Raw genomic sequence first — 144,179 nt, 5'->3', positions numbered from 1 at the left:
ATGTGTTTATATTAGAATGTGCTTATGATTACATAACTTGCAACACAGCACAAAGCATAGACGATTCACTGAAAATAGGAGACAGGACTGGGCAGACTGAATTTGGGCCTCATGGCAGAAAATAAAATGAACAAATATGAGGGGGTTTCACATATTTTCTGGAACATGAAATTGAAATATGTTCATTTGGGTTGAAATATATTTAAACCCATAAATGCAAAGGCCTTACAATTCATGGACATTGTTTAGTATGAAATAACCATGCATGTTTTTCAATAAAATTTTACACCAAAATTAACCTGCAATTTAATTCCATACTTCTCGTGATATTGTCCTAATTAAAATTAATTCCATATACTCTTTTTTAAAAACTTTTATTTAATGAATATAAATTTCCAAAGTACAGCTTATGGATTACATTGGCTCCCCCTCCATGACTTCCCTCCCATCTGAAACCCTCCCCATTCCCGCTCTCTGTCCCCTTCTATTCATAACAAGATTCATTTTCAATTTTCTTTATATACAGAAGATCAGCTTAGTATACATTAAGTAAAGATTTCAACAGTTTCCACCCACATAGAAACACAAAATGAAAAATACTGTTTGAGCACTCTGGCCTCAGAATCAGCCCTAAAGGCATTCGATCTGGCTGAAAAGCCCATGAGAGTATTTCAAGCATGGAAAGCCAAGACACTCTGGCAAAAATAAATAAATAAATAAATAAATAAAAATAAATAAATAAATAAATAAATAAATGAAAGATCTCTGTGAGTGAGATCCCAGTGGAAAGAACAGGTCTTCAAAGAAGGAGGTACCTTTCTCTGAAGGGAGGAGAGAACCTCCACTTTGACTATGACCTTGTCTAAATATGATAAGAGTTGGAGAACTCAAAAGGCTTCCATAGCCTTGGCAACTCATGACTGGAGCCAAGGGAGATTACTGATGTCATAAACAGGAGTGTCAATTTGCAAAGTCAACAACAGGAGTCACTGTGCACTTACTCCTCATGTAGGATCTCTGTCCTTAATGTGCTGTACATTGAGATTTAATGCTATAACGAGTATTCAACCAGTATATTTAACTTCGTGTTTCTATGGGGGTGCAAACTGTTGAAATCTTTACTTAATGTATACTAAACTGATCTTCTGTAAAAAAAAAAAAAATTAACAATTCCCAACTTGACTCTCACTGGGATTAAACATGACAATAGGTCTGATCTGAATTCATCATCATTTAAATATCATCTATTATTTTTCACTTTATGTTTCTGTGTGGGAGCAAACTGTTGAAATCTTTACTTAATGTATGCTAAACTGATCTTCTGTATATGAAGAGAATCGAAAATGAATCTTGATGTGAATGGAAGGGGAGAGGGAGTGGGAAAGGGAAGGGTTGTGGGTGGGAGGGACGTTATGGGGAGAAGCCATTGTAATCCATAAGACGTATTTTGGAAATTTATATTCATTAAATAAAAGTTAAAAAAAGAAAAATACTGTTTGAGTACTCATTATAGCATTACATAACAACATACAGCACATTAAGGACAGAGATCCTATATGAGGAGTAAGTGCACAGTGACTCCTGTTGTTGACTTTACAAATTGACACTCCTGTTTATGGCATCAGTAATCTCCCTTGGCTCCAGTCATGAGTTGCCAAGGCTATGGAAGCCTTTTGAGTTCACCGACTCTTATTTAGACAAGGTCATAGTCAAAGTGGAGGTTCTCTCCTCCCTTCAGAGAAAGGTACCTCCTTCTTTGAAGACCTGTTCTTTCCACTGGGATCTCACTCACAGAGATCTTTCATTTGGGTCATTTTTTTGCCAGAGTGTCTTGAATTTCCATGCTTGAAATACTCTCATGGGCTTTTCAGCTGGATCCAAATGCCTTTAGGGCTGATTCTGAGGCCAGAGTGCTGTTTAGAACATCCGCCATTCTATGAGTCTGCTGTGTATCTTGCTTCCCATGTTGGATCATTCTCCCCTTTTTTATTCTGTCAGTAGTATTAGCAAACACTAGACTTGTTTATGTGCTCACTTTGACTCTCAGTCCTTTCATTATGATCAATTGTGAACAGAAATTGATCACTTGGACTAGTGAGATGGCACTGGTACATGCCACCTTGATGGAATTGAATTGGAATCCCCTAGTGTCTTTCTAACTTTACTGTTTGGGGCAAGTCAGCTTGAGCATGTCCCAAATTGTACATCTCTTCCCTCTCTTATTCCCACTCTTATGTTTAACAGGGATCACATTTCAGTTAATTTTTAACACTTAAGAATAACTGTGTATTAATTACAGAATTAAACCAATAGTATTAAGTACAACAGACAAAAACAAATACTAAGAGGGATAACATATTAAGTTGTTCATTAACAGTCAGGGCTATGGCTGATCAAGTCCCCGTTTCTCATAGTGTCCATTTCACTTCAACAGGTTTCCTTTTTGGTGTTCAGTCAGTTGTCACCAATCAGGGAGAACATATGGTATTTGTCCCTTTGGGACTGGCTTATTTCACTCAGCATGATGTGTTCCAGATTCCTCCATTTTGTTGCAAATGACTGGATTTCATTGTTTCTTACTGCGGTATAGTATTCTAAGGAGTACATATCCCATAATTTCTTTATCCAGTCTACCGTTGATGGGCATTTAGGTTGGTTCCAGGTCTTAGCTATTGTGAATTGAGCTGCAATAAACATTATGGTGTAGACATCTTTATTATTTGCCAATTTAAATTCCTTTGGGTAAATCCCAAGGAGTGGGATGGTTGGGTCGAACGGTAGGGTTATCTTCAGGTTTCTGAGGAATCTCCAGACTGACTTCCATAGTGGCTTGACCAGTTTGCATTCCCACCAACAGTGGGTTAGTGTCCCTTTTTCCCCACATCCTCGCCAGCATCTGTTGTTGGTAGATTTCTGTATGTGAGTCATTCTAACCGGGGTGAGGTGAAACCTCACTGTGGTCTTGATTTGCATTTCCCTGATTGCCAGTGACCTTGAACATTTTTTCATGTGCCTGTTGGCCATTTGGATTTCCTCTTTTGAAAAATGTCTATTGAGGTCCTTGGCCCATCTCTTAAGTGGGTTGTTGGTTTTGTTTTTGTGGAGTTTCTTGATCTCTTTGTAGATTCTGGTTATTAACCCTTTATCTTTGCATAGTTTGCAAATATTTTTTCCCATTCTGTCGGTTGTCTCTTCACTCTCCTGACTGTTTCTTTTGTAGTACAGAAACTTCTCAATTTGATGCAATCCCAATAGTTGATTTTGGCTTTGACTACCTGTGCCTCCCAGGTCTTTTCCAGAAACTCTTTGCCTGTGCCAATATCTTGCAGGGTTTCTCCAATGTTCTCTAATAACTTGATGGTATCTGGTCATAGATTTAGTTCTTTAATGCACGTTGAGTGGATTTTTGTGTAAGGTGTAAGGTAGGGGTCTTGCTTCATGCTTCTGCACGTGGAAATCCAGTTTTCCCAGCACCATTTATTGAATAGACTGTCCTTGCTCCAGGAATTGGTCTTAGATCCTTGACCAAATGTAAGTTGGCTGTAGAAGTTCGGGTTGGTTTCTGGTGTTTCAATTCTGTTCCATTGGTCTATCCATCTGTTTCTGTACCAGTACCATGCTGTTTTGATTACAACTGCCCTGTAGTATGTCCTGAAATCTGGTATTGTAATGCCTCTAACTTCGTTTTTGTTGTACAAGATTGCTTTAGCTATTCGAGGTCTCTTGTGCCTCCATATGAATTTCAGCACCATTTTTTCTAGATCTGAGAAGAATGTCTTTGGTATCTTGATTGGCATTGCATTGAATCTATAAATTGCTTTTGGGAGAATGACATTTTGATGATGTTGATTCTTCCAATCCATGAGCATGGAAGATTTTTTCATTAGTTGGTATCCTCTTCTATTTCTTTCTTTAAGATTTTGTAATTCTCATCGTACAGATCTTGAACTCCTTGGTTAAGTTTATTCCAAGGTATTTGATTGTTTTTGTAGCTATTGTGAATGGGATTTATCTTAGAAGTTCTTTCTCAGCTGTGGCATTGCTTGTGTATACAAAGGCTGTTGATTTTTGTGCATTGATTTTATATCCTGCCACTTTGCCAAACTCCTCTATGAGTTCCCATAGTCTCTTAGTAGAGTTCTTGGGCTCCCCTAAGTAAAGAATCATATCGTCTGCAAAGAGGGATAGTTTGAGTTCTTCCTTCCCAATGTGTATCCCTTTAATTTCTTTTTCTTGCCTAATAGCTCTGGCTAGAACCTCCAGAACTATATTGAATAGCAGTGGTGAGAGTGGGCATCCCTGTCTGGTACCAGATCTCAGTGGAAATGCTTCCAACTTTTCCCCATTCAATAGGATGCTGGCCATGGGTTTTTCATAAATTGCTTTGATTATATTGAGGAATGTTCCTTCTATACCCAATTTGCTTAGAGTTTTCATCATGAAAGGGTGTTGAATTTTATCAAATGCTTTCTCTGCATCTATTGAGATAATCATATGATTTTTCTTCTGCAGTCTGGTAATGTGGTGTATCACATTGATTCATTTGCACATACTGAACCATCCCTGCATAACAGGGATAAATCCCACTTGGTCTGGGTGGATGATTTTCCTGATGTGTTGTTGTATTCTATTGGCGAGAATTTTATTGAGGATTTTTGCGTCTATGTTCATCAGGGATATTGGTCTGTAATTTTCTTTCAGTGCTGCATCTTCCTCTGGCTTAGGGATTAAGGTGATGCTGGCTTCATAGAATGAATTTGGAAGGATTCCCTCTTTTTCAATTGTTCTGAATAGTTTGAGAAGAAATGGATTTAGTTCTTCTTTAAATGTCTGGTAGAATTCAGCAGTGAATCCATCTGGTCCTGGGCTTTTCTTTGTTGGGAGGGCCTTTATTACTGTTTCAATTTCTGTCTCAGTTATGGGTCTATTTGGGTTTTCCTTGTCTTCATGGTTCAATTTAGGTAGATTGCATGTGTCCAGGAATCTATCCATTTCTGATAGATTTTCCTGGTTGCTGGCATACAACTCTTTGTAGTAGTTTCTGATGATTCTTTTTATTTCTGTGGTGTCTGTTGTTACGTTTCCTGTTTCATCTCTGATTTTATTGATTTGGGTCTTTTCTCTTCTTTTTTTAGTTAGTTGGGCCAATGAGATGTCAATTTTTTTTTTTATTTTTTCAAAAAAACCAGCTCTTCGCTTGGCTGATTTTTTGTAATTTTTTTATTCAATCCTGTTGATTTCTTCTCTGATTTTAATTATTTCTCTTCTCCTACTACATTTGGGTCTGGTTTGCTGCAGTTTTTCTAGGTCCTAGAGATGCACTGAAAGCTGATTTATTTGGTACCTTTCCAATTTCTTGATATAGGCACCTATTGCTATAAACTTGCCTCTCAATACTGCTTTTGCCGTATCCCATAAGTTTTGATATGTTGTGTTGTTATCCTCATTTACTTCCAGAAGGTTTTTGATTTCTCTTTTGATTTCTTGAATGACCCAGTGTTCATTCAGGAGCCTGTTGTTCAGTCTCCATGTGTTTGCATACTTTCTAGGGGTTCCTGAGTTGCTAATTTCCAACTTCATTCTGCTGTGGTCTGAGAAGCTGCATGGTATGATTCTAATTCTTTTGGATTTGCTGAGACTTGCTTTATGGCCTCATATGTGATCAATCCTCGAAAAGGTTCCATGCACTGCTGAGAAGAATGTAAAGTCTTTAGATGTAGGATTGAAAGTTCTGTAGATATCTGTTAGATCCATTTGGGCAATAGTGTCAATTAAATCTGCTGTTTCCTTCATCTTCTGTCCTGATGATCTGTCTATTTCTGAGAGTGGAGTATTGAAGTCCCCCAGTACAATTGTATTGGAATCTAAGTCTCCCTTTAAGTCCCTTAACATATCTTTTAAATAGACTGGTGCCCTGTAATTAGGTGCATATACATTTATAATAGTTACATACTCCTGTTGAATTGAACCCTTAATCATTATATAGTGCCCCTCTTTGTCTTCTCCTAACAGTTTTTCTATTAAAGTTTATTTTGTCTGATATTAATATGGCTACACCTGCTAATTTTTTTTGGTTTCTGTTGGCATGGAATATCTTCTTCCAACCTTTTACTTTCAGTCTTCATGTATCTTTGTCAGAAAGATGTGTTTCTTGTAGGCAGCAAATAGTTGGTTTTTGTTCCTTAATCCATTCAGCCAGTCTGTACCTTTTGACTGGCGAGTTAAGTCCATTAACATTTAATTTGACTATTGATACATAGTGACTTTGCCCTGCCATTTTCCCAAAGATATTTTCTAGTATATGCTTTGAGCTTCCTATGCTCTTTTACTGGTAGGTGTTCTTCCTTTACCTTCTTTCATATTGATGGCCATGTTTCTGTGTTTCTGAGTGTTGCACATCTTTAAGCATCTTTTGCAGGGCTGGATGAGTGGCGACAAACTCTTTCAATTTCTGTTTGCTATGAAAGGTCTTTATTTCACCTTCATTCACACATGAAAGCTTAGCAGGATATAAATTCTGGACTGGCAATTTTTCTCTCTTAGCCCCTGGGCTATGTCTTGCCATTCCCACCTAGCCTGTAGTGTTTCTGATGAGAAGTCAGCTGTGAGTCTGATTGGAGATCCTCTGAGAGTAATTTGACGTTTCTCTGTTGCACATTTTAGGATCTTTATGCTTCACTGTGGTGAGTTTAATTACAACATGTCGTGGTCATGTTTACTAGGGGTTACTAGGGGTTCTATGAGCTTCCTGTACTAGAATGTCTCTGTCCTTCTCCAAACCTGGAAATTTTCTGCTAATATCTCACTAAAAAGGCCTTCTAATCCTTTCTCTCCATGCCTTCAGGAACTCCTAGAACTTGAATTTTTTGAATTTTTTGAATGTTTTTTAATAGTATCCTGAAGATTCCTGACAATATTTTTTAGATTTCTAATTTCCTCTTCTTTTCTTTGGTTTGACTGTATGTTTTCCTGTTCTCTGTCTTCTAAGTCCGATAATCTCTCTTCTGTTTCACTAACTCTGTTTTTTAGACTCTCTAATGTGTTTGTTATTTAATCTATTGAGTTCTTCATTTCATTTTGATTTCTCTTCACTAGCACACTTTTCTGTTCTACTAGTTTCTGCATTTCATTTTGATTCTTCCTTAAAATTCATTTTCACGAGAGAGATTTTCTATCCTGTCCAATAATGATTTCTGTAGTTCAAGGATTTGCTTTTGAAAACTTCTAAATGTTCTTATCATAAATTTTTTGAAATCTGTATCTTGCATTTCTTCTATCTCATCATCTTCATAATCTTGGCTTGGGGTGTTTTGTTTATTTGTAGGCATCATAGTGTCTTTGTTGATCTTGTTCCCTTGATTTTTGTGTTTGTTGCTTGGCATTGTTAGTTCTTCTTCCCTCACTGTGAGTTTTTTTTTTAATACTATGTCTGTGTTAAGTGGACTGCCTGCTGTTGGAGGAGCCTTGGAGGCTTGAGATGGGTGTGGCCAGAAAGCTCTGCTTGGTTCTTCCGGGTTAAGGGTGTGCAAAGGTGACACCTTCAGGTTATGCATGGTAAATCTCTCTCTTTTTATTTATTTATTTATTTATTTAATTTTTTAAACGTTTATTTAATGAATATAAATTTCCAAAATACGGCTCATGGATTACAATGGCTTCCCCCCCATAACGTCCCTCCCACCCACAACCCTCCCCTTATCCACTCCCTCTCCCCTTCCATTCACGTCAAGATTCATTTTCGATTCTCTTCATACGCAGATCAGTTTAGCATACATTAAGTAAAGATTTCAACAGTTTGCTCCCACACAGAAACATAAAGTGAAAAATACTGTTTGAGTACTAGTTATAGCATTAAATCTCAATGTACAGCACACTAGGACAAAGATCCTACATGAGGAGTAAGTGCACAGTGACTCCTGTTGTTGACTTAACAAATTGACACTCTTGTTTATGGCATTGGTAATCACCCTAGGCTCTTGTCATGAGCTGCCAAGGCTATGGAAGTCCCCTGAGTTCACTGACTCTGATAATTTTTAGATAAGGCCATGGTCAAAGTGGAAGTTCTCTCCTCCCTTCAGAGAAAGGTACCTCCTTCTTTGATGACCCGTTCTTTCCACTGGGATTTCACTCGTGGAGATCTTTCATTTAGGTTTTTTTTTTTTTTTTTCCCTAGAGTGTCTTGGCTTTCCATGCCTGAAATACTCTCATGGGCTTTTCTGCTGGATCCAAATGCCTTAAGGGCTGATTCTGAGGCCAGAGTGCTGTTAGGACATTTGCCATTCTATGGGTCTGCTGTGTATCTCACTTCCCATGTTGGATCATTCTCTCCCTTTTTTATTCTATCAGCTAGTATTTGCAGACACTATTCTTGTTTATGTGATCCCTTTGGTTCTTAGTCCTATCATTATGATCAATTGTGAACAGAAATTGATCACTGGGACTAGTGAGATGGCATTGATACATGCCACCTTGATGGGATTGAATTGGAATCCCCTCTTATGTTTATAACTCTACCATTTGAGGTAAGTCAGGTTGAGCATGTCCCGAATTGCACATCTCTTCCCTCTCTTATTCCCACTTTTATATTTAACAGTGATCATTTTTCAGTTAAGTTTCAGCACTTAAGAATAATTGTGTATTGATTATAGTATTCAACCAAAAGCATTAAGGAGAACAAACAAACAAAATACTAAGAGGGATAACATATCAAGTTGCTCATCAGCAGTCAGAGTGAGGGCTGATCAAGTCACCATAATTTTTTTTTATCAGGAGGTAAGTAATACCACACAGCTGAGCAGAATTGATGGTATTTAGCTTCCAATCTCTGGCTTCTGCCCAAAGAATCTGTGTGGGCTCAGTTTCTCCTGGAGACTCCCACTGGGTTGCCTAGGCCACTGAATTGTAGCACCTCAGTTCATTAGCTCTACCCTTTTGTTATGTATATCCAGAATGGCACCTGCTCTTTGTCTCTTGCTCACCTTTGCAAGGTCAGTGGAGAGAGAAACTTGCCCATACCAGTACCTCCCGACTTTTTTTTCTTCCTTCTCTCCTGTAGTCAGTCTGATGAACTTTCCCTCCTCAAGCCTGCTTCCCTCTAGACTCTGTCCACCGTTTCCCCACCAATGTCTCAGGTTACTGAGTTCACCTCCCATTCCAGCGCTGATGTGTGGACTCAGAGCTGTGGGCGTCCCTGCTCTCCCCGCTGGTCGTCTGTGTCACATCCACTAGATCCAGAAGTGTTTCCTCTGCATTTTTCCCCCAAGCCTTTCCCTGTGATTACTGTAATTCCTCTTTTGTCAACCTATCTTTTCCCAGATTATCAGTGCGCATCCTCACTATTCTGCCATCTTGGCTCCACCCCTAATTCCATATACTCTTAAAGAAATACTTCATTTTCCTTATATGAAACAATTAAAAAGTTGTACTAATTACCATTGTAAGGTAAAATACTGCCTCCTAATCACTCCACTTAGAATGACAATATGCCAATTCATGGGGCTGGTGCTGTGGCACAGTGGGTCAAAGCCCTGGCCTGAATGCCGGCATCCCATATGGGCACCAGTTCTAGTCCTGCTGCTCCTCTCCTGATCCGGCTCTCTGCTATGGCCTGGGAAAGCAGTAGAAGATGGTCCAAGTCCTTGGGCCCCTGCACTCATGTGGAAGACCCAGAAGAAGATCCTGGCTTTGGATAGGCTCAGCTCAGTCCATTGTGAACATTTGAGGAGTGAACCAGCAGATGGAAGACCTCTCTCTCTCTGTCTCTACCTCTCTCTGTAACTCTATCAAATAAATAAAATCAATCTTTAAAAAATGCCAATTCACATATTTCTAGATTATGTTTGTATGAATAAACTGCTTCCAAAGATCAGAATTTTAGTTGTGATACTAATTTAAGTATTTTAACACCCCTTAATGTTACACACCAAGAACGATGTTTTGAGTTTCTTTTGTTGACAATAATTATGCATACCTATGGACTGCAGTGAGAGATTTTAATTCATGCATACAATGTGTACTGAATAGATTGGAGTAAACAACATTTTCCCTTCTCTGCCATTATACTTCAGGGCCTTGGAGCACCTTTCCTCTATTTGTTCCTAAAATATGGGATAGCTTACAGTGGACTATAGTCACCCACAATGCTATGTAACACAAGGAACTCACTATCATCTAGCTCTGATTTGGTACCAATTACTCCATGAAGTTTTTAAAGAATTTCTCAATTAATTAGTTTCAAAGAAAAAGAGACACACAGAGAAACAGAGAGAGAGAGGGGGAGAGGGAGAAGGAGAGAGAAAGAGAGGACATTCTCATCCACTGATTCAAATCACCAACATCTAAAACTGTGGCTTTGCCAGACTTTTATAATGATTTAGGTATGACTCCAAATGTACAGGTGACAAAAGCAAAAATAAGGAAGTAGGACTGCAAAAAAATCAAGTTCTACATACTAAAGGAAAAGCTGAAAAGTGAAAGCAAGGAATGAGAGAAAATACTGGCAAATCATAGCTGATTAAAGGATTAATATAAAGAATAGACACAATTCAAAAGGAAATATTGTAATAAAAAATGGACAAAGGATCGGATCAGTTTTTCCATAAGCAGCCAACAGGCATTTAAAAGGGTCTCAGCACTGCGCTCAAGACCACAATGGTTATGATCACACGTATGTAAAAATAGCTATTATAAAAAAGTAAAAAAACATAAATATTGAACCAGCATTGGAGAAAGGGGAACATATAAATTGTTTATAGAAATGTAAATTAGTACATCCACTATGGAGAACACTATGGAGGTGTCTCAAATAAAATTAAAAATGGAGCTAACAAATGATAAAGCATTCCCACTATTGGATGTGCATCTAAAGAAATAAAATTACTATCTCAAAGATACAACTGCACAACCATGTTCATGTGAGCATTATTCACACGAATAAGATATATAAATAAACATTGTCTATCAACAGATGAGTAGAGAAAATGCCAGACACACACAATGGAGTCACATTCAACCTTAACAAGGAAATTCTGACATTTTGTCACAATCTGGATTGAAAAGTTTGAATATACCATTGGGCTGATTGAAATGTCACAGAAAGATAAATACCACACAATCTCCCTTATTTATGGAATCTCAGAAAGTCAGACTTAAGCACAGAAGAGAATAGTGCTTACTACGTGCTGAGAGTGAAGGAAATGGAAGATGTTAGTTGAATGACACACATTTACAGTTAGGAGAAAATGTACAGCTCAGAAATGTTATGAATATATGATTAGATATTCACAACTTGTTAAGGCACTAGGTTTTCTTTTAAAAACTATGTAAGGTGATGGATATATTAGTTTGATTTTCCTAATCATTTCAGAATGTATATGTACAAGGGAACTCCAAAAGGTTTGGAAAAACAGGATTAAACAGTGAAATTTCCATAAATTTTTAAAAAGTCTCTTCACATATCAAAACTTCAAGGTGCAGGCCTTGAATATCTACAAATTTTGTTTGTCAATTATACTCCAATAACTTTGAAAACAATCACCCTACATCAAAATTAAAACTCAAAAAAAAAAGGTTTATATCTTTGGGGTTGGGAAGGTTTTCATGGAACAGAAACAGTTTTAAAAACATTGATAAATGTGACTAGCTAAAATTTCTTATTTGAAAGTTCAGGGAATATGTAAAGGCTCAGATGACATCCAAGACCAAAATACAGTGTCGTCTTGTCCCCCCTAAAACCTCTACCAAAGCCCTGATCAAAATAAAACTGTTTCATTAACTTACCTGGTCTGTGACGCTGTTGTTACCAACAGAAAACGTGGTCAGACTCCCAGAAAGAGCTACGCTAAGAAGTCAAGGGCCATGAGCTGAGACTCAGCTTCTGAACTATTCAGAAAACTTGGGGAATGCTGTCACCCCGGGGAGAAGAGGAACTGAGGATCCAATAAGTGACAGCTCTTCGCTGCAGGAACCCAGCACACAACCCATATGCTCCATAATGACCATCCTGTCCCCACTGCACAATCGGGGAAGACAAGGGGATGCCACCAACAGCTGCCCAGGGATGGCCCCTGGACTGTGAGCAGGAAAGGAACAGGACGCCGGGGTCCCGGGTGCCAGTCCAGCCCCCGTACTGCAGACCAGAAGGGGCTGAGTGGAGGGTCGTATCAGCAATGAGAGGGGGCCTACAGGCTCCAGCGACAACTTCTGGGAAGCCCACATCCTGCCAGCCTTTTCTGACAACTTCCCCACCCTGCCTTCCCCTCTCCTCAAGCTCAGCCCCACGCACCATGTCCCGAGGTCCTAGGTGAGCAGCTTCCTGCGATGGAAGAAGGTACGAGAACAATGGACGTGGGCTACATTCAGAGTTCTGAGTGTTGGAGCCCCCTCCTTGGGCCTCTCCACCACGGAACTGGTTGACTACTATGATGTCAAGATTCCGTGGGATTACGTAGCACTTATGCTACCACACCTGATTGGACAGCTTGCCTAGCTGTGAGGATGCACACGTCATAAAAGATGCAGCCAATCAGTGTGCTGCATAACTCCAGGTCTTGCTGGAGGCAGAAGCAAGAAGGAGTCTTGGGTTCATTTCTGAAACTTCGTCCTCTTGCGCACCACCCTCCCTGCAGCGAGAGGTGGGATCTCCTCTCTGGTCCTGCTCACTGCTGGGCTCCCACCTGCATCTTCCTGAGAGGCTCCTACTTGGAGCTTGCAGTAAACTAACTCAGGTCGGTTACCATTTAATGGCTGTTTATTGGCTTCAGAGTCTTTCTTTTTCATCATCTATGTGATACTTTTTCTGTTGAATCATCTGTGGTTTTTTAAGTATTGATTTAAAGAATATTTAAGGATATCACAAAATTGAATCCTCCAATTTCACTTGTTTTTTTTTTTAGTCTGCCTGTCCTTTATTGTTTTCTGTTTCCTGCTAGTACTTAGTAATTAGAACACACACACACACATACGTATGTATAATTCTTCCAGTAATCTCATTTATCAGTTTTTAGATTTTTATGGATTATCTCCGTATATAAGCATCACCCAGTATATTCACATTTTATGACTTAGAAATTGATCTTTATACCATGTAATTACTTTTTGCTGTTTTATTTCCTTTATTACACCTGTAGTAGAAAGTCTGAGAGAGAGTGCAGGAATCATGGCCTAGGTTTACTGTAAGGAAAAAAGCTTTCAATGAGCCCTTATTATTTGCGTCATTTGCTGTAGGTTCATTTCACTCTCAGGCACAGTAAAGAAGTCGCTGGCTTTTTTGTTGTTGCTCTGCTAGCAGTTTTCTCTTTCCTAGCTGCTGAACTTCACTAAATGCTTTCCAACACGAAATCTAAATGACCATGGGATTTTCTTCTTGCGATTTGTACCTGCCTGGAAGGCCTGTCTGGGAATGTTAACCACCCTTGCATTTTTTATTATGTCCCTGCTTCCTATTGATATATTTTCTTAGATGATTTCATTTATTACATTAATACTTTTCTGAGGATATTTGTAGCTCTGTTTATGAAAGAGATGCTTTTTTTTTTTTTTTTTTGGCAGGCAGAGTGGACAGTGAGAGAGAGAGAGAGAGAGAGAAAGGTCTTCCTTTGCCGTTGGTTCACCCTCCAATGGCCGCGGCGGCTGGTGCGCTGCGGCCGGCGCACCGCGCTGATCCGATGGCAGGAGCCAGGTGCTTCTCCTGGTCTCCCATGCAGGTGCAGGGCCCAAGCACTTGGGCCATCCTCCACTGCACTCCCTGGCCACAGCAGAGAGCTGGCCTGGAAGAGGGGCAACCGGGACAGAATCCGGCGCCCCAACCGGGACTAGAACCCGGTGTGCTGGTGCCGCAAGGCGGAGGATTAGCTTAGTGAGCTGCAGCGCCGGCCGAAAAGAGATGCTTTTAAAAACTTAATTTTTATTTCAAGTCTTGATCCAAAAATTTATTTTTTTAATTTCTTTTTTTTAAGATTTATTTTATGTATTTGAAAGACAGAGTTACCGAGAGAGGTAGAGACAGAGAGAGAGAGGTCTTCCACCCACTGGTTCACTCCCCAGATGGCTGCAACAGCCAGAGCTGCACTGATCCAAAGCCAGGAGCCAGGATCTTCTTCTGGGTCTCCCACATGGGCGCAAAGGCCCAAGGACTTGGGCCATCTTCTACTGCTTTTCCCAGGCCATAGCAGAGAGCAAGATTGGAAGAGGAGCAGCCAAGACTAGAACCGGCATCCATATGGGACGCTGGCACTTCAGGCCAGGGTTTTAACCTGCTGTGCCACAGCGCCAGCCCCCTTTTTTAATTTCAAGTCTTGGCCTGCTTGCACCATCCTCACTGTAATGGTGGTTTTCCAAAAGAAACTAAAAAATAGGCTTTGCTTATTTTCACTTTGGGTAGGTCTTTGAAATGTAAATTTGTTTTTTCTTCGGTAAAATTTTGAAGTATTCTCTAATTCTGGACCTGAAATTGTCATTGTGTGACTTTCTGGGTTGACCGTTTGGAGTTTTCAAAATGTGATTCAACTTACTTGCGTTATATAGGAGTTTTTCTATTTTATGTTATATTTGTGTTTTGGAAACCTGATTTTCAAAATAGGGTGGATATTGATCTCTGTAGTCAAATTTTACTCCTAGGAATTTCATATCTTTCTCTAGTATCTTGGTCAAAACTATAATCTCTACAAAAGAATGATACTGTTTTAATTCCTAAACTGGTTATTTGTGTTACCTTCCCCATTTGTTCCTTAATTGTTTTTTCCTAATGGTTAACTTTGTTAACATTTTTCTTAAAAAAAAGTCATTGTGTCCTTGTTTATTTGTGGTACATTGTATAGCATTTCATACATGTCTGCTGTTCCCTTTTTTCTTCTTTTTCTTCAATACTCTGATATTTTTTGTTTATAATTAACAAGGGAGCTGTAATGATTGATTTTCAGTTTTATTCTAACATAAGCATTTAAGGTTATAAACAATCTCTAAGCACTGGTTTACTGCATCCTCTTTATTCCTTCATGTGTTCCCAACCTGTTTCCATCACAGGCTCCAGTTCTGAAACCCACATGTACTGACTGGTAAATTAGTGCTTCAGCCATTAGAGACCCACTTTTTACACTTGTGTGCCCAGGTAATCACAGCCCATCAGCTACCCTTTCCATGTCTGCAAAAGGGCTATGGTCCCTTAAAATATATCACATCTTGATTTCTTTTAGAGAAGCAGATGAAATTTCCCAAACAGCCCATGTTAGACATTTCTATATATACTACTGGCTACATCTGAGTTGTTGTTTCTAAATCAATCTTTCATAGCAACCAGAACTGCTCTGATTGTCAGTTTTTTTTCTTTATGGTGTTACTGGCTAATTACCAACTTGTGTTGATGCTAGTGAGATTCACATACCTGATTTTTCTATTAATTAATTTGACATTCTGGAGTGGCCTGAATGTCAAAATTCTGCCCTCATAGAGCATATTTGAAGAAAGTGGTATAAATTATAGCTTTGTGTAAAATAGTTTAAATATTTGAAGTGCTCTGGATAAAAAATAAAATAATGTGATAGGTCCCAGAGGAGAGGACAAGGGTTGCTTTAGCCAGAAGAGTTTGAAAGTCCTCACTAATGGATAATACGTGATCTTAAAACATAACAATGGGGAGTAACTTTCAGTGCAGAAGCTAGGAAAAGAGCATCTAAGCTGCAGAAGTGAAAAGCAAATTTAAAGATTTTAATGAGGGGGGAAATATAGATGTATAATTAATGGATAAAAGAGGAAAGATTTGGAAGATGAAGAAAAAAGTGAAACATGGTGACTACACTTCAAAATGTTTTCTCCAAAATTTTTGAGAAAAATTTAAAGAATTTTAACTTTTAAAAATATGCATTATGATGTATATGGTAATTCACTTTATTAAACCATTTTACAATGTGTATAAATTCCAAAACAATATGTACAATGGCCATTCAAGGAATTCATGTAAAATGCATTGAGAGATTATTTTGATTCAAAAACTCTTATATCATATAGATTTTTATAATGGACATTTTCAATAAGTTTTTAAAAATCACCCAGATTCATGAATTTCAAATTTTAATGCACCAAAATAAACTTACCTTTGAATCCCATTCCCATCTTATTTTTTAAAATACACATTGTTGGGGCCAGCGCTGTGGCTCACTTGGCTAATCCTCTGCCTGCAGTGCCGGCATCCCGTATGGACACCGGGTTCTAGTCTTGGTTGCTCCTCTTCCAGTCCAGCTCTCTGCTGTGGCCTGGGAGGGCAGTGGAGGATGGCCCAAGTGCTTGGGCTCCTGCACCTTCATGGAAGACTGGGAAGAGCACCTGGCTCCTGGCTTTGGGCTGATGCAGCACCGGCCGTAGTGGCCATTTGGGGAGTGAACCAACAGAAGGAAGACCTTTCTCTCTGTCTCTCTCTCTCTCACTGTCTATAACTCTACCTGTCAAATAAAAAAAAAAAAAAAACACACACGCATTGTTCATAGTAAATGAATGTATGTTGTATATATTTTATTTTTAATTGAAATCTATTTTTTCCAATAAATAAATAAGAAACATAAATGAGACTCTATTAGTGGATTTTAAGGATGGAGATCTTTCTTTGTCTCGGGTGACTTTAAGAGATCACTTCTCTTGTTGACAATGTGTAGACTAATCCTGTTGGGTGCTCCAACAATGACTTATATATTCTTTTCTGATAGATATTTGAATTTTCCCCCTATTGTTTTCCTGCTTATTTGTTGATGGGTTACTATTTTAAGAAACACTGAGAGGAACATTATGTGCCCATTATGTCTTTGTGGTCTATTCCTTTTATTTCCTTAGAATAAATTCCTAAAAATGAAATTATTAGGTAAAAGAATGTAATCATTCTATTCTTTCATCAGAAAAGATACTCTATTCTTGGGAGTCATGGTTCTTGGGCTGTGACCATTTGAGAAAAGTGAAATAGAAGTTCTTGTTATGGAAGTATTGCTCCTGCCTTCTTGTTTTTTGATTAGGAACCATAGTTTGGGAATTATTAATACATCCAGCTGATGAGGAAAACTTTTCCCTTCAGTAGAATGTTACTACAACAATGTAAAAGTCAAGGTAGGATTATAAAAGAAGGAAAATTAAATGAAATATTAACAAAGATAAAGAAGACATTTTACAAAGGTACAACAACTATGGACTAAAAGAGTGTCCTAAAACACCTTCATGCAGTTCAGCAACTAAATCATTTCTGGAATGAACAATGTGGATAACTAGGTTAGGATAGTGCTTCTGTTAGGACTCAAGTCAAAGTCACAAGGTATGTAGTAACAATTTACACATTTTATGAGGAAAGATCGACTCTGAAACAGGGACTGTTTAAAAATCACATACTGAGATATAGCCAACATATTCAGATGGGCAGATTTGGATGAAATGAAAACTTCAGTGGAAACAAAACTGAAAGTCATAATCCTGGGGATGCCACTTAGTTTTACCAATGTAAAGAGAAGAATTATTATTTCAAGGTACAACACACATTGATAGGCTAAAATGAGAAACTATAAGCAATTCAAATACCAAAATGTTCCATACTGAATCACAAAAATGGGATTTTCAGATTAATCCAACTTGTATTGTCTCATAGAATTTAAGAAGTTGTTCTGGTTCTGTGGATCTTCAATTGCTCTTCACACAGAATATTTTCTTCTTCTTAGAAACAATGTCTCCTGAATGGCTCTGTAATCAGCATGAAAGTGTAGGAAATGGCTTTTCAGAGTGGCTGGGCAAACATGCTTCCGAAGTGATTCATTGTATCATTTTATAATATCTGCAGATTTACACATGGAACTTCAGGATTTCTTTTTTTTTTTTTGTTCACTCTCAAGTCTATGGACTTCAGTTCCTAAGGCATCAATGATATTTTTTCTAAGTTTAAGTGCATAGGTCTCTAGTTCTAGTGTTTCATATCTTCAATTTCATATATCACTTAGTCAAAAATCTTGTCCTTCCAAATAAAGTCTTGTAACAACTCAGCCATCAAAATGTACCTCTGCATTAAATCTTATTTATCTAACCTGACATCTGTGGCTTTGATGTCATGAACTGCCCTTACAGATCGATCTTTCTCCAGGAGTTCAGTACGCCGTTGTACTTGCTCTGGCTGTCAGGATTGCTATACAGGCCTTCTGTGTTAGTGTGGATAAGGATTGGTGAGACCACAGCCAATAAGGTGCACCCACCCAAAGAACATAGGCTGACAGTGAATTGCCTGCATATTCATCAAATAAAGATCACTTTAGGGATGCAGTGGGACTGAAGAAAATGAGAAAGTCAAGCAGAAAGACTACTACAAATAACTGATAAAAGTGCCAGGGAATCTTGCTAATGAATGTGACAGTGCCCTGAAGCAAAGAAAGTATCCACATCTACTAATTTGATGTTCTCACACTAACTGGTCAATGTTCTTCATCAAAGTGCTTCTGGGAAAATTAAGAGGCAGGTAAAGGGATTTCCTTGATGACCTTGATTTTCTCCCAGAATGCCTACATATGTTGCAGAAACATCATGGGTTCTGCCAAGTCTTTGAAAGCCTCAGCCATGTTAAAGGCCAATCATTGTTCCTGTAAGGTGGTGTTGAGTTGGTTAACCGCTGGGTCATAAGCTTGCAGAACTGCAAATTTCATGATCTCAAAGTCAGATAGGATTTCATTATCCTTCATTATTCTTTTGATCCAATGTTTGTTTCAACTTCTCAAAAAATTTCTTAATTTTATCTTTTTTTTCTTAATTTCATCTTAATCTTTAGTCAGTAACTGTTGAGTATTTTCTCTTGCTAGTTTCCAGGTATCCAAGTGAGAAAGAGCATCTCCCCTACACGTTGTCTCAAAGCTCTGGAAGAGGAAATCAAAGGCATTCCTTTCCTGAGCATAGGCATCTTCAATAGATCAGAAGACATACTTGGTGTGGTCAGCAGGAATAGCACAGATCCCACAAATCAGCTGCATATCAGTCAGGCAGAAAACAATGAGGGACTGCCCCAAGAGTCCTTTGTACACGGGCATCTTGGGAGAAATCTTGATCTTGTTCTACTTTTCCACAATACCCATCAGGGAATAATTAACCTGCAACCTGCTAACTCCAGTAGCTGACATTTTCTTATGGCAGGAGGGACACTTGAATGATGATAGTCTCCACAATAAATTCTGCACAGTTCCCTCTATGAGACCTTTCAGGCGCTTTTGGCAGAAGTTATGTGAGCAAGGCAAAACTTGAGGATCATCAAACAGATTGCAACAAATTGGGCACATGAGATCTTCAAGCACTACATCACATTCAGGGAGTCTTCTGTAAGTCAGAGGGCACCAAAGACAATGGTGTTTCTAGGGAAGAAATGCTATCTTCTGGTTGAGTAAGAAGTATGAGCAGTTAGTCAGCAGCTCCATCCAGCTCTACCAGAAGGAGTGCCTCTGGCATCATGAGGGATATGCCACACCCCCTCCAGCCATGGGGGCCACGTGATATGTGCCAGGAATGGCTGCAAGATGGATTCATGGCCCCACATTACTTCTTTATCATTTTTCAAAAGGGAACATTCCTCAGTCATTAGATGAGTCAGTGCTGTAAGAAAAGAACATGTTTTAAATTGGTTGGCTAAATGAAGATGTTTTCCCTGTTTCTTCCAGTATGACATATCCTACAGATACTAAACTCTAGACTCTTTTAGACAAAACAAAATGTAATTAAAATGTCAGTAGTTATAAGATCTATTTTTTGATTTACATCCTTATTTCACTGTTTGTCAAACATTTTTCTTCAAGCTCATTTTCTCCAAACGCTTGTATAAAATAAAACCCAATGTCCAGTTCTCATTGATCGTGCAGATAATATCAACTGATTCAAACAAAGAGAGCTCTCAGAACCGTAATAGCTTAACCTCACCACACCTGCACTGCATGCAGTTCCTGAGGAACTATCAAAGTCTTCAAACATCATTGCTTGGAAACTAGTGGTTTAGATGAAATGTTTTAATCTATGTTTACTTTGCATAGTGTGATTGGTCTCCCGTTACTGATATGCCCATGTAGGAGCCATGAAGTTCAAGTTCTTGAATGATTTTCTTTGATAAAGAACATTAGAAAGTAGAAAATGTTAATGAAAATTTTTTTTTCTAATTGGATCGGTGGCTCTAGCAGCACAAATATTTTCAGCAGAGGGACAGTATTTTAAAATAAACAGCTTAATGGAAAATCTAACATGTAAAACATATTAAGCCATTTTACATGTAAAATCATGATTTAAAATGTTAATATTCATGAGTGACCCAACCACTAATTAAGTGCAATGTAAGACATTTGCAGGTTTAAAATTACCAAACATTATATTTGCATCAGATGTTATGGTAAGTACTAAAGTTACATACTGGTGAACAAAATTAACATAACCCCACCCATATCAATCTGACAGTCCAAAAGAGAAAAACTTAAATAACCAAAGAAAAACCTATAAATCTTATGAAAAGTCAATATGTTAGACTCAACATTAAATTTATTTCTACATTTTAATGATCTAACATTAAAAATCCAAGTATAAATAAATAAGTAAAAATTATTTCTTAAAAAGTCAGCCCCTGGTATTCTCTAAGACCATTTTTCATTTAAACAAAGATGACAAAAGAAGTGTTATTCTTGAATTTATAGTAAATTCATTTACCTTAACAACAGACATTAATATGATAGTCAATGTGTTAAAAGCATTTCAATGGATACTTTCATTAGTTTCAAAAATAATTTCATAGAAAATGAATGTCAGCAAATATTTTGAACATTTTTGATAAAATGAAAATAAATGCCCCTAAACAATTTTTTTAAAGATTATTTATTTATTTATTTATTTGACAGGTAGAGTTACAGACAGGGAGAGAGAGAAAGCTTTTCCTTCCAATGGTTCACTCACCAAATGGCCTCCATGGCCAGAGCTATGCCAATCCAAAGCCAGGAGCTAGGTCCTTCTTCCTGATTTCATGTGGGTGCAGGGGCCCAAGCACTTGGGCCATCCTCCACTGCCTTCCTGGGCCACAGCAGAGAGCTGGACTGGAAGAGGAGCAACCAGGACTAGAACTTGGTGCCCATATGGGGTGCTGGTGCTGTAGGCAGAGGATTAACGTAGTGCACCACCATGCCACCCCACCCCTAAACAATTTAAAATATTGTCAATATAGTGTAAGTTTTTCTCTTAAAGAGGTACAGGGAAGACATTTTATTTCATCCTGAAGTGACAGGTAATCTCTTAGTGTTAAACTCTTACAGTAAAAATGATGCTTGTGTTCACATACATGCACTCTTGTACATATAAATGTCATGCATTTCTTCCAAAACTATGCATAGTATACATAAGTACATAAAAATAATAAATGTTATAAATATTCATTACTTATACATCCATTTTTTTAAAGTTTTTGTTTAATTGGTGACTCTCAATTTTCTTTTATTTTAAAGATTTATTTCTTTATTTGAAAGAGTTACTCAGAGAGAGATGGAGAGGCAGAGAGAGAGAGAGGTCTTCCATCCACTGGTTCACTCCCAATTGGCCACAATGGCCGGAACTGTGCTTATCTGAAACCAGGAGCCAGAAGCTTCTTTCAGGTCTCCCACATGGGCACAGGGGCCCAAAGACTTGGACCATCTTCTACTGCTTTCCCAGGCCATAGCAGAGAGCTGGATTGGAAATGGAGCAGCCAGGACTCAAACCAGTGCCCAAATGGGATGCCAGCACTGCAGACAGCAGCTTTACCCACTACATCACAGCACTGGCCCCACATATACATCATTTCTATAAAGCATTTTTTTTTCCCAGAAAACAACTATTTCATCTTTTGTATCAACATGTGGTACTTGTAAAACTTAGGGAGTATAATCCAATATTTCAAAACATGTATAAGTAGATCAATCAAGTAATTAGTGTTTCCATTTCCTTATAGTTTTTTTCTAAGCTCATCAGCTCCTCCCCTCTAATTGTTCATATAGTATATAATGCAATATTGTGATCTATAGTTTCTTTGCTGTACTGGGAAAGCTAAGAACTGATTATTCCTATATAACTAGATTTTCATAACTATTACCTGATGTCATCTGCCCCTCTTCCCTCATCTTTATTTTAATTAAAATTATTTTAGAATTAAAATATTTTAATTTTAAAATTGGTTATCTTCTATAATGACTCCAATTCTAACTTTCTCACAAGCATACTAGTATTTTAAAGCTGAATATCATATGATTATTTTGTATATGAAAAATATAAAAACACCATTGCCTCCGCCTTGCAGTGCTGGTACACTGGGTTCTAGTCTCAGTTGGGGCACTGGATTCTGTCCCAGTTGCCCCTCTTCCAGGCCAGCTCTCTGCTGTGGCCAGGGAGTGCAGTGAGGGATGGCCCAAGTCCTTGGGCCCTGCACCCCATGGGAGACCAGGATAAGTACCTGGCTCCTGCCATTGGATGAGCACGGTGCGCCGGCTGCAGCGTGCCAGCTTCGGCCGACATTGGAGGGTGAACCAATGGCAAAGGAAGACCTTTCTCTCTGTCTCTCTCTCTCTTTCACTGTCCACTCTGCCTGTCAAAATAGATAAATAAATAAATAAATAAATAAATAAATACCATTGGTACTCCAAGATGTGCAATAAGTATTGTCATTCTGACTGCATTTTTAAATATAAAGACATGTAAACATGTAATTTCTTTATTTTCTACTGTGAGGCACACAAGTATGCCTCTATTTTTACTCATCTTATCCTAGAAGAAATAGATAAATTCTTGGACACTTACAACATACTTAAATTGAGCCATGAAGATGTAGAAAACCTAAACAGACACATAACAAAGACAGAAATTGAATTAGTAATGAAGACCCTCACAACAAAGAAAAGCCCTGGACTGGATAGATTCACTGCTGAATTCTACCAAATACTTAAAGAACTAACCAATTCTTCTGAAATTTTTTAATAAATTGAAAGGGAAAGAATCCTCCCAAATTCTTTCTATGAAACCAGCATCACCTTAATTGTTAAAGCTGAAAAAGATGTAACAGAAAAAGAGAATTACAGACCAATTTCCCTGATGAACATAGACACAAAAATTTTCAACAAAATTCTGGCCAATTGAATCCAACAACACAACAAAAAGATCATTCACCTGAACCAAATGTGATTCATTCCTGGTATGCAGGGATGGTTCAACATTTGCAAATCAATGTGATACATCACATCAACAAATTGAAGAGCAAAAACCATATGCTTATTTCATTAGATGCAGAGAAAGCATTTGACAAAATACAACACCCTTTCATGATGAAAAATCTAAGCGAATTGGGTTTAGAGGAACATTCTTCAACACAATCAAGGCAATTCATAACAAACCCACGGCCAACTCATACTGAATGGGGGAAAGTTGGAAGCACTCCCATTAAGATCCGGTACCAGTCAGGGATGCCCACTCTCACCATTGCTATTCAATATAGTACTGGAAGTTTTAGCCAGAGTCATAAGGCAAGAAAAGAAATCAAACAATTCAGGAAAGAGGATGTCAAACTATCCCTATTTGCAGATGACATGATTCTATATATAGAGGACCCAACAGAATCCACTAAGAGGTTACTGGAACTCATAGAAGAGTTTGATAAAGTAGCAAGATATAAAATCAATACACAAAAACCAACAGCCTGTGTATACACAGACAATGCCATGGCTGAGAAAGAACTTCTAAGATCAATCCCATTCACAATAGCTACAAAAAAGTCAAATACCTTGGAATAAACTTAACAAAGGATGTCAAAGATCTCTACAATGAAAATTACAAAACATTAAATAAAGAAATAAAAGAAGACACAAAAAATGGACAAATTTTCCATGTTCATGGATTGGAAGAATCAATACATCAAAATGTCCATTCTTCAGAGAGTAATTTACAAAGTCAATGTGATACCAATCAAAATACCAATGTCACTCTTCTCAGATCTAGAAAAAATGATGCTTAAATTCATATGGATCCACAGGAGACTTTGAATAGCTAAAACAATCTTATACAACAAAAACAAAGTTGGAGACATCACAATACCATACTTTAAGACATCATACAAGACAATTATAATCTAAACAGCCTGGTACTGGTACAAAAACAGATGGACAGATCAGTGTAACAGACTAGAAACACCAGAAATCAATCCAAACATTATAGCAAACTTATATTTGACCAAGGAGCTAACCAATCCCTGGAGGAAGGGCAGCCTCTTCAACAAATGCTGCTGGGAAAACTGGATTTCCACATGCAGAAGTATGAGACAAGACCCCTACCCTACACCTTACACAAAAATCCACTCAACATGGATTAAAGATATAAATCTATGATCTGATTTCATCAAATTATTAGAGAACATTGGGGAAACCCTGCAAGACATTGGCCAGGCAGAGTTCTTGGAAAAGACCCTGGAGGCACAGGCAGTCAAAACCAAAATTAGCAAACAGGATTACTTCAAATTGACAAGTTTCTGTATGGCAAAAAGAAACAGTCAAGAAAAAGAAGAGGCAACCAACAGAATGGGAGAAATTATTCACAAATTATTCAACTGATAAAGGATTAATAACAAGAATCTAAGAGATCAAGAAACTCCACAACAACAAAACAATCAACCCAGTTAAGAGATGGGCCAAGGACTTAAACAGACATTTTTCAAAAGAGGAAATCCAAATGACCAACAGACACATGAAAAAAGGTTCAGGATCATTAGCTATCATGGAAGTGCAAATCAAAACCACAATGAGGCTTCACCTCACTCTGTTTAGAATGGCTTTCATACAGAAATAAACAAACAATAAATGATGGTGAGGATTTGGGGGAAAAGGTACACTAATCCACTGTTGGTGGGAATGCAAACTGGTAAAATCACTATAGAAGACAGTTTGAAGATAGTTCAGAAACCTGAATATATGACCCAGCCATCCCATTCCTTAGCATTTACCCAAGGGAAATGAAATCAGCCATCAAAAGAGTTATCTGCACTCTCATGTTTATTGCACCTCAATTCACAATAGCTAATATATGGAATTAACAACCTAGTCATCCATCAATGGAAGATGGGTCATTTGCAACAAAATGGATGAATCTGGAAAAATCATACTTAGTGAAATAAGGCAGTCCCAAAGGGACAAATACCATATGTTCTCCCTATTCTGTGACAACTAACAGAGCACCTAAAAGGAAACCTGTAGAAGTAAAATTGATACGATGAGAAGCAAAGACTTGAACAGCCCTTGTCTTGAATGTCAAGGAACAGCTTATTATCTCATTTTTTTTCTACATAATACCATTGGTTGTACTCTTTACTTAAAATAGAATTAATCATAGGTGTATTAATTCAATGGAAAATATATCCCAGTAAAAAATAAGGGTGGAAATAAGAGAGATACAAGCTGTACAGTTTGGAGCACATTCCCACAGACTTACCTAAGGGTAAGCCTAAAAACGTGCCATGAGACTCTCAATCTCATTAAGCTGGATGGCTTCAATGCCACCTTATGTATTACAGTGATTATATTAAGTGCATAATTGATCATATAGATAGGGTTAAGTGTCAAAGGGATCAAATAAATAAGACCAAGTGTCTGGTAATAACAATAGATAGAATTAAAAAGCAGAGATGTTCCAACATGGGAAGCAGACTGCACAGTGGACTCATGGTATGAGAAATGCCCTAAACAGCACTCTGACCTCAGAATCAGCCCTTAAGGCATTCAGATCTTCCTAAAAAGCCCATGAGAGCATTTCAGGTATGGAGAGCCAAGACATTGTGGCAAAAAATGTTCTACATGAAGGATCTGTGTGAGTGAGATCCCATTAGAAAGAAGGGGCCATCAAAGAAGGATGTACTTTTCTCTGAAGAGAGGAGAGAACTTCCACTTTGCTTATGGCCCTGTCTAAATATTGCTGGAGTTTGTGGACTCAAAAGACTTCCATAGACTTTGCAGCTCATGTCAAGAGACTCAGGTGATCATTGACACCATAAATAAGAGTTAATTGTTCAATCAACAACTGGAGTCCTGTGCACTTACTCCCCATGTAGGACCTCTGTCTTGAATGAGTTGTACTATGATAATTAATTGCAAAACTTGTTTTCAAACAGTACTGTATACTGTGTGCATGTGTGTACAAATTGTTTAAATCTGTACTTAGTACAGAGTTGGTCTTTTATATATAAAGTTAATTAATAATGAATCTTAATGAAGAATGGGATGGGAGAGGGAGTAGCCAGTGGGCTTGGAGGGCAGAAATGGGGAGGAAGAACCACTATATTCTTAAAGCTGTACTATGAAATTTGTATTCATTAAATAAAAGCTTTCTTTTAAAAAAGAGACTATTGGAACTCCCAGATGTGCTTGATAAAGTAGCAGGATATAAAATCAACACACAAAAATTATCTTCCTTTGCAAATGCAGACAATACCACAGCTGAGAAAGAACTTGTAAGATCAATCCCAATAGCTGCAAAGACAGGCAAAGACAGGTGGCAACATATCAAAAGTCACTGCACAGGTGGCTGAGATGACAACTCCACCACCACAAACACAAAACCCACCACCTAAACCCATTGGCACTTGGGGACCAACCTGATCAGAGCAACTCAGGAATGCCTGGTTTACAGGTGGCTCAGCCTTGGTAGACCCTGGAAAGGTGCAGCCTGTAGACCCTCAGATAGAATGATCCTGACAAAAGAGGGAATAGACAATTCAGCACAACATGCAGAAACGCTTGCAATTTGGTTAGCAGTAGAAAAAACAATCCAAGAAGGACACAAACACATTTACATTTGCAATAATTCACAGTGCTCATACAATGCAGTCACAATTTCGCCTAGTAAATGGAAGAAAAATAATTGGCAAATCTGTGGTAAAGATATATGGTCCAATGAGACATGTGCTAAGATATCTGAGTCCAAATAAACTTAAAATAATGATTTAACAAACTTAAAATAATGATTACTCATGTAGATGCCAGTAGTAATAAACCCAATCATGAAGCACAATACAATGAGGTGGTAGACAGATTTAGATCAAATAGCAACTATTAAGCTAAAAAAAAACCCCTAATAATTGGTAGATTAACATACCTAAATTGAAAATCACTAAACAAAATTGAGAATATAAAGTAAAAATACACTAAAATTAAAGAAAAATCCAAATGGAAAATAGTTAATACTGATCCATTAGAGATAACAAAAGAAACTCTTCAATTACATCAATGGCTAGGACATATAGGAACACATGCAATGTACAAATGGGTTCCTGATTGAAACCTACCCATTACGTGGCAACAGTGTAAGAATGCTATCAAAATGTGTACAGATTGTCCAAATATATCACCAAGATTTATACACAGAGACCCACCATTAAATTATAAAATTAGAACATTTAGCTGTTTACTACAAATAGACTTTATAGATCCATTACTCAAGCTCCAAAAGAAATATGCATGTACAATAGTAGACACTGAAACAGGACTGGAAATTGCTAGAGAATGCAAACACCCAAACCAGGACAACACTATTAGTATTTACGGACATGGATTTCACTCTTGGGAGTCCCAATAGTGATTGAAAGTGATCAAGGATCCCACTTTATGGGATATAAAAGATGGGCAGAAAATTTTGACATCATATGGAACTGGGGCTGGTGCTGTGCCGCCATGGGTTAACATCTTGGCCTGAAGCACTGGCATCCCATATGAGTGCCGGTTTCTAGTCCTGACTGCTCAACTTCCTATCCAGCTCTCTGCTATGGCCTGGACGAACAGTACAAGATGGCCCAAGTCCTTGGGCCTCCGCACCTGCATGGGAGACCTGGAGGAAGCTCCTGGCTCCTGGCTTCAGATTGGTGCAGCTCCGGTCATTGAGGCCAATTGAGGAGTGAACCATCGAGTGCAAGACCTCTCTCTCTCTCTCTCTCTCTTTCTCTCTCTGCCTCTCCTTTCTCTGTGTAACTCTGACTTTCAAATAAATCAATCAATAAAAAATAATATGGAACTACCATATGGCATATAATCCACATGCTAGTGGTAACATAGAAAGGTTTAACAGATGAATTAAACCTGAAATACTTCAAGACAATAATAATAAAAAAATTGCAAAATGCCCTAGACATTGCAGTTTTTGAATTAAACTCCAGAACAAGAATAAACACAGAACACCCACATAAAGCATAACACAAAATGCCAATGATTTATTAGAAGTAACACCACAACAAAATTCAAAACACAAAGTCAAACCTTATAAGTTAATTTAAAAAAACATTTAAGGATCAAATGTTACCCTCACAAGAAATTATAGCTAACAGACCAGGAAACACATACTGGACTACAAGCAATAAAGAACAATTAAAACTCCCAAGGAGAGATGAGTTAATATTTTTTGTAAACTCAGGTCAATACTCTTATACTGGGGCTAGCACTATGGTGCAGCAAGTTAATGCCCTGGCCTGAGGTGCCAGCAAGCCATATGGGCACCATTTGAGACCCAGCTGCTCCACTTCTGATCCAAGTCTCTGCTGTGGCCTGGGAAGGCAGTGGAAGATGGCTCAAGTCCTTGGGCCCCTGCACCCATGTGGGAGACCCAGAGGAAGCTCCTGGCTCTTGGCTTCAGATCGGCACAGCTCCAGCCATTTAGGCCAACCAACGGATGGAAGACCTCTCTCTCTCTGCCTCTCCTCTCTCTGTGTAACTCTGACTTTCAAATAAATGAATAAATCTTTAAAAAAAAAAAAAACTTGTGCTTATCTGAAGTAGGATCATGCCAGCAAATAGCCAACCCAATCTGGATCCATCAACAATACAGGCCATCACTACCTTCATAAAACCATTGCTGCCCTTGGATGGATTTATGACAACCAACTACTAGACATCCTGGTGAGTATCCTGCACAAGAGTCCAACCTCAGAGTTTGAGCCCAACATCTTCAACATTTACACTGACACAGACATTAAATTTAACACTCAATAACACTGATCTACCCTGATGATGGGATGCCAATCTGCCTGTGCAACCCCATGAAATCAACTTCAAGGTTCTTCCAAACATGCTTCCTACAATATATACAACCTGTTTAACCTTTACTGTGGTTGTCCTGTCTTGACATTAACATTTTATGAACAGTCAGTGAACAGCAGTGACTGGTAGAGAAAGCTCATCTCCAACTACACCTTCTGTTTGATCAAAACCTTAAAAGAATAAAATTCAATGGATATTAATAATTGGACTATAATCAGTACAAACCCATATACATATATGGTAGAACTGCAGAGCCCAGATGGAATTATACAAAGATTCCATTCATCACCTTTTACACTGGATCAATTCCCAATTGGATACACAACCCAGGAATGTGAATAAAGAGCCCAGGAGTGTATGGAAACAGATGAAAATTATGAAGATTTCATCTTGATTGATGATGAGACAGATGGCATTGGTATAAATCAAGAATAGTTCATCAAAAATATAATAACCTATATCGATGACTTACTTCCACAATTAAATATTCATCATCTCACCATTGTATACCAATCATTGGGATGACCAATTAGAAGACATCTTGACAAACTTTACTACTGCTCCTGAGACAGAAACAGAATAGTATGAGATGCCTCATCATTTCCTATATTATCCTTCAATTTCTTCAAATTTCAATCTCAAGCCCCCCCCCCCCATATTTCACCACCAACCCTGCTACTCCAATCTACAATCATACTGAAAATCTGGAAACATCTTGATGAAAATATTACCAAAGTGGCCGGGCACTTTGATCATAAATAGCTTACCAAAAACATCTCTTATAACATTAATAACTTTTATGCCAAATATGCCTTCTGCTTTTATGTAAGTCAGTATGTTTATACAGAACAATGCAAAGAATACTGCAAAGCAAATAGAAGATATAGTGTCTGGCAAGCAGAGTTTTGGCCAGTGAACAATTTGGCAGAGCTTTGACAAGATGCAGCAGATCCACTCAGCCATCACTTGGAATAAGCCATTGTTGCCCAAGAGGATGGAAAGCAGTTGTGAGGCTTGATTTTTATCCCCTCTCTGGGGTAGGTGGGCAGTGATTGTGATCTAGGGCATCCTCAATCACAGGCCCATCCTTTTTGGGTGTCACCAACCAGAAGTTGGTTTTGGGTGTGGCCAATGGTGTGATAGAAGCCTTCTAAGTGAGACCAATTGTGATACGGTAAAGTGGGTGAAGTAAAGTAGTGGCCAGCTGGTTGGCTGCTTCTTTATGATGTAATGTTCTTCTGTTCTTATCGTGCTGACAAGCTGTGTCTGTTTCTGGCAGAAGATCTGGGCAGTTCCTCGTGCTTAGTAGCATTAGCTAAAGTAACTCGATCTTGGTTTGATTTTTCTCTTTCTTTTTGGGCTAGTGGTGCTCTGTAACTCTTTTGGGACTCCTGCAGGATTCCCTACAATGTGCCAGCAGGAGTTGTTTATTTTGAAATTGGAGATATAGATTCAATGGGGATCTTTGAGAAGAGAAAGTGGGAAAGCCACACTCAATTGTTGCTGACTTCCCTTTGTCAACTCAATTCCTCTGTCTGAATTAATGTTATACCTCCCACATAGTGATTAGCACTTGTAATTTCAAGCCGCTTATCAATGACCTGAGTACTAATATATATTTTGTGTTTAATCTACAAAAATGTATATAATGTAGCTGCTGTGGTAAACATAAAGAGAGTGATAATCAAAGAGGAATTGACTGAAGATCTTACAAGAATTAAGATCCAAGTCAATCTTGTAATAATCATTAATGAAAATATATACATTCATGCATCTTGAGTCTGATTATGTTTAGTTCTATATTAATTCATTTAATATTCTTTAGAAACAGACATAGATAAGATAAATACCACTTTCCTCTTCACCATCCACAGAAAACCTGCTCCCTGAGTTAATCATTCTATTAAGTTTAATTTTCTCAAGCATTTTTAGCCATGTCTACATATAGAATGCATAACAAAGATGAGAATTCTCATTTTATGCATACTTGATTTTGGAATATTAGTGTATAAAGTGTTACATGAATTCAAATAATTAAATGTACATGTTTTAAAATGATCTGAAATACAAATTTTTAATTACTTATGGAGATATTATGTTCACTTAATTATCATGTAACTTTTCCATTCAGAGTGTACAATTGAGTGGTTTTAACAGATATATGGACTCATGATGGCTGTCAATTAAGAACACATTTACCACTTCAGCTACAAACTCAGTACCCTATAACTGTTCCTTAATGATGGCTTCATCCCTCCAACCTGAACTAAACACAAATCTAGTTAGTTTTTTTCATAGAATTTTGTACTGTGAACATCTCATTTGATGGATGCAGGTTTCCAAGAGTTCTCATGCCCAGTGTGGAGCCCATCCACAAGTTGGGCCTGGGGCCCACCTCACAATTGCACTCACAGTGCACAGGAACAGCAACAGGCCCATGGAAAGGAGGAGAAGTAGAGATGATTTCTCACATCCAAGGTATCCAGTCAACTGGCAGAAAGGAAAACTTCCCATTCTTGGCTTCACACAATTGGACTGCAGTTTACTGACAATGATTCAGGAGAGGAGAGGGAAAGAGAAAATCTAAATTCAAATATCACTGAATTTCCATGCTGTTACTTAATCTCAGCAGATTTTAAAAAAAAGATTCATTTATTTTGAAAGGTAAAGTTACAGAGAGTCAGAGGCAGAGAGAGAGAGAGAGAGAGAAAGTCTTCCATCCACTCATTCACTCTCCAGATGGCTGCAACTACCAGACATGCACTGATCCAAAGCCAGAAGGCAGGAGCTTCTTTCAAGTCTCCCAAGAGGGTTCAGGGGCCCAAAGGCTTGGGCCATCCTCTACTGCTCCCCCAGACCATAGCAGAGAGCTGGATCAGAAGTGGAGCTTTACCCACTATGCCACAGCACCAGCCTCAATCTTAGTAGATTTTAGCAGTTATGTTTTCATTCACGGCTGTTTTTGAGACCATTTAAAGAGCATTTAGAGGGTTGGATTTCTTTTTATATTCAAGGAATTTTCACCAATTTAAGAATAATGTAGGTCTATATAACTACTTGCTGTCCTATAAGAAATCTTTATAAAGATCTTTCAATTGTAATGAATTGTAATGAACAAGTAATTCATGAATTACTTGTAATTGTCATACAGTAATGACACATTAACTCTGACAATTAACATCATCAATCAATTGTCAATATCCTGAGAGTCACATTGTTATTGACATCCTTTGGAGGCTTTGAGGAAGCCAAAGTGTCATATGTGTTGTTATACTTTAGCAATTAAAAAATTCTAGAGGCCAGAGTTCTGGTGTAGCAGGTAAAGCTGCCGCCTGTGGTGCTGGCAACCCATGTGGGTGCCAGTTCAAGTCCTGGCTGCTCCACTTCCAATCCAACTCTCTGCTATGGCCTGGGAAAGCAGTGGAAGGTGGCCCAGGTCCTTGGACCCCTGCACCCATGTGGGAGACCTGGAGGAAGCTCCTGGCTCCTGGCTTTGGATCGGCACAACTCCGGCCATTGCAGACAGTTGTGGAGTGAACCAGCAGATGGAAGATCTCTCTATCTCTCTGCCTCCCCTTCTCTCTCTGTGTAGCTCTGACTTTCAAATAAATAAATACATCTTTAGAAAAAAATTCTGTACTAGTCACCCCAAGTTCATTGAATTAGTAAAATTCATTCACATATTTAAAACACCTTTGACAATAATTTTGAAAACCTTAGATGATACATGAAATTTCAAGGAATTGAAAATTCATTGATAATGAAGTATGAACTTAATTTAATAGGTAATGAAAAGATAAACGAGAGAATATGCCAAAATTTTAGTTGCATCAATAGATTATGCCTTTTTGGATTGTTTCTTTCCTATGTGTTCTATAATCCTAATGGCTAATTTAGAGCAACAAGTTAAAATTTGCAAGGTCTTTAAGAAAACATCTCTCATGTAGACTAGTCTATATTGATGTAAGGCATGATTTCTAGAAATCATGTATTAGGAATCATGTATTCTAATGTTTAATTTTTAGGAACAATGAATGGTGGATGCCATATATATGTGTAACTGCAGATTTTATTACCATTTTTCTACTTCTCATCACAGTTAATTGTTCCCTAATTTCATCATATCAGATATTATATTGATTTTACCTATACAAAACACTTAGACATCCCATACTGGTTTGTGTATGTGTATACAAGTGTAAGTGTCTGTGTGTGTATGTGTGTTCATGCAGGTGCCATATAAGACAGCGATTGCATTGAAAATGCTGTGAGGAGCCCTACTCCTAACTTCAAATATTCAGTCCTCCTTAGAACTGCCCACCTCTGAGGCAGAGCAGTGGGTCCCTTTTCATTGTTCTGGGCTGAACTGTTTGTCCTCAAAATTCATATCTTGAAACACTAATCCCAGGGGCCAGCATCATGGCACAGGTTAATCCTCTGCCTGTGGCACCGGCATCCCATATGGGCACCAGTTCTAGTCCCACCTGCTCCTCTTCTGATCCCGCTCTCAGCTATGGCCTGAGATAGCAGTGGAGGATGGTCAAGTCCTTGGGTCCCTGCACCCGCATGGAAGACCAGGAAGAAGTACCTGGCTCTTGGCTTCAGATCGGCGCATCTCTGGTTATTAAAAAAAGAAAAGAAACACTAATCGCAAATTAAACTATTTACCAATAAAACAATTAAATAGGTAGTTGAGTTTTTTTTCCCCCCTCTCATTCTGGTGTGTTGAACTGATTTTGTCTCTTTGCTGCAAAAGGGAAATGGAAAGTTTTATTAAAAGCTGTGAGATGTTTTTATACTCTCTTTCAAAATATGGAAATGCATATTAGTCATATTTAATGTGAAAGAGTTCTGAAGTACAATGTAGTAAGCAGAAACTGGTAGGATCTTTAAGTCAAAATGGAAAATGATCTACTAATTCGAATCATATATTACTAAGTGTGATTTACCCTACCAGAGGAAACCTCCATGGTGTCTCTCACTGTTTCCTTCAGAGAAGTAGTCATTATTCAAAGATGTAGAAATACATATATTGCTAATAAGTTTCAAATGCCTGATTAAGGAATGGGAGAATTAATTTCTTGGTAGCTGTCAAATCACTGGACCGAAAACTCAGAAATAATTGACCTCTTCAAACCAAACCAAGAGATGCTGTAAACACTCAAAGGGCAAGCTCTGAGACCTGGGGCCCTTTGTGTCACTTCTTAGGAGCAGGTGCCAGGGTGTGCTCAGCCATCCCCGTCCCCACACACCAGTGGGTCTGTAACAGTAAGTCCTTTCTCAAACGTGTGATATTTGCAGCATGATTTGTGTGTGTGATTAGAGCCAACTGCGGTTGATTGGTTGCAAACTAAAAGGCTAGAGCTCTAGAGCAGCATGCAGGAGAGCAGTGGGCATGTGGAGTGGTGTCATCACAGAGAAGGGGCTGTGCTGGTGGGTTCTGCTGCCATCTGGAAGAAGTCAGTACACTGTAATTACCGCTTAGCCAGTGACAGCTGTTGCATCCAGAGCCGAAAACTTGCCCAGATGTGATTTTTATAATAAAGGTGATATGCCAAATAACTTTTTTTAAAAAGTTTTATTTATTCAAAAGTCAGAGTAACACAGAGGAGAGGCAGAGAGAGAGGTCCTCCATCTGATGGTTCACTTCCCAATTGGCCGTAATGGCCGGAGCTGTGCCAATCAGAAGCCAAGAGCCAGGAGCTTCTTCTGTGTCTCACTTGTGGGTGCAAGGGCCCAAGAACTTGAGCCATCTTCTACTGCTTTCCCAGGCCATAGCAGAGAGCTGAATCAAAAGTGGAGCAACTGGGTCTTAAAGTGGCTCACATAAATGATGCTGGCACTTCAGGCCTGGGCGTTAACCCACTGCCTGATATTAAAATAGTGCACTCAGAGAATTTCATCATGACAGCCTCCATTTTGGACTACCCCTTCAGCACTGTAAGTTTCTACAGCACCAACAGCAGTGTGGGCCATGAAGGATTCTTGCTGGGAGAGATAAGAGGGAACTTTCAGCATCAGTGAGTCATGCATTAGAAAGAATTTCTGCAAATAATTTAAATCCATAACCATCAGCTTTGTTCAAAACTTCATTTTCTGTAACTGTGAAAATGAAATTAAGGGAGAGATTTGAGACAGAATTCTTAAAGATATGTGAAAGAAGGTTACTGAGTGGTACATAACTTGGCAAACTTGCAGGTTTTATATAAGGAAGAGATCACCCATAAACAGCTCACTCACACCACCAGAGTGCCCAATCTTGGCTTCCTTCTCTTCAGCTTCACCTCCACTATCAGCAATTTTATTCCTGTTTTAGAATTTAGGCTCTCTTTAGTTCAATTTGAAGGTATAATCAGAGGATATCACTACTCCCAATCTAGGTAATACTAGCAAGCAAAAACACAGTGTCTTCAGTGTCAAACACTGTTCAGTATTATGCCAAACTTATTAAAGAACATGATACAGGAATTTTTACAATGATGGAATAATAAAAATCATTAGAGCAATTTATCAGGTTTATAGTGCACACAAAAAGAAAGTGCTGTCAGTGTGTCAAATGTAGAGCACAGTGTGCAAATTGTTGAGTATTATCAGGGAGAAGTGAAAAAATTAAGACAAATCATGCTGGGTAAAAGTATATGGGAACAAGATTTCAGCAGGCAATGTTAAGCAGGGAATCACCACATAGAAGTATGCAATCATTGTTTATTCAATGGATGCCCTAGTCTGGGTTCACAGCTGGGAGGTAGAAATACACTTGGAGATGCAGAGGTCCCTTATCCTCTTCATGATGACTTTTACCCAACCAAGACAGTATTCTCAGTCATTCTCACATGGAAGCAAGTGTCTTTTTGCCTTTATCTCAGCTGTGGGCTCTTTCAATTATGCTTCCTCCACTGCTGGACTTAAGTATCCTGCAAGTGGAGCAGATTTTCTTCGCCAGAAGAGCAGCTAGGGACAACAGTGGGGAATCAGGTGTCAATGATTGTAAAAATTTAATCGCCCCTACAGAGCCCTCTAGTGGTGAATAGTCACATTCAACTGATTCATGACCCATTATTATATCCCAATGAGGACCCCAGCAACACTCAGACCTCCCAGAGTTAATTCAACCAAAGAGGCTCTCCAGTTAGCACACCTTCTCTTGCTTGTTATTGAGAGAGGCACTTGAGGACTTAATCTAGGAGAGCTTCCTTGTCAGGTGCTTTGACCCTCAAGAGGAGAGTTCTTGCACACAGTAATCATAAGCCTCTCTCCCTGGTCCATGTCCTTGGATGCAATGTGCAAGCTTCATGACACAGAAAAATTAACAAAAAGAAAGAAAGAAAAAAAAGAAAAAGAACAAAGAAAAGAAAAAGAAATAAAGAGAAAGAAGAAAGAAGAAAGAAGAAAAGAAAAAGAAATAAAGAGAGAGAAGAAAGAAAAAAAAGAGAAAAAGAGAAAGAAAGGAAGAAAGAATGAAAGAAAGAAGAAAGAAAAAGAGAGAAAAAGACAGAGGAAGGAAGAAAGGAAGGAAGGAAGGAAGGGAGAGAGGGAGGGAGGAAGGAAGGAAGGAAGGAAGGAAGGAAGGAAGGAAGGAAGGAAGGAAGGAAAAAATTGTGTTGTGATACAACTCATGGGTTTACCATAAATTTAGATAAAGTGGGGGCCGGTGCTGTGCCACAGTCATTAAGCCTCTGCCTGTGGCACTGGTATCCCATACAGGTACCAGTTCATGTCTCGGCTGCTCCATTTCCAATCCAGCTCTGTGCTAATGACCTGGGAAAGCAGTGGATGGTGGCCCAAGTGCTTGGACCCCTGCACCCATGTGAGAGACCCAGAAAAATCTCCTGGCTCCTGGCTTTGGATTGGCTCAGCTCTGGCCATTGTGGCCATTGGGGAGTGAACCAGCAAAGGGAAGACCTCTCTGTCTCTCTCCTGTCTGTCAAATAAGTAAGTAAATATTTAAAAAAAATAGATAAAGTGAAATTTTTCTGTGTAATTTCTGTTCTATAAAGTAAATCAGAAATTAGAGACTAAGCATAATTGGTTTTCCAATGTTTTGTAAATCAAAAATTTACCTCTTGTAGATTCATGCAGTAAAATTTACTTTTTCAAAGAGGGACAATTTTAACAAGAGCCTTCAAAGTATTTTCTATGATGAGCCAAATTCACTGTTGTCAGAAAAAAAATTTTAAATTTTAGGAAGGCCTAATAGAATGAATCAGATGTGCCTTCTATTCACATGACTTTGTAAGATTAAGAGAGAGTGCTTTGTTTCAACCTTTTTTTTTTTTTTTTTTTGACAGGCAGAGTTAGACAGAGAGAGAGAGATGGAGAGAAAGGTCTTCCTTCCATTGGTTCACCCCCCCAAATGGCTGCTACGGCTGGCATTGCACCAATCCAAAGCAAGGAGTCAGTTGCTTCATCCTTGTTTCCCATGTGGGTGTAGGGCCCAAGCACTTGGGCCATCCTCCACTGCCTTCCTGGGCCACAGCAGAGAGCTGGACTGAAAGAGAAGCAACCAGGACAGAACCAGCGCCCCAACCAGGACTAGAACCCAGAGTGCCAGCGCCACAGGTGGAGGATTAGCCTAGTGAGCCATGGCGCCAGCCTGTTTCAACCTTTTTCTACTAGGCTGATGAGTATTGTCACTTGAAATGTTTTCATTTAAAACTGAATTCTAATTACCAATAATCAATCATTCAAATTAGTACATGATAATAGACATTAATTACTTTTCTTTTAGTATATCATAGTGACAAAACTGCAGTAGTAGCACATTTATAGTTTGTTCTGGAGTCCTTATTAAAATATTTTTTTTCTTGAAACTGTTCTGCTTTCCTAGTTTCTTTTTTAAAAAATTATTGATTTACTTACCTGAAAGTCAGACTTTTCAGAAGAGAGAGAGGGAGAAGGAGAGAGAGGAAGACAGGGAAAGTACAAAGTACTGTTTGAAGATTACTTTTACAGTTAATTCTCATAGTACAACACATTAAGGACAGAGGTCCTACATGGGAAGCAAGTGCACAGTGACTCCTGTTGTTGATTTAACAATTGACACTCTTATTTATGGTGTCAGTAATCACCCGAGGCTCTTGTCATGAGCTGCCAAGGCTATGGAAGTCTCTTGAGTTCACAAACTCTGACCTTATTTAGACAAGGCCATAATCAAAGTGGAAGTTCTCTCTTCCCTTCAGAGAAAGGTACCTACTTCTTTGATGGCCCGTTCTTTCCACCAGGATCTCACTCACAGAGATCTTTCATTTAGGTCATTTTTTGCCACAGTCTCTTGGTTTTCCATGCCTGAGAAACTCTCATGGGCTTTTTAGCCAGATCTGAATGCCTTAAGGGCTGATTCTGAGGCCAGAGTGCTGTTTAGGGCATTTGTCATTCTATGAGTCTGCTGTGTATCCTATTTTCCATGTTGGATCATTCTCTGCTTTTTAATTCTATCAATTATTATTAGCAGGCACTGATCTTTTTTATGTAATCCCTTTGACATTTAATGCTATATTTATGATCGATTATGAACTTAAACTGATCACTTTAACTAGTAAGATGGCATTGGTAAATGTCAACTTAATGGGATTTGGAGTCCCATGACCTATGGCAAGAGAACAAATTTTTCAGATGCTGTTTAATTAAAAGCATATCCATGGGGTCTTGTATATTTTTTCTTATTTAATCTTTGAAGTACACCTCTACTTATGGATTGAATTCTTAATTCTGTGTGAGGAGAAATGTAGGTCAAAGTTTTCGTAATATAACAAAATTGCCTTGCAAAATATAACATGGCAAGAATTTGCATTCATGTGTACTTATTTTCAAAGCTCAGAATCCTAAACATGTACATCTTTAGGGGTGCATATCAGATGCAAATTTTATCTGGAATATTACCTTCTAGCTTGTTCACACTATTGTTCTATATGACTCATTTGTAGTACTGCAAGAGGATTCCCCCTCTATTGGACCCATTTGCAATAACACCAACCTCTTATTCATATTTTCCAGTTCACTGTAGTTATTCATTTAATCATACATTAAAAAAGACTCTAAAATCTCATTCACCATGTCTTCTGGTTAAGGATGTAAACTTGGTAACTCCAAACATTTGCAGATCCTGTGACTGCATCCTTAAGGATGTCCCTTCCCTAATAAACCTTGTTATTTTACCTCCCACTACTCTCTGTCTCACGCCTGAATTCTTTCTTGCGCAAAGACAAGAACCCTGCAATTTCTCCAGTAACAGTTCCTCAGCAATATTGGCTAAGGCAGCAGCAGTGGTGTTCACAGTTTTCGTAACAATACATGCTAGTTCTCTTAATCCGTGTTTGCATAAGCAAGCCCAGCAGCTCCTGCCATGGAGGCAGCAAGAAAAAAAGCTTCCCAATCCCCGGGAACATGGAAATTATCAGTACATCCTTCATAAATCATACACGTATATCTTCTTTTGTACAGATTCTTATCAGCAGGTTTGAGGATGGGTGCAACCCATCCAAGGGAGCATTTACCCCTATCATGAGGAGCTAGAGAGCTATATGCATAATAATCACCCAGAAAAACCCATCCTTTAGGAGCTTCGCTCCCATTGAATCGAGAAAGCTGAGTTTTGTTTAATTGCCAAGGCACATAGTATAACCTTTTGGTCGAATTGCTAATTTTTAGAGAAGTAGGGTTTATGCCGGTAATTTTTGTAAACTCCTTTTTAGTAGAAGGATCTCCCAGGATATTGTTAGTTAACAGGTCTGTAGGAGAATCGGCTATATTTACACAAAAGGATGACGTATTAGCTGAGGCAGCTAAATGTAGCCAGAAATTGCTACTTTCGACAGAGAAGGAGGAATTGACCATAGAGTTACTTTAACAGTTTTAACCAATACATCAACGAGGCCTTTTTTCCAGAGTTGACAAAGGTATACCCCGGAGTCTGACAATGTGACCAGTTTTAATATGCTAAAATCAGTATTCTCCCCCACATTTTATTTATTTATTTATTTATTTTTTTGACAGGCAGAGTGGACAGAGAGAGAGACAGAGAGAAAGGTCTTCCTTTGCCGTTGGTTCACCCTCCAATGGCCGCCGCGGCTGGTGCGCGCTGATCCGATGGCAGGAGCCAGGAGCCAGGTGCTTTTCCTGGTCTCCCATGGGGTGCAGGGCCCAAGCACCTGGGCCATCCTCCACTGCACTCCCTGGCCACAGCAGAGGGCTGGCCTGGAAGAGGGGCAACCGGGACAGAATCCGGCGCCCCGACCGGGACTAGAACCCGGTGTGCCGGCGCCGCTAGGCGGAGGATTAGCCTAGTGAGCCGCGGCACCGGCCCTATTCTCCCTTTTTGATTGATCAGTCACATTAAGCCATTGATTTTCAAGTATATCCCTCCCAATACGGAACAAGGTTTGATTGTTCCTTACCCATTGTACAAACCCTGCTGTTTTAATTCCATTATCATAAGTACATGAACAATTTAGAACTACCGGCAAACCAACAGAGGTGGTAACGTAAGTTTGGCTTGATGTGAGCCGGCGAGCCAGGATCCCGATCACTAATGTTATCATGATGATCAAGGGGCTGCTTCGTGACATTGTTTGCTGCACCAGTCGCTCAGGTAACCACCGCACTTCATTGTCTTTCTTTGAGAATATAGAAACATGTCCATGTCCCCATATTAAAACAGGGTCAGGTCCATACCACTGAGCAGTTAGAGGGTCTTTCCATTTCACATAGACTTGTTGTCTTTCGGTTTCAGGATGCCAGTGACGATCAGCTGCAAATTCCCCTTGATTATCCAGTATTAAAAAATTTAAGATGAAGAGAGCATGTGATAGCCATTTTTGCGGGGAATGTGCTATGGCCCCATATTCCCCCTTTTTTATTTTTTGTAAATGATTTTTTTTTTTAATGTGGCATGTGCATGTTCCACAATACCTTGTCCCTGGGGATTATAAGGAAGCCTGGTGATATGAGAGATGTGGAAGTTAGTACAGAAGTGCTTAAAAGAGTTGGAAGTATACGCTGGGCCATTATCAGTCTTTATTTGTATAGGGATTCCTAAAACAGCAAAGGCCTGAAGCCAATGAGAGATGACATGTTTGGCAGCCTCACCCGATTGCGGGGTGGCAAAAACAAAACCTGAACATGTTATCTAAAGAGACATATATGTATTTTAGCTTACCAAATTTAGGGAAATGGGTAACATCCATCTGCCAAAGCTATACACCATAGTGAGGGACCCAGAGAAATATAACACAGGAAGAGCAGGATTTTACAATTTGCCTTGCCTGTTTCCGGGTGATTCCATATCTTAGTCCTAAGGTCTGGGCATTAAGGTGATGTAAATCAGGACCACGGGATGCTTTTTAGATTTTGTCAGTCTTTCTTTAAAGGATCTGGCTTCTGAGCCAGAGACTGGAGCAGCTAGAAAGAAACTGAAGTTTAGCATCATTTTACATCTTGGCACCACTTTTAATCTAAACAGCCCAATTGGTTATTATCTCTGTGAGATGAGGGATATATCTTTTGACATCTCCAGGGGCCCCTGTGGAGGTATCAAAAGTCCAGAGAATTTAAAACTTTTATTTTCAGAAAGTCTGTTGAAGGTGCCTAGAGAACTTAGAGTATCTGGTCAAAATAGAATTCCTTAACATTTAGGGCAATTTTAACACTTTTAGACCAGATCTGATCATAACAACATTTAACATAACTTTTTAAGACTTAATGCTTTTTATCAATCATAACTTAACAGACAGTAGAGTACACAGATTACTTTGGCAGAATATGGATTCTATATTTCTTGTTGTTGAATAGACCAGAAATAATAAAAAAAAAAACTTGAACATAAGAGTTAGTACACAAAATCATCACATAACTCAGAACTATTTAACAGAGTTAAAAAGAGCTTACAGGACCTAACTTTAGAAATGGCAGAGTAACTGATTAAGCAGACACTGTTAAACAGAGACGTTATAGTTTTTGCAAAAACAGATTAAGATTTATGATTCAGACCATTTTCAGATATTTACTAACATTAGTACACTTTTTTTAAAAAAAAATAACCCTATTGTTGTAAATTTAGGTCAGTGTAATTTTGGCATTAACACTCAACTTATAGAAAACCCTGTAAACAATATTTTAAAATCATAAACTTTTTACAACTTTTTATGACTTGCTCACACCTTCTGAAACTTTACACCCGTAGTTACTTTTCCATAGTTTTGAATTGTCATGAATGGACAACCTCTGAGAATACATGCTGACAAACTTAGTCTCTTATCAAAGACGTGAAAAGTACACATAATACGTTTTTCATGTTTTACTTAGCACCGATGCCTAGATGACTTAAGACACTGAGTTATTAATGAATACCACACCATTATCTGAATTAAAAGTCAAAATTACATTTCCATGCTTTTAAGAAACATAAGGACAACACCTCCTGAGCAGCAAACACAGTCACTAGTGCATGGTTACAGCTTTGAAAAGATCTTTATCCTTAAGAGAAACAAGTTTAAAGCATATCAAAGAAATGTAAAACTGAGCAAGTGAACCAAAGGGCAGGGCGTTTGCATTAACCCAATTTTCTGAACCAATCTGTATTGTCTTACTTTAGTTAACAACATAAAGGCTTGTATACACAGAATTTACTCTCATTTTTATAAGACTACTCTAGCTGAAAATCAAAAACATGAATACAACATAGATCTGACATCATTTACTACATTTTAATACACTTTGTTGAAGGGTTAAAAAGTTAAAAGCCGCTCCCCCCCCACCTCCTCTGGTGAACTTTCCTGACCTCGTTAGACTTGCTCTACATAGCCATTCTCTATAAAGTTAATTAGTCAGTAAATTACCCCAATGTGAGCGTAACCTTAGTTTCACCTAAGTAAGATAGAAGAAGTCACCGTATATCTCCTTGCCTCCTGGAACCCTGACCCCACCATGTGTCCCTTATCGCCACTCGGCTGCATTCCTAGGTATCATCAAGGCAGTTCCTGCAACCTTGTTGTGTTTGTTGTGTGGCCCTCCCTTTTGGCAATAGGAGGCTTTTTGATACTCCCTGTATAGGCCATATGGTTCTCTGAGGTCTAATCAGGCCCTTACTCGATATCCTGTACTCCCTGTATTCATAAATCAACTGGTTGTAAAATCACTTAACTTGTATCAATTGTTTACTCTATACCTCTGTCTGATCCATGCAATGATTGATTTTCTTTGTTTAAACATGCATAAAAACCCCAACCCAAGACTATTTGGGGCCACTCGCCTGTACTGGGATGAGGGCCCCGACATGTCGGATCATCAATAAACCTTACCCTTTGTTAATTGCATGAGAGAAAGTCTCTTGGAGCGTTTTTGGGGTGGCAAGAGCAATCCAACTCTAACATTGTATAATTTGAATTGACTCAAACAGTTGTACTTTAACAAATTTTTGAGTCTCATCCTTTGAGAGTTCCAGGGATCCAACTGGAAGCCCCAAAGTTGAAAGACTCGGTTTAGAATTTAAAATGTCAGAGAGTCAAACTTCTTTAGTTAAAAATTAGTATGTTTAACCAAGACTGTGGGCTAGATCTGATCAGTTAGGTAATCACTCAAACATTAAAACAGGAAAATAACCTAAACAGCTTCTCATTGCAGTTTTTCCAATCAATACTCATACTGGCAATAGAAAAACATGAAACCTTCAAGACACATGAAAACTCTCATTAGATAAGTTAGTACAGTAGCACAGAAAAGAGTTGATCGTCAGCATATGAGCCCATTGTTTAAGTTTCCATTAACTGTAAAGAGAAAAACCCATCAGGTTTGAAAGGGTTAATGAATTAAGGTTCTTGTTCCCTTAGGTAAGGCCAGCACTAGCCAAAGGCACTTCCTCTGCCCCCCTCCTAGTGAGGAAATGGGGAGAAAAAAAGCAGCCCTGGGCAGCACTCTCCCAGGAAATATCTGGCTAGGCCTGCATGGGTGCGGCAGGCCACATTGGCTGGAATGGAGCGCAGAGAAAGGCTATGGTTCCTCTTTTACAGGGAAGACTGCACACGCCAGGGCCTAGCAGGACTGGCCGTGGGGTTGGGTAGGTGCGCCGTTTCACCAAGAGTGCTGGGAACCTCCTATAGCGCCTAGTCTAATTAAAACAGCCACCAAGTTGAGATCTTCAACCAGAGCCAGATCCAATCAGAGCTACTGCAACCACTCAATTAAAACAGATAGTTAATAGTGTACAAAAGCATACCACAACTCTCTCCATTCATCTTCTCTTCCAGTTATGATCATAAGGACATCTATATATTTCCAAGATCCAATAAAATTAATTTTTCTCCAGTAAAGTGATTACTTAATTATTCTTCAGCTTATTTTCAGTCTTCTCTTATTTTTAATTCAACTTTCTGCCAACTTTTTGAAGTATGCTTCTTATGTTGGTTGCTAAATAATCTCATGGGCCTGGCACTGTGGCATAGTGGGTAAAGCCACTGCCTGCAGTGCTGGGATCCCCTATATATGCTGGTTCAAGTCCTGCCTGTTTCACTTCCCACTCAGCTTTCTGCTATGGCCTGGGAAGGCAGTGGAAGATGGCCCTAGTCCTTGAGACCCTGCAATCACATGGGAGGCCCAGGAGAAGCTCTGGATCCTGGCTTCAGATTGTCTCAGCTCTGGCTGTTTGTAGCCATTTGGGCAGTGAACAAGTGGATAGATGATCTCTCTCTCTCTCTCTCTCTCTCTCTCTCTCCCTCCCTCTCCCTCTCCCTCTCCCTCTCTTTCTGCCTCTCTGTAAATCTGCCTTTCAAATAAAAAAAAATTTTAAATCCTTCCCTATTCTCATTAGAGAACAGACATGAACTAAATTAAAAAAAAATGGGGCTGGTACTGTGGCACAACTGGTAAGACTATTGCTGGCAGAGCTGGCATCCATATGGGCACCGGTTCAAGTCCCAGCTGCTCCACTTCCAATTCAGCTCTCTCTATGGCCTAGGAAAGCAGTAGAAGATGGCCCAAGTCCTTGAGCTCCTGCACCTGCTTGGGAAACCTGGAAGAAGCTCCTGGCTCCTGGCTTCAAATCAGTGCAGCTCCAGCTGTTGCAGCCAAATGGGGAGTGAACCAGCAGGTAGAAGATCCCTCTCTCTCTGCTGCTGCTCCTTCTTTCTCTCTGTAACTCTGACTTTCAAATAAATAAATCTTTAAAAATTTTTTAAAATAAAAACTTAATAGTCTCATGCCTTTCTAACGTTCTGTGCATTTTCCTTCTCTTTTTTTTAAATTAACATGATATCCTCCAGAAGCTAGTGTTCTGTTTTGCTTTAAAGATTTATTTATTTAATAGGCAGTATTACAGAGAGAGGGAAAAAGACAAGGAGAGAGAGAGAGAGGGAAAAATAGAGAGAGACAGAGGGAGAGAGAGAGAGAGAGAGAATATTCCATCCATTGTTTCACTCACCATTGGCTGCTATGTCCAGGGCTGGGTCAAGCTGAAGCCAGAAGTCAGGATCTTCATCCAATTCTCCGCATGAGTACACACTCTCAAGTACTTAGGGCATCTTTTGTTGCTTTTCCAGGCATATTAATAAGGAGTTATCGGAAGTAAAGCAAGCCAGGACTAGAATCAGTGCCCAAATAGGATGCCAGCACTCCAGGCAGCAGTTTAACCTGCTAAGCCACACGCTGGCTCTCCATTTTCCTTCTCTCTTTCCTACAGATGAGAAAATATGTATTGATCTATTTTTAGTCTTAGTCTATTTTGTGTTGTTACAAAACCAGTGTACAATGTGTATTTATAAAGAAAAAGTGTATCTTACAGTCCATATGAGAAGTCCATGATCAAGAGGCCCCATCAGGAGAGGGCCATATTCCTGTAACTTAACATGGCAGAAGTCATTACATGGTGAGAGAGAGTGTAAGAGATAAAACTTATCACCTCAAGGTCCTTTCAAAATTGCTGTCAATCTATTCCTGAGGGTTGAAACTATTGTCTTGGGGACTTTTTTTTTTTTTTAAGATTTTGTTTATTTGAGAGGTAGAGCTACAGACAGAGGGAGAGACAGAGAGAAGGGTCTTCCATTTGATGGTTCACTCCTCAAATGGTGACAATGGCTGGAGCTTGCCCAATCTGAACCTAGGAGCTAGGAGTTTCCTCCAGGTCTCTCACATTAATGTAGGGGTCAAAGCACTTGGGTCATTCTCCACTGCTTTCACAAGTGGCAGAGAGCTGGATTGGAAGAGGATCAGCCAGGACGTGAACTGGTAACCATATGGGATGCTGGCACCACAGGCAGAGGCTCAGCCCACAGTGCCACGGCACCAGTCCCAGATATTAGGTTTTCAATGCATCATCTGGGATGATACATGTTAAAGTCAGACCTTTTTTAAAATTATATTACATTTTTATTACTATTCCAATTTATTTGGCCTACAAGTAGAACTTTTTATTGTAGTTATTCTATTTTACAGCTATTGAAATTAAATGTCAGTTTTTATTTTTTTAATTTAAGGTAAACAGATTTTATGTATTTCATATATACAGATTTAGGAACATAGTGATACTTCCCACCCTATCCTCTCTCCCACCCACACATCCCCTCTCATCTTTTCTCTCTAATTCCCTGTCTTATTTTTTCCTTAAAGATCCATTCATTTTTTTTTTGAAAGGCAAAGTTACAAAGACAAAGGAAGGAAGAGACAGAGAGAGATCTTTCATCCACTGGTTTACTCCCCACATGGCTGCGATGGATGGAGATGGGCTGGTCCAAAGCCAGGAGCCAGGAGCTTCTTCCAAGTTTCCCATGTGGTTGCAGGGGCCCAAGCCCCTGAGTGATCTGATATTTTCCAGACACATTAGCAGGGAGCTGGATTGGAAGTGGAGCCTCTGGGACTGAAATTGGGCACAGTTCTCCATACTACACCACAGTGCCAGTCCTACTTCTCTTACTTTCTACACTGATCTACTTTCAGTGGACTCCAGCCCTACTTCTCTTACTTTCTACACTGATCTACTTTCAGTGGACTTTTTACTCTTAAGATTCACCCTATACTAAGTAAAGAGTACAGCACTGTTGTTCAGCAGTAGAGACAAGGGCTGTAAACAATCATAAACTCTCAAAATGTCAATTTCACTCCTATACATTCCATTTTTTGCTGCTCTATTAGTTACCACAGATCAAGGAGAACATAAGGTGTTTGTCTTTTTGGGATTGGCTTATTTCACTAAATTTAATGGTTTTCAATTGGATTCATTTTGTTGCAAAACAAAGGATTTTGTTATATTTTATAGCTGAGTAGTTATTTATTTTATATATATATATATATATATATATATATATATACAATGTTTTTATCCAGTCATCAGTTGATAAAAGTCTAGGTGGAATCCATATCTTAGCTATTGTTAACTGAGCTACAATGAACATGAGGATACAGATAGCTCTTTCATACGCCTATTTCTTTTTTATTAATATTTAATTAATTTATTTGAAATACAGAGTTACAGAGAGAGGTAGAGATAGAGAGAGAGGTCTTCCATCTGCTGGTTCACTCCCCAGATGACCGCAATGGCCAGAGCTGCACTGATCTGAAGCCAGGAGCCAGGTGCTTCTGCCACATCTCCCATGTGGTGCAGGGGCCCAAGGACTTGGGCCATCTTCCACTGCTATCCCAGGCCATAGCAGAGAGCTGGATTGGAAGAGGAGCAGGCAAGACTAGAACTGGTGCTCATATGGGATGCCGGCACTTCAGGCCAGGGCATTAACCTACTGCACCACAGTGCTGGCCCCTCATGTGCCTATTTCATTTCACTTAGATTAATTCCCAGGATTGAGATTGCTGAGTCATATACTATATCTACTTTCAAGTTTCTGAGGTGTCTCCATACGTCTTCCACAACAGCTGTGCTAGTTTATTTTCCCACCAATAGTGGATTAAGATGCCTTTTCCCCACATCCTGGCCAGCATGTGTTGATCGTTGATTTCTGTTTGAGAGCCACTCTGACAGGGGTGAGGTCAAACCTCATTGTGATTGTGATTTGTACTTCCCTGGTGACTAGTGATATTGAGCATTTTTCACTTGCCTGTGGTTTTTAAAATTTTCTCTTTTGATAAGAGCCTGTAGAGCAGCTCACATTGGTTGCCCAGAGAACCAGCTATATCCTGTGCCTTCTTATGCAGTCACAGGGTTTCCACAGTCTCAGCACACAGGGCTCCCATTGTCAATGGGTGCAGAGGATTTGATCCACCTTGCTAGACTGTCTCATTCACAGAGAGGCAGAGACATTCCAAGAGCCTTGACAGTTTGAGCATTGGAGCCTGTGACATGTTGAGAGATTGGGGGGACCTCAGTAATATGTGAGTGCACAGACTCTAGTCAATTTGCCAGCCAGACTCAAAGTCAGTGGGAAACATGGAGTTTTCCTTCTGTTAGAATCTAGATCACACACATGCACAATAGCCACCAACCAAATGCTTCCTTCTCCCCATCAGTTGCAAGTTGCATGCATTCAAGCTGCTGCCACTGGTACTGGTAGTAGATGGCATCTTGTCTCAGCCAGGTGCTGGGCACGTGCACAAGAGCTTCTGCATCTTCTGTTTCTGTCCAAAATGGTGCCCACCTTCTCTCAACTGGTTATTGGGCATCATTGCTTAGTGAATGTAGTGAGAGAAACATGCCCCCCTAGTTTTTTACTGGGTCAGTGGGTACACTTTCCCCTCAGAGCTCCAGGCCAGACTCATGTCAACATCTCCCTCTGTCTACATCACCAGTGGCATGGGTTGCTGCAGTCTGATCTCACCTCACTCTCCAAAGCTGGTGCTTTCTCCTCCTCTTGGCTGCTGGCATCATGTTGTGTCTGTGTTCATGTTGCATGTCTGCATCATCCACACTGATCCATGGCATTTCTCTCCTGTAGAATTTCCACCGCAGTTTTCTCTAACTCTTCCCCAATAATGTACTTCCAACATTTTTTGAAACTAGTTACCACTAGTGTATGCCCTTCCCTATTCCACCTTCTTTGAATCCTCCAACATGCATGCTTTTTATGAAATTTTAGCTATATAAAATCTGGAGATACTCTATTGAAAAATGCTAACATGGCATCCCCAGGGTATCCCTGTATTAAGAGGAACATAGTTAATATCATTGAATTATTTTCCATTGTTTAGTTGTTAGTGACACATGATCTTTCTTTGCAATTCTGTAATTAATTTGGGTAATAATTCTTAAAATTATATTATCTTTACTTGTTGCTGTTGATTTCTCAACAATGTTGCAGTGGATTCATTTCTGAGAGGAGCAGCATGGTGGGGGCAAGAGGTGCGGAGTCACCACATAGACCCCAGGAGTCAGGTGAAAGCAGGCTTGAGGCGAGCAGCCCACAAACTCGTTTATTACAGTTGGAATAACATCTTATATAGCCAAGACCAGCCAATCTGGTCAAGGGGTAACCTATGCCCCAACCAATCAGCCTGTGGCCAGGCAGGCTCCATTGCCAAGTGGGTTTCAAAGCCATTCCTGAGTAACTGACACTCGCTTGCCAGTGGCCACCTTGGCATGGCCTTCTCATTCCACCACATTTACTAACTTACATTTTTTACAAAATCAGTAGCAAATGAATGTCTTCATGAAACTAAGTTGTGTTTAATCTTTGCTAATTAATAAATTGTGTATGCCCTTTCAAGAATTCTTTCCAGCCTGTAATCATGGGTAAAACACTATTCTTGCATAGGGAGGTTTATTTTGTTCTTCCAGCTTATATATCTGTTATTCTGTATACATTTCTATCATAATCTTGTTTTGCACAGTGAAATGTAGGTACAATCCTGACCAGTTCTCTCACTACTGTCGCTTCCCCTCTTCGCGGAAGAACGACACTAGACCCTGCGCTGTTCTTTTGTCTGCTCAGCCCTTCCCAGGTTTGCTGCTTGTTCTTCCCGGGTGGGCTGCCATCCTTCCACCTCCGTGGAAGGGCGGCTCCCCCTGCCACTTTCCCCACTTCCGCGGGGGAGCGGCACACCACCGGCCGGCTCTCTCGGGGGCTGCTCAGATGTTTCTCAGGTGTTCCTGGTGCATGTTGTCTCTCTCCTCCTTTATAGACCTCTTCCACAAATCCCAACTCTGCTACCCACATGCAGAGCACACTTCTCTCCTCCAATCAGGAGCAGCTCCTGCAGCTTGTCAAATTGGTGAGAGGCAGCTGTGTAGAAGCTGTTTACTCCTCTCCCAGCGCCATATTGTGGGAGAGCAGATGCATAGAATAAGTCTTAATTCCAGTAACTTAGTCTAGTCTGAGTTGCTCCCCACAACTACCACCTTCTTTCACTTTCTCTTCCAGATATAGTTCTATTGACTTCTACATGTCTACATGTTTCTAAGACCAGAGAAATTAATATATCTCAGTAACTTGCTACTTCATCATTTCTCAGCTCATTTTACATTGTGTTTTAGGACCTTTATGAAAATTTGTTACTTAAAATGGAACGGCAAACACAACATTCATCATTAGAGAATGCACATGAACAAGATAAAGTTGGCACAGTTATAAGAAAATAGAGCCATGTAAGCTGAGAGCAAATTAATATCTTGTCTTTCTCCCACCCATGTACTAACCAGGCCTGACCCAACTTAGTTTCCAAGATCAGATGAGATGGGGGGTGGGAGGTTCAGGGTTGTATGGCTTTAGATAGTCTCTTGTCTTTCTTATGCTATAGCAAAAAGATATATTTGTTACATTTCCATTTAAAAATTAATTTAAAAATTAAGAGGAAATTTGCTAAATACCTATGAGATGTATTCTGAAACAGAACCTTTATGAGTCATAAAGATGATGTTGTGCATAGTGTTTTAGTTCAAGGCTGGAAATAAACACTCAATATGCTGCAGAGCCAAGAATTACCTAGTGTTAAAATATAAACAGGGGCCAGCACCATGTCTTAGTTGGTTAATCCTCCACCTGCGGTGCCAGTATCCCATATGGGCACTGGAACCCATATGGGTTCTAGTCCTGGTTTCTCTTCTTCCAGTCCGGCTTTCTGCTGTGGCCCAGGAAGGCAGTGGAGGATGGCCCAAGTGCTTGGGCCCCTGCACCTGCATGGGAGACCAGGAGGAAGCACGTGGCTCCTGGCTTCAGATCAGCACAGTGCCATCTGTAGCTGCCATTTGGGGGCTGAAACAACAGAAGGAAGACCTCTCTCTCTTTCTCTCACTGTCTAACTCTACCTGTCAAATTTAAAAAAAAGCATAAACAGGTTATTTAGCTTATTTTGGAATTGCTAAAACAGTATGATCTTTGATAGCCTTTTGGAGCCTGTACTTATATATAGATAAGACCAGGAGTATGTGGAGGACAAAATCTATTGTGTGGCCTTAAATAATTGTCCATGCATTTTTCTCAGTCTATTAATGTAGGTTGCACAGACACTTTTTAATGTTATATTTTCAGGCAAATCATTCTACTATACATTTGAATTTTAACCTACTCAAATTAGTCTTAATTGAAACCCTGAAACACTTACCAGTAACATAAATTATAGTCAGAGCCAAAGGCTATTCTCTACTCATTGCATTAATTGAATCTTTTGTCATGTCTAAAAAGTATTTATCTTCAAGAGAAAGGGAGCTAGGAAGAATGAGACATATAGGTAGAGAGAACACTTTTTTGCATTAATTCATTCCTCAACACCCACAGCAGCCAGACCTGGGCCAAGACTGAATACAAGAGCCAGAAATGTAGTCCCAGTCTCTCAAAGGTAATGATAGAAGCCTAATTAATTGATTCTGGAAGTCACATCCAGGCACTCTAAAGTAGAACTAGGGTATCTTAATAGGCATCATAGGCCGGTGCTGTGGCTCACTAGGCTAATCCTCAGCCTGCGGTACCAGTACTGTGGGTTCTAGTCCTGGTTGGTGTGCTGGTTCTGTCCCGGTTGCTCTTCTTCCAGTCCAGCTCTCTGCTGTGGCCCAGTAAGGCAGTGGAGGATGCCCAAGTGCTTGGGCCCCTGCACCTGCATGGGAGACCAGGAGGAAGCACCTGGCTCCTGGCTTCAGATTGGTGCAGCACAATGGCAGTAGTGGCCATTTGGGGGTGAACCAATGGGAGGAAGACCTTTCTCTCTGTCTCTCTCACACTAACTGTCTGTCAAAAAAAAAATAGGCATCATAACCACTACACTAAATGCATAACGCCCATTTAAATGTTTTTCTTTGGCATATTTGAAAGTACTATATATGATTTTCCCCTGGTAATTCCTCTCTGTTTCTATCAGAACTCCACTGATGGTTTCTTGTATTTTCCTCCTGAAACCATCTGCATTCTCCTTAACATTACCCATCTAGGTATTCCCCCATTGATCCCAATCTCTGATTCTGCTTGACTGATTTTGCCATCTGTAATCAGACATTCTCTTTCCAGTCTGAACGTCTTCCATGACCTTTAGACTATAGTTCCTTCTCCATCTTGAATGCTTCTTTGTAGCTGTTCAAATAATACCTCACACTTGATGAATCTCAAATGAAACCTGCAGCTTTCATTCTTTTTTATTTGTATATGGTATTAGTACAAGCCAGCCATGACTTAAATCAACATAATGGGATTTTTGTTGGGCTCCTCATTTTCTATCAGGTCTAATTTCAGATCTTTCTTTGTCTTTAAATTTGTAATCTCATTTTTTCATTACTTGATTTTATTTTTACACTAGGTGGACAGAAAGCAATCCTCCTTAATAAAGTTGACAATTAGCTTCACTCAGAACATTTTAGCAATGCATGTTAAAAAATTCATCTTACAAATTGTTCTGCAATCCAAATATACAACAACTTGAAAAGCGATGTTTAGAAAACAAAATCCAATGTAAAAAGACAGATTAAAGGCTATGGAGATGTACCTGGACTCAAATTGAGTTTTGCCCAAAAATTGCTGTATGTTGTCTTCTTGCTTACGCCTGGTCCCCATGACAGTCTGGTTTGTCCATTCTCTGAACTTCAATTCTTCCCGTTCCTTCATGGATCTGAAGACTCTCGTTTCCTCCTTGAAGGACTTTGCATCACTGTCTTCTGCTGAGAGTTGGGACAATGTTGGATTGCTGGTGGAACAAGCCCACCACAAACTATAAATACACTCTTCCTGACCAATGACTTGACTGAGCAGGTGATGGGGGAGGCTCTGCATAAGAAGGCAGATCTCATCTTTTCCTACCTTCCACCTATTTTCCTACACATAAAGTGTATTACCTGGACATCCTGAAAGGGGCGCCTGGTGTTCCGGGCTTTGGAGAACAGAGTTGGCATCTACTCTCTTCACACAGCCTATGATGCTGCACCCCAGGGATTGAAAAAGTGGTTTTCCAAAGGGCTTGGAGCCTGCACATCTAGGCATATATATCCTTCCTGTCGCTCCCCCTCTTCATGGAGGAACGACACTAAACCCTGCCTAGGCTTCATATCCGAGTCACGGCACCATTATGTCGCTCCCCCTCTTCGTGGAGGAACGACACAGGACCCTGCGCTGTTCTTTCGTCTGCTCGGCCCTCCCCGGGTTTGCTGCTGGTTCTTCCCAGGTTGGCTACTATCCCTTCCACCTCCGTGGAAGGGCAGTTCCCCCTGGCCACATTCCCCACTTCCGCAGGGGAGCGGCACACCGCCGGCCAGCTCTCTCGGGGGCTGCACAAGCGTTCCTTCAGATGTTCCCCTTAGATGTTCCTGGTGCATGCCGTCTCTCTCCTCCTTTATAGTCCTCCTCCGCCAATCCTAACTCGGCTGCCCACACACCGAGTACGCTGCTCTCCAATCAGGAACAAGTCCTACAGTTTATTGGTTGAACTGGAGGCAGCTGTGCGGAAGCTGTTTACTTCTCTCCCAGCGCCATATTGTGGGAGAGCAGATGCATAGAATAAGTCTTAATTCCAGTAACTCAGTCCAGTCCGGGCTGCTCCCCACACTTCCAAAGCTCATGGCTTTCCTATAGAGGGAACCACTGAGTACAATTCAACATTAACCATACCCAAGATATGGACAAAGTTGTGTCTGCAGTGAGAGAAGTTGAAGGTGTTCCTGTCACTTCTTTTTCTGCTAGGATTGGTGAGGAGAAAAATAAGGATCCACCTGAATTGTACTGAGAAGCCTTTGATGCAGGTGGTGGCTCAGCTCTCTCAAAACAGATAACTTTACCAGAGATCTGAAATTCTGTCACTGCAGAGAAGCCTTTGCTCTACATACTGGAATGGGTCGATCATGCACCCTGGATGAATCTGTTGGCTTGGCAACCATGATTGAGCGAATCAAAAGACACCTCAAACTAACTCATATTCAATTAGCTCTTGGGGTAGGAGGGACCTTAGCATCATGAGTCAAAGCTGTGGCCCTGTGTGCTGGTTCTGGGAGCAGTGTCCTGCAGGGTGTGGAAGCAGACCTGTACCTCAGGGGTGGGATGTCCCATCATGATGGTCTGGATGCTACTTCCCAAGGAATAAATGCCATCCTCTGTGAACACAGTAACACTGAATGAGGCTTTCTTTCTGACCTTTGTGATATTCTGGGTACCCGCTTGGAGAATTAGATTAATGTTATCTTGTCAGAGACAGACAGGGATCTTCTTTGTGTGGTATAAGGCATATAGAAACATCAAGATGATACAACCTACAGATTGCATCTCCACTCATGTGGATATGCAACATGAGTCAGTGGAGTTTATATATCTTTCTGGAAGAGTATCTTAAGATGGATGAGGATGCTTCAAAAAGTTCATGGAAATGTTTATTTTGAGAAAACTACATAGATTAAAAAAATTTCACAAAATACACAACTTTTAGCTCCATTTTCTGCAAACCTTTCTTAACTGCCCTTATATTATCTTTTCTAGTTTATCTGGTTCAACAAATGTTATAGTTCATAAGGAAATAACTGAACTACCATAATGAAGAGCAAATACTAAGAAAGATCAACTAAAGATTCTTGGGAAGTAACCAAGTAATTCTCTCCTTAGTTTAGTTATAGTTGGGATATGTTAACCTAGATATCTCTGCCATTGGTTAGTTTTAAAATGTCCTTTAAAAACTTGGAATTGAACACCTATTTTGGGGCAGTAGCCAGTTTGGGATGATATGGTCTGTCCCTGTGTCCATGTTCTGTAGGTCCACCTAAATTCCAGTGTTTCACCTCAGTTTCAGAATCAGCATGAGATGTATTAGGAGGAAGTTGTTTTTAATATGATTGCTATTCAGATTACTATGTCTTTATTGCTTTTTATTTTATAAAAATAAACCAAATTATAACATTAGTCCAAGCCCTAATCCTTACCCTGGCCCTAGCCCTAGCCTTAGTCCTTGCCCTAACCCTAAACCTAATCCTACATCTAAACCCATTCTGAAGCCTAATACTAGGTCTATCGCTAGACAAAGCATTAACCCTAAATTTGGCCCTCATCTTAACCATAACCTTACCTTAACTCTATACTTAGCCAAAATCCTAATTGTATCCCAACATGGTGCTTTACCCCAATCTAAACTCTAACACTAGCACTAATCCTTTCCCTAACTTTAGCCTTAATAACACAAGCATTAGCCTTAATCCTAATCTGAGCCCCAACTCTAACCCTAACAGTAATACCAAAATTTAAACCTAACTCTGCCTTAACCCTAACACTAACCCTGGCCTAAAACCTATCCATAGTCCTAACTTTAACTATCACACTAGCTCTAACCATAGTCCTAACTCTGGCTCTAACTCTAAAATTTACCATAGAACTAAATCTAACCTTAATCTTAAACTAATTTTAAATCTCACCCCAACACTAATCCTATCTTTCTGCTTAGGCCTAACCCTAAAACAAACTAGCATTCAGTGTGAACTTGACCATAGACCTGATGCTAACTTCAATGCTATATCTAACACCAGCCTTAAACTAACCATCATGCTAACACAAAGACTAAGCCTCATCCTAGTGATGATGACCCTAACTTCAACTATAACTGTATATTATATATAACCACAGCTCTCTCTATATATTATAGATATATAACCATATTTATAACAATAAATATTTATAACCATATATAAAAATATATATTATATTATATATATAAAATGTATATAAAACCACAGCTCTAACTTTATCCCTAGCCCTACTCCTAAATTTATCCCTAATCCTAGCTCTATCTCTAGGCCTAACAATAGCCTTAACCCTATCTATAACTCTAATCACAAATCGAATCCTAAATATAACCCTAGTCCTGGACCTAATCCTTATTCTCACCCAAAAGCTAAACATAACTCTTTGTGTAGCCCTAACCCTAAGCCTAGCCCTAACCATAACCCTAACCATGGCTTTTAATCTAACCCTAGACCTAAGCCTAAACTTAACAGAACCCTAATCCTACAACTAGCCCCAACTCTTGCCATAAGCCTAATACTAACACCACCAACACTAAACATAAACCTAGCTCTAAATCTTACCCTAACCCCAACCCTAACAATAGCCTTAATAATAGCACTCAATCTAAACCTTAACACCAATCCTAGCTCTCATCCTAGTCCTAATACTAACCCTAACCCTAACACTCACTCATCCTATACCTAGCCCTACACTTAACTTCTAACCCTAAATGGCAGAATTTGCATTCACATGAGCTGTCAGGGTTTATATACACTTGAGTAACTGAAATGGTCAGAGAAACAGAAAGTGAGCCCAAGCCCATTTGTGTTTGAATGGTGCCATCATTAGTCACCAATTCTGAAAACACCACATTTTCAAGCAAATTGTTGTTAAACTTCTAGGTGTCACTGTGGTGATACATATGGGAAGGCTTGTGGCTTAGGATGAGAAAAAACTGCAACTTGGCAAAAAAATTTCAGAAAGCCTCAGTCAGTTATTGAAGTCTAATAGAGGCTTTATGAGTAACTGCCACGGATTGGTCCTCCAGTCCTAGTGTAAACTTTGTAACAGGAGGAAAGCAGACAAAATGCTGAAAATGTATCATTTGAAACATATTAAGTGGAAAAATCCAATATAGAAGGCAGATCAAATGAATTTTATTGTCTACAAATAAAAAAATGAGCTGAATGCCAACAGTGGCTGTGCTCTATGATGAAAGATAATATCTGAGTAGTACTTGTGAAAATAAACTGCACCCTCTCAGGGAGGCCTGGAAAAGTGATGCTCACAGTCAAGCATGTAGATGTAATGGCTACAACACTCCACAGAAAAAGAAAACCTTGGATTTGATCCCAAGTCCAGCTCTAGACAACTCTTCAAACCACAAAAGAGAAAACGCATTTTGCATTTTTCCCCATCAGAGTAGCAGCAAAATATGCAGTCATGGGAGCAGGGAGGAAGGGGAGGACTGAGAAACAGTGTGCAAACCTAAATCGGTTTGTGATTTAATGGTGCTGTGACTTTGCACGTGTTCTCAAAACTGCCCATTTTAAAACAACTTTATCTTTGTATCTTCTTGTGGTGCATTGGCTTTGGGAAGTGGGTTGGCATGGGGACACAGGAAGTCACCTGGACCATTGGTCACCTTGTGGGCTGCCTTAGATGCTGGAACTGAAGGCACCAAGATCAGCAATGGGGTCCAGCTCTGAGATTAGACCCGAGGACTCTGGGGCTGGCCAAGGTATCTCAGCTTCCCAGCAGGTCCTGGAGGCTGGGGGTGCCTCATCTTGCCAGGCTCTGCCAGATTTCCCCAGGTGCCAAAGTCTATGCTGCAGGACAGGGTGCTGATGCCTCCCTGCCCCCACTCCTGGCCTGCTCCCACCACTTGCCTCATAGCAAGCAGTGCTGGTTCCTTGAATGGATTCGCTATTGTGTACATGGCAGCTTAATTTTCTGACTTTGTGTTGACTCTGAAACCAGATGCTATGGAATTATAGAGATTTACTGTATTTACCCAGAGTAACTGAAATGCTGTTTGTAAAAATTCACCTGAGTATTTATTTTAAATACATAATTCAAGGTTTAGATGGTTTCATTTTTAGATGCTTAATTTTGGTAGCAAGCACAATATTTTGACAAAAATATTTGTAGGAATTTCTTTCCACCATAAATTCATATAATATAAAATGTGTGTTGTGACTGATGTTATCATTTGTTTGCTGCTGATACTGTAAGTTCATGGAAACTGAGGAACTCAGTAGCAAAACCTGCCCAATTCAGTAAGAGGTGGAGCTCACTTGTGCTTTTCATTCCTTTTCAACAGATGTCTCCCAGATTAGTTTCCATTACAGGAAAGATTCCTTTTTTGCAACATTTTATGTTTTCAGGTAGGAATTGGGAATGCTGCTTTCATTTTATAACCACAATGCTCTTCACAAGTGCCAGTAATGGGAGGAATGAATAATAGCTGAGATCCCTTGCCATGCCAGCTCAGCAAAGTAGAATAAACAGGAAATCAGATGTCATTAAGGAATTTTTTTCCCAAATGTACAAGGTTATATATATATATATATGTAATATATTTTATCATATTTATACGATTTTATGTTATTAAATATTCATTATATTAATATGTAATATTTATTTTATTATATACATATATAATAAAAGAACAAGCACTTGCTAAAAACAAATACAGTGCCAATCTTAAATGATTTGGAGTGCTAGTTTGTTGTGTTTTGTATCTCAGCATATTGATTATATTCTTTTGTATGCATCAAATATTACATAAGAATGTAAAATGGTCTTTATAAAAGAAGTAAATATAAGAAAAGTAAATATTACTAATATGCAGCAGTACATATTTATTATTTGCAAATGGTTCAAAGCTTACAAGGCCCATTATTAATAGGATAACAACACATGTGAACTATGAGTTAGCAACATAGAGTGTAAAGGAAGTTACATATTTATATTAAAATACACAAGCAAATGCATACCAGTCTCTCTCAAGTGCTCAGCATACACTGCTTCAGAAGCAGGAGGCATGAAGCTGTAGCAGTTTGAATATACACAACATACTGAAATCTCTCAAGCATAAAAACTGTGCCTAATTTGCCATAATAGTTTCTTTCTTCAAGTTTTGGATCTGAACTCAAGCAAAGAAAATAATGAACACCAATGATTTTCATATTATGAAAATTTAACAGCCAGGGCCGTGGCTCACTAGGCTAATCCCTTACAATTGTTTTGAATAATTTAAGAATGGGGATCAGTTCTTCCTTCAAAGTTTGGTAAAATTCAGTTGCTTCTGGGCTGGCTCTGGGGCATAGAATGTCAAGCTTCCACCTGTAGTTTCTGCATCCCATATGGGTGCTGGTTCAAGCCTCAGCTGCTCCATTTCCAATCCACCTTTGTCCTAATGCACCTTGGGTCCCTGCACCCATGTGAGAGACCCAGAAGGAGTTCTGTGCTCTTGAATTTGACCTGGCCCAGCCCTGATCATTGCAGCAATTTGGGGAGAGAACCAGCAGACTGTAAAACTCTTTCTCTGTCTCTCTTCCTCTCCCCCCCTACCAGTATCTCTGTCTTGTAAATCAATCAATAAATAAATATTTTAGAAATGAATTCTGTCTCTTCTATAAATGATGTTTGGAAAGTTGGATTTCCACTGCTGTAGTTCAAAATCAAGCCTATATCTTACTCCCTATACAAGAATCAACTCACAATGGATCAAGGATCTAAACCTAATACCTGAAACCATCACATTACTGATGAACAACATAGGGGAAAGGCTATTGGCCTAAGGAATGAATTTTTGAATAAGATAGCAGAAGCAAGAGTAATAAAACAAATACCAATAGACTAATGTGGTTACATCAATCTAAGAAATTGTTTCACAAAAAAAGAAAATAATTAACAAAGTGAAGAGGTAATGAAAACAATGAGAGAAAATATTTGAAAACTATGCATCCAATAAAGGATTAATATCAAGAATATATAAGGAGTTCCAGAAACTCAATAACAACAAAATAATCCAGTTAAAAATGTGCAAGGGCAGGAACAAGCATTTTTCAAAGGATGAAATAAAAAGGGCCAACATGGGGCCAGCACTGTGGCATAGCAGGTAAAGCCACCGCCTGCAATTCCAGTATTCCATATGGGTGCTGGTTCAAGTCCCAGCTGCTCCACTTCTGATCTGGCTCTCTGCTATGGCCCAGGAAAGCAGTAGAAGATGGCCCAAGTCCTTGGGCCCCTGCACCCACGTGGGAGACCCAGAAGCTCCTGGCTCCTGGCTCCGGACTGGCTCAGCTCTGGCCATTGCAGCCATTTGGGGAGTGAACCATTGGGTAGAAGCCCCCCCCCCTCTGTGTGTAACTCTGACTTTGAAATAAATAAATAAATCTTAAAAAAAAAAGGCCAACAGACAGATGAAAAAACTCCAGGATGACTGCCATCAGGGAAATGCAAATACAAATTACAGTGTGGTGTCACCTTACCCCAGCTAGAATGCTATCATTCAAAAATCAAAAATGGAAAATGCTGGTCATATCACTCATAAATATTCTGAAATAAGCATTAAAACTATCACTCACCTAGTTTTCCTATTGCTTTTCTAGTGTATCCATAATAGCCTGTTTCTTTTGATTTTTTCTCATCTCCTTTAAAACAGAAGTGCTGTAGAGCTCAATCTTTGATATTCTTTCTAATGACTTTTACATCCTTGTTTGCACTAATGGTTTCCAAATTTGTATTTCCAGCCCAGGAACCCCTCCTTAATTTCAGATTGGTATATCACACTGCCTACTTGAGATTTCTCTTTGATTATCCATTGTGTATTTAAATCCCAAAAGGTCCAAAATATTACTAATGTTATTCTTTCTCATACCTGTCCTTTAGGTAGCCTTCCCTACTTGAGTTAATGGCAGCTTCTGCAGTTGCTGTGCTGAGATCCACAGTGCAATTATTTACTTATTTATTTTTTTGCCAGGCAGAGTAGACAGTGAGAGAGACAGTTATTGACAGTGAGAGAGAGAGAGACAAAGATAAAGGTCTTCCTTCCATTAGTTCACCCCCCCAAATGGCCTATGGCTGGTGCGCTGCACTGATCTGAAGCCAGGAGCCAGGTGCTTCCTCCTGGTCTCCCATGCAGATGCAGGGCCCAAGCACTTGGGCCATCCTCCACTGCACTCCCTGGCCATAGCAGAGAGCTGGACTGGAAGAGGAGCAACCAGGACAGAATCCAGTACCCCAACTGGGACTAGAATCTGGGGTGCCAGTGCTGCAGGTGGAGGATTAGCCTAGTGAGCCACAGCACTGGCCCACAGTGCAATTCTTGATTAATCTCTTTCACAACTCCTCTCTTGTCTGTAAACAAATCCTATCAAGCGTACCTCAAAAATGTGTCCAGAGGCGCAAAATATCTACCTTTAGTTCACCAACAGATGCAGTCTATATTAGTAGGCTAATTGCTTTTCTCCATTGTTTTTAAATGAAATACTCAGTTAATTGATTTTAATGCAGGGGTCTGCTACAAATGAATGATGAAAATTGTTTATGTGATCAGGATAAAAAAAAGTAAACTAAATCCTTCATTTTCTTTTGCAAAAATGTTAGCAGTGATAACTTTTTCTGGAAATAAAAACAGGATTGTATCTTCCCTGGGTCATAGCAAGAAAATATTTCACTATATCAATGACCTTGAATGATTTACAGGTGGCTGATAATTGAATTTGTTAAGGAACCATTTCAATAGATGGTTGCTATAGAATTTTGAGTGATATGGATAAGTTCAGAGAACTTAAAACATTTTTACTAAGAAAAGCAATAGAAAAGTTGGTGATAATTGAGGAATGTGGAATTCTAAGAAGTTTTCTTTTAAAAATTAATCAATTACAATATGTTTTTACAGTGCTTTAAGTGATCTGGTAGAGAAGGCTGTGTTTATTCTATATACCTTTGTTTGCATGTGGAGGCAGTATAAATCTTGAAACATATTTTATAAATTTACTGTGACAAAATATACGTATGTTAGCAAAATTGATACTTTAAAATGTGAATATGGTGGGAGGTGGCAAGATGGCGGAATAGGAAGGGAGCACACTGATAGTCTGGGGAGAGACAGTTTAATAAAAGTGGAGATACTGCAGGTTCAAGGAAGAGTAGGGGAAGAAACAGCAGAAGAAACTTTTCCGGAATGCATGATTCACAGTGGACCTGTGTGGAGAGCATGGGAGCCCACAGTTCGGGACACCAGCAGCAGACTCAACACACCAGTGCTGAAACGTGAGGTGAGCCGAACCTCAATAGCCTGAGACACCGGCAGGCAAGCGGAAAAAGGAGACTAGAGGGAATGACCCCCCAGGGGGAAAAGTTCACCAGGCTAACTAGAAGAGAGAGAGAGAGAAAAGAAGTGACTGGTACGGACACGGGTTTCTCTCTCTCCGCTCACCTCTCAAAGGTGAGCAAGACAAAGAGCAGGCGCCATCTTGGACATACGTCATAAGCAGAGTGACCTCAGATCTGCACCGGCCCTGAGCCTAGCAGAAAAACCTGACTCTGGGCGGGGGGAATTAACAGGAGATTAGGACCTAGTAAATTTGTGGTACTACTGAACTGAGACTGTGAAAAAAGAGATGGTGGGGGAGAGAACTCAAAGAATTCATGTGAGTACTCTCCAGAGACGCTACAGTTCCGTAACTTTGGCAACCCAATGGGAGACTGAAGGAGACTTTGAGCCCACTCTGAGGGCAGAACAGATTCCCTGTGTGGTCCTTGGGAAAGAGCTTCCAATCTCTGGCTCCTGTGGGTATATCATTTGCCTGCTAACTACCTCTGTAATTAATACACAGTATTAAGTGTTGAAATTTAACTGAAATGTGATCACTGTTAAATATAAGAGTGGGAATAAGAGAGGGAAGAGATGTATAATTTGGGACAGGCTCAAGCTGACTTGCCCCAAATGGTAGAGTTAAAAACATACCAGGGGATTCCAATTCAATCCCATCAAGGTGGCATGTACCAATGCCATCTCACTAGTCCAAGTGATCAATTTCAGTTCACAATTGATCATAATGAAAGGACAAAGAGTCAAAGGGAGCACATAAATAAGTCTAGTACCTGCTAACACTAACCGATGGAATAAATAAAGGAGAGAGTGATCCAACATGGGAAGTGAGATACTCAGCAGACTCATAGAATGGCAGATGTCCTAAATAGCACTCTGGCCTCAGAATCAGCCCTAAAGGCATTCCGATCTGGCTGAAAAGCCCATGAGAGTATTTCAGGCATGGAAAGCCAAGACACTCTGGCAAAAGATCTCTGCGAGTGAGATCCCAGTGGAAAGAACAGGTCTTCAAAGAAGGAGGTACCTTTCTCTGAAGGGAGGAGAGAACCTCCACTTTGACTATGACCTTGTCTAAACAAGATAAGAATCAGAGAACTCAGAGGGCTTCCATAGCCTTGGAAACTCATGGCCGGAGCATAGGGAGACTACTGATGCCATAGACAGGAGTGTCAATTGGTAAAGTCAACAACAGGAGTCACTGTGCACTTACTCCTCATGTAGGATCTCTGTCCTTGATGTGCTGTGTATTGAGATTTAATGCTATAACGAGTACTCAAACAATATATTTCACTTTGTGTTTCTATGGGGGTGCAAACTGTTGAAATCTTTACTTAATGCATACTAAACTGATCCTCTGGGAAAAAAAAAAAAGAAAGAAAGAAATTATCAACTCCCAATTTGACTCTCACTGGGATTAAACATGACAATAGGTCTGATCTGATTTCATCATCATTTAAAAAAAATCATCTATTATTTCTCACTTTATGTTTCTGTGTGAGATCAAACTGTTGAAATCCTTACTTAATGTATACTAAGCTGATCTTCTGTATATTAAGATAATCGAAAATGAATCTTGATGTGAATGGAAGGGGAGAGGGAGTGGGAAAGGGGAGGGTAGTGGGTGGGAGGGACGGTATGTGGGGGAAGCCACTGTAATCCATAAATCGTACTTTGGAAATTTATATTCATCAAATAAAAGTAAAAAAAAATAAAAAAATAAAAAAAAGAATTCACACTTTTTTGTGTGCTGTCAGTGATCACCCAAGGCTCTTGACATGAGCTGTCTAGGCTATGGAAGCCTTCTGAATCCACAAGCTCCATCAATATTTAGAGAAGGCTGTAAGCAAAGTGAAAGTTCTCCCTTTGAAGAGAGTACATCCTTCTTTGATGACCACTTCTTTCCACAGGACTCTCACCCAGGGACACTCTCCATGTAGGCACACCTTTTTGCATAAGTGTCCTAACTTTCCATGCCTGAAATGCTCTTGTGGGCTTTTTAGCCAGACCAGAATGCCTTTAGGGAGGACTCTGAGGTCATTGAGTGTTACTTAGAGCAATTGCCATTCTATGAGTCTGCTGTATGGACTGCTTCCCATGTTGAAGCATTTACTTCTCTTTAATTCTGTTAATTCTATCGATATGATCACTTTAACAATTGGTGCCTTCTATATGACCAACTTAAAACTTAATGCAATCAAATACAGTCACTTTTAACCTTAATCATATATATATATATATATATATATATATATATATATATATATATGTTAAAACTTAAGATGTCACTTTCACCATCTAGCCCAAGGGGATGAGAGACATTTCTGGAGAATCTGAACTTATACTGAGGACTACACAGATCCTTTGTGTGGTTCTTTGGACAGAGCAGACAAATATTATACCCACTGGGGCTAGTACTCAGGCACTGGTCTCCATTGAGGAGAAGAGCCCAACTGAGCAGAAGATGCTTCCCTTCTGATCAAAAAAAAAGAGAAATAAGACATGCCAAAATTGGGTGTGTCACCTGAGGCACACCCTTAACCCTGGAGACTGAACAGAGCTCTCTGGCCACATCCACTACTAGCCTCCAGAGATTCAGAGAAAGCAGAAAGTCCACTTATCTACAGTCATAGTACAAAGATAAAATCTGCCACAGTGGAAAAAAAATAAAAAAGAAGAAATCTTGCTGGTCTGGACAAGTGGTGGCAAATTCTTTCAATTTCTGTTTGTTATGAAAGGTCTTTATTTCACCTTCATTCACAAATGAGAGCTTTGCAGCGTATAATAATCTGGGATGACAGCTTTATTCTCTTCAGACTTGGACTAGATTTTGCCATTTTCTCTTAGTCTGCAGGGTTTCTGATGAGAAGTCTGCTGTGAGTCTAATTGGAGATCCTCTGAGAGTAATCTGATGTTTCTCTCTTAAGCGTTTTAGAATCTTGTCTTTTTGTTTCACTGTGGCAGTTTGATTACAATGTGTCATGGCAAGGATGTTTTCTGACCATGTCTATTCAAAGTTCTGTGTGCTTCCTGTACTTGGATGTCTCTTTCTTTTTCCAAACCCAGGAAGTTTTCTGCTAGTATTTCACTAAAAATGCCTTCTAATCCTTTCTCTCTCACCATGCCTGCAGGAACTCCTAGAACCAGAATGTTGGTCTTATTTTTTTTTTTATAGTATCCTGTAGATTCCCAACAGTCTTTTTTAGATTTCTAATCTCCTGGTCTTGTGTTTGGTTTGACTGTATACTTTCCTGTATAACATATGATTCCCATATAACATATGATTTATAAAGGCTTTTCCACACTCATTAGATTCATAAGGTTTCTGCCCTGTGTGAATTGTTTTGATATGAGGTATAACTTATAGAAAAAGGCTTTTCCACAGTCATTACATTTATAAGGTTATTTCCCTGTGTGAATCCTCTGATGCATTTGGAGTTGGAACTTAAAATCAAGTTTTTCCGCAGTCATTACACTCATGAAGTTTCAACACTGTGTGTATCCTCTGGTGCATTATGAGGTTTGACTTTTGTCCAAAGGCTTTTCCAGTCATTACATTCATAAGGTTTCTGCCCTGTGTGAATTCTCTGATGCATGATGAAGGTTGACTTATGGCTAAATGCTTTTCACAGTTATTACGATCATGAGTTTTCTACCCTGTGTGAATTCTCTGCTGTGATATGAGGTTTGTCTTTTGTCCAAAGGCTTTTCCAAAATCATTGCATTCATGAGGCTTCTTCCCTGTGGGAATTCTCTGATGTTTCCAAAGGATTGACTTTTATCCAGAGGCTTTCCCTTGGTCATTACATTCATGGGGTTTCTCCCCTGTGTGAATTCTCCAGTGTGATATGAGGTGTGATTTCCATACAAAGGCTTTTCCGCAGTCATTACATTCATGAGGCTTCTGCCCTATGTGATTTCGCTGATGTATCATGAGGCCTACCTTATGGCCAAAGGCTTTTCCACAATCATTACATTTATGAGGTTTCTCCCCTGTGTGAATTCTCTGGTGTACGATGAGCTGTGACTTTCGTCCAAAGGCTTTTCCAGTTATTACATTCATGAGGTTTCTCCCCTGTGTGAATTCGCTGGTGTACGATGAGGTTTGACTTTCGTCCAAAGGCTTTTCCACAGTCATTACATTTATGAGGTTTCTGCCCTGTGTGAATTTGCTGATGTTTCCTGAGGTCTGACTTTCGTCCAAAGGCTTTTCCACAGTCATTACATTTATGAGGTTTCTGCCCTGTGTGAATTTGCTGATGTTTCCTGAGGTCTGACTTTCGTCCAAAGGCTTTTCCACAGTCATTACATTTATGAGGTTTCTCCCCTGTGTGAATTCTCTGGTGCACTATGAGGCTTGACTTTTGTCCAAAGGCTTTTCCACAGTCATTACATTCATGAGGTTTCTCCCCTGTGTGAATTCGCTGGTGTATTTTGAGCTCTGACTTTTGTCCAAAGGCTTTTCCACAGTCATTACATTTATGAGGTTTCTCCCCTGTGTGAATCCGTTGGTGCACAATGAGGTGTGACTTTTGTCCAAAGGCTTTTCCACAGTCATTACATTCATGAGGTTTCTGCCCTGTGTGAATTCGCTGGTGTATTTTGAGGCATAACTTTCGTCCAAAGGCTTTTCCACAGTCATTACATTTATGAGGTTTCTCCCCTGTGTGATTTTGCTGGTGCACGATGAGGTCTGACTTTTGTCCAAAGGCTTTTCCACAGTCATTACATTTATAAGGTTTCTCCCCTGTGTGAATTCGCTGGTGTAGGATGAGGACTGACTTTTGTCCAAAGGCTTTTCCACAGTCATTACATTTATAAGGTTTCTCCCCTGTGTGAATTCGCTGGTGTATGATGAGGTCTGCCTTTCGTCCAAAGGCTTTTCCACAGTCATTACATTCATGAGGTTTCTCCCCTGTGTGAATTCGCTGGTGTATTTTGAGGCATGACTTTCGTCCAAAGGCTTTTCCACAGTCATTACATTTATGAGGTTTCTCCCCTGTGTGAATCTGTTGGTGCACAATGAGGTGTGACTTTCGTCCAAAGGCTTTTCCACAGTCATTACATTCATGAGGTTTCTCCCCTGTGTGCATTCTCTGGTGTTTGATGAGGTCTGACTTCCATAGAAAGCCTTTTCCACAATGAAGGCATTTATAAAGTTTCTCTCCTGTGTGAATTCGCTGATGGTTTATGAGGCTTGACTTTCGTCCAAAGGCTTTTCCACAATCACTACATTCATGAGGTTTCTCCCCTGTGTGAATTTGTTGGCGTTTCCTGAGGACTGACTTTTGTCCAAAGGCTTTTTCACAGTCATTACATTCAGAAGGTGAATTAAAACTGAGTGATTTTCCACAAGGTTTACATGTGTAAAGTTTTTCCCTTGTATTTAGTCTCTGGTTTATTGTAAGATGTGACTGGTGAATGACAGGTTCAACATACATGATGTACTTATAAAATTTCTTTCTTGTGTGAGTTTGTTGATGCATATTGAGGCTAGAATTTCCATAGATAGCCTTTTCTATTTGAGTTGCTTTTCCAAAAGTGACAGTTGATTTATTACAGTTTTCTGCCATATGAACCCTCTCAGATTTACAGAACATCTTTCTTGTGAAGACTTTTGCTTGTCCAGTGGGTCCAAATGGCTGCTTCATGATGTGAATCTTGTCATGCTGACCAAGAGGCTCACAGAACTGGAGAGGTTTTCCAGGTATCTTAGTGTTATCAAATTTCTCTCCAGCCTGTGGTTGATCAGGCCCACTGGGGGGATACACAGTGTGACATTTATTGCATTCCTCAGGCTTCAATCCTGAATAGCTTCCCTTTTGAATAATCAGTGTTGGAATATGGCTTGAATTTAAACTAAGTGTTTTTCTTAATTCAACTCTCTTGAGAGCTGATGTCTTCTTATTTTTCATAAAATCCTGATTCAGATTGTTGTCCTGACTTTCCTGGTTGATCCTAATCAGGTCATCCCTTTTCATGCCCACTGAAATGAGAAAAAAGCAATCATGTCACTGAATCACATGTAACTGTTTCTCCTGGCATACTCATGTAAAGGCAATGAAGTTACTTGTTATCCAAGTGGCATAAGATGTTCACAAAATCAGTATGAGGTACTTATCTGTGACCATTATATGGTGTTTCTCCTTAATACATTAATATACCATGAGGTTTCCCAATGTTCAAACATGATCCTTTTTACTATGGGAATTTGTCAAGGATGGTAGAATGACATTTGTGCTATGATGTGTGGGATGCCTGCATCTCAAAACAGTGTCAGTTTGAGCCCTGGCTACTCTGCTTTCAGTACAGCTCTCTGCCTATGTAAACTGGAAGGAAGCAGATAATGGTTCATGTGCCTGGGAACCTGTGAGAAACCAGGGAAGACTAGAGGGATTCTAGAGTTTTGGCTTCAGACTTGTTAGACCTAAGTGTTGCAGGCATCTGGGAAGTGAGCTAATAGAGGACCTCTTTCTCTCTCTTCTCTCACTATCACTCTGCCTTTCACAAAGATGAAATATCTATAAAATATTTTAAAGAATGGAAAAGTATTTAATAAAAATATTCACCCACTACCTAGCAACCATTTTTTTCCCTGTCCTTTTTCTCCAGTTTATTTTTATAAAAATTGTGTGCTTTTTGCTTCTCTGATATCTCCACCATAAACATGAAAAAGTTTTACTGATCATTTACTTGCAGGTGGAGAAGAGTGAAATGTGCCTGTACTTTAAGCAGGACAACATTTAAGGAGTAGGATTTGAATCTATGAGTGTCTCATGCTCAGTCTTCCTAGGTAAACATCATTTGTGGGATTTTTCAAATGAAAAACTACTTTGTCTCTACTCTATGACAGCTTCCCTAAATTCCTAAGGACACCCAACACCTTCAGCTTCTCAGAAGTACAACAGGTACAGAAAATTCCCAATATACCACTTTAGCTAAACACTCCCAATCAGTTTGAAGAATTTGTTTCTGCAAACTGGGATGTGCTCATCTTCTTTGAAAAGTGTTTTCTAGCTCATTCTGAAATCATCAGTGCTGGTTACCTCCTCTCAATTCTTTCTAGAAGCATTCCTGTGTGATAATTTGAATTTCTGGAGGCTTTTGATCAGTTGCCTCCTATTTTCACTGAAAGCTCCATTTCCTATGCTTTTCTTATCTTTTTATTTGCTTATTTTTCAATGATACTGAAAAATAAGAGAGAAATCATACTTCAAACTCCACCCTTAAAGAAATCTGAGCCACCCAACATAAACCCACAAGGCTACTTGACCTTGGGTCTCAAAATCTCATTACTTTCTTGGTGAGTCTAGGATCACTTCTTTTCATGTTTTTTATAAGTTCATGCTTAGTTTAGGATTTCTTTTTTTCAAAGAATTATTTTATTTATTTGAAAGCTAAAATTATATAGAGAGATAGAAACAGAGAGAAGTCTTCCATCTGCTGGTTCACTCCCCATATGGGCACAACCAGTGCTGGGCCAAGATGAAGTTAGGAGCCAGGAGTGTCTTTCTTGTCTCCCACATGGGTACAGGGGGCCAAAGACTTGGGCCAACCTCTGCTCTTTTCTCAGGTGCATTAGCAGAGAGCTGGATTAGAAGAGGACTAGCTGGGACTTGAACTGGCACCCATATGCAATGCTAGTGTTGCAGGCTGGAGCTTTAACACACTGCATCATAGTATCATTCCTAGCTTCATAATTTCTGATGTCACAGCACAGAGGCTTACTCATGACCATCTTTTATTTTTAAAGATTTATTTGAAATTCAGAGTTACACAGAGAGGAGAGGCAAAGAGAGAGTAAGGTCTTGATCCAATGGTTCACTCCCCAATTGGCCACAACGGCCAGAACTGTGCTGATCTGAAGCCAGGAGCCAAGAACTTCTTCTGGGTCTCCCTCGGGTGCAGGGGTCCAAGGACTTGGAACATCTTCTACTGCTTTCCCAGGCCATAGCTGAGAGCTGGATCAGAAGTGGAACAACTGGTGCCCATATGGGATGCTGGTGCTTCAGGCTAGGGTGTTAATTCACTATGCCACAGCACCAGAAACATGATCATCTTTTAGCATTTACTTATTTACTTACTTGAGAGTCAGAGAGACAGAATGAGAGATAAAGACAGACTGAAACAGAGGTTTGCCAACTGTAGGCTCACTTCTCAAATGTTTCCAACAGACTATAATTTTCTTATTAATTTGAGAGGCACAGAGGAAAAAAAAGAAAAAGACTAAGAGAGAGCTCACATTTATTGATGCAGTCCTGAGCAAGTTCTATGCCTGGGCAAAATCATGAGTGGGAACTCAATCTGAGCAATGAATTAGAAATAAGTTTCCAGGGGCTGGCATTGTGGTATAGCAGGTAAAGCCACCACCTGCAGTGCCAACACCACTTATGGGCACCAGTTTAAGTCCTAGCTGCTCCACTTCTGATCCAGCACTCTGCTATGGCCTGAGAAAGCAGTAGAAGATGGCCCAAGTCCTTGGACCCCTGTATCCATGTGGGAGACCTGGAAGAAGCTCCTGGCTCCTAGCTTCAGATCAGTACAGCTCCAGCCATGGCAGCCAATTGGGAAGTGAACCAGTGGATGGAAGATGGGAAGACCTCTCTCTCTTTCTCTCTCTGCCTCTCCTCCTTCTCGTGCTCTGACTTTCAAATAAATAAATCTTAAAAAAAAAACAAAAAAAAAAACAGAAACAGGCCAGCGTGGCAGCTCAATAGGCTAATCCTCTGTCTGTGGCACCAGCACACCAGGTTCTAGTCCTGGTCGTGGTGCCGGATTTTGTCCAGGTTGCCCCTCTTCCAGGCCAGCTCTCTGCTGTGGCCAGGGAGTGCAGTGGAGGATGGCCCAGGTCCTTGGGCCCTGCACCTGCATGGCAGACCAGGAGAAGCACCTGGCTCCTGGCTTTGGATCAGCGCAGTGTGCCAGCCACAGCACACTGGCCATGGTGGCCATTGGAGGGTGAACCAATGGCAAAAGGAAGACGTTTCTCTCTGTCTCTCTCTCTCACTGTCCACTCTGCCTGTCAAAAAAAAAAAAAAAACCAGAAAAATTAATCTTAAAAAAATAAGTTTCTTTATGTTGCCTAATTAACAAGCATAGAAGGAACTAATAAGTGCATGAAGGAAAAGGTATGAAAGTATAGAGAAGGACAAGTTAGAATTTGGGGAATGTATCAAACCTAAATAAAAGCCTTAGTAACATCAGAAAATGACTGGATTTTTTTTTTAATCAAAGAACATCTTCACTAAGAACAAAAGTTAGAAAGATATTGGTATCTCTAAATGCCTGTGTCTGATGCACAAAACCAGCTGTCATCAGGAGTAAGGCTTGAGAAAAATTCATGGAAAGAACACCAGTCAACACCTGCACACTTTCTGCCTTGGCCTCCCTGTATCTTATGTGCAGACTGACCTGGAAGGCTCTCATTCAAGCATTCGTCCACCATCCATGGCTCTGCTCCTTGCTCCAACTTGAAGATTAAGTCAGGTTTGGTAATGCAGTGCCCTATTAATGGAAACAAAGTAAGACTTTGTGAAATCACTATCTTGGGTTATTTAAAGGACTACAGTTTGGTTCAGGAGCTATGCAACAAATGTTCCAATTTGAATCTTTTGTTAGATGGTAGATGTTCAGATTATTCATGGACTCAAATTCTAATCCTGCCCAATATTAAACATTATAAACTGTTCCCTTATTTATCAAATAGCAAGAAAATGTTATCACTGGGCATGTGAAGGGTGTCACTCACCCAAGGAGAACAGGCTGCTGTAGGTCTCCAGCATCACATCTCTGTACAGAATTTTCTGAGCATTGTTCATTTTCTGCCATTCCTCCCACGTAAAGTACACAGCCACATCTTCAAATGCTGTCATCACCTATAATATTACACTTCCAGTCAACATATTAACTCTGTCACAAAATAAACACTGACAGTTGTGTATGGTTATGAAGGAAAAAAGGAAGGATATGGTGTCACATTAGACTTATTGAGTGTTTAGAAAGCCACACAGAGCATTCAACAGAGTCAAACCCATTATCTACTGGCTGTGAGAAATGCCCAAGCTAGAGGGAAACAGGAGGTTCAAATCACAAAGGCCACATCTGTCAAGGGGAATTGCACAGCAGGCTAGAAGAGGGGCAATACTGACTCTTGAATGGGCAATGTTAAGGAGAAGTATGTAGAAGCATCGAGAAAAAAAGGCAAGAAACCATCAGTGAAATTACGATGGGAATGAACAGAAAACAATTTCCAGGAAAACACCATGCATATCATTTCCAATATGTCAGAGAAAAAATATATTAAAAGACAGGGCAGACATTTAGCTTAGTGTTGTTTATGATGCCACCTCAGAGTGTCTATGATTTCCAATGCCAGCTCTAGTTTCTAGCTCCCAGATAATGCAAACCTGGGGAAGCAATGGTGATGCCACCAATGAAGGAGGCCTAGATTCCATTCCTCAATCCTGGCTTCAGTCCTACCCCACCTATTTGGTATGGTTATCTAGGAAGTGAATTAATGTGTCAAAGCTCTCTCTCAGTCCATCAACTTTTTTCTCTATCAAGCTAATAAATAATTTTAAGAAAATACAGGTAAGACAAAGAATACAAATTAGCTTTTGCCCTTGTCTATGATTATTCTACTGATAAACAATTGAAATAACATTATACCGGCCGGCGCCACAGCTCAATAGGCTAATCCTCCACCTAGTGGTGCGGCACACCGGGTTCTAGTCCCGGTTGGAGCACCAGATTCTGTCCTGGTTGCCCCTCTTCCAGTCCAGCTCTCTGCTATGGCCCGGGAGTGCAGTGGAGGATGGCCCAAGTGCTTGGGCCCTGCACCCCCTGGGAGACCAAGAGAAGCACCTGGCTCCTGGCTTCAGATCAGCACGGTGCACCAGTTGCAGCGCGCCAGCCATGGCGGCCATTGGAGGGTGAACCAATGGCAAAAAAAAAAAAAAAAAAAAAAAAAGGAAAACCTTTCTCTCTGTCTCTCTCACTGTCCACTCTGCCTGTAAAAAAAAAAAAGAAAGAAATAAAGAAATAACATTATATCTAATTAAAGTGAAAGCAATGGAAATACTTGTCCAAAATATTCAAATGATAAACATTTGAAATAACATTATACATAATTAAAGTGAAAGCAATAGAATTATTTGCCCAAAAAGAGAACCTGGGAATGTCTGCAGTACAATCTGCATTTGTGACTCACTGAGAAAAATGCTTAGAGATTTATTTCAGAACCTGCAATAGTCACCAGAATGGTGATCCAGCAGGCTAAGCCTCCACCATCAATGCTGGCATCCCATGTAAACAGAGGACTTGAGTCCTTGCTGCTCCACTTCCAATCTAGTTCCCTGCTAATCTGATTGAAAGAGCAGTGAAAATGGCTTGAGTATTTGGATCCTTCCACCAGTGTGGGAGACCCATGGAGTCCCAGGCTCCTGGCTTTGGCCTGGCCCAGACCCAGCCATTGTGGGCATTTGGGGAATGAAACAGTAGATAGAAGATATCTCCTTTTGTCTCCCTGTCTCTCCCAATCTCTGCAAGTCCACCTTTCAAATAAATAAATAAAGATTTATTTATTTATTTGAAAGTCAGAGTTACACAGAGAGAGGAGAGGCAGAGAGAGAGAGGTCTTCCATCTGCTGGTTCAGTCCCCAATTGGCTGCAATGGCTGGAACTGCACCAATCTGAAGCCAGGAACCAGGAGCTTCTTCTGGGTCTCCCACATGGGTTCAGGGGCCCAAGGACCTGGGCCATCTTCCACTGCTTTCCCAGGCCATAGTAGAGAGCTGGAGCAGAAGTGGAGCAGCTGGGCCTCAAACTGGTGCCCATATGGAATGTCAATGCTTTAGACCACGGCATTAACCCACTGAGCCACAGAGCTGACCCCATATTTTCCATTTTAATTAACTAGTATACTGGGACTGGCACTGTGGCATAGCAGGTAAAGCCACTGCCTTCAGTGCTGGCATGCCATATTGGTGCCAGTTCAAGTCCCAGTGGCTTCACTTCCAATCCAGCTCTCTGCTATGGCCTGGGAATTCAGTAGAAGATGGCCTAAGTCCTTGGGCCCCTGAACCCATGTGGGAGACCCAGAAGAAGCTCTTCACTTCTAGCTTTGGATTAGTGTAACTCCGGCCATTGTGGCCAACTGGGGAGTGAACCAGCAGATGGAAGACTCTCTCTCTCCCTCTGCCTCTCTGAAACTCTTTCAAATAAATAAAAAAAATCTAAAAAAATAAATAAATAAACTAGCATTAAACACCTAAAATGAGTACTGACAAGCTGGGGAATAATTAAAAAAAAAAAAAACACTTACAGATGATATATTAATTTTCTTTCCTCTTAGAAACATGTGGAGGACCCAGAATCATACCTGGGAGAGAAGGTGAATGGCAGGAGTTCAAAGAAAACTCTGGAGGCCAACGCTGTGGCATAATGGGTAAAGCTGCTGCCTGCAGTGCCAACATTCCATATGGGTTCTGGTTCGAGTCCTGCCTGCTCAACTTACAATCTAGCTTTCTGCTATGTCCTGAGAAAGCAGTGAAACATGGTCCAAGTCCTTGGGCCACTGCACCTGCATGGGAGACCCAGAAGCTCTTGGGTCTTGGCTTTGGATCGGCTGAGCTCCAGCCTTTGCAATAATTTGGAGGGTGAGCCAGCAGATAGAAGACTTTCTCTCTCTGCAACTCTTTCAATAAATAAATGAAATCTTAAAAAAAAAAAAAAAACACCCTCTGGTTTCCTTCTGCACTGAACAGTGCGAAAAAAAGGATACAATAGAATGAATAAAGAATAATAAATACATTAACCAAGAAAACATCAGCTTCACTGTGGAGGAATAAACCTGTAAAAATAGAAATACATAGGAAAATGCACCCACCTATATTAAGTGGCAGAGATTAAACAGAAGTTATCATTGGTTTAACGAAAGCATTATCTACAAATTTTGTAAAATAATAATGTAAAAGTAAAAAGAAATGTTGAGTGTTCAAATGAATGATGCTATCAGAGGTAAACATTATGTTGTTATTAAAGTTCATACTAAAGAAAGTTAACAAATGCACATAATGTATATTTAATGCAGTGCACTTTACCAGTAATGATTCCAAGTAGCACCTTTCCCTGTATTCATCCCTTCACAAAACCCTGGATTGGGGCTGGCACTGTGGCCTAGCGGGTAAAACTGCCACCTGCAGACTGGCATCCCATATAGGCACTGGTTTGATTCCCAGCTGCTCCACTCTGATCCAACTGTCTGCTATGGCCTGGGAAAGCAGTAGAAGATGGCCTAAGTCCTCGGGCCCCTGTACCCATGTGGGAAACCCAGAAGAAGCTCCTGGATCCTGGCTTTGGATTGGCACAGCTCTGGCCATTGCAGCCAACTGGGGAGTGAACCAGCAGATGGAAGAGCTCTCTCTCTCTCTCTGCCTCTCCCTCTCTCTGTGTGTGTAACTCTTTCAAATAAATAAATAAATCTTTTAAAAAAAAAGACCCTGAATTTCACCATTTCACTTGATTTACCCAATGAGATACCAGTAAATGTGATAGAAAGAGACAATTTGTTAAAATATTTATTTGTATGAAAGAGTTACATAGAGAAGGAGAGGCAGAGAAGAGAGAGAGGGGGATGGAGAGAGGGAGGGAGGGAGGGAGGGAGGGAGGGAGGAAGGGAGAGAAGGAGGAGAAAGAGAGGTCTTTGAACTGCAGGTTCACTCTCCAGATGGCTGCAATGGCTGGAGCTGTGTAGATCCAAAGATATGAACCAGGAGCTTCTTTCAGGTCTCCCACAAGGGAGCAGGGGCCAAAGGACTTGGGCCATCTTCTACTGTTTTCCCAGGCTGTAGCAAAGAGCTGGATCAGAAGTGGAGCAGCCGAGTCACAAACTGACACCCATATGGGATGCTGGCACAACAGGTGGTGTCACAGAACCAGCCCCAGAAATAGACAATTTGTAAAGTATTTGCCTTCTCAGATTTCTTTTTCTGACAGTTATCTTCTGAAAAACCCTGGGGCCTGCCTGTTGAAGAGATAGTATGTAGGCTGGCGCTGTGGCTCACTAGGCTAATCCTCTGCCCACGGCACTGGTACTCCAGGTGCTAGTCCCAGTTTGGGTGCCGGTTCTGACCCAGTTGCTCCTATTCCAGTCTATCTCTCGGCTGTGGCCTGGGAAGGCAGTGGAGGATTGCCCAAGTTCTGGGGCCCTGCACCCACATGGGAGATCAGGAGGAAGTGCCTGTCTCCTAGCTTTGGATCAGCACAACATGCTGGCCATAGTGGCCATTTGGGGGGTGAACCAATGGAAGGAAAACATTTGTCTCTGTCTCTCTCTCTCACTAACTCTGCCTGTCAAAAAAAGAAAAAAAGAGATAATATGTAGCCAAGATTCACCACAAACCCCAGACACTTAAGTGAAGCCTCAATCAGTTCCCCAAATGCCTAAACTCTCATTTCTGCTCCTGGACTGATCATAGGAACTGCCCAGCTGACTACAGCCCATAACACAGAGTCAGAACTGCAAATCAAATGGCTATTTGTTAAGCCATTGTGTTTTCTGATTTGTCCTACATCAAATGCTGATATATATCAGTAAGTATGGAAGAAAGTTGAATTACATGCAAACTACAATGCATACAACTTCAAAATTTCATTTAGCAGTTCCTATAAAGCAGGGCCAGCATTGTAAACAAGTAAACCTGCCGTCTGCAATACAAGCATCCCATATGAGCACTGGTTCATGTTCTGGCTGTTCTGCTTTTGACCCAGCTTCCTGCTGATGGCCTGAGAAAAGCAATGGAAGATGATCCAAATACTTGGGCAAATGCTACCAATGTGGGAGACCCAGATGAAGATCTTGGTTCCTGGCCTCATTCTTTCCTGGCCCTGCTCAAGGCAGCCATCTGTGATGTGAACAAGCAGAAGGAAGATCTCTCTGGGTCTCTCCTCTATATACAATATTTTCAAATAATTTTTTTAAAAAACTTAGAAAAAAGCTCCTATAAACAAAGTCTTTGCCTATCAATTAGACCTTAGAAAAGCTGCTGATACTAAAAAAAAAAAAAAAAAAAAAAAAAAAGAGTCCCGGGATTCATAAAAATAAATTATCTGGAGACCATAAGGTTGTTCTTCACATTTCGGCTTATATATACTCATTGTGTTCTTTTGGTTTATATTTTAAGAAGCTTATTATCATATGAAATCTAATTTAATATAATTTTACTATCTCAGAAGGCAGGATAAAGGTTCACAGTAATTTTCTGTAGCTGCATGTATATTGCATATTGTTCAAGAAGAAATTACTGAAATGGGAAAATTTTTATGATATGCTTTTTGTTTTTTTTTAAAGATGTATTTATTTATGTGAAAGTGAAATTTATGCAGAGAGAGAGAGAGAGAGAGAGAGAGATCGATCTTCCATCTGATGGCTCACTCTGCAAATGGCTGCAATGGCCGGAGCAGCACCAACCAAAGCCAGGACCCAGGAGCTTCTTCCTGATCTCCCACAGGGGTGCAGGGACCCAAGGACTTGAGCCATCTTCTACTGCTTTCCCAGGCCATAGCAGAGAGCTGGATCAGAAGTGGAGCAGCTGAGTCTTGAACCCATGCCAATATCAAATGTGGGCACTTCAGGCCAGGGCATTAACCCACTGTGCCACAGCACCAGCCTCATGATATGTTTTTTGAAGTCATACACTCAAAACATAGCATTAGTAGCAAAAGGGAAGACATGCTCATGAAAGTTTTCTAAAGCAGTACTATTTGAACTGGTGACAATTTCTGAAATGGATCTGAAAAATAAATGTTTTTTAATTAAGTGTGGCAAGATAGAGAACATTAGACAGAAGTTAAGGTGCTGGGTATTTACAAATCATGTGAAACTACACAAAGCACTTTTCTCCTGAAATACAATTTGTTTCATCTTTTTTACAGAGATCCTGGCAAAACTTCCTTGAGCTACCAGGAAGGACTATTAGAATACAGGGGGCAGGAGTCCTCCAAGATGGTGGAATAGGGACACTGATAGTCCAGGAAAAAATAGTTTAATAAAAGTGGAGATACTATAGTTTCAGGGAAGTTAGGGGAAAAAACTGCAGAAGAAACTCTTCCAGAACTAGTGGGACATGGTGGACCTACGTGGAGGGCATGGGTGCCCATGGCTCGGGACCCCAGCTGCCTAGTCTACACACCAGCACTGGAAAGGGAGGTGAGGCAAAACCTCAGTAGCCCAAGACATTTGCAGGGAAGTCACAGGAAGAGCCTAGAGGGAATGAGGCTTGAAACCCTGTGGGGGAAAGTCTACCAGGCTAACTAAAAGAGAGAAATAAAATAAATAAAATAAAATAGAATAAAATAAAAGGGACCAGTATGGACATGATTCTCTGTCTCCACTCACCTTACAAAGGTGAGCAAGACAAAGAGCAGGCACCATTTTGGACATACGTAAAAGCTGTGCTGACTCTGGTGGGGAGAAATAAAAGGAGGTTAGGACCTAGTGAATGTGTGGGAGCTTATGAACTGTGACTGTGAAAAAAAAAAAACTGAGGGTGTGTGAGAGAACTCATGGAGTTTCTGAGATGTGAGTACTCTTGGGAGACGCCGAAAACTTGGTAACCTTGGCAACCCGGGGGAAGACTGCAGGGGAATCTGAGCTTACACTGAGGACTGAACAGATCCTTTGTGTGGTCCTTGGGACAGAGCACATGAATATTATACCCACAGGGGCCAGAGCTCAGACATTGACTGCCTTCAATTCCACTCAGCCGTGTGGAATTACTTCCCTTCTTAATAAAAAAAAAAAAGAGAGAGAGAGAGAGAATGAGAGAGAAAGAGAAAAAATTTAATATGCCTCACCTGGGTATGTCACCCTTAACCCTGAAGAATCAGAGCTCTCTGGCCACACCCATCACAAGCCTCTAAGGATCCATCAAAAGCACACAGTCCACTTAATCAAGTCATAGTATAACAAGAAAAACCACAACAGCAAAAAAAAAAAAAAAAAAAAAGAAGCAACCAAAGAATATCTCCATAATGCCAAGCAACAAATGCAGAAACTGAGGAAACCAGAACAAGGAAGACATTATGATGCCCCAAAATGAACAAGACACCCCAAGTCAAGATTGTAAAGGTGATGAGATAGAAGAAATGCAATAGACGGATTTCCAAAAATATATGATAAGAACACTTAGAAGTTCTCAAAAACAAATTCTTGAACTACAGAAATCCTTACTGGACAGGGTAGAAAATCTCTCTCATGAAAATGAAATCTTAAGGAAAAATCAAAATGAAATGAAGCAATTAGTAGAACATGAAATTGAGATAGTGAAGAGAAATCAAACTGAAATGAAGAATTCAATAGATCAAATGAAAAATGCATTAGAGAGCCTTAAAAACAGAATCTGTGAAGCAGAAGAGAGAATATCGGACTTAGAATACAGAGAACAGGAAAGCATACAGTGAAACCAAAGAAAAGAAGAGGAAATTAGAAATCTAAAAAATATTGTGGGGAATCCTCAGAATACTATTAAAAAACACATCATTCAGGTTCTAGGAGTTCCTGAAGGCATGGAGATAGAGAAAGGCCTTTTTAGTGAGATACTAGCAGAAAACTTCCTGGGTTTGGAGAAGGACAGAAACATCCTAGTACAGGAAGCTCATAGAACCCCTAATAAACATGACCAAAAGAGATTCTCGACTTGACACGTTGTAATCAAACTCACTACAGTGAAACATAAACAAAAGATTCTAAAGTGTGCAAGAGAGAAATGTCAGATTACTCTCAGAGGATCTCCAATTAGACTCACAGCAGCCTTCTCATCAGAAACCCTACAGGATAGGAGGGAATGGCGAGATATAGCCCAGGTACTAAGAAAAAATGCCAGCCCAGAATATTATCTCCTGCAAAGCTCTCATTTGTGAATGAAGGTGAAATAAAGACCTTTCATAGCAAACAGACATTGGAAGAATTTGTCACCACTCACCCAGCCCTGCAAAAGATGCTTCAAGATGTGTTACACACAGAAACACAGCCATAAATATGAAAAAAGGTAAAGGAAGAAAATCTCCCAGTAAAAGATCACAGGAAGTTCAAAGCATATATTAGAAATATCTTTGGGAAAATGGCAGGGCAAAGTTACTACTTATCAATAGTCACATTGAATGTTAATGGACTCAACTGTCCAGTTAAAAGACACAGACTGGCCGAATGGATTAAGGAAAAAGACCCATCTATTTGCTGCCTACAAGAAACACATCTTTCCAACAAAGATGCATGCTGACTGAAAGTGAAAGGTTGGAAGAAGATATTCCATGCCAACAGAAACCAAAAAAATAGCAGGTGTAGCCATGTTAATATCAGACAAAATAAACTTTAACACAAAAACTATTAAGAGAGACAAAGAGGGGCACTATATAATGATTAAGGGAACAATTCAACAGGAAGACATAACAATTATAAATCTATATGCACATAATTACAGGACACTAGTTTATTTAGAAGATATGTTAAGGGACTTAAAAGGGAGACATAGACTCCAATACATTAGTACTTGGGGACTTCAATATTCCACTCTCAGAAATAGACCAACCCAACAGAAGATCAACAAGGAAACAGCAGATTCAATTGACACTATAGCCCAAATGGATCTAACAGATATATACAGAACTTTCAATCCTACAGCTAAAGATTTTACATTCTTCTCAGCAGTGCATGGAACCTACTCTAGGACTGACCACATACTAGGCCATAAAGCAAGTCTCTGCAAATTTAAAAGAATTAGAATCATACGCTGCAGCTTCTCAGACTATAGAGGAATGCAGTTGGAAATTAGCAACTCAGGAATCCCTAGAGAGTATGCAAAAACATGGAGACTGAACAACATGCTCCTGAATGAACACTGGGTCATTCAAGAAATCAAAAGAGAAATCAAAAACTTTCTGGAAGTAAATGAGGATAACAACACAACATATCAAAATTTATGGGATACAGCAAAAGCAGTGTTATGAGGAAAGGTTATAGCAATAGGTGCCTACACCAAAAAATTGGAAAAACACCAAATAAATGAGCTTTCAATTCATCTCAAGGAATAGAAAAACTACAGCAAATAAGACCCAAATCTAGTAGGAGAAGAAAAATATTTAAAATCAGAGAAGAAATCAACAGGATTGAATAAAAAAAAATTACAAAAGATCAGCTAACCAGCTGTTTTTTTAAAAAAAAATAAACAAAATTGACACCCCATTGGCCCAACTAACTAAAAAAAGAAAAGACCCAAATCAATAAAATCAGAGATGAAAAAGGAAACATAACAACAGACACCAAAGAAATAAAAAGAGTCATCAGAAATTACTACAAGGACTTGTATGCCAGCAAACAGGGAAAACTGTCAGAAATGGATAGATTCCTGGACACATGCAATCTACCTAAATTGAACCATGAAGACATAGAAAACCTACACAGACCCATAACTGAGATAGAAATAAAGGCCCTCCCAAGAAAGAAAAGACCAGGACCAAATGGATTCACTGCTGAATTCTACCAGACATTTAAAGAACTAACTATAATTCTTCTCAGACTATTCAGAACAATTGAAAAAGATGGAATCCTCCCAAATTCTTTCTATGAAGCCAGCATCAACTTAATTCCTAAGCCGGAAAAAGATGCAGCACTGAAAGAAAATTACAGACCAATATCCCTGATGAACATAGATACAAAAAACCTCAACAAAATTCTGGCTAATAGAATACAACAACACATCAGAAAGAACATCCACCCAGACCAAGTGGGATTTATCCCTGGTATGCAGGGACGGTTCAAAGTTCGCAAATCAATCAATGTGATACACCACATTAACAAACTGCAGAAGAAAAACCATATGATTATCTCAATAGATGCAGAGAAAGTATTTGATAAAATACAACACCCTTTCATGATGAAAACTCTAAGCAAATTGGGTATAGAAGGAACATTCCTCAATACAATCAAAGCAATTTATGAAAAACCCAGGGGCAGCATCCTATTGAATGGGGAAAAGTTGGAATCATTTCCACTGAGATCTGGTACCAGACAGGGATGCTCACTTTCACCACTGCTAGTCAACATAGTTCTGGAAGTTTAGCCAGAGCCATCAGGCAAGAAAAAAAATTAAAGGGATACAAATTGGGAAGGAAGAACTCAAACTATCCCTCTTTGCAGATGATACAATTCTTTATCTACGGGATCCAAAGAACTCCACTAACAGACTATTGGAACTCATAGAAGAGTTTGGCAAAGTGGCAGGATCTAAAATCAATGCACAAAAATCAACAGCCTTTGTATACACAGACAATGCCATGGCTGAGAAAGAACTGCTAAGATCAATCCCATTCACAACAGCTACAAAAACAATCAAATACCTTGGGATAAACTTAACCAAGGACGTTAAAGATCTCTACAATGAGATTTACAAAATCTTAAAGAAATAGAAGAGGATACCAAAAAATGGAAAAATCTTCCGGGCTCATGGATTGGAAGAATCAACATCATCAAAATGTCCATTCTCCCAAAAGCAATTTATAGATTCAATGTAATACTAATCAAAATACCAAAGACATTCTTCTCAGATCTAGAAAAAAATGATGCTGAAATTCATATGGAGACACAGGAGACCTTGAATAGCTAAAGCAATTTTGTGCAACAAAAACAGAGCTGGAGGCATCACAATACCAGATTTCAGGACATACTACAGGGCAGTTGTAATCAAAACAGCATGGTACTGGTACAGAAACAGATGGATAGACCAATGGAACAGAATTGAAACACCAGAAATCAACCCAAACATCTACAGCCAACTTATATTTGATCAAGGATCCAAAACCAATTCCTGGAGCAAGGACAGTCTATTCAATAAATGGTGCTGGGAAAATTGGATTTCCAAATGCAAAAGCATGCAGGAAGGCCCCTACTTTACACCTTACACAAAAATCCACTCAACATGGATTAAAGACTTAAATCTACGACCTGACACCATCAAATTATTAGAGAACATTGGAAAAACCCTGCAAGATATAAGCACAGGCAAGGACTTCTTGGAACATACCCCGGAGGCACAGACAGTCAAAGCCAAAATTAACAATTGGGATTGCATCAAATTGAGAAGTTTCTGTACTGCAAAAGAAACAGTCAGGAAAGTGAAGAGGCAACCGACAGAATGGGAAAAAATATTTGCAAACTATGCAACAGATAAAGGGTTAATAACCAGAATCTACAAAGAAATCAAGAAACTCCACAACATCAAAACAAATATCCCACTTAAGAGATGGGCCAAGGACCTCAATAGACATTTTTCCAAAGAGGAAATCCAAATGGCCAACAGGCACATGAAAAAATGTTCAAGATCACTAGCAATCAGGGAAATGCAAATCAAAACCACAATGAGGTTTCACCTCACCTTGGTTAGAATGGCTCACATTCAGAAATCTACCAACAACAGATGCTGGCCAGGATGTGGGGAAAAAGTGACACTAACCCACTGTTGGTGGGAATGCAAATGGGTAAAGCCACTATGGAAGTCAGTCTGGAGATTCCTCAGAAACCTGAATATAACCCTACCATTCAACCCAGCCATCCCACTCCTTGGAATTTACCCAAAGGAAAGTAAATTGGCAAATAATAAAGATGTCCACACCATAATGTTTATTGCAGCTCAATTCACAATAGCTAAGACCTGGAACCAACACAAATGCCCATCAACAGTAGACTGGATAAAGAAATTATGGGACATGTACTCTATAGAATACTATACAACAGTTAATACCAATGAAATCTGGTCATTTGCAACAAAATGGAGGAATCTGGAACACATCATGCTGAGTGAAATAAGCCAGTCCCAAAGGGACAAATACCATAGGTTCTCCCTGATCGGTGACAACTAACCAAGCACCTAAAAGGAAGTCTGTTGAAGTGAAATGGACACTTTGAGAAACAGTGACTTGATCACCCGTTTTCCTGACTATTGATGTACAACTTAGTACTTTATCCCTTTTAGTTTTTTTTTTTTTTTTGGTTGTTCTACTTAATACTTTGGTTGAATTCTGTAATTAACACACAGTTATTCTTAAGTGTTGAACTTTAACTGAAAAGTGGTCCTTGTTAAATATGAGTGGGAATAAGAGAGGGAGGAAATGTACAATTTGGAACATGCTCAATTGGACTTGCCCCAAATGGTAGAGTTAGAAATGTGCCAGGGGATTCCAATTCAATCCCATCAAGGTGGCATGTACCAATGCCATCTCACTAGTCAAACTAATCAGCTTCAGTTCAGAATTGATCATAGTGATAGGATTAAGAGTCAAAGGGATCACATAAGCAAGACTAGTATCTGCTAACATTAACTGATAGAATTAAAAAGGAGAGAATGATCCAACATGGGAAGCTGGATACACAGCAGACTCACAGAATGGCAGATGCCCTAAACAGCACTCTGGCCTCATAATCAGCCCTTAAGGCATTTGGATCTGGCTGAAGAATCCATGAGAGTATTTTAGGCATGGAAAGCTAAGACACACTGGATAAAAAAATAAAAAAATTAAAAAAATAAAAACCTAAATGAAAGGTCCCTGCGAGTGATATCTCAATGGATAGAACAGGCCTTCAAAGAAGGAGCTACCTTTCTCTGAAGGCAGGAGAGAACTTCTACTTTGACTATGACCTTGTCTAAATAAGATCAGAGTCAGTGAACTCAAAAGGCTTCCACAGCCTTGGCAACACATGACAAGAGCCTAGGGTGATTACTGACACCATAAACAAGACTGTCAATAGTTAAATCAACAACAGGAGTCACTGTGCACTTACTCCCCATGTAGGATTTCTGTACTTAATATGTTGTTCAATGTGAATTAATGCTATAACTAGTACTCAAACAGTACTTTACACTTTGTGTTTCTGTGTGGGTGCAAACTGTTTAAATCTTTACTTAATATATGCTAAACTGATCTTCTGTATATAAAGAGAATTGAAAATGAATCTTGATGTGAATGGAATGGGAGAGGGAGCCGGAGGTGGGAGGGTTGCAGGTGGGAGGGAAAAAGCCATTGTAATCCAGAAGCTGTACTTTGGAAATTTATATTTATTAAATAAAAGTTAAAGAGAAAAAGAATACAGGGGGCAGAAGCATAGCCCAGGTACCAAGTATATAACAGACTAGATTTTACAGACCTCCATTTCTAGAGATGCTGATAGTGGAATGATGTAATGGGCATGTGGTAGGAAGCAATGCAAATAGTGACTCTCAGATTGGAGAGGTCATCCCTCCACCCCAGGCTGCACCCTTAAGACCACTGTCTTTCTAATCCACTCACAACTCTCTTTTGAATGCTGGTCTAGAACTTCTGTTACCACCAAGTTTTGAAAACTAATGGATGAGGTAAGGTAATATCAAGTATATCTTGTTCACTCTGGTCAGTATGATCCATAACTGCTTGGACCATGCAACTAGGTTCTTTACTTTTTAATGACTCTTGTCTCTGCTCTGAGCCTGAAGGTGTTATCTCAGAGAGCATTAAGTTGTATTCTGTTAGAAAAGATTCCTATTTATTGAGCTCCCTTCTTCAAATGCCATAAAAACTTCTCACTTCCAAAGGATATGGGACTGTCCCCCAGTACCCAAACTTCCATGTTCCCAGAAACTATGTATTCTATAAGTTCTGTAACCTTGAATGAGTAGCACTGGGCAGGCTATACAGTGCAGGAATTGAGAAACTTCATTTAAAGAAGATACACCAGAAATCCCATAAATGCAATTGCAATACAGTGTAAGTCAGCATGCACACATCTCACAGTAAAGACATTTCACTAGTATTGTTGCTATACTCATCTTAAAGATGAGTAAACAGTGACAGAGGTGCAACCTACATTCAGCTCATATACAATTCGGCTCCAGTGGTCTGAATACCCATCTCCATCCCATGGCCATCTTGTATGAGACTAGTTGTCTACAGAAATTTTAGAACCCCTTTCTGTATTGCTGGAGACCCACTGGTCTTCTGTCAGACACATCATCTTCTTTTAAAAAAAAAAAAAGATTTATTTTTATTTATTTGACAGGCAGAGTTACAGAAAGGGGTAGAGACAGAGAGAGAGGTCTTCCATTTGCTGGTTCACTCCCCAGATGGCCACAACTGAGCTGTGCCAATCCGAAGCCAGGAGCCAGGAGCCAGGAGCTTTTTCTGGGTCTCCCACATGGGTGCAGGGGTCCAAGGACTTGGGCTATCTTCTACTGCTTTCCCAGGCCACAACAGAGAGCTGGATCAGAAGAGGAGCAGCCAGGATTAGAACCAGCACCCATATGGGATGCTGGCACTTCAGCCCAGGGCGCTAACCCACTGAGCCACAGCGCTAGCCCCTCATCTTCTGACCAAAAAAAAAAAAAAAATCCTTGAAAATCCAACATTATTTATTCCTTCCATGGCTTTGGAACTAAGGATCTACCACTGGTATCCCTTCCTGAACCAGCCAAGGTCTATAGGGTGTACCTAAAAGAGATTATAATGCCTCCAATCTACAACTGCACCTATGCCATCAAGAGACAGGAACCTGCCCTGCTCTCCAAAGTTCCTTTTACCCCCACACTAACATTCACAGACATAGAAACCAATCACACAGTCCTTGAGCAATATGAGGACAGCTTCAGGACCAGAAATTCTCTAAAGATGGTGGGAGTGGTCGCAATGGCATATGCTGAGAAGGAAAACAAAGGAGACTTTCCATGATCTTTCCCTGTTGACATCACGGGCTGATGAAGCTACTTTCCCTGTAAAACAGTGCACACCTCCGTTAGGAAGAAATTTGCTGGAAAATCAACCTCTTAGGATACAGCGAGGATACATAAAACTTGTCTAACCACATGAAGTGCTCACATAATATTCCAATTCCTCATTAATTCCTGGCTTGGCAAATACATTTGAAAGAAAAATACTATAAGTTGGCTGGCACCACGGCTCACACAGCTAATCCCCCACCTGCGGCACCAGCACCCTGGGTTCTAGTCCCAGTCGGGGTGCAGGTGTCCCAGTTGCTCCTTTTCCAGGCCAGCTCCCTGCTGTGGCCCAGGAGTGCAGTGGAGGATGGCCCAGGTCCTTGGGCCCTGCACCCGCATGGGAAACCAGGAGAAGCACCTGGCTCCTGGCTTCAGATCAGTGCGATGCACTGCCCGCAGTGGCCATTGGGGGGTGAACCAACAGCAAAAGAAAGACCTTTCTCTCTGTCTCTCTCACTCTCCACTCTGCCTGTCCAAAAAAAAAAAAAAAAGTGGCAAATGTGTTTTTGCTGAAAGCTTTTCCAACAGCTCCTCAGTCTAGTTTGCCTTCACTTTGAAAAGACTCTTTTTCTAGGATATACATGAGCATTCATTGACTTGGCCATCAAACATAATTTTTGCAAAGAATTTAACTGTACCCAGCTTTTATCAGGAGCACAAGAATATATCACATTGATGACTTCTTCCCTTTATGAGACTATTTGACACACTTGTGAAGAACATACAATGCTAATACCTTTTAGTCCTTCCTGGGTTTTGGTGCAATGCATGCCTCATTTAAAAAATTAATTGTCATGGATGCTACAAATCAGCCCAGCTTATATGGCCCCCCCTTCCAATGAAAAGTCAAATTGAATTCTGTAGGCACTATCCTTAGTGCTCTCAGTGACTTCTTCACTTGTGGAGCTCATATGCCTTCTAAATTCTCTGGATCATTTGTGATATCCATTACTTCTCAAGGGCTGTGATGCAAGGAATAACCTCTCTTGGAACCTTGCTATGTGCCAGTAAAATTAAATTAGATTTCTATTAATTGTGCTATATTGGAAAAATAGTCACCTACATACCTTGAGCCTGTGATTCTCCAAACCTTGTTATCTAGTAGGACTTTGGCCATGGATATAGAACAGTAAAACATGAGAATGGCTACTAAGACCTCCTTAATAGATGATGGACCCAAACTTGGCATACTCCATTTGGCAAAGGGGATGGCTTCCAATGTCTGCTGTCTATGTCCAGATGCCAGGGTACAGCAGGAGGTCACTATTCTAATGATAAAAAAGAAAAACCATTTAAGTTCAGCTGGACACCATTTTGCTGACTGTTGATCTCATTACTGTTAATCCGGATGCCTTCACTGATGACAATCCAGAGACCCAAAGTAGTCACAGCCATTATCTGCTAACAAAAGCTTAAACCAAGAGTGAAGAATTAGTATCCATTATATCACAATTCCTCAGAACCCATCTAGTCCAAACCTTGAGAGTTGGAAGCTGTTATACTTGGCCCACCCATAAATAGGACGTTAATTGTCCCAGATTGTGGGGAGCAACCCGGACTGGACTGAGTTACTGGAATTAAGACTTATTCTATGCATCTGCTCTCCCACAATATGATGCTGAGAAGGGAGAAGCAGCTTCTACACAGCTGCCTCCAGTTCAACCAATAAGCAGCAGGACCTGCTCCTGATTGGAGGAGAGCAGCGTACTCGGCGTGTGGGTAGCAGAGTTGGGATTGGCGGAAGAGGACTATAAAGGAGGAGAGAGACGGCATGCACCAGGAACATCTAAGAGGAACATCTATCTGAAGGAACACCTGTGCAGCCCCCGAGAGAGCCGACCGGCGGTGTGCCGCTCCCCCGCGGAAGTGGGGAATGTGGCAGGGGGAGCCGCCCTTCCACGGAGGTGGAAGGGACGGTAGCCAACCCGGGAAGAACCAGCAGCAAACCCAGGGAGGGCCGAGCAGACAAAAGAACAGCGCAGGGTCCTGTGTCAGTCCTCCACGAAGAGGGGGAGCGACATAATGGTGCCGTGACTCGGATATGAAGCCTAGGCAGGGTTTAGTGTCGTTCCTCCACGAAGAGGGGGAGCGACATAATGGTGCCGTGACTCGGATATGAAGCCTAGGCAGGGTTTAGTGTCGTTCCTCCACGAAGAGGGGGAGCGACATAATGGTGCCGTGACTCGGATAGGAAACTTAGGAGGGAAGAAACGGGAAGAAGTGGAAATTACCGGAGAGAGAGACTAGCAAAGAGCCTAGGGAAAAGCCGGACAGAAAAGGTGCCGGAAGAAGCTATCGAAAGCCTAGGCATAGACTCGGATATGGACTGTGGGAAAGAAGTTAGGATTTAAAGTGAAAGCAAGAAGAAACTTAGACTCAGATACGGACTGCAGGTTGAAAGTAAAAGTGAAACCTAGAAGGAACACCACGGACTGTGGGGAGAGGCCAGGAGAAATGAGGGAGGAATATTGTTGGAAGAAAACTTAGGGAAACATACTGGGTAGAGAAAAATGTTAGGGAGGATGAAGCCGCGAGTGCAGGCCGAGACGGAGACGTAAGCCAGCTTGGAATTCAAGTCAGCCCGGGGAGCAAGAGGCGAAGATCTGGAACCAGAGGCAGAGACGTGGGCCTCCAGGTTGGAATTCGCCAGGTTAGTCCAGGGAACTTGGACTGAATGCCGGGGGTGGCAGAAACGTGAGCTGGGGCTGTGTGACTCGCGGAAGCCTCCGCGTGCAGAGAGAGCACGGGGTGTGAATGGATAGGGAACGCGGGGCTGGCGCGAGGCCGTGGTGCGGACGCGAAGGGCGTGGAGACCGCGGAGCACGCGAAGCCAAGCCGCGCAAAGCTGGGAAGCCGCGCAGATGGGAGAAGCGCGGGCTGAAGTGGCTCAGAGCCGGGAAGCCGCCGAGAAGCCGCCGAGAAGCAGCCTCGGGGCAGGCGCCGGGAAGCTGCAGGGATAAGAGAAACAGAAGTTTTAGAAGTAAAATGAGAGAAATAGGAATGCTGGTAGATAGAAGTAAAATAGGAGAAATAGGAATGCCCGGAGATAGAGAAATAGAGAAAAATAAGGCCTCCCCACAACACGGCAATGAGAGAGCTTGGATTCGGTCTGCCTGATTAGGACGATAAGCACCTGCGGGCGGCTAGCAGCTTATGCACCGCAGGTCACCGAAGACAGGCACGAATTAACACCAATAAGTCTCCCCACAATACGGCAATGAGAAGGCTTGGGTTCGGTTTGCCTGATAGGACTTGTAAGCACCTGCAGGCAGTTCTAGCAGAATAGAGCATGCGCTGCAGGGCACCGAACACAGGCACGCATCAGCGCCTAAAAACCCCCTCACAACATGGCGAAGAGAGGACCCAGATTCGGTTTGCCTGATTGATAGGACTTGTAAGCACCTGTGGGCAACTCTAGGAAGCAGAGCAGAGTGTGTGCCGCGGGGCACCGAAGACAGGCGCGTATCAACGCCAAAAATAAAAAGAAAGGGGGATCTGTGGGGAGCAACCCGGACTGGACTGAGTTACTGGAATTAAGACTTATTCTATGCATCTGCTCTCCCACAATATGACGCTGAGAAGGGAGAAGCAGCTTCTACACAGCTGCCTCCAGTTCAACCAATAAGCAGCAGGACCTGCTCCTGATTGGAGGAGAGCAGCGTACTCAGTGTGTGGGTAGCAGAGTTGGGATTGGCGGAAGAGGACTATAAAGGAGGAGAGAGACGGCATGCACCAGGAACATTTAAGAGGAACATCTATCTGAAGGAACACCTGTGCAGCCCCCGAGAGAGCCGGCCGGTGGTGTGCCGCTCCCCCGCGGAAGTGGGGAATGTGGCAGGGGGAACCGCCCTTCCACGGAGGTGGAAGGGACGGTAGCCAACCCGGGAAGAACCAGCAGCAAACCCGGGGAGGGCCGAGCAGACAAAAGAACAGCGCAGGGTCCTGTGTCGTTCCTCCACGAAGACGGGGAGCGACACCAGATGGGCTCTATATCCTTGTACTGCAAGGAGGATGTCACAGATATTGATGCTCCAAACTTATCCAGCTCCCTGCTAATGTGTCTGGGAAAGCAGCAAAGGCTTGCCCAAATGCTTGGGCCCCTGAACCCATGTGATATCTGGAAGAAGCTCCTATCTTACGAGATCAGCCTGGTCTAGCCCCAGTCATTGCAGCCATTTTGGAGAAGAACAAACCAGAAGGAAGATCAGTCTCTCCCTTTCTCACTCTAACACTGCCTTTCAAATATATAAATAAATCTTTTAAAATGTAATCATTTCAATAGATTCCTCAGTGCTCAATCATGATGACTTTTGCCTCCTTAAGAACATTTTCATTTATTTTTTAAAGATCTGTTTATTTGAAAGGTAGAGAGGGGGCTGGTGTTGTGCTGCAGTATGCCAAGCTGCCATCTGTTATACTGGCATCCCATATAGTCACCAGTTCAAGTCCCACTTGTTCCACTTCTGATTTAGCTTCATGCTAATGGTCTGATAAAGAGTGGAAGATGGCCCAAGCACTTGGGCTCCTGCCACCCCCATGGGTGACTCAGAAGAAGCTCCTGGTTTCAACAAGGCCTAACACTGGCCATTGGAGCCACCAGGGGAGTGAACGAGATGATGGAAGATCTCTCTATGTCTCTCTCTCTCTCTCTCTCTCTCTCTCTCTCTGTGTGACTTTCAAATAAAGAATTAAATAACTTAAAATTATTTTAAAAAAGACAGAGAAACACACACAAAGTGGTTGAGGAGAGAGAGGCAGAGAGGTCTTCCATATGTTAGTTCACTTTCTAAATGTCTGCAAAAGCTGTGGCTGAACCAGGCTCTCAAGTCCCCTAATAAGTAGATCTTGCACTTAGGTGAAAGGAACTGAAGAATTTGAACCACTACCCCATGATTCCAAGAGATATTAAGCAGGAAACTGGTTTGGAAGTGGAACACTGAAAACTTAGATTAGCACTGCAATATAGAATGTGGGCATCACATGCAATGGGCAACAAATTAGAAAACCTAGAAGAAATCAAAACACATGCTACATAACAAAATTGAGTCGTGAAGACATATGGAAAACCTAAACAAACAAAAACCAAGACAGATACTGAATCAGTAACAAAAACTCTCCAAAGAAAAGCCCAAGACCAGATAGCTTCAGTGCTAAATTCTACCAGCCTTTCAAAACAGAACCAATTCCAATTCTTCTTAAGCTATTCAAAACAATTGAAAGAGAAGAGTATTCCCAAACTCCTTCTATTTGGCCAGTGTCACCTTATTTTCTAAACCAGAAAATGATACAATAGAGAAAGAGAATTAAAGAACAATATCTCTGAAGCACAGATGCAAAAAATTCTTAGCAAAATACTAGCTAATAAAAATCCAACAACAGATCATAAAGATAATTTACCTGGACCAAGTGGAATGTACCCCTGGTATGCAGGGATCATTCAACATATGCAAATCAATAAATGTGATATGTGACACTAGAAAACTAAAGAATAAAAACCACATGATGATCTCAATAGATGAAGAGAAAGTATTAGTAAAAAACAAGCTTTCACTATAAAAACCTTAAGCAAGTTGGGTATAGAAGGAACATTCCTTAACACATTCAAGGCAATATATGACAAATCTTCAACAACATCATATTGAATGGGAAATCTTGGAAGCATTTCCATTAAGATCTGAAACCACAGTTGCTCTCCATCACTACTAACAGTTTTAGTCATGGCAATAATTCAAGTAAAAGAAATTAAAAAAAAAATTAGAAAGGAGAAAGTCCAGTAATCTGTTTGCAGATGACATGATCCTATATATTGGGAAACCAAAAGACTCCACCAAGTGATTATTGAAACTCGTAAGAGAGTTTGGTAAAGTTGTAAGATATAAAATCAACACACAAAAATCAATAACCATTACATACACAAATATGCCATTGCTGAAAAATAACTTATCAGATCAGTGCCATTCACAATAACCATAAACATTTTTTATTACCTTGTAATAAATTTAGTCAAGGGTGTGAAAGATCTTTACAAGAAAAATCACAAAACGTTAAAGAAATACATGTTCATAAATTGGAAGAACTAATATCAAAATTCCCATACTACCAAAATAAATTGTTTTTAATTTTATTTTTACAATCATTTATTTATTTGAGTGGCAGTTATAGACAAAGAGAGGGAGAGACAGAAAGCGATGTCTTCTAACTGCTGGTTAATTCTCCAAATGGCTGTAATGGCTGTAATGGCTGGTGCTGGGCTGATCTGAACCCAGGAGCTAGAAGCTTCCTCCTCATCTTCTATGTGGATACAGGAGCCCAAGCACTTGGGCCATCTTCCTCTGCCTTGAGCAGAGAGCTGGATCAGAGGAGCAGCTGGGACCCAAACTGGCATCCATGAGATGCCAATGCCACAGAGGCTCAACTTACTATTCCACAGTGCCAGTCCCCCAAAAGCAATTTACAGATTCAATGTGATCTCAATCAAAATATCAACAACATTCTTCTCAGAGTTAGGAAAAAAATGATGTTAAAATTGGGATGAAATACCAAGGCAATCTTAATAAAAGCAAAGAGGGAGGCATCACACTTCCAGAATTCAAGATCTACTACAGGGCAGTTATAATAAAAATAGCTTGTTATTGGCATGCCAAAAGACATGTAGACCTATGAAACAGAATAGAACCTCTGAAAATTAATCTGCACATCTAAAACCAGTTAGTTTGTGACAAACAAATTTAAAGCAATCTCTGGAGAAAGGACGATCTTCAAAAATAGTGCTGGGAAAATTTGTTCTTCACACTGTAGTAGGAAACAAGATCCCCACATTGCAACTTGTACAAAAATTAACTGTAATTGGATCAATCATCTAAATCTAGGGGAAAATATCAGGGAAACTCTGCAAGACATTGTCATAATCAAAGACTTTTGGAAAAAGGCCCCATGAAGCAGACAATAAAAGGAAAAATAGCCAAAGGAGATTATATCAAGCTAAGAAGCTTCTGAACTGCAACTAAGGAAGCAACTGACAGAATGCAAGAAAATCTTCACAAACTATTAGTAAAAATCTCCAAAATCTCTATGAGCTCAACAACAAAACAAAGAATCCAATTCAAGAAATGAGCAACAGGCATTTTTCCTGTTATATTAACAGGCAGTTTTAACAAGCATTTTTCCAAGGAAGAAATTCAAATGGCCAACAGACACATGAAAAATGTTCAGGATCACTAGCCATCAGGGAAATGCTAATAGAAACCACAGTGAGATTTCTCCTCACCCCAGTTAGTATGGCTATCATACAGAAACCAAAAATTGTTTTGGGACAGGCACTGTGGCTTAGTGGGTTAAGCCACTGCCTGCAGTACTGGCATCCCACATGAGTGCTGGTTTGAGTCCTGGCTGCTCCACTTTTGATCCAGTTTTCTGCTAATGAGCCTGAGAAAGCAGTGGATGGTGGCTCATGTGCTTGGATCCCTGTACCCATGTGGCAGACCTGGATGAAGTTCCTGGCTCCTGGCTTCAATCTAGCCCTGCCTTGGCCATTGTAGTCATTTGGGGAGTGAACCAGCAGAGATCTCTCTCTCTCTTTCTCTGTAAATCTGCAATTCAAATAAATAAATAAATCATTTTTTAAAAATCACCAAGTATTTTACTGAACAATTTTAAATGTTGTATGAGCAGACATCTACAACCATTGAATTATTTTTACAATAGTCAGTCTGGTTTAAACTGCTTTTCTGTGAATGTAAGAATATGTACTTGAAAAAAGTATAGGCTTGAGGAAGTGGTGATATGCTCGAGTGCTAGAGTGGAGATGGCCGAGCTTGCTCCACTGCCCCCACTCTCCCCACACATTAAGAACATTCAGCACCACCTGATGTTCAGGAGCATGACAAACAGGACTCTGTGGTGGCCAGTTACTGAATAGTTGCTCAAGAACTGATCTGAGAGGTTGTTGGCAGCCATTGTTCGATCATTATGTATCTCACCAAGGGGGTCATTTTATATGCCATGCAAACTAGAATGAAGATTCATAATAAAACTGAGTGTTGTAAATTTTTATCAAAATTAATGGGTCAGTTAGAAGCTCTTAAGAAACAATTGGGGGGCTGGTACTGTGGTGCAGCACATTAAAGCCCTGGCCTGCAGTGCTGGCATCTCATATGTGCTCCAGTTCAAGTCCCAGCTGCTCCACTTCTGACCCAGCTCTCTGCTCTGCCCTAGAAAAGCAGTAGAAAGATGGCCCAGCTGGTGCTGCAGCTCACTAGGCTAATCCTTTGCTTGCAGTGCCAGCACACAGCGTTCTAGTCCCAGTTGGGGCACTGGATTCTGTCTTGGTTGCTCTTCTTCCAGTCCAGCTCTCTGCTGTGGCCCAGGAGTGCAGTGGGGGACAACCCAAGTGCTTGGGCCCTGCACCCACAAGGGAGACCAGGAGAAGCACCTGGCTTTGGATCAGCGCAGAGTGCCGGCTGTAGTGTGCCGGCCACAGTGGCCATTGCGGGGTGAACCAATGGAAAAGGAAGACCTTTCTCTCTCTCTCTCTCACTGTCTACTCTGCCTGTCAAAAAAAAAAAATAATAATGAAGATGGCCCAAGTCCTTGGGCCCCTGCACCCATGTGGGAGACCTGGAAGAATCTCCTGGCTCCTGGCTTCAGATCAGCACAGTTCCAGCCATTGCAGCCATTTGAGGAGTGAACTAGCAGATGGCAGAGGCTGACTCTCTCTCTGTCTTTCTGCCTTTCTGTGACTCTGCCTTTCAAGTAAATAAATAAATCTCAACAACTGTTAGACTGGACTCGGATGGGACTCAATTATCCCAATGAGAGACTTCAATAATACAAAAGCAAAGAGGTTTATTGTTCTAGCTCGAGCTAGGGTCCACTCCTCCAATCATCACAGCAGTCTTCTGATGAGAATCCATCCCATTTCTTTTGTGGGGTTTATATAGGGTTTTCAGAGACATTCTATACATTATAGCACCATTCAGCAAATCATCTCATTCTGTGGGAAATTTAAAGAACATCTCTTAAAATTGCTTAGTAAATCCAGTGGTGGGAATAGACTAGTAAAGGTGGTTGGATGGCTCTGGGTTGATGCTTTCTAAAATGATTGGCTAAAGTATAGGGTATGAGCCGCTAGGGTGTATGTTCCAAACTGCAGGGTTTGGGGATGCTATCAATCACCCTAACCGCCTGAAAAGATACCTGGAACTTTAGATATTTCCCTGCTATCTGCTGATTGGCTGTTGCTAGGAGAGTTTATCACAAGGGGAGTTTATTTTTCTTCCTCCAGAGCTTTTGGCTTAGGGTTCAGGGCCCGGTCATGCCCAAGTTACAAGATGGAGGCCTGCTGCTCCTCCACACGTGGAGGAGCCGCACCGGACCGGACGCTTGATGTTCCCCTTTTTTACAAGTCCTTTCTATAGTAAAGTAAGAATAAGTAAACAGTGAACTCCCAAAGCAAGAATGAGTAGAGAGAAATGAGAAAGAACGAAGCAACGAACTTCCCCGCGAACTCTCCAACGCACTCTCCAACCAACCCACACCACCATGCCGTCTCTCTCCTCCTATATAGTCCTCTCCACCAATCTGTGCTCTGCTACCCACACACTGAGGGCGCTGCTCTCCTCCAATCAGGAGCAGCTCCTGCAGCTTGTCAAGTTGGTGAGAGGCAGCTGGGTAGAAGCTGTTTGCTCCTCTCCCAGTGCCATATTGTGGGAGAGCAGATGTATAGAATAAGTCTTAATTCCAGTAACAGTATAGTCCGAGTTGCTCCCCACAGAGGCCTAGTCTAAAATAGCTGCACATTGATCCAGGCTCAGGTTCTTCACAACAACAAAAAGAAACAGTTGAGTGATAATGAAGCTATTACCCAAGGAGCAGTTGGTTCTGCCCATTTGGGGATTTATTCTTGGAAAATGTTTATATATGCAGACAAGGAACATGTACTGCAAGTCTTTTAATAGATGTCATAACCGTGTTTGACATAACACTGATGAAAATGTGAAACATAGAAAGTATGCAAGGTGGAAGGCAACATATATCCATAATTGCTTAAAGAATGAGGAGACTCCTCAAGCAGGCCCTATTGCAATTGAGGAAGATACTGATGGTGAAGAAAATGAAGATGCTGTAGTAGCATCTCTGCCCATTCCACACACCTCAGCCATCATCATCTTCAGCAGTTGACCCAGGCAGCATGCCATCAGACAGCTATAGTTGAATACAGATTCCTCTGGGTGCACATGCCCCAGCCAACACACCAGCAAAAGTGCCTCATAGCATGGGTGTAACAAGGAATACCATCCAACCTACTCTATAGACTATGCCAGCCATTGATCCTGCACTTTCCAGTACGGTTTCCCAAGGCGATACCCACCTCACCCCTGAGGAGTTTGTGAGAGCTCAGAGATGCTGCAAATATGCTGGCAGTGCTTTGCAATATGAAGATGTAAGCACTGCCATTCAGAATCTACAGAAAGACCTCAAGTTACTGATGACTGACAGAGAATGAAGACTTTGTACAACAGATCCACGAATCTTTGGCATAAAGAACTTACTCCATTACCCTATCTTCAGCCTATCAAGAGGACAGTTTTAAGAAAGACTTCAGTTGAATTGAATATGATGATAAAATCTGTGAATATCAGATTCCTTTTGAAGCATTCATCAGTAGCCTCAACCAGTTTTTATTGTCCATTTAATGGCTCCAATAATTTATGGGCACATAGGGCTGATGTTGGCAAGATCCTAAAAACACCCTTTGAACCCTGTTTCAGCAAGTGAAAACACAGAAAATATATATTGGAAATAAGCTTTATTAATTTAAATACATGAAGAGAATTTTTTAAAAGCCATAATATTTGGACAAACAGACCATATTACTTTGCAGTAAAATTGTAAATCTAATAAAAGATTCCAGAATTGTCTAGATTAGAGATTACCTTTTTGTTTTCCTTAAGATTTATAAAACAAATACAAATGTCCTAAAGTGTTAGATTAACCTGAAAAAATTATGTTCAAAACACAATTTTTATTCATTAGAGTTTATAGTTGGCAGAAGGAAAAGTCATTCAGTAAAGAGGTAGAAGTGCTTTCAGACTTAATATTAAGAATGTTGGTTTCCCAAATGCTTTCTCTTATCCGTCAAGCTTAAGGTGAATTGGTATTTGCTGCATCAGCAGTCTGACTGCATGTCTTAGAGAATGAAAAATAGAGGTCTGTAGAGATGCCTGAAGAGTTGGTGCTTTTAAGTTAAGATTCTTCTCAGCTGCTGAGGAGTATGTTCCATCGAGTGCATAACTATGAATGATTCAGAAGATTTATAAGACTTAAGATACTCAGTTGTTAAATTTATGAATTTTGTGGGAAATTATGGACTTACGGTGTCACCTGAATTTGCTGTGTTAAAAAAATAAATACAAAGATTCTTTTTAAATAAAACTTAAAAAAAGTATAGGCTTGTATGGAACAAGATGTTTCTAAACTTCATAACATGCTGTTATTTTAATACAAAACATACATAAGCAAATGTTTTAAACATAAATAATTGATTATAAAAGCTTGTGTTTCTAATCAAATACACTTGTGAAAAGAAATTACAATTTACCCCCAAAATAATCTAGAATTTCCTAACAGTATCTAACTTAATAATGAAGTAAAAACATCCTAAAACATCTTTTGTTTGTGTGAATTTAAGTACAGTACTTTAAATTAGCATTTTCCATCCCAAAGGTTATTAAAAGTTTTGAAAGGGAGATAAACTCCATGAGGTTGGTAGATTTTCTGTTCTAAATTCTTCATGTAGGTGGGGCTGGTGCTGCTGGGCAGCAGGTAAATCCTCTGCCTGTGGTGCCAGCATCCAGTATGAGTACCAGTTCTAGTCCCGGATGCCCCTCTTCCAGTCCAGCTCTCTGCTATGGCCTGGGAAAGCAGTGGAAGATGGCCCAAGTGCTTGGGCCCCTGCACCCGCATGGGAGACCAGGAAGAAGCAGCTGGCTCCTGGCTTTAGATCCGTGCAGCTCTGGCCATTGCAGCCATCTGGGGAGTTAATCAACAGAAGGAAGACCTTTCTCTCTGTCTGTAATTTTACCTCTCAACTAAATAAAATCTTAAAAAATATATTCTTTATATACTCATATTAATTACAACCTCCTATTTTAGAAAAATGAGGGTTAATGGTTTATGACTTCTGCTAGTCTGTGATTGTTACAAAGTAAAACTTCTAGTTTTATCTAGAAGATAATTCCTTATCTGCAATCACCGTATTGTAACAAAAATTGTGGTACTAAGTTAATAGTCTTTAAGTAAATTAGGAGAATATTTAGCAACTTAAAAACACCTGGCTAGAAAATTTCTTCACAAGATTCCTCGTGGGGTAAACACATGCTGAATTTCTGGTTTTTTATTTACGTGTCTCATTGTCACAGGCTGAACAGCAACAGAACACAGTATGAGAATGATGAGCACTCCTCTAATGCTAGAGACATATGTGCCCTGTCAGGACTTCATTGGCCTGACTCATCAAAAGACTCAGGAATAAATGTTTCTGTTTTCAAGAGAATTGTGGGGCTGGTGCCATGGTGCAGTAGGTTAATCCTCCACCTGCAGCACCGGCATCCCATATAGGCCCCAGTTCCAGTCCCAGCCACACCTCTTTCAATCCAGCTCTCTGCTATGGCCTGGAAAAGCAGTATAAGATGGCCCAAGTGCTTGGGCCCCTGCACCCATGGGAGACTGGAAAAAAGCACCTGGCTCCTGGCTTTGGATTGAGCAGCTCTGGCTGTTGCAGCCATTTGGGGAGTGAACCAATGGACGGAAAACCTTTCTCTCTGTCCTACCTCTCACTGTCTATAACTCTACCTCTCAAATCAATAAATAAAGTCTTTCAAAAAATCTTTTAAAGTGAATTGCAACCACTATTGCATGTTTTCTTTCACAACTTCAAGTGGACATAGCTCATAAAATAAAATGAATCATGGTTTCATAAACATTAAAGCTTATCATAGACAATTGGTACCAATGAATAGCTTCTTTTACAGTCTCTCTATATAAATAATTAATAAGCCAATTGTTTTCTTCCTACTCTGCAAAGCCAGTCAATGCAATTGATTTCAAATTTAGAATTTTCAAATCACCCAGAAATGCACAATGTAAATGCTTTTGGAGCTTTATAAGAGCACAAAATATCAATTTTTAATTCTTGTACTTTTTAACATTAGAGAGTTCTGAGACATTAAATAGTACTTTTTCTTTCTAATCCATGTAAGACTAACAATGTGCAGAAAAAAATATGAGGATTTTTGTTATGCAGATAAATAATTGTGCTTTGCCTAGAATCATGCTTCAACTTTGGTTATTTTTCCTCTTCACTGAATCCAGGAAGACAAGAATCCTGTGAAACTAATAAAATGCCCCTGGTGTTCTTAAATGATTACTTTTTGGACAGGAACTTCCAAGAAACAACACCACAGTCATAGTGAACATTTTCTGTGGTTGGAATCTTCTCTTTGCTTTCAGGAGACCAAGAGAAGCCACCTGGAGATCTCAGAGAAGGCCACGTGGGAATGGAGGGGCATGCACCTCCTCTGGAAGCAGTTGTGTCTGTGAAATTTTTTGCTCATTGCAAATTTGACAGGTCTCTATCCATTGATAATGAAGAGACTCATCATAAAAATTAGTAATACAGAAAAAAATCATTGAAATTTCATTTTTTTCTGCCACAGGCAAGTGGAACAATATCTCTGACAGTAAAACAAACAGACTGTAAAGAGTCTATCCAATGTCTCTGGCTCTCCTCACATTCTGAGGACAGATCTCAGAGAACTTCTAGCTGCCTCTTCCAGAAAGGTAAATCAGTAAATAAATTATTAATAAAAAGAAAAGGAGGTAACTTTTTTTCTGTATTTCTGGATAGGATTCCTGTCTTCGAATCAATATGTCATGATTTTTATTCATTTTTCCTTCTTTGGAATTGGGGTAGGAGTAGGCAAAAACATGCATGAAAGAAGGGGGAAAAAGCTTAAAGTACTAGATTGTAAAGTAGGAACAAATAGACAGGAAGGCTGGAGGTGAAGGGGTAAAGACTAGGTTAGGGAAAAAAGCCAGCTTATTAAATCCTTAAAAAGAGAAAGGAAGAAAGGAGGAGGAAATAGAGAAGTATGGTTATGTTCTTATGGAATTACATTCTTATGCAATCTGATCTCTTTGTATTAATAAAAATAGAAATTTTTAACAATTGAAAATTTATTCCTTTAGTGAATCACTACTGCCTCATTCCAACACTCTATAAAAACAGAATCCAAAGGCAGGCATAGGTTGCAGGGTGGGGCACAGTGCAAGTGGCAGTGACAGACTTATTTCTCTAATATCAAATTCTACACCACAACTTCTAATCCACCAAAGTTCTACACATCACCCAGAATCAATTGCATAAAATAAACCACTTAGGGCAAAAGCTCAGAGAAAATCAATGTCCCCATTATTCTTTGCCTGTGAAGCACTCATATAAATTAGCATGCTGCTAAAGAAAATGAGATTATGGCCAAGCTATGTATAAAGAACATAGGATGCAAAGTCAGGAGGCAGTTTGGTGTTTTATGAGCACCCAAAGTGAACTGCAGATGAAGAAGGGGATGCATTACAGAATGGGAGCTGAGTAGGCAGCACAGCCAGCAGTGATCACCAAGCCATTAACCTGAGATTGATGAGTATTTGTGAAGTGTACAAGTGAGTTCTACCTATAACAACAGTAATTACTTTTTCTTTAGGACACAAGGCAAAACACATTTTTTTCCCAATTTTTATCTGTTTTTCATTTTATTTGAAAGGCAGGGGGAGATGGAGAGCGAGAGACATTTCTTCCACTTTCTGGTACATCCCCAAATGCTCACAACAGCAGGCAATGTTCAGCCTGAAGCCAGGATCCTGGAACTCCATGCAGGCCTGGGAGAGTTCAGTTAATTCTGAGGATACACAGTCTTCAGTGACACCTGTCTTTATAAAGACACATCTCAATACAAAATAAAACTCTCTACTCAGGACTTTAGAGATCCAAGAGAAAACTTTCAAATATTTTGCAGGTGAATGCAAAACAGAAATCTGGAGACTTCTGTGAGCCAACAAGTTCCCTGCCTACCTGAGAATCAGCCTGGTCACCAGGGAGATCAAGGGAAGAGGACCAAGCAAAGCCATTTGGGACCTGTGCCCAGAGTCTTATCTCTTGAGTGAGCCTAAAGGCAGCCCAGTCATTGGGCACTGGCAGTTTTGGACCACCTTAATCCTGAAGTGGCTACACAAACTAGTCAACTCCAATTTGGGCTGAGTTATCAGACTGGAAGTCTGGTCAAAGACTGCCACCCATTAAGGAATCTGGACACAGGAATGGCCAAAAAAGTACCATTAGGAGGTGCTCACAATAGGAGTCAGAGAACTAAGCGGGTAATAAATGCACAGATCCTAGACCAAGGCAACAGGCAATGAAAACCTTCTCTTTTGTTGCAAAATTTTCTTATTTTATCTTAAAGGCCTTGAGAAACAGATCTGTAGACATCTCATATGTAAGACAAACATGGATCATTCATAATTGGCCTATAAATATTAGCATTCTTGCCCTGAACAATCAGCCTCAGGAGCTAGCTCAGGGAGGGGCAAGTAAAGGGAATTACTTCAATCTCATTTCTAGGGAAATATACATGCTCCATGAACTGCTTCTTACAAAACATTTCTCCAATTTTCCAGGAGAAATACATCAACTCTGAAGAGGCTACTTTTTTTTTTTTTCCATAGAGCCCAACACCTGTCTTGGGAATCACCTGTGATCCAGGTAGATGGATAAGAAAGACAACTGGAATCATCTACTATGAGACAAGATACTTTACCCAAATCACTATATTTCACTCTACAGAAAAATGCAAACTGAATCACAAAGAACTCCAGTGGATTGATCCACTGGTTTCAGCAAAGGGCATATTTGCATTACTCCAGATATGCAGGCCTCTCTTTCTGTGTACCTTCATGTGGACTATCTGCAGATACAGAGTGAAGGGGAGGCTGCAGCAGTAAAAATGGTCAATGTTTCAACTATGAAACTTATTTTTAATTATCTCAAATACAGTCATAAAAATTCTGCTCTAAGCAAGACACACATAAAGCAAAGCTCATCCCTTTCTCAACAAAAATTTAATGCGATGAGAATTACAAAATCTTAAAGAAAGAAATAGAAGACGATACCAAGAAATGGAAAAATCTTCCATGCTCATGGATTGGAAGAATCAACATCATCAAAATGTCCATTCTCCCAAAAGCAATTTATAGATTCAATGCAATACCAATCAAAATACCAAAGACATTCTTCTCAGATCTAGAAAAAAATGATGCTGAAATTCATATGGAGACACAGGAGACCTCGAATAGCTAAAGCAATCTTGTACAACAAAAAACAAAGCCATAGGCATCACAATATCAGATTTCAGGACATACTACAGGGCAGTTGTAATCAAAACAGCATGGTACTGGTACAGAAACAGATGGATAGACCATTGGAACAGAATTGAAACACCTGAAATCAACCCAAACATCTACAGCGAACTTATATTTGGTCAAGGATCTAAAACCAATTCCTGGAGCAAGGACAGTCTATTCAATAAATCGTGCTGGGAAAACTGGATTTCCACCTGCAGAAGCATGAGGCAAGATCCCTACCTTATACCTTACACAAAAATCCATTCAACATGGATTAAAGACTTAAATCTATGACCTGACACCATCAAATTATTAGAGAACATTGGAGAAACCCTGCAAGATATTGCCACTGGCAAAGACTTCTTGGAAAAGACCCTGGAGACACAGGCAGTCAAAGCCAAAATTAACAATTGGGATTACATCAAATTGAGAAGTTTCTGTACTGCAAAATTAACAGTCAGGAAAGTGAAGAGGCAACCGACAGAATGGGAAAAGATATTTGTAAATTATGCAACAGATAAAGGGTTAATAACCAGAATCTACAAAGAAATCAAGAAACTCCACAACAACAAAACAAACAACACACTTAGGAGATGGGCCAAGGACCCCAATAGACATTTTTCAAAAGAGGAAATCCAAATGGCCAACAGGCACATGAAAAAATGTTCAAGATCACTAGCAATCAGGGAAATGCACTTCAAAACCACAATGAGGTTTCACCTCACCCCACTTAGAATGGCTCACATTCAGAAATCTACCAACAACAGATGCTGGCCAGGATGTGGGGAAAAACGGACACTAACCCACTGTTGGTGGGAATGCAAACTGGTCAAGCCACTATGGAAGTCAGTCTGGAGATTCCTCAGAAACCTGAATATATCCCTACCATTCAACCCAGCCATCCCACTCCTGGGAATTTACCCAAAGGAAATTAAATTGGCAAACAAAAAAGCGGTCTGTACCCTAATATTTATCGCAGCACAATTCACAATAGCCAAGACCTGGAGTCAACCTAAATGCCCATCAACAGTAGACTAGATAAAGAAATTATGGGATATGTGCTCTATAGAATACTATACCGCAGTCAAAAACAATGAAATCTGATTATTTGCAACAAAATGGAGGAATCTGGAACACATCATGCTGAGTGATATAAGCCAGTCCCAAAGGGACAAATACCATAGGTTCTCCCTGATCGGTGACAACTAACCGAGCACCAAAAAGGAAACCTGTTGAAGTGAAATGGACACTATGAGAAATGGTGACTTGATCAGCCTTTGCCCTGACTGTTGATGTACAATTTAATACTTTATCCCTTTTAGTATTTTTGTCTGTTCTACTTAATACTTTGGTTGAATTCTGTAATTAACACACAGTTATTCTTAAGTGTTGAAAATTAACTGAAATATGACCCCTGTTAAACATAAGAGTGGGAATAAGAGAGGGAAGAGATGTACAATTTGGGACATGCTCAATTGGACTTGCCCCAAATGGTAGAGTTAGAAACATACCAGGGGATTCCAATTCAATCCCATCAAGGTGGCCTATACCAATGCCATATCACTAGTCCAAGTGATCAATTGCTGTTCAAAATTGATCACACTGATAGGACTACGAGTCAAAGGGATAACATAAACAAGACTAGTGTCTGAAAATACTAACCAATAGAATAAAAAAAAAAAAAGAGAAAGAATGATTCAACATGAGAAGCAGGATACACAGCTGACTCATAGAATGGCAGATGTCCTAAACAGCACTCTGGCCTCAGAATCAGCCCTTAAGGCATTTGGATCTGGCTAAAAAGCCCATGAGAGTATTTCAGGCATGGAAAGCCAAGACACTCTGGCAAAAAAAATAAATAAATAAAAAAGAGGACCTAAACAAAAGATCTCTGAGAGTGAGATCCCAATGGAAAGAACAGGTCATCAAAGAAGTAGCTACCTTTCTCTGAAAGGAGGAGAGAACTTCCACTTTGACTACTATCTTGTCTAAATATGATCAGAGTTGGCGAACTCAAAATGCTTCCATAGCCTTGACAACTCATGAATAGATCCTAGGGTGATTACTGATGCCATAAACAAGAATGTCAATTTGTTAAGGCAATAACAGGAGTCACTGTGCACTTACTCCTCATGTAGGATCTCTGTCTTTAATGTGCTGTACCTTGTGATTTAATGCTATAACTAGTACTCAGTATTTTTCACTTTGTGTTTCTGTGTGGGTGCAAACTGTTGAAATCTTTACTTCATATATACTAAATTGATCTCCTGTATATAAAGAGAATCAAAAATGAATCTTGATGTGAATGGAAGGGGAGAGGGAGCGGGAGAGGGGAGGGTTGCAGTTGGGAGGGAAGTTATGGGGGAGAAGCCATGCAATCCAGAAGCTGTACTTTGGAAATTTATATTCATTAAATAAATGTTAAAAGAAAATTAATGTTAACTGCATAGTTAGGAGTGTACTATTGCATTTAATTACAGTGCTTCTCTATATTTTATTTTTTAAGATTTTATCTATTTATTTGAGAGGTCAAATTATAGACAGTGAGAGGAAGAGACCAGAGATAAAGGTCTTCTATCTGCTGGTTCACTCTGCAAATGGCTATAACAGATGGAGCTGCACTGATCTGAAGCCAAGAGCTTCTTTTCTGTCCCCCCTTGGGTACAAGGGCCTAAGCACTTGAGCCATCTTCTACTGTTTTCCCAGGCCATAGCTGAGAGCCAGATCAGAAGAGGAGCAGCTGAGGCTAGAACTGCGGCCCATATAGGTACCAGCCCCTCTACATCTTATAAGCACATCTTATCTGTAAGAAAAAAACTGAAAAGTTAGTCAAGTATATCACAAACTATGTTAGAAATTATCTCTAATTTAAATAAAAAAGGAAAACCTTAAAATAGAAGTGGTTAATTTTGGCAATCTGCACAAATGACCTGTGTCCTATTATTTTATCCTTTGGAATACTTTTCAAGATTTCTTCTGACCTTCCCATCTTCCTTTGTTCCTCATACCCTTTCAATATCACTGCCTCTCTGTCCCTGCAGCTCTCTCCCTTTGGAAACAGTCTTGCAGGCTGTCAATCATTATTTCAAAATGTTTTGTAGGGAGTGCCTGAATGGCCTTCTAATATCCCATAAATATATATTTCCATAAAACAGACAATAGAGGGGCTGGTACTGTGCCCTAGCAGGAAAAGCTGCTGCCTGCATTGCTGACATCCCTTATGGGTGCTGCTTTGAGTCTCGGCTGCTCCATTTCTGATCCAGCTCTCTTCTACTGGGGAAGCAGTAGAAGATGACCCAAGTCCTTGGGCCCGTGCACACATGTGGGATAACTGGAAGAGGCTCCCAGCTCTTGGCTTCAGTTCAGGGTAGCTCCAGCCATTGCAGCCATCTGGGGAGTAAACCAGAAGATGGAAGACCTTTCTTCCTCTCTCTCTGCTTCTGCATCTCTCTAACTCAAATAAAATAAAATAAATAAAAATTTAAAAAAAGGTGGTATAGCATAGTGGGAAAGCTGTTTCCTGTGATGCTGGTATTCTATATTGTGCATGAGTTCATGTCCCACCTGCTCTACTTCTTCTTTTTATTTATTTATTTTTTTTCACAGGCAGAGTAGACAGTGAGAGAGAGACAGAGAGAAAGGTCTTCCTTTTCAGTTGGTTCACCCCCTAATAGTCACTGCAGCCAGTGCACCATGCTGATCTGAAGCCAGGAGCCAAGTGCTTCTCCTGGTCTCCCATGCGGGTGTAGGGCCTAAGGACTTGGGCCATCCTCCACTGTATTCCCGGGCCACAGCAGCTCTACTTCTGATCCAGCTCCTTCATCTGCCTAGGAAAGCTGCAAAGAATGGTGCTTGTGCTCCTACTCCCACATGGGAAATGTGGAAGAAGATACTGGCTCCTGGGTGCGAGGGACGTTATGGGGGGGAAGCCATTGTAATCCATAAGCTGTACTTTGGAAATTTATATTCATTAAATAAAAGTTAAAAAAAAAAAAAAAGAAGATGATGCTGGCTCCTGACTTTAATCCAGTTCCAACCCCAGCTGCTGTGGCCATTAGGGGTGTGAAACAGTGGATAAATGATTTATATCTCTCTCTCTCTTTGTAACTCTGCCTTTCAAATAAATATTGGCTGGCGCCGTGGCTCAACAGGCTAATCCTCTGCCTGCGGTGCTGGCACCCCAGGTTCTAGCCCTGGTCGGGGCACCAGATTCTGTCCCGGTTGCTCCTCTTCCAGTCCAGCTCTCTGCTGTGGCCCAGGAGTGCAGTGGAGGATGACCCAAGTGCTTGGGCCCTGCACTCGCATGGGAGACCAGGAGAAGCACCTGGCTCCTGGCTTTGGATTAGCACGGTGCTCTGGCTACAGGAGCCATTGTGGTGTGAACCAATGGAAAAAGAAAGACCTTTCTCTCTGTCTCTCTTTCTCACTGTCCACTCTGCCTGTCAAAAAATAAATAAATATATATATTTTTTAATTTAACAAATGGCCCTAAATATTCTGACTCATCTTGACATGTAACAGGAGACAAAAAAGTTGCTGCTGACTTTATGTAGTGCCTCCTCAATCTTTTCTATAAGCAAAATACATTTATTTCTTTTGCTGTCCAAGCACTCAAATCTAAAAGAAATAATACTACCCAGTGCAACTCTGTTCAAGGCTGCTCCTGCACTGAAGAAAAGTAAAGGAGCAAGGGGCCCAAACCCTGTGTGGCCGGCTGGCAGTCCCCTCCTCACTCTGCATCTGAGTTTCTGATTAGAGAGGGAGACAAAGGCAACTCCAGATACTGCAGCAGTACACAAACAGCCTCACAGACACACCTTATGTGTGTGCAACAGAAGGAGAGCACAGAGCACTATGTAAGGGAGGAATACATTGAACAAAAAGGAAAGGATGTGAATGGACATAGCTAAGAATTTCCCCACTCTGCTGATCATGATCTCAAGGATGTCCAGGCCAGAATTCCATTTCACTTTGGAAAACCCACTCCATAAAGTTTTCTCCACCTAGGTGTATTCTTATGTGAGGAATCTGTCTTCCTGTGAGAGAGGGCACCACCACAGACTGAAAACCAGTCAAAAAGCAGAGTGATGGCTTTAATTCTCAGAGGTGAATGGACAACCACATCTATGAATTCTGCCTTGAAAAATAAGCTTCCTTCTGCTCTAGGAATCTGGTATAGTTTAGGGCTAAAATGAGAAACACAGAGACCAGCTGGGTCTGTTACATGAGAAGAAAGGAAGCTTGATGGCAGCACTGTAGGTGGCAGCCTCACCTGCCATGCCACAATGCCAGTCCTCAAAATCAGCCTATTTTAAAAAGCATTTTAAATGAGGGATGGGAGAGAGGGACACTGGATTTCATTTTCCACTTCTATTTGAAGAAATGGAATAGTAGAATCCATGCCAGCCTAACACATGGCAGCTTTAGCCACTGATGACATCACAGCTTGCTACCCAAAAGTGGCAGCCAAAATAAACTCAACAAATGAGAACCAAAATAAAACAGAAGAGTTTAACCTAATACCAACAGTTGTTCAGCAGATATCACCAAGATCTTGACACACAGTCATCAGAAGGATAAAGGGTGGGGCTGGCTTTGTGGCACAGTGGATTAAGCCACCACAAAATAAAATGCTGGGATCCAATATGTGTGTCCACCCTTTAAAAAAGATTGATTTATTTGAAAGTCAGAGTTTTGGGGACCAGTGCTGTGGCACAGCTGATTGAGGCCCTGGGCTGCATTCCATATGGTCCCTGGTTCAGGTCTTGGCTGCTCCACTTCCAATCCAGTTGCCTGCTAATGTGCTTGGGAAAGTGGCACAGTATGGCCCAAGTCCTTGGCCATATATCCACATGGAGATCTGGAAGGAGCTACTGGCTCCTGGCTTCAGATCAGCTCAGATCTGGCCACTGCGGCCATTTGGGGAGTGATCCAGCAGACTGAAGACCTCTCTATCTGTCTCTATCTCTATCAGTAACTCTGTCAAATAAATAAAATAAATCTTAAAAAAAGTCAGAGTTATAGAGAGGAGGGAGAGTCAGATGGGATGGCATTGTGGATTAGCAGGTAAAGCTGCTGCCTACAGTACTGGCATCTGGTATAGGCACCAGTTCATGTCCTGGTTGCTCCACTTCTGATCCAGCTCTCTTCCAATGGCCCTGGAAAAGTAGAAGATGGCCCAATACCTGGGTCCTTGCCACCCAAGTGGGAGACCTGAATGAAGCTCTTGGTGCCTGGCTTGGGCCTGGCCCAGTTCTGGTCATTGTAGCCATCTAGGGAGTAGACGAGCAGATGGAAAATCTCTTTCTCATTCTCTCCCTTTCTCTATCTCTGCCTTGCAAATAAATAAATGCTAAAAAAGAGAGAGATCTGCCATCTGACATGGCTGCAATGGCCAGGGCTGAACCACACAGAAACCAGGAGCCAGGCACTTCATCTGGGTCTCACACATGGGTTACAATGGCCCAAACACTTGAGTCATCCTCTGCTGCTTTTCTCAGGCCATCAGCAGGGAGCTAGTTTAGAAGTGGAGCAACTGAGACATGAACTACTGCTCATCTGGGAAGCTGGCATTGCAGGTGGTGGCTTTCCCCATTGTGCCACAATGCCAGCCCCATGAGTGCCAGTTTGAGTCACAGCTGTTCCACTTCTGATCCAGCTCCCTGCTAACACAACTGGGGAAGCAGAAAAAGATGGCACAAGTACTTGGGTCCTTGCACCAACATGGGACACTGGGTTGGACCTCCAGCCTGGGCCAGCATTATTCATTGCAGTCTCTTGAGTGAACCAGCAGATGCAAGATCCCCATCTTTCTGTCTCTGCCTCTTTCTCTGTAACTCTGCCTTTAAAATAAAAATTTTAAATCTTAATAAAATAAAGAGAAAGGGTGAGAGAGTGTCCACAGTAAAGTAACAGAGCAAAGCTACAGTTGTGCTGTCCCTCAGCAGCCTTCTGCCTTAAGTGGGAAATCTCTGGCTTACAGACACTGACATAAAAGACACATTCAAAACACATTTCAAAACAAGAGATGAGAGGTTTACAAGGCATATTGACTTTATGATGACTTTCATTCATTAGGTACACTGGGTTTAGGTATATGCCTTTTGTGCAGCCAAGTTAACCCAGGGTCTAACTCAAAGAGATGTACTGAGGGAGATGTGCTGCCAGGGGAGAGAGCTACAATGTCCCATTGCTCTTGTAGCATCATAAAGGGAAGGAAAAGGTCTACTCATGTCCATGGTTACAAAGAGGACAGAAGCACAAACATTTCAGAAGGCAGGAGCAAATTTCAAATACAGTTATTTTAAGAAAATAAAAGGAAGCAAATTTCAGAATATAACATGGGGTAGAAACACACCATCAGTTCATCAATTCTCACAGGGATCCAGGAAAACTGCCCTGCCTACCCATAAACCAAATGTTTCAAAACATATTTTCTGATTAAATTCAGAAGATTACAGGACTCGGCACTCTGGATGTTCAAATGCTAAATTAAGTTTTAGTTTCCACTATGGGCATATGTAGCCCAATCACTCAGAACATGAGAAAAACTTTTCCATAAGAAGGAACATGAAATATTCAGTCACACAGAATAACTGTGCTTAGTGCTCAAAGTGAACCAACCTCAGGATAAGCACCCAGAAAACCTGTTAGGTCTTAGGGCCAGCTCCATGGTGAAGCATGTAAAAATTTATTTATTTATTTAAAAGGCAGAGTTACAGAGAGTCAGGGCACAGAGAAAAGTCTTCCATGCACTGATTCACTCTGAAAATGGCTGCAATGGCCAGAGCTGGATTTACTTGAAGCCAGGAGCCAGAAGCTTCTGTCAGGTCTCCCATGCGGGTGCAGAACCCAAGAACTTGGGCCATCTTTCACTGCTTTCCCAGGCCACGGCAGAAAGCTGGATCTCAAACAAGCACCCATATGAGATGGCAGCACTGTAGGTGGCAGCCTCACCTGCCATGCCACAATGCCAGCCCTCAAAATAAACCTATTTTAAAAAGCATTTTAACTGAGGGATGGGAGAGAGCTTGTTTATCCAAAGCAAGGATAACATAACATAACTACTACACAGAAGAAGCTCCTGGCTCCTGGCTTTGGATCGGCACAGCTCCGACCACTGAAGCCAACTGGGGAGTGAACCAGCAGATGAAGACTTCTCTCTCCCTGCCTCTCCTCTCTGTAACTCTGACTTTCAAGTAAAATAAATAAATCTTTTTAAAAAAATAACTACTAGTACTCATTAACTTCAAAAATATAGAAATTTAAGGAAACTCAAAATATAACCAAAATCATCATCTACTACACATTATAATCTTCATTTTGAGAGTGATATTAGAAAAATAATTAACCCCTCCCCCATTGAAAAAATGCACATGGGACTGGTATAGTAAGTTAAGCAGACCCTGGCAGTGCCAGCACCCCACATGGGCACTGGTTCAAGACGTGGCTGCTCCATTTCCAATATAGCTCCCTACTAATTCACCTGGGAAAGCAGAGGATGATGGCCCAAGTGTTTGGGCCCCTGAAATCAAGTGTGAGAACCAGAAGAAGCTCCAAGCTCCTGGGTTCACCTGGCCCAGCCCAAGTCATTGTGGCCATTTGAGGAGTGAACCAACAGATGGAAGACCTCTCTCTCAATCTCTCTGTAAATCTGCCTTTCAAGTAAATAAAATTGATCTAAAAGAAAATACCCTGTATACAATGTAGTATTTTGGTTATTTCCTCATACAAAGAAAGCTCAGATAAACTGTAGATGAATCCTCCTGGCTTGATGCAATTCAGAAGGATGATTGCCTTCTGCCACCCTGTGGTAGACATCAATGAAAGTTATTAATGGGGAGATGAATGGGCTGCAGCCATGGCTCACTAGGCTAATCCTCTGCCTGTGGTGCCGGTACTCCAGGTTCTAGTCCCAGTTGGGGTGCCAGTCCTGTCCCAGTTGCTCCTCTTCCAGTCCAGCTTTCTGCTGTGGCCCAGGAAGGCAGTGGAGGATGCCCAAGTGCTTGGGCCCTGCACTCGCATGGGAAACCAGGAGAAGCACCTGGCTCCTGGCTTTGGATCAGTGCAGCGTGCCAGCCGTAGCAACCATTTGGGGGGTGAACCAATGGAAGGAAGACCTTTCTGTTTGTCTCTCTCTCTCACTGTCTAACTCTGCCTGTCAGAAAAAAAAAATGGGAAAATGAATGGACACCATCAGACTGCTTCCTCATATGCCACCTTTCCTTAAAGACATCACTGCTACATTACCAGATTATGTCTCTTGTGTGAAACATATCTCTCCTAACTTGCCAGAAACTTATAGCAGAGCAGGGAATGATGTGCCAAGGACAGTGAGTTAGCCTGAGTAGTCCAGGAATCCTGTTCTTGGCTGTTTTCAAGTTCATATTTTTTTTTTTTTGACAGGCAGAATGGACAGTGAGAGAGAGAGACAGAGAGAAAGGTCTTCCTTTTGCCATTGGTTCACCCTCCAATGGCTGCTGTGGCCGGCGCACTGTGGCCAACGCACCGCGCTGATCCGATGGCAGGAGCCAGGAGCCAGGTGCTTTTCCTGGTCTCCCATGGGGTACAGGGCCCAAGCACTTGGGCCATCCTCCACTGCACTCCCTGGCCACAGCACAGGGCTGGCCTGGAAGAGGGGCAACTGGGACAGAATCCGGCACCCCGACCGGGACTAGAACCCGGTGTGCCAGCACCGCTAGGTGGAAGATTAGCCTAGTGAGCCGCGGCGCCGGCCCTTTCAAGTTCATATTAATGTACACACAACATAGTTGCTGAGAAAGTGTCTTACAGTTGTTTCCTGGGTGTGAAGCAGCTCTTTTCAGCAGAAACACGTAACTGCCTGTCCACTCGCAAGCACTGTGATAGGGAGTACATGGGAGAAAAGTTCAAAAACACACTGGGTTTCAGAGGAAGATGTTGTTACCCTAACAACCTCTATCCAGGATTCACTTTCTATTTTTACTTCCTAGGCAACCTTACTATGCTAAATGAGTTTCACAGATTAATAATCTGGTGACAACAGGACTCTAACAGAATCTATGAACCACTCAGTTAATCAAGTGATAACTTCATTATGCTGAAAATTAGTCTATAGCAATAGTTTTTAGGGCCACATGTCTCTTTTTTTTTAAAGATGTTTTATTTATTTATTTGAGAGGTAGAAATACAAATATTGAGACAGACAGAAAGGTCTTCCTTCTGCTGGTTCACTCCCCAGTTGGCCAAAATGGCCAGAAGAACTGCATTAATCTAAAGCCAGGAGCCAGGAGCTTCTTCTGGGTCTCCCACATGGAGACCCCCCACATGCCTTCCCAGGACATAGCAGAGAGATGGATCAGAGGAGGAGCAGCTGGGACTCAAACGGGTGCCCATATGGGATGCTGGCACCACAGGCAGAGGATTAACATACTGAGTCACAGTGCCAGCCCAAAGCCACATCTTTTACTATACTGTGTATAGTAAAAGTATAGTATACTATCTCTGTGGGGGGAGGGGAGCATATTTTCTCTTTTCTTCCTTACCCCTCCTCACATTAACACCTTGTATAAAGGCTTCCATAGACCACAGTCATTATGAAAATCTGTCATTAATATCCTCCCATGTTGAAAATGGCATGGGGTTAAACACAGAACTCAGAATAAGAAAAGTAATTTGAAGCTGGTGTGTGGCTGAGCAGGTAAAACCATAAGGGTGCTGGTTCGAGACCTGGCTGCTCCACTCTCTGCTATGGCCTGGGAAAACAGTGGAAGATGGCCCAAATGCTTGGTCCCCTGCATCTGTGTGGGAGACTTGGAAGAATTTCCTGGCTCCTGACTTCCATGCAGTTCTGGCCATTGTGACCATCTGGGGAGTGAACCAGCAGATGGGAGACCTCTCTATCTCTCTGTGCCTTTGCCTCTCTGTAACTCTGCCTTTCAAATAAATAAATAAATAAATTAAAAAGTAACTGACCCTCTTAATTAAAACCATATGGACTGTAAGATAATCAGCTTGGTGGAGCATTGAGTCACTTTAAAGAACTAGAAGAGAAAAATTGCTACTTTTCTGTATTTATGTCTTCATAGCTCTCCATTTTATGAAAATCCATATTAAAGTAGCTCATTATTAACTCACACGGTAGACTTGCATTAATTTCAGTTCACTTCTCACTTTGCAAAGGGATTAGCAGCAGGTAATAATAGTTGACATCCCTAATAACATAAGAAAAAAGGGTTGAAGACAGAAATCGAAAAGCAGGAAAATAAATCAGCTACATTTCCATGGCCTCAAGCTCCAGATTGAAAAAGAGTCTGTTAATTAAACACGGAGGAGACATCAATCTACTAAGCTACTGCACAAGCTTCACATTGCCGCTGGGAAATACAGCCAAACTCATAGCGCCCTGGCTGTCAGATGTGTCCACAGGGTCCAGCCTGGGGGCCACTGGGCCCCACCCAGCTGGAACAACCATGGGGTATTGCTGGAAGCCCAGCCAGAAGGCATTCTCTGACCCACCCTAAATGAGAACTGGGCTAATTTAAATCTAGGGAATGGGACTCCTTCCTTTGCCATGCTCTCAACTGCCCTGCTTGTGCCGTTCCTCGTCCAGTGTACTGTAAGGAGAATTTGAGCGAGGCAGCCCGTGGGACTGGCCGTGCATCGGGAGACTGGGAAGCGGCGGTGGGAGACACAACACCTGGGTTCCAGCCTTGACTCTGCCAGAGGCGCTCCCAGGATCACTGAGAACCAAGTGATCAATGTCTGGGAGCCGCTACCCGCCATCGCACCCACCCCTCTCCCACACACGCATAGATGCCCCTTCCTGTTCTCCATACTTGCTGTGGAAACTCTCGGGAGCACGTCCCCTTTCTTCAGGACACCTGGAGAGCAAAGCGGAAAGTGTGGGACAGGAGAAGTCGCTGGAACTTGGGGCCCACGGTGGCAGATGCAGAGGCACAGAAGCAGCGGGCGGCAGGTCTGGGGTGTGTGCTCCCGAACCGCCTGCAATTGCACTTGCAGAGCAAGACTCCCCAGGGAATGTGGGAGAAGGAGCGGTGTGGCCTCTCAGGGCACACTCTGATCAGTAAATGAACTTCCTCTGTTCTCAACCCCCGGGCCACAGGGAAAGGCACGCGCATGCGTACGTTCTCCCACATGCACACGCACAGGCGCTCAGAGCACGGAAAACGTTAGAGCACCAGGTGACTCTGGGAAATGGAGTCCAGGCCAGGGCATTCCTAGATAGACTTACTGGCCCTCTCCTAGGACTTCAGTACGGGGTGGGTGGAGACAGGCTGGGAACCAGAGGGCGTTTGCTTTTGTTTCCATCCCTCCTTCCCTTCCTTCCCACCCCAGATCTCGAGGGTCAGCTGCTGTTCTTCCTTTCTTGAACAAAATCTTAAGAAGTGACAGCCACTGCTGCTGAGCCCCAAATCCCGGTTCCCTCACACACGCTGTTTCTCAGGAAAATCCCCTGCTGCTTTATTCCTGCACAGCTTCTCGCAAGTAACCCATGACAAGGATTTCAATGTAACTCTCAGCACAGGTGTACACGGCACAGTTTAACATCTAGATTTGAGAATACAATTTTTACTTGTGTCTTTTATTTGTGGTTCTTTTCAAAGTATTTTACACCACCCTCTAATTCACCAAGTACAAAAAAAAAAAAAAAAAAAAAAAAAAAAGAGAACTGGATACAGGACTAACATTGCCAAGTATCTTCTAGGGGCCAGATTAACAGAGTAAATGCCTTACTTTGTATCAATTATACCTCAGGTTAATTCTGGAGACCGTATTCTCAATTTACAAAGAGAAAGCTGAGGTGGAAAGAGATTCGAATTAAATTTGCCCATGGAAGTATGGTAAAAAAAAGTCTAGGTTAAAGGCCAAAGTGAAATATTGGTTTAAGAAATCTTTCAGGACCAGCACTGTGGCATAGTGGGCTAAGCCTCTGCCTTCAGCACCGACATTCTTTATAGGGGCTGGTTCAAGTCCCTGCTGCTCCACTTCCAATCCAGCTTTCTGCTCTAGCCTGGGAAAGCAGTAGAAGATGGCCTGAATGCCTGGGACCCTGCATCCACATCAGAGACCCAGAATTTCCTGGCTCCTGGCTTTGGATCAGCTTAACTATGGCTATTGCAGCCATTTGGGGAGTGAACAAGTGGATGGAAGACTTCTCTCTCTCTCTGCCTCTGCCTCTCTGTAACTCAGCCTTTCAAATAAATAAATCTTCTTTAAAAAAAGAAATATTTCTTTTGTCTTGGGGCTCAGTTTCTAAAACCCAAGATTTCTCATCTCTAAAATAAAAAGTGAGGGAGAGGAGGAGTATCTACAATCCTAATCTTCACTGTAGAGAAACACATAGGATTATAACTTATCTAAAAAAGAAAGGAGGTTCAAAGTTGCTATTGCTGTATGGTTATTTTTCTCAAGTTTAATATCAAGATAGTGTAAATATTATGCATTCTTAGGTATATGTGTGGTGTTTGATTTTTAAGATTTTAAGTAGAAATGTAAATGGAAGCAGGATGACATGGAGTTCTATTTTTGATTACTTCTGTCAATTATAATTCATGGGATTAGAATTGCTGGATTAGGAATGCTTAAATGGATCCATTCATTTCACTCTAATGTTTATTATGTCAGGCAATATTCTTTGTGTAGACTGCTTTTTCTTGCCAGATTGAAAATTCAGGAGGGCAAGAAACATGTTTGCTTTGACATTAAAACTCAGCATCTTGATAGTCATTCTGTTAGCTGAATGAATAAATGAGGCTATAAAAATTAAACAAATACAATTTTTGATCCCCAATAATACCTAGTTGAAGAGACAGTGAAATAGATATCTATTTGATAACAGACACAATTAGATGAATGTATAATTTGTTGCTCAGAGACAACTTTGATAATAAAAGAGATATATTAATAATGACACAGGGCTGAAATGTATAAGCAGAAACCATCCAGGGCCAAGCAGGTTAAATGTTCACCCTAGCTTTGTAAGGCATTCCATTCACTATTTAGTAAGCATTTACTGAGCATTCTTTTGTGTGGTGTGTTGAAAGAACTACCAGCAACATGATTTTCCTAGATATTGGAGCAAGAGAACCTGAGCAATCAGAAAAAGTTGGGATGAACTAAGAGGTTTTTGACACAAAGGTAAGAAAAACAAAAAGCAGAGAGGTCAATTAAAAAGTATATCAATGGTAATTTAGTAGGACCTGAACCAAGGTATGGTGGTAGTGGGAATGAAGAAGAGGCAACCGATTACAGAGAGATCCAAATGGCAGAAACAACAGGATTTCAGTGGTAGATGAAGGCAGGAGGGAACTCATGTGTAAATCTTCATTTGGATTTTATTATTTAATGGACAAGGAGTTCTCAGTACATTCATGTTCATCAGTAATAAAAGGCTACCTACAACTGACTTATAAACTTCCCCTAAATCCAAGACACAATCTCATGGGTAGCTACTATCTATAAGCCTTATGTTGATCATCAAGCCAAATATTTTTAACTGCTACAATCTACAATGGTCCTCATTATGATGCAGTTACTTAGAGACTAGAAGACATAATCCATGTGTATAAGAAAGGTCTAAATAAAAAAGTAAAATTCAGGGGCTTGCGCTGTGGCGCAGCAAGTTTGGCGCAGCAAGTTAACATCCCATATGGGCCCCTATTCGAAACCCGGCTGCTCCACTTTCAATCCAGCTCTCTGCTGTGGCCTGGGAAAGCAGTAGAGGATACTTGCTCCCCTGCACCCACATGGGAGACCTGGAGGAGGCTCCTGGCTGCTGGTTTCGAATCAGAACACCTCTGGCCATTGTGGCCAATTGGAGAGTGAACCATCAGATAGAAGAGCTCTCTCTCTCTCTCTCTCTCTGCCTCCCCTCTCTCTGTGTAACTCTGATTTTCAAATAAATAAATAAATAAATGAATAAATATTTTTTAAAAAGAGTAGTAATGGTCAATATTTATAAAAAAGTTGTTAAAAAACCCACAAAATCATATAATTCAAAGCTAAATTTGGAATACCTCGCTAATTCACAATTTATATATTCACCAACCTTAGGTAACTAAAGCACAATTAAGCAGGAAAGAAGTAAAAAAATTTCCCTAGAGAGGGGCCGGCACTATGGCATAGTGGGTAAAGCTACCACCTGCAGTGTGGCATCCCATATGGGCATCGGTTCAAGTCCTGGCTGCTCCACTTCTGATCCAGCTCTCTGCTATGGCCTGGGAAAGCAGTAGAAGATGGCCCAAGGCCTTGGGCTCCCGCACCCATGTGGGAGACCTGGAAGTGGCTCCTGACTCCTGGCTTCAGATTGACACAGCTCTGGCCATTGCAGCCAATTGGGAATGAACCAACGGATGGAGGACCTTTCCCTCTCTTTCTTCCTCTCCTTCTCTCTCTGTGTAACTATTTCAAATCAATAAATAAATCTTTTCAAAAACAATTTCCTGGAATAGCCAAAATGCACATTATAAAGTCCAAGTAAGGTGTCTAGCCACTGGCTCACCATCCTGACTCATAAAAACTCACTCTGTCCTGGCTACTCTGATATGAGTGGATGGACACAAAGCAGAAAAGAAAACAATAGGTTTGAGCAGTGGATAAATGGAAAGGGCTCCAACAACAATGCTGCAGAGAGCTCTGTGGCTCCTAACTGAATGTGATATGCAGGCAGGCATCTCCTTAATTTCTGCCATACTCTCAGTTGTTCTAGGACCATAGAACTGAGCACAAGAATCAGAGCTTTCAAGTCCAACATCCACAATTCACTTAGTGATAGGGGAGCACTGTAGCTTTGCTTCATGAGTACAACTAATCCTCCACACTTGATATGTCATCCTGTTTGGATCCACTGGAACTGGAGAGCGTATGGGGTCAGAGGGAGTATAGGAGCAAGGTGTGTGAGGGACTCATGGTGGTGGTAGCTGTGCAGAGGAAAGGGTGGAGGAGGAGGAGAAGAGCAAGAGCCCCTAGCACTGTGGGAATGAGGAGCCGAGGATGAATGGAGACAGGGGTGACTTGTCTGCATTATGCCTGGTACTCTCCTGGGGTATAATTGATGCAACATGAATAATGTGAATATCATGATTACCCTAAAGGCAATTTCAGTCCTGGTAGATGGATGACAAGGACATAGATAATTAAAAACAATGTGACAAAAGTTGTAGGTGCACAATACAATCACCTACATCATTTGTGGATGCCATGCCCATAAGGCAGGAACCACCAGGTTAAGGTCAGATCTCAGGGCTGGCATTGTGGTGTAGAGGGTAAAGCCACCCCCAGCAGTGCCAGCATCCCATATGGGCACTGGTTCAATTCCCAGCTGCTCCACTTCTGATCCAGCTCTCTGCTGTGGACTGGGAAAGCAGATGGCACAAGCCCTTGGGCCCCTGCACCCTCATGGGAAGACCTGGAGGGATCTCCTGGCTCCTGGGTTCTAAGCGGTGCAGCTCTGCCTATTGCAGCCACCAACTGTGAAGTGAACCAGTGTATGGAAGACCTCTTCTCTCTCTGCCTCTCCTTCTATCTCTGTGTAACTCTGACTTTCAAATAAATAAATAAATCTTTTTTTTAAAAAAAGAGTCAGATCTCAGAGGTAGCAGAGCCCAGAAATGACAACATTGTATGAAATGAAAATAGGCAGATGGTAGGTAGAAGCTTGGTAACTAAAGCTGGGATCAGCACATGGATCTTGACTGGCAGGCTGTCAATTAACCTGGACTAGGCTGGGATCTCCCAACTTCTATCCTAGTGCCCATGTCTTTGCAGAGAGGCATAACCAAGGAAGAGAAAATCATCTCTGGCTTCGGCTGAGGGGACTGTGGGAGCTCCCCACATTTGAAGCCAGAATATTTTTAACCCTGAGATTCCCTCTTTCATAGGAAGGCTCTTTTCTGGCCTTGTCTTCTTAGCATAAACCTCTCAAGCCACCAGACCTCCCATAGCCCCACATCACAGGGCACATGTGAATGTGAATGGCTGAATGAACAGAATCTTGAGGTATCATGTAAATGGAAGACTCATGAATCTGTTCTCGCGTCATGGGTGTACTTGAAGGTGAGAAAACTGAGGCAGGGACTTTGGTCATGCTCAACCATAGAGTCCTCCTTACAAAGCAGAAAAAAAGAGAAAAAAAAGAAAAAAAAATCCTGTTCACACTTCAGAAGTGCCCAGCCACCCACCTCTTGAGTGCATGCTCTAACAATGACAAATCCTCTAAGACCAGAGTTGGGCAGGCACTGTCTTGACAGTGTAGAAAACATTTGGGGAGGGAAAGCCCAGCCCCTCTAGAGCCCATTGGTTAAAGGATCCATCAGAAGACTCGGAGGCTTGCCGCATCACACAGCTGCCCACAGAGAAGGATGGTCACAGATGTGCTGTGAGCTGTGGCCTCGTGGTACTGGCTGCAGCTGTTGACACATCAGAGATGACTGGTGGCAGTGGTTTGAGCTAATCCTGCCTCTGCCTGGCCAGCATTGCAGTGTGCATAGAGCGCGTCTGCTCCTGGAGTGCCTGATGAGGCCAAGGGATGTGTATAGACCTACAGTCAGAGGAAGTATGAAGCACTGGCCTCAAGGTTGGAAAGTTGCCATAGCAACAATATTTTCAGAAGGTGATGTGGCAGGGGTAGTCCTGCAAGGCAGGGTGGCCTCCTGACTACATGTCCTTCCTGTTATGCTCCTCTGAACATAGATGAGCCCGAGTTGAGTGCAACAGCCTGGGTGGGTGATGCTGAGAGACCACCAGATGAGATTCTGGCTAATGTATGCAGGTTGTGGGTCATAATGACAACCATATGTGCAATGTTGGGTGCTGTCCCATGTGTTCACTCACATGTCTGATATGAACGAGGGTCTGACAGAGGGAGAGTGGGCCATGGGATTTTCAAGAATGACCTATGAGCAAGTGAAGCAGGCTGATTTCTTACCTGGGGCTACTAGAGAAGAAGAAAGGTTTGCAGGCTAGAAAATGAGCAAAGAGACAGGAAACACAGCATCTCCTTTGCCCCTTCCCCAAGATGCACACCCAAGGTTAGCAATTGACCTCTTCTTAAATCTGAATTGGTGGTAGTAATGATGTTGGAACCTGTGAATAAAGGGCCTAATGTGGCTAATATTCTCCTTGTCTTTCCTACAAATGGCCAACAAATGATATTTGCTTAAAACAAATATAGGCATGCACATAGCTTGAGACTTGACTGAGAGTTCTTGCAAAATGTAAGTACTCCTTGCTGGCGTGAAAGATGCTAAATGTGTGGCCCCACATTGGGGATTGGGAGTTCTGTCATTAGAGCTGGATTTTGCCTTTGGTGGTGCACATCATTTTCTCTACTAGGTCTCTGACAACTCCTATGGCATTTGACTTATAGGTCACGTAGCACACATAGGCCCCTGGGCTCCTTTGTGCAACCAGCCCTCGTCTGGGAGTTGCTTATCAGCTCTCTGTTTATGAACCACAAAAGCACAGCCACAAGGCTTCCAACATGAAGAGGGGATGGAGGAAATGGGCCTGGAGCTCCTGCCACCTGCCAGCAGCCAGGCTGTGGGGTCCCTCCTGGGAGGCATAGCGCACCATGCCCTCTCAACCTCCTGCATGGGCAGAGCAGGCAGTCCCATGGGATCACCCACAGAAATCTATCCAAACTGCTTTTAAAAGATTGTGATTGGCTAAATTTTATTATAGAATTTATATCAGAAATTTCCCACCAAAGTCTGCTTTCTTCTGACTTTGTCATACACAGTGATGGAGAAAGGACAAAAATCCTTATGTCCATGTTGACCTCTCACCTACACAACAAGCAGTCCCCTGTTTCTCTGTCTTGCTAATGCAGCCTCTCCCCCCCTCCACCTTGACCAGCCTTGCCCTGCCTCAACTTTTGGACACAAGACCATGTGAAAACTCTGCTATCAGCCTGAGATCTCCCCCACTCCTCCCAAGCTGTCTCCCGCTATCTCAGCGCTCAGCCTCAGAGTTCAGCCTCAGCCCAAACCCCTCCCAGCTCACACTGTGACCTCAAAGAACCTTTAAGTCTAGCCCAAGCTCTTCTCTATCTCAGCAGCCCTGCTTTAGCTCAGACCTCCAAGCTCCTTCCCACCACTTTGTGCTATATAAAGCACGAGTCTGTAAGACAGGGGGTTCTCTCTTTGCTGTGTTTGCTGGGAACTCTCTGCCATGCATTCACCTTGGAGTGAATCAACCTTCTGAATAAACCTGGCCCGCCTGTGGCTCCATGCTCTGTCTCCTCTTTCTTGGCACACAGCTTGTCTTGTTTTGTGGACTTGTGCATGGAGAGTTAAGATTACTACCCCAATCCCCGACCATTTAAAAGCTAATTTATAAACATGGACTTGGAATGTGGCTCCATTAATGTGTGTCTGTGATCTTAGAAGTTCTTTTGGCTGCTTTTATTGGGAGGTGACTGTCAGGGAATAAACTGCTAGGAAGAGATTGATGAAATTTCCTTTGAATTCTGTGGTGCTTCACTGAAACTTGGAACACTTTGGTGCTCTAAGATTAAAAGCTCATTAACGGCCAGTGCTGCGGCTCACTAGGCTAATCCTCCACCTAGTGGCGCCGGCACACTGGGTTCTAGTCCTGGCCGGGGTGCAGGATTCTTTCCCAGTTGCCCCTCTTCCAGGCCAGCTCTCTGCTGTGGCCTGGGACGGCAGTGGAGGATGGCCCAAGTGCTTGGGCCCTGCACCCCATGGGAGACCAGGAGAAGCACCTGGCTCCTGCCTTTGGATCAGTGCGGTGCATCAGCCGTAGTGCGCCAGCCGTGGTGGCCATTGGAGTGTGAACCAATGGCAAAAGGAAGACCTTTCTCTCTGTCTCTCTCTCACTATCCACTCTGCCTGTCAAAAAAAAAAAAAAAAAAAAAAAAAAAAAACAACCTCATTAACAATTCTTGCTTAAAGATGCTAAAAATAATCAGCTATCTAGATCATGGACCTTGGATAAATGTTCTTTCCAATTTGAAATTTCTTTTCTTTTTTTTATTTGACAGGTAGAGTTATAGATAGTGAGAGAGAGATAGACAGAGAGAAAGGTCTTCCTTCTGTTGGTTCACTCCACAAATGGCCCCAATGGCCGGAGCCGCAGCAATCTGAAGCCAGGAGCCAGGTGCTTCTTCCTAGCCTCCCATGCGGGTTCAGGGGCCCAAGCACTTGGGCCATCCTCCACTGCCCTCCTGGGCCACAGCAGAACTGGACTGGAACCTGGTGCCCATAGGGGATGCCAGCACTGCAGACAGAGGATTAACCAAGTGAGCCACAGCGCTGGCCCATCCAACTTGAAATTTCTAAAGAAGACTTCACTTAAATGTTTTTAGCATTGATGTTTTCAGAAAGGAAATACAAAAAGCTACCCTTTTTCTTTGACTTTGCTGAACTTAGTAGTGGGAAGGAAGGGGAATGTGGAACCCAGTGACTGGTGATGTCTGGAGACCTAAGCTCCTAATGGCTACTCCCGTGATTTCCTACAGCTTTTAAATCTGAGTGAAATCAGGTGAGAAACTCTAGTGTGCAAGCAAAGCACTCTGCCAATCAATATGCTATCCACAGTAGAGACTAGGGTACCTGAGGAGTCAATATAGTCATTTTTCAGCATGGTGATTGCCTTAGAGCCATGAGCTTCAGCCCCCTGGGTGTAAGAAATTCCCAATTTTTGGTCCCCCAAATCCAGAGAGGATTCCATACAGTTCATGACAAGAGAAGTTTTGACCAAACATTTGAAAGCCCTTTTTGCATTCTTGATAGGATTTCTCAGGATCAAGGTTCTGAGCATTTTGACCTTGAGATTTCTAGCTGGACCCTTGGATATGTCAAAGGATATGCATCTCATCTTATAGAGGTAATAGCTACTTAGTCTCTTTGGAGTTTATATAAAGTTCTGTTATACAAAATCATGCTAAATGTTGTTATATTAACATGGATATGTTATTGATTTAAATGTCATAGAAATTATGTAAAAGTGGGCTGGCAATGTGGCATAGCAGGTGAAGCCACTGCCTGCAGTGCCAGCATCCCATATGGGCACAGGTTTGAGTCCCAGCTGCTCCACTTCTGATCCAGCTCTCTGCTATTGCCTGGGAAAGCAGTAGAAGATGCTCCACTCATCTTGCCATGAGACCTCTCTGGGACACATATATGTGAATTATCATGACATTCAACAAGTGTGTACTAGCAGGCTAGATCTAACAAATGTCCCTTTAGCAGGAGTAGGGAACATCCATAGCATAGGCCATAAAAAGCCCATGAAATTACTTGGTCTGACAGTGCTAAGGCAACTGCAAATGGGATTTGAAATTCAATAAACCTATAGCAGGCTAAATTTTTTTAAAGATTTATTTATTTATTTGAAAGGCAGAGGGAGGGAGAGAAAGCAAGAGAGAGAAAGAGATAGAGAGAGAGAGAGAGAGAGAGAGAGAGAGGTCTTCCATCCACTGTTTTACTCCCCACATGGCCACAATGGTAGGAGCTGGGCCAATCCAATGTCAGAAGCCAGGAGCTTCTTTTGGGTCTCCTGAGCAGGTGTAGAGGCCCAGGGATTTGGATCATCTTTTAACTGCTTTCCCAGACCATAGCAGAGAGCTGAGTCAGAAGTGGAGCAGCCAAGACTTGAACCAGTGACCATATGGGATGTTAGCACTTCAGGCAGTGGCTTTACCCACTACACCACAGTGTTGGCCCCCAGGCTAAATCTTACATTGATAATTTGGTATGGCCTGTGAATAATGGTATAGATATACAGATGGCCCTTGGAAGAAACGTCCTTTGCTTTAGAAACTACAGACCAGAAACAATCATGGGTGGAAACAGTTTCACAGACAAGAATCACATGCTGAATATGCAGCAGTAACTCCCCAGGAAACTTTGGAAGGAGTAGCATTGCTACAGTGTATCTTAGCACAGAATGCTAAACTCAAAGCCCTCACCCATGCCTATGTCTAAGAGAAAGTTAAGAGTCACAATTCACACTGACTTGAGTTAGGAAAGAGGGATGTTGATCGTCTGAATATTGATTAAAGACATATTTTGGGCCTTCCCTGGGTTCAAGAAAGGTGAAAAAGGTATACAGAAATCTGTGTTACCCAAACTTTCTTTGCAGCTAGTCCATATCTCTGTTCCATTCATATGAAAACTAGCTATTCATCTTTGTTCTATAGATAAGAATGGAGAGTGTGATTTTGCACATTAAACACTGGCCAAGTGTTTTCAACATGTCTTAAAATGCTATGTCTAGACCAACTCTAAGGTTTTTTTTTTAATATAAAGATTTATTCATTTACATGCAAAACTGAGTTACAGAGAGAGAGAGAGAGAGAGAGGCAAAAATATCTTCCACCTGCTGGTTTATTCCCCAAATGACTGCAACAGCCAGAGCTGGGCTGACCTGAAGTCAGGAGCCTGGAGTTTCTTCCGAGTCTCCCAAGTGGGTGCAGGGGCCCAAGCACTTAGGCCAACCTCTGCTGTTTTCCCAGGTATCTCAGCATGGAGATGGATCAGATGTGGAGCAGCTGAAACTTGAACCTGTGCCCATCTAGGACACAGGCTGGTGAAGCAGGTGGTGGCTTTACCCTCCACACGATAGTGCCAGCCCCATCCACACTAAGCCTGAATTCATAACTCCACTCCTGGTTTGGACTGGAAGTTTTCTGGCAGAAAGATTATTAATGTCTCTGGCTTTCATTATAGGTATAGAAATAGTAGTGTGTTCTTGGTTTCATTGATATAGAATGGTGATGCAACTGCAAGATAAAGCTGTGCAGAGGGGCTGGCACTGTGGCATAGTGGGTAAAGCTGCCACCTGCAGTGCCAGCATCCCATATGGGCACTGGTTTGAGTCTCAGCTGCTCCACTTCCAATCCAGGTCTCTGCTATGGCCTGGGAGAGCAGAGGAAGATGGCCCATGTACATGGGCCCCTGCACCTGTATGGGAGACCTGGAAGAAGCTCCAAGGCTCTTGGCTTTGAATCAGCTCAGCTTTGGCCATTGTAGCCATCTGGGGTGTGAACCAGCAGATGGAAGACCTCTCACTGCTTCTGCCTCTCTATAACTCTGCCTTTCACATAAATAAATAAATCTTTAAAAAAAATCTGTGCAGAAACTGGCAGTGCAACACTTTGGGGTGCTCTGCTATGAGCTGCTGGTGGGAAATCCACCCTTCGAGAGCGTCTCTCACACTGAGACATACAGACGCATCCTTAAGCTGGATGTGAAGTTTCCTGTAACAATGTCTTTGGGAGCCCGAGACTTCATATCCAGGCTTCTGAGATACCAGCCGTCAGAGTGGCTGCCCCTGGCCCAGATCCTGAGGCACCCCTGGGCCCAGGCCCACTCCTGGAGGGTGCTGCTTCCTTGTGCTCATCCAGCTTCCTGAATCCTGTCTGCCTCTGTCTGCATTTGTGCAGGGAGCTCTCCTGGCTCTGTTAACTCATCTATTTTTTGTTTGTTTCCTTTTTAAGATGCAAGATATAAATTAATAAAAGCTGAATTGTTTAGTACCAGCTGAAAAAAAAAATGCAGAGGATCTCAACAGCTAAACCCAAGACTAGGAACTTTATCTAAAGAAATGCCTACAGGGATGGTGTTGTGGTGTACGAGGTACAACTGCCATCTGTGACTCAGCATCCCCTATGGTGCTGATTTGAGTCACAACTGTTCCACTTCTGATCCAGCTCCCTGCTAATGGCCTTGGAAAGCAATGGAAGATGGCCCAAGTTTTTAGGCCTCTGCATCCAAGTGGGAGGAAGCTTTTGGCTCCTAGATTCAGATCAGCACAGCTCTGGTCATTGTGGCCAACTGGGGAGTGAACCAGCAGGTGGAAGACTTCTCTCTGCCTTTTCTTCTCTCTCTGTGTAACTCTTTCAAATAAATATATCTTTAAAAAAAGAGTTGTATGTATACTTATTTCAGAATATCTGACTGATCACCTAATGAAGATGTATCAAATTTATAAAATAAAAATCATCAGATTTACAATTTATACAAATTTATAAAATCCTCAGATAGAATAAATCTGGTTTATAACTGGTTGGATCACTCTAAGTGGATGGATGTTATTTCAAAATTAATAGGGAGTTTATTTTGACCAAATATTTTAAGCCCCTTTGGCATCCTTAACAGATTTCTCAGAATCAAGGTTCTAAATTTTTTCACTTTGAGATTTCCAACAGGAACCCTTGATGTGCAAAGGATATATCCTATCTTGTAGAGGTAATAGCTGATTATGCAATTTAGATTGTATGTAAAGTACTGTCATGAAATTATGCTCAATTTTAAATTATATCAATATAGATATACCATTGATATATAAATTTCCTAAAAGTTATAAAGTCTTAAAATCTGATAGTTCTGTTTTGTTGTTATCAGTCATGATGGTTATCTTGATAAAAAGGAGACCCAGAGGACTAAGGGAGACAACAGGTTTGTAAAATCACTCCATTTCTTTCTTTCCTTTTAAAAAGATTTATCTATTTATTTGAGATGCAGAATTCCAGAGAAGGAAAGACAGAGGGAGAGAGATCTTCTGTTGGTTCACACCCCAAAGGGACACAATAGCCAAGGATGGGCCAGGCTTCGGTGATCATGTCTGCTTTATTAACAACCATGTATACTTTTGAAAGGGCAGGCAGCAGGAGCATAACTAATTCAGGGCAATACTAATTCTATAGGATGAAGCTGACATTGGCACTGCTATGCTTCTCCATTCAGCTTGAAGAGTAGATTTCCAGGTGGGCCTGGGCCACACCCAGGAGCAGTTTAGCTGATTGGTGGTGGTTGGGGGAAATGCACCCAGAGATCCCATTGCCTGCCAGGAAGGAGGCCGTGGGGTCCCTCCCGGTAGGCCTGGTGCACCATGCCCTTTCAACCTCCTGCATGGGCAAGGCAGGCAGTCTGACAGGATCACCCATATCTCCCAAAAGGGTGTAGGAGCCCAAACACTTGGCCATCCTCTGCTGCTTTCCCAGGTGCATTAGCAGGGAGCTGGATCAGAGTGGAGCAACCAGGACTCGAAGTATAACCCACATGGGATGCCAGCATCATAGGTGGCAGCTTAACATGCTATGCCACAATGCTGACCCCCTCTTTAGTTGCTTTGTAACATGCTCTATGGGATGAATGTAAATGGCTCATGTCAATTAATCAATTTCATTTTAACCATGTATATTTAAAGACTTGTGCCATCCATAATTTTGTATTTTCTAAAAACACTTGAAATCAGTTTAACAGAAAATATTCTTAAATACAGATCTTAGGCTACTTTAGACACTAATTTCCAGAATGCTGAGGGAAAGAAAAAAACTAAAAATCCATTAAACTGCTAGTAGGGGGCCAGTGCTGTGGCACAGTGGGTTAAAGCCCTGGCTTGATGCTCCAGCATTTCATATGGGCACCAGTTTGAGTCCTGGGAGCTCCACTGTTGATCCAGCTCCCCATTAATGTTCCTGAGAAAGCAACAGAGGATGGCTCAGGTCCTTGGGCCTCTACATCCACATGGGAGACCCAGAAGAAGCTCCTGGATCCTAGCTTCAGATCAGCTCAGCTCCAACTGTTTCAGCCACTTGGGGAGTGAACCAGCAAATGGAAGTGCTCTCTCTCTCTGTGTGTGTCTCTGTCTCTCTCTGTAACTGTCTTTCAAATACATAGAATTAGTTACATGAGATTGAATTAATCATATTTATGGATTTCTATGCTTTTATTTAAATATTTTGGTTCTGCATTTCAGTGTTTCATCTAGATTCAGGAAGATCTCTACAATTTCTATCGGTTACTATATTTTAGTATAGTTTTGTAAATAGATGGAAATGTTTACCTTTCCACCTACTTAATTCCTCTAAAATGAAAAACTTTTTTGATTTCTTGTGGCAACGTTATTGTATGAGCTCAGTAAGAATCCGTTATCAGGGCCGGCACTGTGGCATAGCAAGCAAAGTCACTACCTGCAGTGCTGGCATCCCATATGGGCAATGATTCAGGTCCCGACTGCTCCACTTCTGATCTGGCTCTCTGCTATGGCCTGGGAAAGCAATGGAAGATGGCTCAAAAGCCCTTGGGCCCCTGCACCAGTGTGGGAGGACCAGAAGAAGCTCCTGGCTTCAGATCAGCCCAGCTCTGACCTTTGCGGCCATTTGGAAGAGAGAACAAGCAGATGGAAGACATCTTTATCTCTCTCTTACCTCTGCCTCTTTGTAATTCTGGCTTTCAAGCAAAAATGAATAAATTTAAAAAAAGAAGAATCTATTATCATCATACCACAATATCCTTGAAAACATTAGCATACAAAAAATTATGCACAGAATATCTGGCATCATGAACTCCTAGCCTTGCAATTAGTGAATAGAGTTGTCACTTCTTAGTGAACCCCAAAACTTGAAAATACCAGATATTGCAGTTAAAAAAGAAAACATAAGCCTGTCTTGTATTCAGTTTTTAACTTTCAGAATTTTTTGATCAGATATTATACATATTTAATGTAAGCAGTTAGCACACTGTAATACTCCTTCTTTCAGATCACAACTCTGTTCATTGTTTTTGTTTTATTTCAAAGATTTAGTTTTTCATTTATTTGAAAGGCAGAATTACAGACAAAGAGGGAGAGACAGAGAAAGAGAGGTCTTCCATCCATGGTATACTGCACAAATGGCTGCAATATATGGAATGGGGCAAGGCTGAAGCCAGGAATCAGGAACTTCATCTGAGTCTTCCCCATGGGTGACAGGGGTCCAAGCACTTATGTCATCTTCTACTGCTTTCCCAGGTCCATTAGCATGGAGTCAAATCAGAAGTGACTCAAATTGGCACTCATATGGGATGTAGGCATCAAAGATGGCAGCTGAACCACTGGGCCACAATACCAGCCCATGTTCATGGGCCTGAAAACTTTGACTGAGGTTAATAAGCATTTCCTGTGTACTTATATGATGTTAATTATGGTATTCTGCTATTCGCTTGTAACCTTGTTCGTTGTTTTAACATATAACTTCTGCATAGCTTATATGCATAGATGTAACTCAATTTGCTATCATCTTGTTGGTTTTGTTAAACACTTTTATTTTGAACTTTGGGCCTATTGAATGGCATACTTTTACAGAAGTACAATTCCCAGCAAAATAATCCTGGCTAGGTACTTCGGGGCGACGACCTCTGTATACAGAACAGATATATCTAAGTTTAGCAATGGACTACAGATAAAGTTAGTCTGAAGACCACTCCTAAATCTTCATTGTTAATCAAATGTGACTAAAAACATATTTACACTGACATCTTCTCATCAAATGTTTCTATCTTGACATAGGTCTGCATGAAAAACCAGGTCAAATACAACTTTGCAACAAGAGACAGATGGAACATGATTGATCAGCTGTGATTTCAGAAATAGATCTTGATCACATGGAAGAAACAAAAGTCAAGATGTAGTGAGTCACTGGTGTGAACTCTAAAGCAAATTAGATAAAGCAAAGAAGTTATAAAGATTTTTAATGAATGATGGATAGTAACTGGCACAAAAAGACTCTGCTAGAACTACAATCTTTAGAGTGCCCTCCCATTTTGAAAAAGAGATGAGAACTAGGTATGATACTTTATATTCTCACACCTAATGCTACATCTATATGCTATTTAAAATGATTGTCATTCTATGAGTCTGCTGTGTGGACTGCTTCCGAACTCAACATGTCTTAAAATGCAATGTCTGGCCTCATTCTAAGTCTTGTTTATTTTTGCTAAATATTTATTTATTTATTTATTTGAAAGATAGCCTTACAAAGAGAGAGAGGGAGAGACAGAGAGATCTTCCATCTGCTGGTTCACTCCCCAAATTGCTGCAACAGCCAGAGATGGGCCCACCAAAGTCAAGAGCCAAGAGCTTCTTCCAGGTCTCCCAAGTGGTTGCAGGAGCCCTGGACTTGGGCCATCCTCTGCTCATTTCCCAGGTGCATTATCAAAGATGGATCAGAAGTGGAGCATCTGGGACTCAAACCCATGTCCATATGATGCTGCCAAGGCAGGCGGTGGCTTTATCCTCTGCACTAAAGTGGAAGCCCCATGCACACAAAGTCTTAATCAGTGACTCTTCCTGGTTTTAAACTGAAAGTTTTCAGGCAGAAAAATCACTAATTTCTCTGGTTTCATTTGAGGTACAGAAATACTAGCATGTTGCTTTTATTACTGCTGTAGAATGGTGATGCACCTGCAAGATAAAGCTATGCAGAAACTGGCTGTGTAAACCTTCTATTTATGCAGAAGATCACTACAGCTAAACCCAGAACTAGGGAGTTTTTTCTTAAAGAAACACCTACAGCAGCTGCTGTTGTGGTGTAACAGGTGAAATTGCCAACTATGACTCCAGCATCCCATATGAGTACTGGTTTTAGTCTTGGCTGCTGCACTTCCAATCCAACACTTTGCTAATGGCCTTGCAAAAGCAGTGGAAGATGACCCAAGTACTTGTGCCCCAGCCACCCAGGCAGGAGACCATGAAGAAGCTCCTGGCTCCTGGATTTGGCATGATCAAGCCCTGGCTGATGCCACCATCTGGGGAAGTGAAACAGCAGGTGGAAGATCTCTCCCTCTCTCTCTCTCTGTTAATTAATAAGTAAGCAAATAAATAAATTAAAGAAATGCCTACAACCTCCTCTCCTTTCATCTTTAAAATACCCTCACATTACCCCATAAATTTCATGAAGCACTCTAGGCTCTCGGTGTTATCTGGATAATTTCTCTTCAAATGCAAAAAGAATTGGTTGACTTTTCCAAGCACCTTGTATTGAAGAGACTACTCATTTTTCTTTTTTTTTTTTTATTTAGAGAACACTTTATTAGTTCTGTAATCAAACCCACGTAGATAAGACCTTACATATTTAATACAGTGCATTACCCCTGTACAAATGGAAAAAAATTAAGTTTAATGTTTCTAGACCAATAGACACCTTAAAAATCAGTTGACTATGGATTAATGACTTGTTCTCTATTCTGCCCCATTGCTTAATGTATCTGCTTTAATGCCAGTGATATGCTATTTTGATTACTATAGCTTTGTAAAATATATTAAGTATTCTTCTTTTACTTCAATATTGACTTGACTATTCATTATCCTTCACAGTTCTGTACAATTCTGGGGACTTTAAAATATTTTGTTAAAGAGGGGCTGGTTGGCACTGTGGTTTAGTGGGTAAAACCATCACCTGCAGTACCATACCAGCATCCCATAAGCATGCAAGTTCAAGTACCGACTACTCCACTTATGATTCAGTCCTCTGCTATGGTCTAGGACAGCAGTGGAAGATGGCCCAAGTCCTTGGAGACCTGGAAGGAATCCTGTTTCTTGGCTTTGGATCAGCACCCTGCCACAGCCTTTGTGGCCCTCTGTGGAGTGAACCAATGGATGGAACACTTCATTCTCTGTCTCTGTCTGCAACTCTTTTCTTTTCTTTTCTTTTCTTTTCTTTTCTTTTCGGACAGGCAGAGTGGACAGTGAGAGAGAGAGAGACAGAGAGACAGAGAGAAAGATCTTCCTTTTGCCGTTGGTTCACCCTCCAATGGCCGCCGTGGCCAGTGCGCTGCGGCCGGCACACCACGCTGATCCGATGGCAGGAGCCAGGTGCATATCCTGGTCTCCCATGGGGTGCAGGGCCCAAGCACTTGGACCATCCTCCACTGCACTCCCTGGCCACAGCAGAGAGCTGGCCTGGAAGAGGGGCAACTGGGACAGAATCCAGTGCCCCAACCGGGACTAGAACCTGGTGTGCCAGTGCCACAAGGCGGAGGATTAGCCTAGTGAGCTGCAGCGCTGGCCTCTGCAATTCTTTCAAATAAATAAATCTTTAAAAAAGTTTTGTTAAAGAATAATACTGAAACTTTGCAATTGCGTTGAGTCTGTATATTGCTTTAGATAGTAAGAATATCCTAATACTATTCTAATTATGAACTTGAATAATGTTTCAATTATTTCTGTTGTATTCAATTTCTTTTATCAATATTATAAAATTTTCAGCATTCAGGTAATTATCTTCCTAGATTAAATTCACTCCTATATATTTATTTTTTTCTGCTAGAATTTGTTTTTCAAACAATTGGTTCTTAGGTTATATAAATTCTCTTAATTTTGTATTCTATAACAGTTGCAAAGAAAAAAGCATCTGGCAAAACCAACCCAGATTCATTATTTAAAAAATTCAAGAGACAGGGCCAGGGGCTGATGCTGTGGTGCAGCAGATTAATGCCCTGGCCTGAGGTGCCAGCATCCCATATGGGTGCTGGTTCTAGACTCAGCTGCTCCACTTCTGATCCAGCTCTCTGCTATGGCCTGGGAAAGCAGTAGGAGATGGCCCAAGTCCTTGGGCCCCTGCACCCAAGTGAGGACCTGGAAGAAGCTCCAACTGTTGCGGCCATCTGGGGAGTGAACCATTGGATGGAAGACCTCATTCTCTCTTTCTCTCTCTTTCTCTCTCTCTCTCTCTCTCTCTCTCTCTGCCTCTCTTCTCTCTGTGTAACTCTGACTATCAAATAAATAAATCTTTAAAAAAGAGAGAGAGACAGGGTCAGTGTTGCAGTACAGATGGTTAGGCAACTGTCTACAGCATCAGCATCCCATATGGTCACTGATTCGAGTCCCAGCTGCTCCACTTCTGATCCAGATCTCTGCTACTGTGCCAGGAAAAGCAGCAGTGGATGGCCCAACTGCTTGCACCTATGTTGGAGACTTGGATGAAGCTCCCAGCTCCTGGCTTTGACCTGGCCCAGCCCTGCCATCAGGTGGGCATTCATTTGGGGAGTTGAACTAGTGAATGGAAGATCTCTGTCTCTCCCTCTCTCTGTAATTCTGCCTTATAAATGAAGTATAGAAACTTAAAAATAAAAAAAAAACTATAAAAACTGCAAGAGGGGTCAGTGTTGTACAAGGCAGTTAAAACTGCTGCCTGTGATGCCAGAATCCCACATGGTGCTGATTCACATCCCAACTGCAACACTTGAGCTACCACCTTCATGGGACACAACAAAGAACCTCCTGGCTTCAGCCTTTAGCCTGGCCTAGCGCCAACCATTGTGGCCACTGGGGAGTGAACCAGTGGATGGAAGGTTTCTTTTTTTCTCTGTCTCTCTCTGCTTCTCTCTCTGTAACCTTGCCTTTTAAATAATTAAATAAATCATTAAGAAAGGAAAGAAATTAGGGATAGAAAAAAATATACCTTATTATAATAGAAGCCAGAAATGACAAGGCTAAAGATGACACTGTACTTGGTGAAAAGTATCCCTCAAAGTTCAAGAACAAGATAAAGATATGCACTCTCACATCTGCTGAATCTAACACTTAGATTCACATCAAAGCAACTGTATAAGAAAGTAAAACTTGCAAATAAAAGGGCTAATTTTCTGCTTACTGATAATATGATCTTAAACATATGAAAAATAAAAGGATCACTTACCACAACTTTTATTCATAAAACACAAGCACATTTCAAGATATACAGATCAATAAGTGTGACATGAGGCCGGTGCTGTGGCACAGCAGGTTACAGCCCTGGCCTGAAGTGTCGGCATCCTATATGGGCATGGGTCCTAGTCCCAGCTGCTCCTCTTCTGATCCAGCTCTCTGCTATGGCCTGAGATAGCAGTGGAAGGTGGCCCAAGTCTGGGGAATCCCACAGGAGTCTCAAAACAAGTCACAGATCACCACTTACCTGGAAAGGAAGTGAACTGTGGAAACTCCACAGTAAAAAGTAAGTTACCACTAGCCTCAAAATAAAAGTAAAGTGCAGTTATTCATAATAAGTCAGGAGCTGATGCAATACCTAATGGCTGTTAGGGAGACGCTCCTAATCATACCAAGCAGACATCTCTGGTCAGTCAGATAACAGTGCGCTATAGGCAATACCCTCCTACCCACGCAGACTGAACTGTTCAAACATAAGCAAGGAGGAAACAGCATTGATTGGACAACAAGTCAGAGGATGGCAAGCTGGAGGACTGCCAGAAAATGGGGATAAAAAGGGGAGCCCTTGCACCACTCTCCATCCTTTCAAGGACCATGGCCTGGTGCGTGTAAACCACCGGGAGTAGAAGAAAGAAGATGCTGTCCCTGTTTTATTAACATGATGTGGATATTGTCATCTTACAATTTGGTCATTTTAAGAGTAGTTAATTTTGAAATTATTTCAAACTTACAGAAATACCATGAGTGAGCCCCATTTGTTGAGAACGCCCAATTAGTATCCTTTTAGCACTGTTGCCCCAATCCAAGATGTTTCTGCTAGCTATAGGGTGATCCCCTGATAAATAGGAGATGAACCCCAATTTAGGAAACCAACATTAATCCAACACCACAACCCAATCCACAGAACTATCACATCTTTTTCCAACCGCGTTAAAATATCTTTTCTCCCACTGTGAGTCAATGTTCTTTCTTTTTCTGGAATTCTCCTTGACACTTTTCTCTTTTTTTAATTTTTTTTATTTATTTTTATTTTTTTTTGACAGGCAGAGTGGACAGTGAGAGAGAGAGACAAAGAGAAAGGTCTTCCTTTGCCGTTGGTTCACCCTCCAATGGCCGCCGCGGCCGGCGCACTGCGGCCAGCGCACCACGCTGATCCGATGGCAGGAGCGAGGAGCCAGGTGCTTTTCCTGGTCTCCCATGGGGTGCAGGGCCCAAGCACCTGGGCCATCCTCCACTGCACTCCCTGGCCACAGCAGAGAGCTGGCCTGGAAGAGGGGCAACCGGGACAGAATAAGGTGCCCCAACCGGGACTAGAACCCGGTGTGCCAGCGCCGCTAGGTGGAGGATTAGCCTAGTGAGCCACGGCGCCGGCCCTTCTCCTTGACACTTTTCTAATATGAAAACCCTCAATAGGTATCAAGAGCAGAGATGACTCAAGCTGGGTCCCTCCGGTGTTCCTTTCTGAGAAAATGTGGGCCCTGTATTCTCATCAGAAGCTCCCTGGTCCAATGCTGGCTCTGCTCAGTCTCCCATCTGTGCTATGATGGATGCTATCAACTTGGTATTTAGTGAATTTCTGCCAGATTGGTTCAATACAACCTCCTAAGGATTTATTTACCTGTTTTGAATGCAGAATGACAATGAGTGATCTATATCTATGTCTACATCTATATTTTTTAAAAGGCTTTATGTATTTATTTGAAAGTCAGAGTTACACGAAGAGAGAAAGAGGCAGAGTGAGAGAGAGGGAAGGTCTTCCATCTGCTGGTTAACTCCTCAATTGGCCACAATAGCCAGAGCTGCATCAATCCAAAGTCAGAAGCCAAGAGCTTCTTCTGGGTCTCCCATTCGGGTGCAGAGGTCCAAGCACTTGGGCCATCTTCTACTGCTTTCCCAAGCCATAGCAGAGAGCTGGATCTCTCTCTCTCTCTCTGTCTCTGTCTCTGTCTCTGTCTCTGCTGGTTCATTTCCAAAAGAGTTGCAAGAGTAAGTTCTTCATCAAGCTGAAGCTAGGATGAACGACTGTTTCCCAGTCTTCCACATGGTGGCAGGGCCCAAGGACTTGGGCCATGTTCTGAAGCCTTCCCAGGTGCATTCACAATATGCTTGATCAAAAGCAGAGAAGCTGGGATATGAAGCAGCACCACAGCACTCTGATGTGGAATGCTGGTGTGGCAGGCAGTGGCAAAACTTGCTGCACCACAGCATTCATATATGCTGTGCTATATACACATTTTTATTCCTTTTTGGAATGTGTGGATTTTTATTAAAAATTATTCTAATATTATGCCAGTATCGTATTTCCTATCAAATTTTCATCCAGTACCTTTGATATTCATTATTTTTAATTATCAATACTATATGAAATGCTGGTGTTTTAATTCCCAATATTGTTTCTTCATTTATTTATTTATTTATTTGACAGGCAGAGTGGACAGTGAGAGAGAGAGACAGAGAGAAAGGTCTTCCTTTGCCGTTGGTTCACCCTCCAATGGCCGCCACGGCCAGCGCGCTGCAGCCGGCGCACCATGCTGATCCGATGGCAGGAGCCAGGAGCCAGGTGCATTTCCTGGTCTCCCATGGGGTGCAGGGCCCAAGCACCTGGGCCATCCTCCACTGCACTCCCTGGCCACAGCAGAGAGCTGGCCTGGAAGAGGGGCAACCGGGACAGAATCCGGCGCCCCGACCGGGACTAGAACCCGGTGTGCCGGTGCCGCTAGGCGGAGGATTAGCCTAGTGAGCTGCGGCGCTGGCCTCTTCATTTATATTTTGATCTAGCATCAAAGCTAAGGGCTCACTCTTCTGTCCTAGTTAGTGTGTCATTATGTACTATATCACTAGGAGTTCATAGATTCTTATCTTGTTAAATGTATTACAGTCTGAAATTATGTGTTCTGATGCTCAAGTTATTCCAGATCCTAGCGGAATCCTCTTCAACACACCAAATTAGGGCCCCAATATCTACAGTTGGTGTAAGTACCATCCTAGGAGAAAAGATTCACTAGTTCTTATCTCCCTTCCCTGAATTACATTTCCCTTAAAGGCACCATTTCTTTCATCAAATCTTGTTACTATTAATGAAGATTTACCATTCAGCTGTACTCCTCTATGTTTTCTCTGGAGATGTTCTTTAGTACTAAGGCCATTTTACAAACAAAATTCTCATCAAGTCACACTCCTCTTTCAACCGTGTGGATGGTTTCCCATGACCTTTGAACAGGGACCATAGGACTTACTGTGGTCTTCAGAAAGACAATGCTATTAGGTCTTGTCTACCAGCTGTCTGCTCGCTATTCTTTTCTTACATGCTAGGATGCAGAAGGCTCCCAGTTGTATCACAAACTTTACAAATTTCCTCACAACCCATCAAAATTACTAAAAGTTCCAAATGTGAGACTAAACTGTTTTTTATAAAAATAATTATTATTTTATTTGAGAGGTAGAGTTACAGACAAAGGGAGAGACAGAGAGAAAAATCTTCTATCCACTGGTTTACTTCCCAGTAGACACAACAGACTGAGTTGGGTTGATCTGAAGCCAGGGGCCAGAAGCCTGGAGCTTCACTCTTCTCTCCCATATGGGTGCAGGAGCCCAAGCATTTGGGCCATCTTCTACTGCTTTTCTGGGCCAAAGCAGAGAGCTGGATAGGAAGAAGAACAGATGGAACTCAAACTGGCACCACAGGCAGAGGCTAAGCCCCCTATGCCACAGTGCTGGACCCTAAGTTCTTTTAAAATAAGATTTACAGTATTTGAAAGGCAGAGATACAGAGAGAGAAGGTTGCAGTGGAGATAGAGATCTTCCATCTGCTGGTTCATTCCCCAAATAGATGCAGTAACAGGGAGATGGATCATAATGGAGCAGCTGGGACTCAAACCAGTGCTCACATGAGATGCTGGCATTACAGGCAGTGGCTCCATGTGTCAGCTACTTCATTTCTTCTTTCAAAGGAGTTCTCATCCATAAGTGATTCAGAAAGATGTACCAAAGGACCTTTGAGGTGGTTATGATAAATTATCTCTTTTAAACTTTAAATTCCACAGAACACACAGTATAAGTAAATTATTTACCAACACAACCTCATTCCTTGATACTTGCCTAACTCAGAGGAGATGTGTAATGAACACTGATCTCTGGGTAAAAAGTGATGATCATGTCCCTAAAGAAGATTGCAGTATAGCTCAGCTGAACAGGCAAAGGATAACATGATACTGTGAGTTAGTCAATAGCAACACAAAAATGCAATAAATGATTATTTAAAATGCATGATATTAAAATAATGCACTCAGAGAATTTCATCATGACAGTCCCCATTTTGGACTACACCTTCAGCACTCTAAGTTTCTATAGCACCAGCGAAAGTGTGGGCAATGAAAGTTTCTTGCTGCGAGAGATAAGAGGAATATTTTAGCATCAGTGACTCACACATTAGCAAGACAGATTTTCTGCAAATAATGGAAATCCATAATCAGCAGCTTTGTTCAAAACTTCATTTTCTGTAACTGTGAAAGTGAAATTAAAGGACGATATTTGTGACAGAATTCTTAAAGATACATGAAGAAGGTTATTGAGAGGTACATAACTTGGCAAACCCGCAGCAGCAGGTTTTGTATTAAGAACAGTTCACCCATAAACAGCTCACTCACACCACCAGAATGCCCAATCTTGGCTTCCTTCTCTTCAGCTTCATCTTCATTATCAGTAATTTCATTCATGTTTTAGAATTTAGTTCAAATTGAAGGTATAACCAGAGGATAACAGTACTCCTAATCTAGGTAATACTAGTGAGCACAAATACAGTGTCTTCAATGGCAAAGGCTCCCTCCTTTCAGTATTATGCCAAACTTATTAAAGAACATGATACTGGCATTTTTACAATGATAGAATAATAAAAATCATTAGGGCAATTTACCAGGTTTATAATGCACATCAAGAGAAAGTGTGTAAATGTAGAGAACAGTGTGTAAATTGTTGAGTATTATCAGGCAGAAGTGAGAAAATTAAGACAAACCATGCTGGGTAAAAATACATAGGAACATGGAGATTTCAGCAGGCAATGTTAAACAGGGAAGCACCACATAGAAGTATGGAATCACTGTTTATTCAATGGATGCCCTAGTCTGGGTTCACAGCTGGGAGGTAGAAATACACTTGGAGATGCAGAGGTCCCTTATCCTCTTCATGATGAGTTTTACCCAACCAAGACAGTTTTCTCAGTCATTCTCACATGGAAGCAAGTGTCTTTTTGCCTTTATCTCAGCTGTGGGCTCTTTCAATTATGCTTCCTCCACTGCTGGACTTAAGTATCCTGTAAGTGGAGCAGATTTTCTTCCCCAGAAGAGCAGCTGGGGACAACAGTGGGGAATCAGGTGTCAATGATTGTAAAAATTTAATCAACCCTACAGAGCCCTCTAGTGGTGAATAGTCACATTCAAATGATTCATGACCCATTATTATAGCCCAATGAGGACCCCAGCAACACTCAGACCTCCCAGAGTTAATTCAACCAAAGAGGCTCTCCAGTTAGCACACCTTCTCTTGCTTGTTATTGAGAGAGGCACTTGAGGACTTAATCTAGGAGAGCTTCCTTGTCAGATGCTTTGACCCTCAAGAGGAGAGTTCTTGCACACAGTAATCATAAGCCTCTCGCCCTGGTCCATGTCATTGGATGCAATGTGCAAGCTTCATGACACAGAAAAATTAACAGAAAGAAAGAAGAAAAAGAAAGAGAGAAAGAGAGAAAGAGAGAGAGAAAGAAGGAAGGAAGGAAGGAAGGAAGGAAGGAAGGAAGGAAGGAAGGAAGGAAGGAAAAGAAAATAGCATTGTGGTGCAACTCATGGGTTTACCATAAATTTAGATAAACTGGGGGCTGGTGCTGTGCCATAGTCATTAAGCCTCTGCCTGTGGCACTGGTATCTCATACAGGTGCCGGTTCATACCTTGGCTGCTCCACTTCCAATCCAGCTCTGTGCTAATGACCTGGGAAAGCAGTGGAAGATGGTGCAAGTGCTGGGACCCCTGCACCCATGTGTGAAGAAGCTCCTGGCTTTGAGTTGGTCCAGCTCTGGCCATTGTGTCCATTTGGGGAGTGAACTAGCAAATGGAATACCTCTCTCTCAGTCTTTCTCCTTGTCTATCTGTGACTGCTTATGAAATAAATAACTATTTTAAAAAATTAGACAAAGTGACATTTATTTGTGTAATTTCTGTTCTATAAAGTAAATCATAAAATAGAGACTAATCATAATTGGTTTTCAAATTTCCTATAAATCAAAAATTTACCTCTTGCAGTATCGTGCAGTAAAATTTACTTTTTCAAAGAGGAACAAGTTTAACAAGAGCCTTCAAAGAACTTTCTATGATGATCAAATTAACTGTTGCCAGAAAAAATTTGTAAATTTTAGGAAGGCTGATTAGAAAAAATCAGATATGTCTTCTCCTAGCCACATGACTTTGTGAGATTAAGAGAGTGCTTTGTTTCAACTTTTTCCTATTGATGAGTATTGTCACTTGAAATTTTTTCTTTAAAACTAAATACTAATTACCAGTAATCAATCATCCAAATAAGTACAGGATAATATACATTAATTATTTTTTATTCAGCACATCATAGTGACAAATGTGCAATAGTAGCACATTTAAAGTCTGTTCTGGACTCTATTAAAATATTTAGTTTTTTCTTGAATCTATTTTACTTTCTTGGTTTCTTTTTTTTAAAGGATTTATTTATTTAGTTATCTGAAAGTCAGACTTATAGAGGAGGGAGAGGGTGAGATAGGGAAAGAGAGAGAGAGAGAAAGAGAGATAGAGGGAGAGAGAGATCGTCCACCTGCTGGTTCACTCCCCAAATAACTACCATTGCTGGGGCTGGGCCAGGCAAAAACCAGGAGCATGGAACTCCAACTGGTTCTTCCATATAGGTGGGAGGTGCCCAAGTACTTCAGCAATGTTCTGCTGCTTTCCTAGGCACATTAGTAGTGAACTGGATCAGAACTGGCACTTGAACCTGAGTTCATATGGGATGCCAGCATTGTGAGCAGCTGCTTAATCTGTACCAAATGCTGGCCCCTGTTCTTGATTCTTAAAGGAAGGACACAGTAATGTCTAGCTGAAGAGAGATATGTACCAGACTTGAGTTTTACTATGGACAGGTTACAGACACTGTAGGTTTAGCTGAGTTTATTCCCAAGGGGTAGGACTCATTTAAGTTTCTTTTTTAAAGATGTATTTTATTTGCTTGAAAGACAGAGTTACAGAGAGAGGTAGAGCCAGAGCCAGAGCGAGAGCAAGAAGATGTCTTCCATTCCACTTGTTCTCTCCCCAATGACCGCAACAGCCAGAGCTGAACTGATCCAATCCAGGAGCCAGGAGCCAGGAGCTTCTTCTAGGTGTCCCATGTGGGTTAGGGGCCCAAGGACCTGGGACATCTTCCACTGCTTTCCCAGGCCATAGCAGAAAGCTGTATCAGAAGAGGAGCAGCCAAGACTCGAACTGGTGCCCATAACGGATGCCAGTGCTGCAGGCTAGGGCTTTAGCCTGTTGCATCATGGCACTGCCCCCATTTGGGTCTTCGAACAAATGCTGGTGTTAGCTTGACTTGTAAATAGAGACAGTTAATAAATTGAACACTAACCTTGGTAAATAATAGAGATATCTTTTGTTTATTTAGAAGGAGACTTTTAAAATAATTTTATAAAGAATATAAGGAGGGGCTAGCATTTAAGCCACCATTTGTGAGAATGAAGTCCTATATGGGTGCCAGTTCAAGTTCTGGCTGCTACACTTCTGATCCAGCTCCTTGATGATGGCCTGGGGAAACATCAGAGAATTGGCCAAGTGCTTGGGCTCCTTCATCCGCATGGGAGGCCTGGAAGAAGCTCCCAGCTTTGACCTAACCCAAGCCCTGCCTTTGTAGCCATTTAGGGAGTGAACCAGATGATGGAAGATCTCTCTATCTTTCCCTCTTCTTTGTAACTTTGACTTTCAAATAAAAAAATAAGTCTTTTATAAAAAGAATATAAATAAAAATAAACTCTTTAGAAATAGGTGATTTTAGGAGCTCATCAATGTGGCTGAAGAGGTTATGTCCTATCTGCAATGCTGGCATCTCATATGGGTACCTGTTCAGGTCCTGATGCTTCACTTCCTATCCAGCTCCCAGCCAATGGCCTGGGAAAGCAGCTGAAATGACCCATATGATTGGGTCCCTGCCATTCACATGGAAGACCAGGATGAAGCTTCTTTCTCCTGGCTTTGGTTTTACCCAGCTCTGGCCATTGCAGCCACCTGGGGACTGAAGCAGCAGATGGAAAGTCTCTGACTCTGTTTCTCCATCCTTACAAATCTGCCTTTCAAATGAGTGCAATATATCCTTAAAAAGAGAAAAAATAGGTGATTTTATCCAAAGTTAAAATGAATTCTTTAGGCCAGCGCTATTGCTCAATAGGCTAATCCTCCACCTGTGGCACCGGCACACCAGGTTCTAGCCCCGGTCGGGGCACCAGATTCTGTCCCAGTTGCCCCTCTTCCAGGCCAGCTCTCTGCTGTGGCCAGGGAAGGCAGTGGAGGATGGCCCAAGTGCTTGGGCCCTGCACCCACATGGGAGACCAGGAGAAGCACCTGGCTCCTGGCTTCGGATCAGCACAGTGCACCGGCCACAGTGCACCAGCCATGGTGGCCATTGGAGGGTGAACCAACGGCAAAGGAACACCTTTCTCTCTGTCTCTCTCTCTTTCACTATCCACTCTGCCTGTCAAAAAAAAATGAATTCTTTCCTGTTTCTTCAAAGGTCCTTTATTCTTCTGTATTGTAGGAAATAGCTGAAAATATTTAAACCCATTTTGATGGAGATTTTTTAAATGTATTTGAAAGAATTATAGAGATAGCTATAGAGTATAGAGAAATATAGAGAAAGAGAGAGAGAGAGATTGGTTCCATTTGTTGGTTCACATTCCAAATGGCCACAATGGCCAGGGCTGGGCTAATCCATATCCAGAAGCCAGGTGCTCCTTCTGGGTTGCCCACAGAGGTGCAGGACCCCAAATACTTGGACCATCTGGGATTTGAACTGGTGGCCACATGGGATGCCAGCACCATAGTTGCTGGCTTTACCCACTATTTTCACAGTGCTGGGCCTAATTTTATTTTAAAAATAATTAAAAAAACCAAGTTGCATATTTTACTTACAATCAAACAGATTAAAAATAGGCATATCTGTTTTGGGAACTTCTAAAATTTTCAATCATTATACCAATTTAAAAGTCTTAGTACATCAGCTTGAACAGATATG

The 144,179-nt window shown here is 41.1% G+C and overlaps 1 protein-coding gene and 3 pseudogenes across 1 annotated transcript; 2 read left to right on the top strand and 2 right to left on the bottom strand.

Annotated features, from left to right (window-relative positions):
- Positions 1–16,573: 16,573 nt before the first annotated feature.
- Positions 16,574–19,959, bottom strand: LOC127485956 (E3 ubiquitin-protein ligase TRIM13-like; annotated as a pseudogene).
- A 32,828-nt stretch (positions 19,960–52,787) lies between these two features.
- On the top strand, positions 52,788–54,569 carry LOC127486864 (NIF3-like protein 1; annotated as a pseudogene).
- A 4,150-nt stretch (positions 54,570–58,719) lies between these two features.
- On the bottom strand, positions 58,720–115,606 carry LOC149123262 (uncharacterized). The gene is made up of 4 exons (XM_070054819.2): positions 115,276–115,606; positions 71,962–72,088; positions 71,625–71,717; positions 58,720–68,199 (listed from the first exon to the last, which is right to left on the bottom strand). The coding sequence occupies exons 2-4, from the start codon at positions 72,083–72,085 to the stop codon at positions 66,191–66,193; spliced, it is 2,226 nt and encodes a 741-aa protein (XP_069910920.1). The 5' UTR covers positions 72,086–72,088; positions 115,276–115,606; the 3' UTR covers positions 58,720–66,190.
- Positions 94,676–97,661, top strand: LOC127489478 (vacuolar protein sorting-associated protein VTA1 homolog; annotated as a pseudogene).
- Positions 115,607–144,179: the final 28,573 nt, after the last annotated feature.

Source organism: Oryctolagus cuniculus, chromosome 12 (genome assembly GCF_051225735.1).
Source record: "Oryctolagus cuniculus isolate XC-2025 breed Fujian yellow rabbit chromosome 12, ASM5122573v1, whole genome shotgun sequence".
Classification (NCBI taxonomy): domain Eukaryota; kingdom Metazoa; phylum Chordata; class Mammalia; order Lagomorpha; family Leporidae; genus Oryctolagus; species Oryctolagus cuniculus.
The sequence above is the reverse complement of the archived record's forward strand: the minus strand, read 5'-3'. Positions and strand labels throughout refer to the sequence as shown.

Coding starts and splice junctions, on each gene's coding strand:
- LOC149123262 (XM_070054819.2), bottom strand. CDS start 72,085: ATGACAGCATTTGAAGATGTGGCTGTGTACTTTACGTGGGAGGAATGG. Junction 71,718..71,961: donor CAGCAGCCTGTTCTCCTTGG/GTGAGTGACACC, acceptor TTCCATTAATAG/GGCACTGCATTACCAAACCT. Junction 68,200..71,624: donor CTTGAATGAGAGCCTTCCAG/GTCAGTCTGCAC, acceptor TTCTCATTTCAG/TGGGCATGAAAAGGGATGAC.